At 41.3% G+C, this 144179-nt stretch overlaps 3 protein-coding genes across 4 annotated transcripts in view; 2 read left to right on the top strand and 1 right to left on the bottom strand.

The window, feature by feature from the left end:
- Positions 1-60, bottom strand: part of FGG (fibrinogen gamma chain) — an 11403-nt gene extending 11343 nt beyond the window's left edge. Inside the window, exon 1 of the mRNA XM_054990338.1 lies at positions 1-60. This exon is cut by the window's left edge and continues 153 nt beyond it. The gene's annotated coding sequence lies outside the window, so the exon portion shown is untranslated.
- A 19340-nt stretch (positions 61-19400) lies between these two features.
- Positions 19401-84151, top strand: LOC129337040 (uncharacterized). Of its 2 annotated transcripts, XM_054990498.1 has the most exons (20): positions 19401-19665; positions 21825-21925; positions 24315-24384; positions 25919-26049; positions 27709-27794; positions 30272-30371; positions 31913-31956; positions 33210-33287; positions 37040-37236; positions 40654-40718; positions 43522-43628; positions 44151-44262; positions 53322-53421; positions 62521-62560; positions 62992-63043; positions 65963-66074; positions 69835-69918; positions 71531-71654; positions 79770-79860; positions 81217-84151. In XM_054990498.1, exons 1-20 carry the CDS (start codon positions 19500-19502, stop codon positions 81289-81291), a joined length of 1935 nt encoding a protein of 644 aa, XP_054846473.1. In that variant the 5' UTR covers positions 19401-19499; the 3' UTR covers positions 81292-84151. The 2 variants fall into 2 exon arrangements, with proteins under 2 accessions (XP_054846473.1, XP_054846474.1); XM_054990499.1 differs by lacking the exon at positions 21825-21925 and having other exon boundaries at positions 19579-19665.
- Positions 84152-99816: 15665 nt separating this feature from the next.
- On the top strand, positions 99817-108082 carry LRAT (lecithin retinol acyltransferase). The gene is made up of 3 exons (XM_054990248.1): positions 99817-99856; positions 101596-102290; positions 106036-108082. Exons 2-3 carry the CDS (start codon positions 101742-101744, stop codon positions 106186-106188), a joined length of 702 nt encoding a protein of 233 aa, XP_054846223.1. The 5' UTR covers positions 99817-99856; positions 101596-101741; the 3' UTR covers positions 106189-108082.
- The last annotated feature ends 36097 nt before the right edge of the window (positions 108083-144179 follow it).

A 144179-nucleotide genomic window follows, 5' to 3' on the forward strand; every position in this document is an offset into this window, starting at 1 on the left:
ACAGCAACAGCTTAAGGTATCAGCTGGAACAAAGAGGGTGGCTACAGTGTTGTAAATAGGCAGGAGACATGGCAGAGGGAGGGTAGCCTCTTACTGGTTGAGTGTGTGGGCGTTTCCAGGGTCTTCAGGCTCCTACCCATTTTTAGCACCAATTTATGACACACAAATGAACTACCTCCCATAAGTCATGCTTTACCACAAGCTGTCCTGCAGAGCAATCACTTCCAGTAACCATTTGTAACAAAACTGGCTTAATCTCTCAGAGATCTGAGAATGAAAGAGACAGAAGAGAACTCGTATTGCATACATGCTGTCATTCACTTCCAGTGTTTTAACAGATAAAAAGTTCATGTGCTAATTTGATGCTAATTTATTTTTAAATAATTGATCAACTTTTAAATTCATTTATTAGCTTCTGAGGACAAAGGACTTGGTTCTTTTAAAGATGCGCATACACCCATAAACCTGTCAGATGTAGCACATGGAAAGTGTTTCCAAGATGGCTCTGGGCAGGCTTCCTAGAGAGGCCTGTTATTCCTGAGTGATGCTGTCATGGGCAAGATCCCATACCCAGAAACAAAGGGCCACTCTACCAATTTTGTTCAACACCGTCTTGGCAGCTCTTTGCTCTGACTGTCCCAGCAGATGGGAAAGGCATGCTTTTTACTAGTAAAACTTCTGGTTAATTCTATGACTATGTAAGCTAGTGACTCTGAGAAAAAGATAGCAGGTTCTTCAGATTCAAGGCACAATACAATACTCATCTCTGTCTCAACACAATTGTTAATATTTATTATTTTTATCAATGTGCTGTGTCTGCTATTCAGGCCAATGAAATTGGTGGTTTCTTAATCTCCTCCATCTGAAATTTTATCAAACATTACCTATAGTTTTTTTTCCCGTGAAATGTTTAGTGCATGCTTTAGGAGCCATACAAGTCATTGCTGTCACATTCTGATAACTGCGTTTTTTAATCACTTATCTGAATCTTTCTTATCACTTATCTGAGGCCAATTTGAGGCAAACTCACACAGGTTTGGGGAAATTTCCTGAAAATACATGCGTTTCCCCAACACAATATTGTCCCTAGGGCTGTTTAATGTTTGGAATAGGGTTGCCAGGTCCCTTCACTCCCCCAGCGGGAGATTGGGATGCTGGCTCTTACCTTCCCTCCTTCCCCTTGTCTTCTTTTCATACGTATGCAGACTCCGCGTATGCTCCCAGCTGGTGTGATGACGTCACTTCTGGGAAGGGGTGTCATCATGCGGGTCAAAGGGTGGCTCAGAAGCACTCCCATGCTCTCCAAATTGCTGAATCCCCCCCCCCGCCCGGCAGGGCCTGATTCGGCCTGAAACGTGATTGCTCCAGTTTGTGGGAGCACGCTGCGCTGCCAGGGGTTGCGCCGTGCCACTGGGGTTGCACCCCAGGGGGACACCCCCCCCACTGGCCTGGTAAGTGGGGGTGGGGGCGGGAGCAGGGGATCCCCCAACCCTGGGTGGGGGAATGGCAAGCCTAGTTTGGAAAATGGCTCAGGGGGAAGACCAAAGCCTCTTCTCCATGCATGTCATGATCCACATGTAAATCAGGCACCATATGCACAGGAATCCACAACTTATGTCTGACTGTGTAACACCCCACACAGGGTGGGGACCCCAGGTCCAATCCATTTATTCTGTAATGTAGGGATAAAAAGTAAAGACCATACAGAGCTAGGAATGAGAATTCCTTTTTTTGTAGCATGTTTATGTGAAAGTCAATTAAATAAACATTGTATAGAATTTTTTTATAGTGAATCTCTGTTCCATTTACTGTCTTGTGTTCCAATTACTTTCTCAAATTGCAGCATAGAGTAAAGGTTACCAGCCAGACCTATATGACACCAACTGCTTGATAATACATTTCCTTTGTTTGGGCCTTTAAATTTCCTAACATTATGGTTTAATCCTGTCCTTAATGTTTTTTCGGTTAAACCTTTATTTTAGACTGTTGAGTAGTGCTTCGGGTTTCCAGTTCGGATAAAATACCCAAATCGGACACGATCTGTAAAGATTCGGGATATCCAAATTCCAAATCAAAGGGTTGAGTTTAAAGGGGCCCGCCATTTCTTGTAAGCAGCGGCGGGGCCCTTTAAACATCAACCCACCCCTGCTTCGGAATTGCTGCTTCGGAATTATGGTATTTCTGAATTTTTTCCCCACTTCAGGTAAACCCGAAGTGGGAAACCCGAATCTTTTCGGGCTGCACACCTCTACTGTTGAGCATGTTCCTTTTACATAATTATGTATGAGGCCTTTCTCCGGGTAACCCACTTTTTGCAGTAAAATAGGTTGCATTGGAGAGAGGGTCTTCTTTTTCCTGGTTCCCATATCTATGCTAAAAATATAAAGTTTTTTGTTTTAAAACAGCTTTTTGATGCAGATACAAATGTTGAAAGACTGACAGTGCAATCATATGCAGAGTTACTCTAGTCCATTTACTCCATTCATTTCAATTGGCTTGAACTGGAGTAACTATGTATTGGGCTGCATTGCAATAGGTTGATAGGCAAGAGCAAATGGGACAAAATTAAGATGCAACAACTATGTCATTGTGGGATAACCCTCCCAAAGTGGAATGCTTGACAGTATCAGAGAATCTGCTAGATCAGTCTTTGAACAAAGGTAGCACAGAAAAGATTGATGCAGCACCCTGAAGAACTATAGGTAGCAGCCATAGTCTGAAACACAACGTTACTTTCCAGGTAGTTTATACTGAAACTTTCCTATCTGTTTCTTAAGAAAATATTGGGCCATTCACAACTATTTATTTTATGTACTACACATATACCTAGTCCCAGTCCACATGCCGTAAACTATTCTGGGCAGAATGGAGTTGCCTCAAATATACAAAATGCAGTGTGCAGTAAAATCTCTTTTGGGGGCTGGAGCATGGGGCTGGGAATATGGTGTCATGGCTTCTATGATACCCCTTTGGCCACCCAATAAGCATGTGTAGAAGGGTGATGGCAGTGAGACTACATGCCCATTTTCTTACTTGAATTATACAGATGAAAATTTTGTCTCTTCACAAAGTACTAAGAGAAATCTTTGGTAAATGCAAGAAAGCATTCCCATTTTGAGTATGCAATAGAAACCTGTGGAAAACATTAATGGCTCTGATGAATACATGAGCCATGATGACAACTTCTTAAACTTGTTAAAAATGGCTTACATCAACATCTCTCTGGGTTCTGTACATGTGAGTAGCTATACTCAGGGCCAAATTAGGTGTGACAGCATGCATGTGTCCAACATGAGGAAGCTACCACCTTATATGGGCAATTTAAAAATGCTGCAAGGGTCAGATTTGGTGCACGGCATAGTGGGATGAGGCACTCTTGTTCCCTTCTCCCTCTTTTCATGTGCATAAACAGTCTCCCAGGGGGGCATTTTGGCATTTGAAAAGGTTGGGGAAACAAGAGTGCCTCATCTCATTGTAGGCCATATCAGGATTGGGCCCTCACAGCATTTTTAAAGCCAGGTCCTTTTTCTTCCATCTCCAGCAGACCAGACAGCACACTTCCTATCTCTCGGCCAGCAACTTAACTACAGTGGTCCAGGCAGTGGTCACCTCTAGGCTAGACTACTGTAACATGCTCTACACAGGGCTTCCCTTGAACCTGATCCGGTGGTTGCAACTGGTCCAAAATGCAGTGGCACGTGTCATCACCAGAGTGCCTTCTAATGCACACATAACACCAGTACTGCACCAGATGTATTGGTTACTGGTGGACTACCGAATCAGATTCAAGGTTTTGGTATTAACCTATAAAGCCCTATATGGACTGGGACCGGTGTATCTGCGGGACCTTCTCTCCCTATATGAGCCCCAGAGGACACTTCGATCCAGTGATAAACAGCTGTTAATAATCCCTGGCCCCAGGGAGGCCTGCCTAGTGTCAACCAGAGCCAGGTCCTTTTCGGTCCTGGCTCCAACCTGGTGGAATGCTCTGTCTAAAGAGACCAGGGCCCGGCCGGATTCATTATCTTTCTTCTGGGCCTGCAAGACGGAGCTGTTCCGCCAGGCATACGGTTGATACTGGCTAAGGCCTCCTCGCTGGCCGAATAGAGGAAAATGTGCCCTCCCTACCAGATGTATCTACCACCCAGCCTTCTGTTAAACATCTGTGGAGATGACTGGGTGGTGGATTTTCTTGAGAAGTGCTGCTATACCGTTTTAAATATTTATGTGTTTTTATCTGTATTTTAAAGTATATATATTTTAATGTATTGTATTGTAAGTAATACGCCCTGAGCCTGCTGTTGCGGGGAGGGCGGAATATAAATTGAATAAATAAATAAATAAATAAAATCCCCTGTGTTAGGCTTTAAAAAGATGGTGGTGCTCCCATGTTGGACACGGGGACACTGTCACATTTATCTGAGTGAAAAAGCCCTCCTGAATAACTATTTCACAATCTTCTTAGTATTTTAAGGTCTAAAGAATCTTGAAAAATTCTTTAAATTGGTATTTCTACTTTTAGACCTTTTATCCTTTACTTTTCATTAAAACCAAAGCATTTGTTTGTCTTCTTTTTAAGTAAGGGTTTTATTATTCTGCCTCGGGGATTTGAGAGGTGTAAGAGATAAATTTGATATTTCCTTTAAATGAAGATCCCTAATTCACTCTTCTGTGCAAATTGTTTTTGGATCTGCTTATTTGTCCTTGTAGATACAATTCTTTAGAAAATTAGTGATTCTTTTAAAAAGAAAAGAATAGGCAATTCCGTTTTAGAGGCCAATATGAAGCCCTTTGTGTGTGCAATTGAGCAATTTTAACACTTATGGTTTATTTACTTATTTCTCAAGAAACTGAATGATTCATGTAAATGGAAAGAGAAGGAAGAGGACTTAAATCTAGATATTGTGTGCTTTTCCTAAGCTGATAAGAAAGGTGAAATTTGTATTTATCTTTCAAAATAATTGGTTAATTAGTTCAAAAGGTTGTAAGTCAGATCGAGCCTGTATATCTAACATGTTATGTAAATACACATTTGACTCAATCTTTTGTTAGTTGGTTCCTTCAAAATAGCATTGGATAGTTATCTCAAATGTTCCTGTTAAAATGAACATTTTTTTCAACCTTTAGCAAGACTGAGATGGGAAACGTCTCTGTTACTGAAACTTGTGTAATAAGCTAGGACAATTTAGGACATTTAAACATAGTCTATGTATAAACCTTGTTTATATTTATACATCAAAGCAGTTGTAGGATATAAAACAGTACACAATGTTAACATGAAGATGATAGTTCAGAGTTCACGCTTTGGAATCTGAGTTTGCACTAGCTTCTAGGATTTTAGCGAAGGCTGAATGCCATATGTCTCTAGAGCTACATCATACAAACACACTTTGTATAGCTCTACCATTTTGTGGGTTGTTTCTGAAGATGCAGAACATTGTGGATTATCAAAACTACAGCCTGTTCTTTGTTTCAGTTCATCCATCTCTTTATAGCTCCTGCAAAACATCTGGTTCCGTGTTGTGCTCAGTTTGGTAGATGATGGATGGGATTAAAAAAATTATCATATGCCAGTTTCATCTCTGATACTCACTCCCTCAGATTTCTAACATCTTCTCCATATTGTATTATTTAGTGAATGTCCCAGTTGATGATCTTATTGTCTTACACTGTGTAGTACACCTTGAGTCTCATTGAGAAAGGAGATCTATAAATAACATAAATAAATAAAAATAAAATAAAAAATAATGTATGTAAAGAGCTATACAAATGTTAAATATTGCTATTATTGGATACCAGGTAAAGATGTTATTTTCCCAGGCATTTGGCAATATTTAGCTTTTGTTGGCTATATTTATTCTCACTCTTACTACCATTTTTCCTTTCAACAGATGTTACATTTGTATTTTAATTGATTATTTAATGATTACTGGTTACTATTTTTTACTATTTGTGCTTGGGTTTTATTGTATTTTCAGTTTTTGTGAACTGTCTCTGGGACCCCAGATGAGGTAGTTTAAAAAGTTTTACATATATAAATAAACCATGCTTTCAAAGTGGGTGAAATTTAGATGGCAATGGAGATGGTAGGGTATTGACAGAGAGCACACTAACTTGTATCAGTTGCAAATATATCACCTATTATTCTTCATTAATTAAAAAATTACTGTTATGCATTTGGATTTCATTTTTATGAGAACTGAAAATATAGACCTATCCTAAGAACCCGCCGGCCACAGCATACCTATACTGGTGGAGTGCTGCCTCAGTATAGGCACTAGCGGTTAGTTGGCATCCTAAGGCCAATTTGTAGAGGGAAAAGAAATGAGACACTTCCTGATGTGACACGGCCATCACCCACAGGCACAGCACCAGAAGACAGGGAGAAAAGAGCTGCCAACCTCACAACTCCTAAGGAGGCCAATGGCTCAAGCAGCAGGAGCCCTAGTGTTAACTCACTGCAGGGTGCTCTGCAATAGTGAGCGTGAGCACCCACCCACAGACATGTTCCCTTATGCCAGTCAGGGGGAATGCAGACACTGGCGCAGCAACAGGGGACACACAACTGCACCATCAACAAAAGCCATCTCAAGTCTCCCTCAGATAGCTCACTGGGGAAGGGCACTCTTGTGGCGAACAGGAGGAAAAGACTCAAGTCCCAAGAAGGGGGATATTAGCCAGAAAAAAACAGAAGATAAAACCACACAGCAGCAAAACATGAAGCAAAGGCCAGGCTCAAACTCATGCCTCCCACACTCAGGAACAGCTCCCTAACCAACCAACCACCAGGCACACATATTATATAAGGCATTCTAGTAGCCCTGATGTCACCAGCAGCCATATTGAGCCAGGCAGAGAACACTACAATCACTGCCATGGTCCAGTGGAAAGGCACTGGGATAGCATAGCCAAGGCCCATGGTTCAGCTCTGAGAGACAGAGAGAGAGCTGAAGTTTTGCTCCTCAAATATTAGCATGGAGAATGGGCCAGCTATGCTGACTGATTTATTTACAAAATTTATACACCATCTTTCTGCCCTCATAAGGCCATCAAAGTAGCTAACAGATTAAAAACATACATAATAAAATACGTCTTAAAAACTGTTGAAAGTTAAAAAAAACTGTTAAAAGCAAACAAAAATGTATCATTCATACAATTAAAACCAAGTTAAAATACACATACAATAAAATACATATACATAAAAACAACAATTACAAACAGGGCAGGACTGAGGGATCATTGAGAGAACACCAGACAAAACAAAAAAGTCTTCACCTGCTGATGGCAACAGAAGGGGACAACCAAGTCTCTCTGGGCAGAGAGTTGCAGAGTTTTGGTTCCATGATCAAGAAGGCCTCCTCCTGGGTTGCTCTCAGAAAGTGGGGACACCTGAAGTAGGGCCTCATAAGATGACTGTTCCAGTCATGCAGGTTTACTGACACACGCCTTGGTTTGGCTGACAAGCCCATATGCACCATCTCTCCTTGGCAAACTGCATAGCTTATCTAATGCCAGTAGTTACGTGAAGGAGAATTAGATCTGGAAAAAAAACCCTTGCAAAAATCCCCCCTCCAACTACCTCTTGCCCACGGCCTGTGAGACTTGCACGCTACAGACTGTTGTTAGGAAAGGGCAGGGAGTGGGAATTGAGCTTAGGGCTACCAGATCCCCAAGTGGGGGTAGAGAATTCCCTGCTACCCGCCTCTGCCTCCCACTGCCACTCACCTGGCAGACAGGAGGAAAAGGCCCCCAAGTAAAGGCCAGGGAGGCAAGAAACTTCTTAAAAACTCAAAAGAGTTTATTGTCTATAGCCATAGGCCGTCACAATTCACCAAACATTGACTAATAAACAATTAAGTCCCTTATCACAGTTTATATAAGTTACTAAAATTAATTAAAACAATATAGTATGCCAAACTATCCCAGGGATCATGAAGCAGCCTCAAGAAATTTCTTGGACCTGTGTGCAGTGGGCACACTCCCCTCAAGCGCAACATCACTTCTGGAAATGATGTCATCATGCTTGCTGGGAGCACATGAGCACTTTGCGCATGTACAGGAGGATCACCAAGGTAAGTGCCAGTTGTTTCCCCTATTTGACCCTCAATCGTCAAACTGCACACAGATACAGTTGTAGGGCAATCCAGACATTTATTAACAGCACTGGGGAAATTGCGCCATATAGGACTTTAAAAGTCAACAGCAGCATCCTGAATTGGAAACAAATTGAGAGCCAGTACAAATGGGTCAAGAAAAACTGGACCGATATGGTTACACTCTACTCTAGTCACTATCTGGTCTGCAGTATTCTGCACCAACTGAAGTTCCTGAACATTTTTCAAATGCATCCCACAGAGTATATTGCAGCAATCTAATCTAGATGTAACCAGGATATGTACCACATGGCCAAATCTTCTTTTGCCCAGGAAAGGCCATAGCTAGCTAACCAGTTGAAGTTAGTAAAAAGCACTCCTGGCCACAACTGCCATTTGCTTGTCCAGCAGGAGACCTTGGGCCAAGAGTACCCTCAAGCTACAGACCTGTTCCTTAAGGGGAGTGCAATCCCATCCAGAATAGGTGACACTTTAAGACCTTGAGTCAGACCTTCTGTTCAGTAGTAGTTCTTCTGTCCTGTTAGATTAAGCTTTAGTTTATTGGCCAATATTTTCAAAATTGCCTCAAGGGCCGTTTCCAGATGGCTTACCTGCCTCCGGAACGTTGCGCCATCTTGAGGGGAAAACGCGAAATATCGCGTTTTCTCGCGCAAGTTTTGCACGACGTCGCGCAAAACTCACGCGAGAAAACGCGATATTTCGCGTTTTCCCCACAAGATGGCACAACGTTCCGGAGGCAGGTAAGCCATCTGGAAACAGCCCAGGCACAAGTTTAAGATTTTTACAGTCTCCCTAGGACAGGCTGGAGGCCAAGAATAAGATTCAAAGTCCTACAGAACTCCGAAGAGAAAGCAGGATGTGACCTACCTGACTGGGAGCTACACTACAAGGCTTGTACATTGGTATGGATGAAGGAATGGATCCTACTGCGTAACTCAAGACTTTTAAAATTAGAAGGACATGACCTTAAGTTGGGATGGCATGCCTACCTCTGGTACCAAAAAACTGATGCACATAAATATTTTAAGGTTCATATAATAAGAAAATCCCTGATGAATATTTGGGAGAAAATAAAAGCCTAAATATATAAAAAAAGCCAAGATGGATATCACCAGTGGAAGCATTTACCCAACCAAACTTACTAAAATGGGAGAATATGGACATCTATGAACAGCTGTTAGGAGAGGATGCAAAGCTAAAGTCAACAGAAGAATTAAAAGAACAGAGCATGGAGACAGGATGGTGGCTAAGAGCGCAAATAGAATCCGGATTTACTAAAGATAAAACACAGGAATTCTACATGGAACAATGCCCTTTTGATAAGCTGCTGTTAGAAACAGATGGAAAATTAATTAGAAAATTATATGCCTTCATGAAACAATTGAAGACAGAAGAGGAGGCACTAAAAGATCATATGGCAAAGTGGGAACAAAACCTGGGGCATGGCATAGATTTGGAGCAATGGCTACAGATATGGAGAACAAATATCAAAATAACAAAATCAGCCAAAGAAAACCTATATAAAATGTTTTATAGGTGGTATGTGACACCAGAAAAATTAGCAAAGATGTATCCTGAAGTACCCAATAAGTGCTGGAAGTGTAAAGAGAAATCCATCACCTTTTCCCATTTAAGGTGGCTATGTAAAAAAGCGAAAAAATATTGGAAAGGGATACATGAATTGCTGCAAGATGTGCTAGAAATGAATATACCCTTCAAACCAGAAATGCTCCTACTAAATATAATGCTGGAGGAGATAAATAGGGAAAATAGATATTTGATAATCCATATAATAACACCAGCAAAAATAGTATATGCCAGATATTGGAAAAATACAGATATACCAACAAAAGAATTGATAGAGAAAATCTTAGAGACGGCAGAACTGGACATACTGACAGAATTAATAAAAGAAAAAACCAAACATGATGGGAAACAAAAATGGACCCTGCTCAATAGATGGATTGAACGGAAGTATAACATAGGGACATATAACTGTGTTAGCAAAACACAATTAAATGAATGAGGAAAGAAAAAAGTGCTAGAATTAAAGAAAGTAGACTTACAGTGATAATAGCTTAGTGAAAAATAATATAACTATGATTGAATTTGTAGAGACTAAATGAAATGCATGGTATATATCGTGTAACCAAAAAATGCAAGATTTTTTATTAACTCTGCTATCAAAATTAGCTGGAATTAAAAACTAATTGAAAAAAATAGGACAGGCCAGAGGCATGAGATAGAGCTGACAATCATCTGCACAGTGGTGACAACTCAGCACAAATCTTTGGATGACCTCACTCAGCTTGTCTTTATTTCCCACAACCCCTCAGTAAACAAGGAGCTATCTGAGCTCTAACATCTGAAAGAGGACACCTAGGATTGTGTCAACTGCCCAGGTCATTTCCTCATTCCTAAGGTCAACCAAGGAATCAACAAGAACGCCAAGCAAATCAACAGGAAAATCACCAAGAGCCATCAGAAAGCCATTTGGATCCATATATCTCTGGAGGCAGATCATCTTCATAGTTCTCCCAACCCTGCAGAGTCTTGGTACACCTGTAGGTCTAAACCCAAGCAAATAAATTACCTGTCACTGACAAAGGAATTGTCATCAGTTCCTCAAATCACATACACGCAGTCCAGTACAAAATACCAAATCAAGGATGTGACCAGCACAATATGTAGAACCAAGTATTATTTGTTTATGTAATGCTGGGAGAGGGATGTGGCGCAGTGTTATTTGGCTTTGGCTGGCTTATCCTTATGCTGTCAGGGGTGGTCTGGGGCTGGAGAAGCTTAGGGAGCTAAGTCAGGTTCCACCACAGCATGCCCCTGATGCTTCCCACTTCTACACTGGCACAGGTGGCCATATATACCATTGTATGCGGGAGATATGTCAGTGTAAATCCTGGATACACTGCTGTAGGGTTTAGTCATCATCCTAAATGGTTCTGGTTTAGAGTTTAGATTTGTACTTATTTTTTTTTAGTAATTTTTAACATACTTAATACAGACTTAATCTCTGAAATATGAACATTCAGAGTTTCAGGTCCAGATTCCGAGAGATACTTAAATACATTAAGAACTGGATGGAAAAATTCTACCAAGAGCATTCTCTCCTGTAAATGTACTGTTATGATGGGGAAAAGCTACACTGGAAGTGCAACCCTGGGGGGGGGAGAGCCTTGGAAGCCAACTAGGAATTACAACAGTGTATCTTAGACTTACGCTGTTGTAACCCTCCCTACAATGGCGCATGGCCCAACATTGTTCCACTCTGTTCTCTGCCAGCGCCTGGCCACAGTGGCTGGGCGCAGGTGTAACTGGAGCGTAAATCCTTCACCAGTGGGCTGGAGGGCAAGATGCAAGTTAGTCTGCTCCCTAAGCTGTTCTGGGGGCAGGCAGAAAAAGTAACCATTGTAGGGGAAAAGTCACCTCCCCCTTGTACTGGTGGGCTGGTGTGTTTGTGAATGAAAGACCTCCAATGAATGAATGAATGAAAGACCTCCCAAACATCCTATCATTAACAGCCTTGCTCAGATCTTGCGAACTGGAGGATGTGATCTCCTTCACTGAGTCAAGCCATCTCATTTTGGATCTTCCTCTTTTCTTACTGCCTGCCACCTTTCCTAGCATTATTCACTTTTCCAGTGAGTCTTGTCTTCTTATGATGTGACCAAAGTACAATAGCCTCAGTTTTGATATTTTAGCTTCAAGGGAGAATACAGGCTTGATTTGATCTAGATCCCATTTATTTGTCTTTTTGGCTGTCCATGGTATCCATAAAACTTTCTTCCAGCACCAGATTTCAAATGAATTGATTTTTTTCCTGTCAATTTTCTTCATTGTCCAACTTTCACATCCATACATAGTAATAGGGAATACCATAGTTTGGATTATATTGGTGGTCCCCAGAGAGACATCCTTATTTTTAAGGATTTTTTCTAGTTCCCTCTGTTCCCTCTTAAGGATCTTTTCTAGTTCCCTCAGCCACCGGTGGAGAACATTCGATATAAATCGAATGTTGTTGTTGTGGCTGCTCTTCCAAGTCTCAATCTTCTTCTGATTTCTTGGTTGCAGTCTCTCTTTTGGTTGATGATGGTGCCAAGGAATAGAAAATATTCGACCATTTCAATTTCTTCATTGTCAACCTTAAAATAGTGTGATTCCTCAGTAGCCTTCTTGATGTTCAGCTAGCATCTTGCTTTGGCATTTTCTCCTTTAACCTTCATCAGTAGTCATTTCGAGTATTTACTATTTTTAGTTGGGGTACAAATTTGGATGATGGTTATGCTGATAGGCCTTCCATGAAGTCTGATTGATATTAATCAGTCAGACTTTGCATTATACCTCTTGATTGCTTGTGCTACATCTTACTTCACTATTAGAGCAACACCGTTTCTTCTGAGTTTGTCATTCCTGGCATAAAAAAAACACTTTATAATTTTCTAATTGAAAATTTCCTAATCCAATCCACTTTAGTTCACTCACACCCAGGATTACAATGTTTAAATGTTCCATTTCTCATTTTACAATTTAATATACTTCACTGTTTCACTGAAATACCTTTCCACCCAAACAAGGTCCCCAAGGTGGCGAACATAAAAACATCTGAACATTAAAACAGGATTTAAAATAATATATAAAACAATTAAGTAAAAACATAAACAAAACAAGGGGAAAGAGCCAGTAACAGTTATTGTGGGTATGCCAAACGAAACAAAGAAACCTTCATCCATTGATGATGGATCCATTGACAACAATAGAGGAACACATATGGGGAGAGAGTTCCAAAGTCGCAACCAGGAAGGCCCTTTCTTGGATTGCTACCCATCTAGCCTCAGACCCAATGCCAGTCCTCTAAAGATGACTGGAGTGGATGGGTACCTTCAATTTCCTGATCATAAGGTATAATAAAATGGATCTTATTAAGCCACTTGCCAAAAAGGCAACTTCAGGTGACTCAAGCAAATGATCCAAGCCACAATCGCTTGGAGAAGTTCATAATTCATGACACCCATTAGCTAATATTATCTAAGGCGAAATGTTTCCCTAGTACCATCAATCAGATGAATCTGCTGAATTTTCAGCCCACCAAACTACATGCATTCCAACAGCATGATGGGGTTGCCTGCCTGCAACTGCAAAGATCAGTGTGTTTTTGTGCATGTGTAAAGACTATATAAAGTATCCTGCAAAACACAATACATAGCTGTGCTAGGCTTGGCCAGCCACAAATTTTGCAGGCTTCAGTTAGGCGCTAAACATCCACTAGAGATTCCACAAAGAAATATTACAGGGGGTGCTTCTGCTCCACTTAACTTCTAAAGAGTAACTTAAGATTATCTCTGAAACATATTGCAATTGACTTCTGTTTTGGGCCATTTTGAGTATTAATGTCAATTTTGAGAGTTCGTTCTTTGCAGTATACATCAACTAGAAATATCAACAATGAATATTGCTCCATTGTTAAGTGTCAAACTAGAAATAATGGTGGCAAGCATCTTTTTCATGTATCTTTCTGCTCCATTCACATATAAAACAGGGATAATGGGAGTTTTATTGTAACATTCAAAGGATGATGAAGGAAAAGGTTGCTGAACCATCCTTCCTCCTGTGCTATTCTATGTTTAGCTCACTGTTCCAGTTATACTTCTATTGCCAGCCCACTGTTGAGAGTGGGGGAGAAGGTGAGCAATTAAATGCAGGGAGACTGAGCAGGGGATGGTTCAGTGCTTCACATGTGAACAGTGGATAGATGGACTATGGCTTGTCATTCATAGTTCAAGTCATGTAAAAATTCTAACTCAATTCAGAGAAATTCCCTCCTCCAAATCATAATCACATGGGTTTTATTCCAATGGGACCACAGCATATATAATTACAAGGGAGAAAAATTAACTGACTGTAGTGCTGAAGCCAATTTAAAGCCATTTTTGCTTATAACGATATATTATTACTAGTTTATCTAGCAGTAGTTTTGCTTACAATGGGTAATTTGTGTACAAGTTGGCTGCATTCCTTGTAGCTGTAGATAAAAGCAAACTAAAAACGGGAAGAAATTTCAACAGTAGATTTTATTTTTTGTGCACCAGCTTTAAAGGTAAAACTTCATGATAATGCTTTGTTGATTTACAGATATTTGGAGGACTTTGGTTTCTTTATAAAAGGTTAATTTTAAGTTCTTCATTCAAAAAGATTGCAGTGTATACTTTACCTTGAGCAGAAGAACAGTGAACTCTTTTTGGTAAACAAAGATCTGATACACTAGTGCAAGGCAAGATAAATTATCAGCTCAAATATTTGTACAATGCTTTGTAATTAGGTGAGGACAGAGTCTACAACAAACTCAATTGTTTCTAAGTAACTATTGCTGCAGCATGATCAGATAGGAAAAGACTGAAAACACAAATAAGGCAAAAATTACTGGATGTGATATAGACAGACAAGTTTAGGAAACATTGTGTTATCAGATTTATTAGCAATGTGACTTGAATTTGAAAACAATTGTTCAGAAGTATGATGTCATCCGCATGCAATAAAACAAAATCACTATTATGTACTCTTCTTGAATTCTTTAGTTAATATGTTTGAGTGAACATGGATTGATCAGAAGCATAGAGTGAGTTCTTGTTTTAACTTCTAGTTACGTATCTTGCATAAAAGAACTATTCATTATCCTATCATTTATAGCAATGCTGAATATACACTTTGGCAATTGCCTAAAATCATGTGTCTTGAAACAGTAAAGGAATTCCTGCTACAGTTCATAAAGATGCACTTCTAGATGCAAATTTGCATTTTTACCAGGATGTTCTTTTTTACAAATGTGCAGGATGTTTAGGCCACATTAGCCTCTCATAGGCTCATAAAGTTAATAGGAATCAGTGTTGACCATACAGTCCACACATCTGGGGTTACCAACATTTTTTACCAGTCTTAGTTCCTGCACTATTAACCTGCCTGATCGGCAAAGTCTATCAGATGATTATGTTCCAGTACTGCAAAAAGTTTCATTAGTTGATTTCAGAGCACACTGCTTATAGAAGTATAAGATCAAGCAAGGCTTTTCCCTATTACATATACCTTGGCAGCACCCAGGACAGATGATTGCAACATGGTGTGTATTGGATTGCCTTGAAACCTGTTTAGAACGTCTACCTGATGCAGAATGCAGCAGCCAGAATTTGGAGACTGACAACCATATTTCTACAACTTTATTTGAATTATGCTATCAATTTGTTTTGGACAGCTATTCAAAGGGCTAATTCTAACTTTTAAAGCCCTAAACAATCCTCCAAAGGATTCCTTCACCCACATGGACCTGCCCATAGCTCAATTAGTGCATGAAGTAAGGTTGGTATATATACAGAGCAGGGCCTTGTCAGTTGTGACCTTCCAGGCTCTGGAACATCTTTTCCCAGAACACCATGTTACCCTCTTAGCTGGTGAATGGTGAAGACAAGTTTTGTTCTGAAGGACTTGGACACTTATACTGCCTGACACTTCACTGCTTAATCCAATTAGCCCAAGAATGCTCACTCCGTTGCTTGCAGAGACACATTTGCAAATACCATAAACCATGACCCACATGTCTACCACATGCCGTTTCCCACCCCACTGAACACACAAAAACACATACAGTGAATATACTATTAAATATAACTATAACCTTGGCTGCATCATTATCGTTTCCTGGTCCTTTTACTTCTATTCCTAGCACAGAGCTTGCAGCTAACTTGTCCTATAGTCCTTTTGGCAATGATAGGAACCACCTGATAGCCACAAGATCCACTGGGCAATGGCTCTGCCAACTTTCTTGGAACATGGTATGGGCGCTATATTGAGGAATGGTGCTCAGAAGAGTCACATGTGCCCCGAGCTTCACTGAACTTGCCTAAGAATTTTTCTGTTGCTGTTTTACTGTTGTTTCATTTTGAATATTGTGGCTGTTGTTTAATATCTGAATTCTATTACTGCTTTTTCAGTATTATAGCTTTGAAAAAATTTTAACAGTTGTTGTGATGGACACTATTTTTTTTGTTTATAGTTATATTGCTTTTTGTTTGCCACCCAAAAGTAGAAAGTAGAAGAGCCCTTGAGGATGGGCGGTATATAAATTGAAATATATATATATTAAAAAATCTAGTAAATAAATAAAAGTATCAAGAGTCTACAACTATTTCAAAACTTGGCAGCAAGGTTGTTAACTAAAGTTAGCCACATGGATTGCATTATGTCTATTCTTTGTCAGCTTCATCAGTTGCCAGTTTTCAGGCCCAATTTAATGCAAAACCATCAGGGCTCATGATACTTAACAGCCCCCTTTCTACTGCATATTCTTACTCATATACGGAGATTGTTTTTAAAGTTCTCCATATAACTTTGGTGGGGGTTGACCATGGTAGACTGGGACTCTCTTTAATGCAACACTATGAAACTCCACAGGGAAATTTGCCTTGCCCTTTCTTAATGGCATTTTGCCACCATAGTGATTTTTTTTCAGAAGAGCTGTTGGGATCTGTGAGCCATTTTAATGATTTTTGCTTTTTTGTTCCTCTGGGTTATTTTTATTTCCGTTTTACTGAGCTGAATTCACAGTCAGTTTTCTACAAAGGAGGGAGGGCGATTTATTTTCCCCTCTCATTGCAGACCGCCAATTCACCCTTCAGGTTATCTGTCCTCCAGGAACAGCATTTTGGGTAGTTCAGTGTGCCACAGTTGGAGTGGGGAGGCAAGAAAGTTGTGCTGTCAGAACTGCCTTTTGTGCAAACTGCCTTTTGGATCTAACCCACTGATTATTTATGCTGGATTTCTGTTTGTTTGTTTTGTAATTTAATCATTGTGGATTTAACTGATTTCTCGTCTACTTTGTGAACTGCTTCAATCAAAAAGTAGGGTATAAAATAAAATAAAAACAGCTGACAAGGTGATGTATTTCCTGTCGATGGCTGGCTATTCTATCAGTTTTGCAAGTGAAATTTTTCTTAAAGAGATTTGATGATACAAGTTAAGTAACCATGCTCATAACTAAGAGCTCCCTTTATAGGTAGCTGGCACATCATATAGCCAGTTACAAAAAGCATGACAGTATCTTCAACAAGGGGAGGCCAGGATGTTATAAGTAGTGCAATAAGGCCTCCTGCTGGTCTGTTTGGTAATTTTTAACAATTCAATCAGTAAAATCTTTGCAAAGAAGAAAATACGTTAGAATTTATTTTACAAAACTAGGGCTAAACTTCTAGGTGTTCAGGTAGGCTCTTTTTCCGGCACTGGAACTACAGGAGGAACTTTCAGAGGGTCCTAAAGTGTGCTAAAACTTCCTTCACTCCATCTATATTTTGCTCTAATACGGTACCAAAAATGATATAGCTATTTAAAAATCCTTACAACAAATATGTTTCCATTCTCAGCTATATTTAAATCATATTTCTTTAAATAAACTAACCAGTGCTAAAACCAGAAACAAAAGTACATAGCTCAAAACTGAGCTAGACTTTACAGTACTCCTGTGAGAACAGAAAGGGACATGGGGGGGGGAAGCACCTTACCCTTAATGGAATGGTCAAATAAATATGTATTGTGTAGCAGTTAGTATCGGACAAGGAGTGGGAAGACCCAAGTTAAATCCCCATTCTGCCATGAAGTTCACTAGTGGGCTTCAGGTCAACCACCCTCTCTGCCTAACCTATACCTTGCCGGGTCGTCATGAGGATGAAATGGAAAATGATGTATGCTGCATTGAATTATTTGGAGGAAGACAAATTAATAACAATAAATAAATAAAAAACAGGAAACCTGCAATGGCTTACAGTGCTCACTTCACTTTCTCCTGCATCTCCACATATTCCTCTCCTCCCAGTAGCCATCACATCCTCTTCCTTTTCTGTGCTGTCTTCTTTACTTCACACCCACCAACCATCCTTTCCTCCCTATTCTTCAACTCTATCTGTTATTTCTTTAATTCATTTATACCCTGCTTTTTTCTCCAATGGGGACTCAAAGCAGTTTCTCCTCTATTTAGTCATCACACTGGGCTGCCAGGCTTCCTTACTTCCAAAGTATGGCCAGGGGGAGGCTTGAGGTGCAAGCATAGGTTGCAGCCATTCTGCAATTAACGAGTAACCTTGGCCTAGTCTCTGTCAGCATAACCTACCTCAAAGTGTTGTTGTAAGAATAGGAATGGGAACCCCCTACCCCCAGCTTCCCCCCCCCCCTGCCCTGCCTGGAGCAAAATGGTACACATATATGGTCGAGGCCCTGATAACATCACTTCCAGTTGAAAAACAGAAGCAATGGGGTTTCAGCTGGGGCAAAACTGGCACCTGCTATTGCCCCAACAGCATTTTTGCTATATTTGGGGCTAATTTGTCCCTGCTGAGGTCCTGTAGCTTCCAGAAGTACATTATCAGGATCACTGCTGCCAAATAGTGAATTACCACGTGGTTGCTGCTAGGCTTGGGTGAAGCATTCAAGTTGTGTGGTAGTACCTGGTGGTTGCTGTGTCTAACTTTGAAGAGTTGTCCCTCCAGACAGGAGGAGTATGGTACGGGTGGTGTGTGAGACCCTTGAAAGAGTGCTACCTTCTACTGCCAGGGCTTAAAGGCTAAGGATATTGTTGTAGCTGCCCAGCAACCTCCATAATGGTCACTGAATTTAAGAAAACATCAATTTCTTGAAGCTACAAGTGTTACTTCTGACATTTGGGCACCCGCCCACACACATTTTTTGATTTTTCTGCAAACTGGGGATTTTCTCAGGCTTGTAGAAATATCTATCCCGTTTATGTCTCCAATCTCTGGATTTAAGGATCTTCAGATGGAGCCCTGTTGATGAAACTATTAAAATATATGCAAACAGCAGCTACTTAAGTGAACACTGTTTGCTATTTAACACGTGAAGTTTACCCTCTCCCCACGTGTAAATTAAGATTCTCTATTTGTTTACGACACAGATTTTTAATCGCCCTAAATAGCACCATGACACACAGTAGTTCAAAAGACCCAGCAGCGTCCATCACTGTATTTTCACATTTGGAAATTTTTCACCCGCTGAGGTAGTAACGCTATGCAGCGCCATTTACAAAAAAAGCGGGATAGTCAAATCCTAGCGCGAGGAGAACGGCGGCACGGACCGACTTCACCTGTTGAACTTTTGTCCAGCAAGGCCATTGTGGCCTTCTTTTATTCTCATCGCAAACGCTGGCCCGACTCGCAGAGGAAACGTGGGGGTGGCTGGACGGGCCGCTCTCAGCGAAAGGCCGGACAATAATCTCCCCTTAGCAATGAGTGGCAGTGGCAGCTGCGGGCGGACCTCCTCCTCCTCGGCGCAACTTCCCTTCGAGGAGCCCGCCCAGGCCGGGCCTGGTGAGGAGACAACATGAACAGCCGCGCTGTACTGAGGCTCCAGGCAGCTGTCGTTGCCCCTCGGCTCTTGGGGCGGGGAAGTGGCTGCCGTCGCTGGAGTAGCGAGCCCTGCGCCCCTCAGCCGAGCCCCGTGCGGGTAGGCTGCGCCTCAGGCTTCTGGGGAGACACGGCCGCCTCAGGTACAAAGGAGGGCGCCGCGCGAGGGCCAGGCGCCGTAAGAGCCTTGCTAGCGCGTCTCGAAAGGGCCTGGCCCTGGCCCTGGCCACGGCGTAAGCGGAGGCGCCTCCCAGCGGGAAAGGGAGAGCCTCCCTCCTCGTCCTTCTACGCCGGCTTTTCTTGGAACATTCTTGGCGAATCCAGCCTTGCAATCTTTTCTCCTCTGCGGCATTCACTGTACTACCCCCTCCCCTCATCATCTCTAGCGCCATAGTCCCCAGCCCAAGTTTTCTCTGCGCTGCCCCTAACGCTGCCCCCTTCGCCCCTTTTTTGCCTCTCTCGTGATAGCACCGACTCGTTTTACGTAATTCGCCATACTCCGAAGGGTGCAATTGTAAACATAAACCTGGGGGAGTCCTATTTGAAACTTGGATGCTTCCAAAGGGTTAACCTGCAAAAGTGAGAAGTTACAGCATTCAGGGATGTAGTGAAGAACATAGCAGCGAAGGGTCTTTGGTAAGGGAAAGGGAGGGCTGCAAAACTGCTCACAAACAACCCCAACGGAGCTTTTCTTTTGTAACTAGAAGGACTCGCTTCCTCATCAGAAGTTTGCTTTGAGAAATTCGGGAAAACGGGTGAAAGAATAAGACTATAGGTGGCGCTCAGGCTGTAAAGTTGATGTTTACTCACTCCAACCAGTAATGCGGCTGAAACCCGATTTAACATAAACATTTGAACACAAGAGAAGTATAGATATAAGGGGTCCCAAATTCTAAAACTACACTACCAACACAGTCCTCTCCTTTTTGAAACAAACCCCTAAATGGTTATATAATTCATAACAGTCTGTAAATACATATTGATGGTAGCTTTTGTGAGGGGAACTCACCAAAGTCCCAATTTAGGGAGACCCCAAAAGAGGATCTAGCACCAAAATTAACCAAGGCAGAAATATTGGCAAAGTATAAAAGTTTATTGGAGTAAGAAGACCCAAATAAACTGATGCACAGAAATCTGACAATGCATGCCATTGTCCACTATCATACTTTCTTACAAACAAATCTTCAAAAAAGTTTGTTTAGAATATCAAGTTACTTCTTACAAATGAGTAAACATATACTCAGAAAATCTAAAAGATTGTCAGGTCGTATAGTCTGCTGTTGCATTTGACACTCTTATTGTGCCCCGTTATATTTTCTGCACAGCAAGAGAGGTATGTTCGTGAGACTGGGGGGAGTAGTAAAACTAAAACATCCAAACATTCTCGAGGCCACCTCCTGTTGTAAATCACAAAGCACCGAGACATCCCCTATCTACCGTAGTCAGCAGCTAAACTGCTACTTTTGCAAGGGTGTTACATGTAAGTGAAGAAGCAGACCAAAGGAGGGAGGCAGCCAAGACTCATCCCAGCATGCCCCTCTGCAGAACCATAGTTTGATTAAACTTATAATGAAGTTTGGCTAAAGGGTTATACTTAGAAGAGAATTTCCCCCTAACAGCTTACAAAGCTGCAATTCTACTATTTGCAGATGGGAATAAATCTAATACATCTCAATGAAAATTACTTCTGATTAAATATGCATAGGATCAGGGTTGCCAACTCCAGGTTAGAGAATTCCTGGGGAATTTGGGGGTGGAGCCTGGGGAGGGGTGGGGGAGATTTTATAAGTCAGCAGTGTTGTGAGCATGATAGTGTCAGTTCCAAGGAAAACCAAGATGCTAGTGGGTAACTCTAGGATGCCTGCTTTTACTTCTGAGTGTTCCCTGGACATAATGTCATCATGCTCCTAAAGCTGCCCCTCCACCATGGCCCTTCCCCCAATCCTACTGCCAGTTGCTTAGCCTAGCCTAGCAACCTTACTGGGAGATCTTCTGGCTGCACATCCAAGGACCAAGGTTTACTGGTCAGTCCAGACAGTGTTGAACTTTGCCACTTCTTACTTTAAAAATTAGTAATTGAGCATTTATAGTACATTTTCTTCTCCTTTTTCTTCCATAATCACTCCTTTAATTTCATGCCTAAATCCATGCATATAACCCAGGACTATGCCCAGTTTTCTGCGCATTATCGGTCTTTATTGGCACATAGTGTTGTTGCATATGTTTTCTGAATTATTTTGCAGTAATTTTTTTAAAAATTGCTGTTAGGAGGTTTTTTTTGCTAAGCATTTCCTTTTATTAGTTCCTCAGTTGCTGTATGGAGGGAAGCTGGATTTCCTGGTTTTTGATTACCTATCTGAAATTACAATGTCTTTGTTAACTGCTGCCAAAGCCAAATCTCCAGTAAGTAAATTTGCTCTGTTCTTTAAACAACAAGAAAACAAATATCATAAGAATGTAACCAATTGAAAAATGTATTAAGTGGTTTGGAATTCTCTGAAATGCCAGAACAGCAAAAACTGTTTGAATTTTCAGTATACTGAATTTTCAGTATTTTCAGTGCATTTTTACTGTAGCTTTATGCAGATGTTAGAGTCCAGAAAATTCACTTGACTGTATTTTTAAAAAATGGCTTGTATTTGTATGTATTTCAAGGCCAGTAATGATATATAATTTCCCCTTTTTACTGAAATACCTTTCAGTCTATACTGTGGAGCACAAAACATCTAAACTGATGTGTCAGAACGAAATTGGGAGGGTGACTGTGAGGATTCATGAGGTAGGGGGTAATTTTGAAACTCCACTCCCCAGAATTTTAACCTTTAAGATTCTTGAAAGTTCCCAGGGCTTGTGTAGTAGGGTTTCCAGCCCCTTGAAATCCCATACCTAGACATCCCCTACCCCCAGGTGGTGTTTCTCACTGCCACTCAGAGTTGGGGGGGGGAATAAAAAGTAATAGAGGTTTTGAAATTCCTAGAGATGTCACTTCTAGTTTTTCCTAGAGTTTTGGCCAGTTCCTCAAGAAGCATGACATCACTTCTGGGTTTTTGAGAGCATGCCATTGTCCCCATACCCCCACCCACCTGGTCTTCTGCAGTCAAGTAGGCTGATTTCTCCTCCCTTCTTTTCATGCCTTTAATAGTCTGTGTTCCTGAAGTCTATACTCACCACACCAGTTGTAGAATTTTTCTTCCTTTGGGTTAGTTTATTTTCTAAGAATTCCACAAGTATGCAGAGATCCCCACCCTGTCTGTGGATGTCTTAGATTGCTGCTTTTGTTATCATAACAATGGCAGCTAGACGGTTTTTATTATTAGATACAGGCTTAGGCTGACGAGAAATCATGGTGGGGGTAGGGAATAAACAATTTTGAAATCCCACCCTACTACTTAAAATGTTACTTTCTATAATAATTATAGTTTCCAGGGTTGAGCTGGTTTCTTTCCCCCTTTAACTGATGCTCAAGTGCTCCTAGCCTTTGATCTCTTCTAGAGCATATTTACAGTGTCATTCTTAGTAGGCCTACTCAGAATTCTACTCAAGCCTGTTCAATGGGATTTACTTCCAGGAAAGTGTACTTAGGAGTCACTGTTAGTCCTTGTAAGCCTGGCTTTTTAGTTTTTTCTTCTTTTGTTTGATTTTATGAAGTTACAATTTTCTCCATACATGGGGATTTCCCTCAGTAGTCCCTTTGTCTCGTGAATGGTCTGATACAACCTTGATTAACTCATGTAGAGGGTAGGTAGTTTGCAATTACATATATTGATAGACCATCTATATGGCTCTTGTGTGGCAACATAACCACAAGTATTCTGACACAACGTGGCCCATTGTATTCTTCCACTGGAGTTACTCCCAAATATTTCAGGGATAGAAAAAGTGTTACATTGGACATAGGCCTGAATTGCATGGGTTTTTATTGATCACAAGCATCAGTTAGTTAAAATGTTAGGTTTAATTATGTCTTTCTTTTAAGAAATGTCAGCAATAGAAAGTATTGACTTTGGAAATAAAATGTCACTGAGCTGAATCATGCCAGAGGTGCAGATGGGCAAAGAATAGATTACTGGAAAGCTTTGTGTAATGAATGCTCTAAAAGTAGAGCAAGTTCTTTGCTATCCTGCTGATGCACTAGAATGTGGCCTCTTGAATTAAACTTTCACAGTGCTTGTACTGTAGGATTATAATTGAAATTAATAGCAGTAGTACTACTAAAGAGTGATTTGAGGACTGGATTATTTGTCTGATGTTTTTCATCTGAGAATATTATTCTTCATATGGCTTCACTAACGCTTGATGTATGTTTCTAATTCTGAAACAATCTACCAAAAAAATTTGGTAGTCACCCAACTACACAAAGTGGTAGTCGCCGAGTACACATGTGCACTTAATCTTTTGGTGGACTGTGATCTAAAAAGCACTGTCTGTCTCTCTCTGAAGCGCACATTGGCTTGGATTCAGTGCAGCATTCCTGTGGGCAGAAGGGATTCTAGCTGTGGAGTGTGACTTTCTTGCCTCCCAATGTAATCCTGAATGCCCCCGGCCCCAAAATGCTGCTGGGGGAGAGATGATTGCAGATTTTTTGAAGGACTCTTTTCAGGGGATTCATTAGAAAAAGATTAAGGTTTGAAATGTTTTTTAAAAGTCTGTGCTTTGTGTAGATAGATTTGGAAAGGTTGGGCGATTTTTTGAGAAATTTTGTTCTGGACTCCTTAAATGGAGTTTCTGTAGCAAAATGAAAATTTGCTTGCCTTGGTAAAAATGTTTGCAATTTAATTGTTATTTGTTTCAGGATTTGGGATATACATCTGATTTTGTATTAACTGCAATGTCTCCTTATATAAAGGATATTCATAAGAAAGGTATGATGAAACACATTTATATTTCAGATTGATGCAGTATTTTTAAATTGTGTATGAATTGGCTTAAGAAATCAAAACTGATCTTGTTGTCTAGTTTAACCTTTTAAAATATTAGACCTGTGTTCTTTTTAGTCTACATGTACTTTTTATACTTATTATATTCGAGCGGTTCTTCTTTGTCAATATATCTTCTATTTTTAAAAAATATAGTAAAAAGAAACCAGTGGTATATTACACCACAGAGATTATCTGAAATTTATACATTTTCATCAAGGTTATATTAGTACTAGGGTCACCAGCTCTGGGTTGGGAAATTCTTGGAGATATTGAGAGTGGATCCCGGAGAGGGCAGTGTTTGGAGAGGGGAGGGGCCTCAGCAGCATATAATGCAATGGAGTCCACTGTCCAAAGTAGCCATTTTCTCTGGGAGAACTGAGCTCGTCGGCTGGAGATCTGTTGTAATTCCAGAAGATTTCCAGCCACCACTTGGAGGCTTTTAACACTAGTTGATACTGTAAATCTCCTAATGTAGACTTTATACAACTCTGATAGAAATGTGATTGGGCAAAACCTTTTGGAAAATAGTAGTAGATAAACTAAGACAAGGTTTAGGCTTGAAGTTCTACTCAGCCCTGAAATACAACTACTTAATTATATTCTCATGGATCCTAAAAGATACCAAATGGTAGTAAATGTGTTAATTGTGTGTGTGTATTTATAAAGTTAATATGTTTTCCTGTATTTATATTTGTATTTTAAATGTAATTCTAATGTTTTAATTATCTGTTATTCACTGCCTTGGGGACCCTATTTTGGGATGGAAAGGTAGCATTTAAATATTTTAAATACACACATAAAATGGCAGCTAGAATTGTCTTTGCTAGATTTTGGAAACAAAGTAACTTTTCTGATATATAGTTTTGGTTTTATAAAATCATGAAGTTATCTTTAATGTTAAAACTTACTGTTTTGCAGCATGGGAAACATATACAGCAGATTGATACATTATAGGAAATCTTTATTGAGAGAGAGAGAGAGACAGAGAAAGTAAGTAGAAGGGAACAGATGAGTCTTCCTAGGGCTTTGATACCACAACTGAGAAGGTCCTTTCCTGGGCTACCACCCACCTAATCTCAGAAAGTAGGTACAACCAAAACAGGGCCTTGGAAGATGCTGTAGCGGTCAAGTAGGTTCATAAGGGTTTCTAGCAAATAATTGACAAATATAATAATCTAGAAAATAATTCATAGACGCTCAAAAATGTGCTAGTTTGCCTAGTTAAACATATTAGTATCATTTGTTACATATCAACAGCCAGAAAGAAAAAAATACAGAACAAATTTTAATCTAGTTTCAGCATGAGGAAGTAGGCAAGTGGCTAAAGGCATGTTTTTGTTGTATCACACATACACTATGCAACATTGGGAGCTAAGTATGTGTCAAACAAAATGAACAACAATACTTTAAAAATGGATTTGGTATATATTAGCAACGTACACAATGCTTATGGTTTGGACCCTTGTGTCTCACTTAGGTGTCCGAATTGTCAGTAATGCTGGTGGAATTAATCCACTTGCTTGTGCGGCTGCTCTGCAACAAGTGGCGAAAAAGGCTGATGTTGACATGAAGATTGCAGTTGTTACTGGTGATGATTTGATGGGAGAGGTATTCTGTCGAGGTTCTTAAAATACTGTTTTGAAAGAGTTCGCTAATGTTTTGTACAATAGAAAAGTTAAAACATATTTGTCATAGAAGCTTAAAACATGGATAGATTCTTGGTGTTTCCCTTAGACACATTTTGTCAGCATCACATAAATGCAATAGATGAACTGTACATATTCTGCTCCTTCTGCTGGTTGAGTTTTGATTGTTGGTGCAAGCAAACAAGGATGTGGAAGCAGGGAACAGGAAGAACCTGTTCACAAAAGTAAAGTCAGTGGGCTTAGAAAGGTATAACTATTTTTCTGCTTTAGGATTGCGCTGTAAATTCATTTTATTCGCAATTAAATTTGCTGAGCTCTGGACTTGAGAAAGAATTATATTTCTCTGTGTCTTGAGTTTCTAACTGACTCTTAAGGTCTCCAAAGGCAGTTTCTAACCACACCAGACCAGGGATCTTGTCACTCTTCAGAGCTAACTCCCTGTTTACCTGGGTAGGAAAATTCTCTTCTCACTAGAGATCTATCCTCTTTCTTTGGCCCAAATGAGTGTCTTCACCTACTTCTCAAACTTCCTTGCCAACTTTCCCCCAGTTCTGTCAGTGTTAAACTGCTCTCAGTCAGGGCTGAATTCTGAAGCGTCAGTACTTGACTTCTCTCGAGACTCACCTCTTACCAGCATCCAGTTCAGAAGTCTTTTTTTTTTCAGCTGATGCTACCCAATCAGATTCCTTGGAGTTACCTGTCACTCAAGGCTCTCTGTTTCTGTGAAGCATTAACACAGTCCTTCACATCCCTTCAGAAGTTTGTACAGCACTTCTAAGCTTTTTAAAAGGGCAGTGTGTCACAGCATCATTTCAGGCTTTTTAGTGTTCTTTAAAAATGTATTTGAAAAAAATTTAATATTTTATCTGGATTTTAAATGACCTTGCATTGGTTTTATTGTTATTGATTAACTTTAAACATGTTATGGCTGTTAACTTCATTCCCTGATCTGGATAGACCAGGCAAGCCCAATTTTATCAGATCTCAGAAGCTAAGCAGGGTCAGTTAGTAATTGATGGGAGACCTCCAAAGAAGACCAAGGTTACAAGCAATGGCAAACCATACCGGTTAATCTCTTGCCTTGAAAACCCCATTGGGGTCACAGTAAGTCTGCTATGACTTTACAGCACTTTCCACCACCATTATATCCATAGTTGTAAGCTGTCATGACTCATGAGTATTTTTGAATGGAAATTTGGCCTAAAAATATGCTAAATAAAAGCAAACTGTTAGTGATATTGTTAGTCATATTCCATTAAAATAAATGGAAATTGTGAAAATACTTCAGTATAAATAAATTACACAGTAAAGCTGCAGCCTTAAATGCACCTGGTAATATGTTCCTTAGAAATCTGTGATTTATTTTCAGTTTGATGTTGTAGATTCAAGTTAAAGACGCTAATAGCATAATGTTTCAATCCTTTATAATTTCCATGTCCGGAAGATCAAGTGAAATTATGCGTGACTATCTTTTATTGGTTACGTATGGAATGGTTTTCTGAAAATTATCATATTTGTAAATTTAACATTTAATCAATTTTTGTCCAATACTATCACAGAAATATTTACTTGCAATGTAATTATGTTTATATTAAATACATACACTGGAAAATTTTAACAGGTAAACAACATAAAAGAAACTGTCCCAGAAGCAATGAATGGGAGGTTATTTCCAGAAAGCATTCACAGTATGAATGTGTATTTGGGGTAAGTTTTTAAAAATTATTTTTGAAAAAGATATTTGAGAAGGTGCTTGTTATAATCGACATTGTATGCATTTACTTGCCTGTCTTAGGTTAAATTTTGAAGCAGCCAAAATGATTTTGTACCTTGATTTGATGCATTCCTAATGTGACAGATAATTTCCCTGATGATTCACAAGTAGCTGCTGGACAACATGCAAAAGAGCTGTGATAAATTCTCAGAAATGTTTGTAGGGTCAGTAGGTAGTGCTATAGTTGTTAGAATGACAGAAAATATCACAGCTTCTGGTTGTTTCTTTGTGAAACCAACAAGTACCTATAGCTAATGGGCAAGAATACTTCATTAAAGGGCTACAAATTTTTTTGTATCGAAGATTTTATGGTATACCATCTTTAGTGGAATTAAAGGCCATCCTGAACCTTAATTCTAGAAGAGCAAGATTTGAGTCCAGTAACACCTTAAAGATGAACAAGATGTCCAGGGTATAAGCTTTCGCGAATCAAAACTTCCTTTGTCAGATACAAGTAGGAATGGAGATTCCCGAGCCCTTGCATCCCAGTGAGAAGGTGGGAGGGATGTTACAAAGAAGGAAGTCGGGATGCAAAGATACAATATAAAATGTAATCAGCTTGACTGGAGCAGAGAAGAAACGTTTAGGGTAGGAAATGGAGAAAATTATATGTAGTGAGCTAATAATCTTATGTCCCTATTCAGCCCTGCATGCTACATTGTTCTGAATTTGTGAATGAACTCAGGTTCAGCAGACTTGTGTTGTAATCTCCCTTTGAAGCTTCCCTGTTCGAGAACTGCCACTTTTAGGTCATTAAATGAATGTCCTGGAAGATTAAAGTGTTCTCCCACTGGTTTTTGAATGTTGTGATTTTTAATGCATATGTCCATTTATACTTCTATGTTTGTCCTGTGTAGAGAATGGAAGGGCATTGCTGACACTTGATGGTGCATATAATGTTGGAAGATGAACAAGTTAATGAATCTGAGATATATGGATGGTATCATTAGGTCTGGTGATTGTGAAGTTAGATTGAATATGGGGACAGAGTTGGAAACTTGGTATATTGCAGGCCCTGGTCCCAGAGAGTGAGAAGTTGTTTAAAGTTAGGGGGCTGTCTGTGAGCAATATAAGATTTGCCTCCCAATGTCTGTGAGAGGAAAGTATCATTGTCTGGTATAGTATGTGTTGAACTGGTTTGAGCTGAGAGTTGGGTGTTACCACCAGTGGTGTTCTGTTGTTGTTTCTTTTGAGCCTGTCTTGTAGCAGTTTATCCCTTGGTATTTGTCAGTCTGTTTCCTTACTACATAAGGTAGATACTGTAATTCTAAAAAGGTCTGTTGTAGATCCCATAAGTGAGAATCTCTGTCAGATGAATTAGATCAGATGCAGCTGTAGTGTAGAGCTTGGCTGTAGACAGCGGATTGTTTGGTGTGTTTAAGATGTTGACTGGAGCTGTGTAGATATGTTTGAGGATCTGTAGGTTTGCAGTGTAAGGTGTTTTTTATGCTTCCATCATGTTAACAACATGTTAACAGCAGTTCCATTTGTTAACAGCAGTCTCTAGAAAATGTGTTTGTGGATTGATTCATGGTCAGGTTGATGGTGGGGTAGAAATTGCTAAAGGCCTGATGAAATTTCTCCAGTGCTTTTCCCCCGTGAATCCAGATGATAAAAATGTCATCAATAAATCTTAAGCAGAAGAGGAGTGTTAACAGGTGGAAGCCAAAGAAGCGCAGCTCCAAGTCAGCTGTGAAAATGTTTGCATATTGTGGTGCCATATGGGTGCCCAGTCATCACCAAATCTGAAGTAGTTGCAGGGGAGAAAAATTGGTTTAGAAATCTTGTTGGTATTTTAAGTTGCTATTGGACTTGAATCTTGCTCTTCTACTGCAGACCAACATAGCTGCCCACCTGAAACTAATTAAGTTTCAGGTGGGCAGCTATGTTGGTCTGCAGAGTATTTTGAGAATTCAGCTTTGTTTGTATCGACATGCTTATTTACTAGGCAGGAATCAGTATTTTCATAGTCCAGTCAAACTCATCATAATCCTGCAACATGGTTTGCTATGGTTTTAATTTTGTAGAAAACTGAATCTGAGAGACAGTGGCTTGCCTAAGACTACCCACTTAGTCCATGACTAGAGTTTGATGTAAACTCTGGTTACTGAAGTGCCTGTTTCATCTTCCTTTCTCCTCTTTCCTCTTCCTCCTCCTCCTCCTCCTCCTTTGCATTTAATATTTTGAATATGATCATCTGTCAGAGTGAAGCCCAGCACAATCTGTTTTCTCACAAGATCCGTTTAGTGAAAACTATACTATGCAAAAATTGGTTCTGATGGATTGTATTTTGAACCTTTATGATAAAATGGAGATATAGTAAATTTGGGATAAATTTCATCTTTATGATAAACATAAATTTTGAAAAGATGAACCTAATACAATATAACTGCAAGTCCTATTTCCATAGCGCAAGACCAATAAGTAGAGCTCTTGACCTAGGAGCCGATATTGTGGTGACTGGCAGATGTGTTGACAGCAGCCTTGTATTAGGACCACTAATCCATTCTGTAAGTGTGTATTAATACTTCTTATAGCAGTAAGTTATTATCATTTGTTACGAAGTATTTCTTACATGAGTACTACTCATTATTATAATAAGGCTTTTACTATATACCCCAGGTACCTGATAAGTTAGAAGAACTAAAGATTGTTGTTAATGGTTGTTGATGTTTGGTCAACTACAGTAGAAAAAAAATTATCCCCGTTTACATGTGTGTTGCTGTTAATGCATTCAAGTACTGCTGTGTAATCCTTGATGCATGCTGAAAACATAAAATATCTCCATTTAGGAAGTTGTTTTCCATTAGCAAATTGTTCAATAGAGATTATCTAGATAATTTTACTTTGGAGTATTTTTACTTTGAAGTATTTTTACAGACTTTTGTCTTTCTAGATGGATGAATTTTTCATCTTCTTTCTAAGGACACACAAAGCTTAGATTGCAGATTCCAGCATGTGTGTTTGTTCTGTCAAACAAGCATATCCAAATTTTATGGCGTCAATTTAGTTTCTTTGAATTGTATTCTATTGACTTGCCATGAAGTGCTGCCTTTCCTTTTTCTCATATCACCTGCAAGGTGTTGATCATAGAAAGGGGCCTGTCTCGGACAACAAACCATGTTGGTTAGGTAGGACTTCATGTGGAGGGAAGTTGGGTGAGAGTGCCTCACTTTCCTCTTCTTTCCGTGGAACAAGAGTAAGATGCATGCAATCTTTTGTTCGTAACATTTGATGTTGATATTTGCAAACTTTTTATATTCTTCATTTTTATTCTTCGTTCCTTTTCTAATAATAAATCTAAGTGCAGATACTTACTCACGACCCTATTGTTTATTTTTCTAGTGTTTAATTCCATTTACAACATGTAAATAATAAAACTTGCCACAAGGTGGCACAAAAAAATCAATTAGTTTCATTATTTTTAAAATGTGATAATTTTTACTTAAATGTGAATCTTTAGGTTAAAAAAATTAATGCAAGTATTCCTTGAGAAGGAAACAACATCTTTATTTAATTTTAAATTTAATTTTAAAATGAAAGGTGCTCAGTCTTAAACATTGCTAGCTAGGAATGTTAAAAATTTGAGTCTGTACTTTACAACCTAGGTATTTAAGCTGCTAGCATACTCTGGTACTGTATTGCATTCTGTTTTAAAGATTCTCGGATACCCTTCTTTATATCTCTAAAACATTTTACTTGTTTGATCTTTGGAACATGATCAAGTCTGCCATGGGAGAAGCTCCATCTTATGGAGAGTTCCCTTTTCTGTAGTAAGACCTGGTTTTCTGCCCTGTCCCATCTGCACATGTACACAGTAATTTGCACAAAGCAGAGGGGGAGGTCTGTGTGAGTGTTGGATCTTTCCTACTAGTTTGTTTCACCTAGTTGTGTGCCCAGTGTCCAACAGGGGAGGAGAGGAAAATGGTTCTTACTAAAGTTTGGCAATCTGCACAGTACTGCACTCATGGTGATTTGGATCATATTCTCTTGATATTAAGCACATCATTTATTTGTACTGCACTTAACACTCCAAACATTTTTTTAATAGTTTGGCTGGAAGAGAGATGAGTTCAGCCTCTTAGCAGCAGGAAGGTAAATACGACAGTATCAGTATGATCTGTGCTTTCCTACTAAATCCAACAGCAGATATTTATTCACTAATGAAACTTTAGCCTAAAAGCTACAAGTTAAGTTCTTACAAATGTAATGATAAATGTATCAGGTTTAGAAGATAAACTACAGTTCCAATATAGAAGCGGTAAACTTCAGGGAGGTATATTATGTTTGTCCTGGTCATGAAGTTGGTGGGTGGGTGGAAGCAAATGAGGCTCTACTCAAACGTCTTCTGCTACTCTAGAAAAAAATGTGCAGAATTAGGGTGGTGTATGCACTGTTTCTGTTGCTATATTTTCTAGATGTTTGTCTCCTGATTCTGGCATGGGAAATCTGTGCACTTACCAGCGTCGCCAGCACTGAATTTCTTTTGGGCTATGTGCCTTTGCTAGGCTAGAATACAGTCTTTGAGCCCTTCCATGCTGGGGAGAGGGAAAGGGATAGACTTCCAGGCCCCTCCCCTCCCCACACACACATCCCAGAGAGACAGTTAACTCAGTCAACCCAATAGCTAGCCATCTCTTCTGAAATGCATGAACTCTGACCAGGATCCACTGGTGCCCCTTGGACTGTGTGAAGGCACTTTGTAACTGAGGACAGTTCCATTCTTAGCTGATGGGAAAGGTAGGCTCCAGCCCTATGTGCATGAGTGGATATTGGTGATATCAGCATTCATGCATCTCTGAAGATGGTTGGTGCTATCACGTTTGTGTTGAAGGAAGTTTCTTTGCACTGGAGGAAGGTTCCAAGCTTATCTAAGTTGAGTAGTGGGATCAAGCCCAGTGGAGTTAGAATTGTGGCCAACGTTTATAAATGGATGAGTCAGAATTTAAATTATTTGTTAATATTCCACAGTTTTTGTTTATACAGGAAGTCTGATTAGATAGAACAAATGTTATTTTCATCCATCAAATGGATGGAAGAAGCTAAGATCTAATTATATAAACAGTCAGTGAACACATTTGGTATTGGAACCCTTATGTACTAAAAACATAGACTTTCTTCTTACACAGTGATAGCATGTAAAATCAAATGGACTAATAGATGCATATGAAAAATCTTTTATGAACCAATCAGAGAAAAAGGTATAATTTTTGTTTACTTTAGTTTTTTTCCTTCTAAGAATTAAAATATAATCTGGATGAATATACATTAGGGTGTCTAGCATTAAATTAAAATGCTGATACATTTATGTTACAGCTTGATATTGAATATTGCTCTTGGTTTTTCAGTCTTGCGGGTCATCTCATTGAATGTGGAGCTCAATGTACAGGTGGAATATTCACTGACTGGCATACTATACCAGACTGGTAGGTGGATTCTGTTTTGATAGCTATTTAAAAACACATGCTAGAAGAAGAAATTGCTTCCCAGTAATTTTAAACAGTTTTACTTATGCTGCTTTTCTTGATCTTTACAAACTTCCACCTTCCAACTTTACGAACTTTTCCAGCTTCAGAATATAGATAGCCCTACTTACTTCAGTTTGCTTAGGTCTATTGGTTTAAAATTTCTGGCTTTGCAAATACATTTTGAGGAATTCCAGTCCTTTAATTTCCTCTTAAAACAGCTACTAGTGTAGTATACTTCTTTTAAGCTATTAAACTTTCTTGGCAGCTACAGTTAATGTACATGTGTGAGGTATTGGCCTGTTTGAGGAAGGTGAGTCTCAGGGTCCTATGCTCTTTGACAAGAGGAAAACATTTGAAGCAGCTGCTGCTGAGACAGCCAAAAGATTGTTTCGAGCTCTCCAAGTCTTGTGGAAACCATGGCAGCATCTAATGGATCCTTCTGTTATCTGTTCCACAGACTTAATTGATACAGTTTGGTGCTATAGCTGCTGTAATGACTGTACTCACTGAAATTTCCTGGGTCAGGAACCTTGCAGCCACAGCAGTGGTGACCACGTGGTCCTTCTGTTACCTCGCTACATGGAGCGAGGAATTATAGCTGTTACAAGGCCACTATAGTCTATGCAGTGTGGAAGCAGCTTTCAGAAATAGGCCAAGCCAGCTTGCTGAAGGACTTGCTGCTGCCATGAGCTTTCTCAGATGGGGAATCTACAGGGATGTCATGATGAAGATTAGGCTCTTCTGTCATTTGCCTTCCTGGTGCTCTCTGAGAAAGTGTTTATTGGGAATAGTAAACGGAGGGGGGTTGAATTGATGGTTTCCTTCTCCCTCTTTTCCATCCTACCTGCCCACCACATATTATTTTTGAGTCTGGGTGGATTTTAATTTCTGTGAGCTGCTGAGGGAGCCAGTTATACCTGGAAGATAAGATATAAATATAATAAATATCTTGCAAACCTGTATTGAACCAAATATTTGTGTGGGGGTGGTGATCATAAACAAACTCAAAGGAAACATAGTGGACCTCTCTCATTACTATTTTGTCATCAAAAATATCTTGTTTTTTGCTTGTTCACCAGCTGAATGTTTCTCAGTCAACCTTTATCAAGAAACTAAATGAGGTACTATAATCATAAGTACTGCATAAAATCTTTAAAATTATTTTATTAACAACATAGTTTATGTGAGCTCTATTAATTTGTTTTCAGAGTTAAAGTGCCTGATATAGCTGGTGTCCTTTTGAAGTTACATTGTGGAGTCCAAGTTAGGCATAAATCTTCAAATGTGTTTTTAGCTTGCTTTCAACTATTATAATTGTACTTTTAAGTTCTTTGTGTCTCAGTAACTTAGCAAGCTGTCTGGCTTCTCCAACATGCCCTGCATTGCCATTCTCTAGTTTCCAACCTAGAATACAGCCTCTTTGTAATGGCCAGGACTGTTTTTTGTGGTGCAAGATTTGTGCACTCTTACACTTCAGGAACCTAGAAGCATTGAATATTTTATATTTGTGTTTAAATGCAGTTGTATTGTCCAGTGAAAGCATGGCAAAAGTCATTGCGAGTTTGCTCAATTACGTCATCTCCAGGAAAACTTGTGCTACTAAGGATTTTTTTTTAAAGGAACTTTGACCAGAAATTAAAAGGTGAATGACTTTGCTAGCTCCTGGAGTAGTCAGGAATGGATGCTCACCCTATGAATCAATGTCTTCTGAGAATATTGCACTGTGTCAGTTCACACTTCTTTTCCCAAGAGAAATGGTGTGCTCTATTTCTCTTTAAGACTCCAGTAAAAGTTTTACTACAGTAAAAATTGATGTATTTAAACCTGATCATTTGTGTCAGTGTAATCTGCAGCATTTTATCTCTTCAATAGTGATGTATTTTCACTGTTTGTAAGGTACTCTCCACCAGTATATCTTAGTCTAGTGCAGTAAGGTATAGCATGCAGCCTTTATTTATCCCTGCCCTGGTTCATAGGTTAGGCACATTATGCACAAATAATCACTCCAGCAGCTGTAATGCCTGCCAGTCCTCAGAAAAAACAAATAGTTGTGCATCAAGATCCCCCCTGTCCCGGTATTAGGGGAAATAAGGAAACAGCTAACCTGGCTCAATTCCTTGTACTTTCTAACATCAAAACAGAGAATCTCCCGTGTGGTAGTAATGTCTCCGCGATTATTATTAATAAAGGATATATTAATTAAGCACTGCTTCACAGATTTATTTTCACAAAATAAGGGATGTAATGAATAATTGTATATTCTTTTGTTTCTCTTAACACAACCAAGTACTACACCATATATTGCAACCTCCCTTGACCTCAATTATACAGGCATGCTAAGCGTTCTAAAAACAATTCATTAAAGTGTCCCGTGCTCAAAGTGCTATAATTATCGTTATTAAAGTGCAATTGCTTTATGGCATCCTATGACACTATGTCTCATATAGAACTCAATACGCCTTGTATACAGGTACAATACAGGTACAGTACAATGGTGATTCCAGACACTGTGAATGTCACAGATTCCGAGAAGACCTATAATCATAGGTGCACGTAGATAGTTCTGTGACTGCGTTCTCTAACGGACGGTCCAGATCCTCATAAGGTCCGTTTCCAAGGTTCTTTTTCTTTTTCAAAGAGCACAGATGCTGGAAAATACACACAACAATATAGAGCATCCCCAATATTTAATACATACAATAATGTATTCACACTTCAATATACTCACTCACTTTTCCAGCATCTGTGCTCTTTGAAAAAGAACCTTGGAAACGGACCTTATGAGGATCTGGACCGTCCGTTAGAGAACGCAGTCACAGAACTATCTACGTGCACCTATGATTATAGGTCTTCTCGGAATCTGTGACATTCACAGTGTCTGGAATCACCATTGTACTGTACCTGTATTGTACCTGTATACAAGGCGTATTGAGTTCTATATGAGAAATAGTGTCATAGGATGCCATAAAGCAATTGCACTTTAATAACGATAATTATAGCACTTTGAGCACGGGACACTTTAATGAATTGTTTTTAGAACGCTTAGCATGCCTGTATAATTGAGGTCAAGGGAGGTTGCAATATATGGTGTAGTACTTGGTTGTGTTAAGAGAAACAAAAGAATATACAATTATTCATTACATCCCTTATTTTGTGAAAATAAATCTGTGAAGCAGTGCTTAATTAATATATCCTTTATTAATAATAATCGCGGAGACATTACTACCACACGGGAGATTCTCTGTTTTGACATTAATATTACCGTGTTGCTCTAATTTTGTTGGACATTGTACTTTCTAACAGCATCAGTGAAATGCAATGAGACTTCATTTGAGTTGACAGGTTTTAAAAAAGGAATAAAATCAATTTTCCCTCAATTTATGCTGCATCAAAAGATAGCAGTTATAAACTTTTTTTATTGGACAGTTAAGTATTAGAATGTTAATCATTCTGTCATCCCTCTTCCAGGTATTTATGTGTCCCTTTGCTATCTCTAACCGTAGGATGGTAATACTCTGTATCTCTGTCTTTTTTCTTATTTGAAGTGGTACAGTTTTTTATTAGATTTCTCTTAAGTTCATGATCTTTTACTGTAGTTTCTCCCCTTAAAACGCTCGGCATATGTATTAGTGATTCTTTAGAGTTACCCTGTAAATGTTACTGTGTCTTGGTTGTTATTATGCATATTGTATGTTTTTTCAACCTTTTAGGCATAACATCGGTTTTCCCATAGTAGAATGTTCTTCTGATGGAAGTTTCATTGTGTCGAAACCACCCAACACAGGAGGCATGTTGTCTTTTGGCACAGTGGCAGAACAGTTGGTTTATGAAATTGGTAACCCTAAGGAATATCTCTTACCAGATGTCACATGTGACTTCTCTCAAGTTTCTGTTATTGAAATCCCAGGTTAGTGTTTGCTGATAATGGATAATCTTTCCTTAACCAAACTGCAGTGCTTCTTCCTACTCAGTTTTATTGGACTTTTCAAAGTATGATTTTATTGGTACATAAAGATGTACGTAAAAACAGGACTTACCATTGTTTTGTATAATCTTTAATATTGCAAATGGAAATCTCTGTGTTTGTAATAAAAATTAGATAACAATTTGCAGTTGTTTTTTTTAAAAAAAGAAACAGAAGTCACTTTACTGTGAAAAGCATGCTCACCATATGGCTAAATGTTCAATTTTCTTTTGAACACAGAGGAACAGGTTTTGCCAATCTAAAGGATGAGGAGTTATGCAGAATGCTGATAGGGTTAGTATCAGGCTAGGTTTGTGAAGGAACTCTTAATGGAACTGTTGGAGGAGGACAGGAACATTGACATCTCACTGCTTCCCATGACTGCTGCAGGACCATACCCATTCCTTTCTGCAAGATATGGGAACTGGCCGTGGTAGATGCAAGAAGTGTTTGGACTACTTCTTCTTCTCCCCTGACCTGTTTTAGGAGTGGTAGAGCCTCGACAATCTGTAATAGGCAAGGCAGCAGACCAAGAAGCAAGAGAGATTGGTGGAACATCAACAGTACTTGGGACAACTGTGCTGATAGCAACAGGGCTGACTTGTTGAAAGATGAAGTAAGGTCCAATTAAATGAAGTAAGATCCTGTTCCCACAGATGTGATGGGTTTAGCTAGACTAAACTCCACCAGAGTTTTCATTTTCAACCTGCAGCTTCTTTGCAGGCTTGTTTTGCTTAATTTGGAGGGTCTTGCTGGTAATTCATGTAACAGTTAAGGTATTGTACCAGGGTGTCACTTCTGCACTCATTCTGGCCATCAGTCTAAGGGTGATATGCTGAAGGCAGATGTAGTTGGACTCCTAGGAATGGGTGCAGAACACACCAGAAGCTCACTCTGAAGTGAGACCCTCTGGGGACTAGATGGTCAGGCAATCAGTGCAGGCAGAATATATTCTGGATAGACATCCCTGCTGTCTCTTTAGCAAAGGGGATAACTGCATTGGAGATGAAGTTAGCTAAATGTACCACCATCAGTATAGCAGTAAAGCATTTGAAGAACATGGGGAGCTCTGTGATAAAGTTCATTTACACTCCATAGGCCTGATTGAGAGGGTAACCTGCCACATACTGAAACACGTTAGCCTAATTTAGTGCCACCAAAACTCCCAGCTTAGGAAATACAAGCTCATGAGTATCTTGCCCCCAAAGTGGATGTTATTGTCCCACAGTAACACCAAATTAGTTTACTATAATTCAAGGTAAAAATCCTCAGTGGAATAAAATTACAAAGTTTGGAATACAGGTAATATTTTATTCAATAAATAAAGCTAGACAACATCTAGCTTTATAGTTCTTAAAAAATAAAAAAGCAATGGCCTTCCAATGAACTTTTAGTTTGTAAATGGCCCAATATGACACATTTGAACTCCAAGTGAACTTTCACATGAACTTTCAGTTAAGTTATTCTACTAGAAATATAACAGATGGGAAATAGGCAGATTTCTCAAATATCTCTAGATATAACTGCCTTGACATGTACACCAGGAAAAGAACTGCAGGCCTATCTACTTTCAATTGTTTACTCTTCTGAATATTTTGTATGGCAGGATTAGATAAATTAGTTGGTTGAACTTAGCAGTGCTCTTTTTGTCATTTCAGTGGTGAAAGTTGAGCTTTTCTTATATAACTGTGCCAAAATCCTAGTAATTTTTGTAATTTTATATGACAGCTCTCTGAATGATGGTTGATAGTTCGAAGACTATTGAAAATTACGCTTATTTATATTCTCAACTTTCTCTTTCCCAAAGCAATATTGGCATTAAAATAATGATTTATTTTTATATGTTTTATACTTGCGTTAATATTACATTCAAAACCAGGCTTTAAAAAAAACTGCTTAAATTTTTTTAAAAATAATTGGAGTGATTTAATATGAGATTTCATACCTTGCTACCATGGACAGTACATGAAGTTTAATTGGTGATATATAAGTCACCAACTACAGTTTGGGTTTTAAGGTAAACTTACCTAATTCATAGAAAATGAATATTACTACTCCACCATGGAACTTGTTTAGTAATTTTTCCATTGTTTAATGATTTCTGAACCTCAAGTTTGTAGGTTAACACTACTTACTTGAACTGAGCCCAAATGCATTCTTTTGCTACTTTTAGCTAAAATGATGGCTCTAGGACCCACCCCTCTGCCAGGCTGTCAGGAGGAGAAAGAAAATAATTAATGGACATTTATTAAATTTGTAGCTGAGCAACAGGACAATAAGATCAGATCCGCTGAAGCTGATGGCCTAATAAATGGATCTTCTGTGTACCAGACAGATGCTGTGTTAATAGCCTGTTTGAACAGTGCAATTGCAATACAACTGTCATTGTTTAAAGGACCTCTATTAGTTTAGCCATCTCTGGCTTACAGGAGAATTGAAGCAAGTGAAATAGTTTATTAAATATATTAAGTAATAGTATATTAAAGCATAAATGGTGTCATATTGTATTTTTGCTCTTTGAATGTCTTAGCTATTGATTATACTGGCATTATGTAATCCACCTTGGATCTCAGTGAGAAAGGTGGACTATAAATAAACAACAACAATGTATGGTGAAATAACTATGCTTTGGTGGTGCAGAGGATTTAAATTCTCCACAACCACCACCAGAAAATTGCTAACCTGAAGAGCTGTCCGGGGTTCTGAATATCAAAATGCTTCTTAGTGCTTCTGTGTGTGGGTTGAGTAATCTTTGCTCTGCTGTGATGTATTATGCTTGACTCATACTTTGCAAGCAAAAAATGTCTATATTTTGACATACTTGGTGTGATAATTTGAATTCCAAATCAGAGGCAGATATCAACTGTTCAGTTCTTGTCTATTTCATTTTGATTAATTGGAGTTAGAAAAAAAGCTTTAAGCATATGGTGTGTTACACCTGTGCAGGCCATCTGACAAGGTAAGTTTCTAGGAGCACATTAGTAATTGCTATTCCTTATGGCTAAAGGGCAAAACAATTTGTGTCTTGCATAGCTTATTCTGTTGTATATATTGTTATAATTTGTTGCAATCAACTGGAAAATTCCTATGAATCTGTGTATTATGCCGTGTCTCCATTAGAATTTGCAGTCAGTGGTTATTCCAGTTATGCTGTGCAAAGCAGAAGAGATGCAGGGTTTTGTATTAGGAAGGACTAGTGGTACATATCGGTTTAATAAATAATCTGTAAATAAGGGGTGAGAGGAGTTAAAGGCCATGGATAACACAATATTTGCAGTTTGCAAGTATAGATAAATATTTATTAATACTTGTTACTTTTAAGTAATTCTGAACTTTAAAAAATATTTTATATTTTATTAGGTGTTGAAGGTGGTGCAGTGAAAGTTCAGGGAGCAACAGGACGACCTCCTTCATCATTTTACAAGGTTTTTAAATTGCTTTAATAATAATACAGTATATTATAAGTTTGGGAAAATACTTTGAGTAAAGAAAATATACAAATAGACTTTAGGTGAATCACCGGATTGAAGTGATAATTTTTTCAGGAAATTTTTAAGAGACTCTGTTTTGCATATACTAATTTGTTTTCATTGTAGTTATTCAAATTTAAAATTTATCACCCAGTTCCTGACATATCTAACTGCAGCAAGCACTTGGAAATGAAACCATACATTTATTGCAATACAATTTTGTATCAATTGTGATAATGCTAAAATTAAGATTAAGCAGTCATATATGTCCAAAGGATTTCCATATTAAATAATATAAATCCTGTTGTGTTCCCAGTATGCTGAGACTATACAAATAATTGTTTTTGGATTCTGCAAATGCAAAAGTGGTTAGTATTCTTCTGTATTTTAACTCACATTTTAAAATTGCATTTAAAAGGAGGTTCTGCATTATTTATGTGCCCTATGATGTCAAGATTTATTTTGATGCAAAAATATTGAATAATTATTTTTAAAATTACTTTGAAACTTATGCTTCTCAGCACAAATGAATAGGCTATTATCTACTGAGAGCAGTTACTTGGTCAAATCTTTTTACAGAGAACAAAGTAAGCCAAATTCTAATAACATACAATATTTTAGCCATATTTTTCCAACATTACTAAAGCTTAGAAACACATGAACTTTTTCTCCTGGTATAAAGAACGATATTTGCTCAACAGTATAGAACACACAGAATATGAAAGAATTTTTATTTGAGAGGGAAATGCAGCATATCTTGACTGTTTATAAAAGTGAATACATGAAAGTTAATTCTTTTTAGAATACAGCATATATGGCTATCAAAAGCCAGTGTCTTAGTGAATGGTTTAAATGGGATGGACAACAGAACATATATATTTCAACAGTTTTGTCATTTCAGCATTCCGTTCAATAGGTTTTACTTTAAATGTTTTACATTGTTTTACATTGGATGGTCTAGCTGTTTGGCTGCTACAAACTAACAGGGCAAACTCCTTTGAAGCCAACTGATACACACACTAAAAGGAGATGTTTACATATACTAGCAAAGGAATGTTTTGATTGCACCCTCCCCCTTCCTCCCCCTAATTGCCTCTACTCTCTCCTCCTCTTCTGTATTTGACCAGTCTCTGTATCAGGCATCTGACGAAGAGAACTTGATTCTCGAAAGCTTATGCTACAATAAAATTGGTTAGTCTTAAAGGTGCTACTGGACTCTTTTTGATTTTACATTGGTAACAGGCTTAACAACACAGTTAACAACAAGCATGGTTATCTTTACTACATACTCGGAGTAGAGGTGGCGGTGGCAGCCTCAGCAGCTCCTCCTGCCGCTGCTCACTGCTCGCCAGCTTCAGGAACCCTTCCCTGACTCTCTACCTCCAATGCTCTGACATGCCTTCCCACCCACCCCTGCCCCCAAGCTCCCTGGAGCGAATCCACTCTGCTCAACTTTTCTTTTGAGAACTTGGAGGCGGCAAGGAGAGCATGTCAGAGCAGCAGGAAGATGGGAGGATGGGAAGGAAAAGTCAGCAAGGAGAACCTGAAGAGAGGAAAACCCAAGCAGATCCGCTCTGCTTGACTTTTCTTCCAGCAGCAGCAGAAAGCAGGAGGCCAGGAGTATGGGAGAGAAAAGTCAGCCAAGAGAGCCTGAAGAGAGCTACTTGGAGGGTGGCTGGAGGAGAGCCTGCTGAAGTCTCCCTGTGAGTTTGGCATCTCTGGGTATGAAGGGGGCCGTTGTTGGGCCCCGGGATCTGACAAATCACGAACCTAACAAATCATTTTGCGAAAGTTCGTGGTTCATGTTTCATGGAACGCGACGAACCACGAAACTCAGGGTTCATTTTTTCCCCATCTCTACTGGAGGTGAGGGAAAGAAGAGTGAGGAGTGGACAGAGGAAGAACCACTGCCCCCTGCTGCTCAGGCGGTGCTGGAAACAGGTAGAGGAGGAGTGGGATCCACCTCCGTCCTCCCCATAGGTGCTAAGGCAGTGGTGAAGCAAGCTGACAGATGTGGGGAAGGAAGAATGCAACAAGTACCCCCTCTCCACCACTGTGAGCCTGGCAGACAGCCTGGCAGGCAAATGCCTAGCTGGTGGATGCGTGAGCAGATGTGGGAGGGGGGAGAATGGGATGTCTCCCTACAAGTCTCGTGAATTCCTGCTTGTTGAATTCTTTTTGTTGTTGTTGTTTTTAAATCTTTAATGTAAATCAAAGGTTGGGCAGATACAGGCTTTAAAAAAGTTAAATTACAAAACAGTAGTACAGTCTAAAACAGTTAAAAATACACAGTTCACCTGCTTGATGAATTCTAAAATGAAGCAGAACTGAAATTCAGCATTCTCTAAATTAAATGCTGTCTTCTCAAAATGTAATGATATTAAACTTTAGTGTCCATGGCTGATAAAACTGAAGAACAGTCAAAGAAAAATAAAGCAGAAATGGTTTACTTAAATAGTAAGCACCTTATGTGTTTCAGGGAGACCTCTTCATTTTATCACACAGTATTGATATAATCAATAGAATTCTTCAGTTTACTTGTCTGAGATGTTTCCCTTACCAGAACTTTGCATGCATTTCACTTGGTAAATCCTGTAAGAGTATCTGTGGTTCTGTTCTTTTGTTATATTCCATGAAGCCTTTCAGTTTTAAACAAAAACCAAGAGCAATAAAGCACCCTTTTTGTAAGCATAAAGGTGATCTTGGGGTTTATCTGTTATCAGTATTAGGGCACCTTGCATGTGTTCTGTTTTCCCAGGTAAATGCCACTTATCCTGATGGATTCAGAGCTATAGCTTGCTGCCCAGTGGGAGGACCAAAAGCAGTAGAAAAAGGCAAACGAACAGCTGAAAGTATTCTGGAAAGGTTGGCATCTAAAACAAAATAGCTCTGTATGTGAGAGCCAGTGTGGTATGGAGGTTAGAGTGTTGAACTAGGATCTAGAAGTCCCCATTTTGAATCTTCACTTTGCCACGGAAGCTTGCTGTGTGACCTTGGACCAATCAGATACTCTCTGCCTAACTTACCTCACAGTACTGTTGCCAGGATAAAATAGAGGAGAGGAGAATGATGACGGGCACGTTGGGACTCTACTGGAGAGAAATAAAGAAATAGGCTCCTCTGATTGTAAAATCAATTCACAGTTCTGATTCATTGATCCCCAAGGAGCGTCCTTTCCTTTTACTATTACATTCCTCTGACCAAAGGTCTTGAGCAAAACAGTACAGTAGCAAATAAATGCCAACAAACATTTGTTCAGCATCATAGAAAGGCACTATGTGAAATGAAAGGCAATATGATGAATCTGTTTTTAATTATAGATTTTTTTTCTATTTATAACAGTGTGACTGGTGTTACCTTTGCCCATCATTTTTTTTCTTATTTAAGGACTCGCATGATGTTTAGTCAACTGGGATATGAAGACTACAGTGCAGTTAACATACAAATTTTAGGTTCTGAAGAAACATATGGACCACATGCCAGAAGGAACATGGATGGTGTAAGTAGGAAACAGGTCATAGCAATGTATTGACTGGAATGTGTATGAAAGAAGAGGATTACTTCTTTCACATCTGTTTTGACTCTCTTTATTTTCATCACTTCTCCCCATAATTCTAAAAAAGAGTAGAGAAAGGAAAAGAGAACAAAGGATTGTATACATGACAACTGTGCTTTACAGTTCCATCCTAAGCATGTCTACTTAGAATCCTACTTGTCTATTCAGTGGGGTTTACTCCCAAGAAAGTGTTTTTAGGGTGCAACTTCCAGATAGGAAGATTGGTAGGAAGTAAGAACAAGATAATGTATATGGTGAAGATTATTCCTTTTATTCATGGTTACCGTTCTGTTTCTTCCTACTCACCATTCCACTTGGAAAGCAGGAAGGAACAGAGAGGTGTACACAGTCATTTTCACTTGTTGCAAAGGAGTAGTTGTGTTAATCTGTTGTAGCCAAATAAAGCAAATGTCCAGCAGCACCTTAAAAACTAATAACATTTATTTCAATATGAGCTTTTGTGAGTCAGGGTTCGCTTCTTCAGATATGTGAAGGGAAGATCATACTGGAACTCCTGCTTATGGGGAGGAGCAGTTGAGGCAGAGAGGTTTGGTGCGAATTCTGTCATATATCTTTCAAGTGTAAATTAGCTGTGTGTGGAGGGGAGGAAGGAGTAGAAAGGTAAGATGTGCTGTTTGTTAATGGTGTCTTTAATCACCTTCACCGTGGTGGTGGTGGTTCGAAGACAATTTTTATCAACACCGCTCAATTCAGCTACATTCCAAGTGATGTTTAAGATGGAAGGAAATGGGTGTTCTGTCCAGTAAATCAAGGCTCCCTAAGGGAATTCGACATTCTCCCTTGCTGCTGAGATTTCAGGGCCATTGTAAACTCCATCCTGTTCCTGTCAAACAAATTTTGTGAGTGAGGAGGCTGTAGTGCTTGTTGGCACTATTAGCTGGCTTATTCAAAGGCACATAAAGGATAGAGAAAAAGTAATTCTGGACCTCTTGTTGACTGCCTGGAAGTGTTGAGTGTGGCAGGACACACACTCCCCTCAATAATTTAGGATTTGGGGGAGAGCCCCCCCCCCCAGCCTTCTGCACAGAACCCCATGCTCTTATTGGATTTATTTCTTATTGTTTGTGGCTGCTGTTTTATGTTCGGTATGTTTTTTTGTATAATATTTTGTGGTGTTGTTTCAGAGGCTTTGTTTTTAATCTTGAGTTTGGGATGGCGGAATAGAAATATTTTTTTAATCTTGCCTGAGTGCATTAAATACTGGATTTCACACAGAAAGGAAAAGAAAATGAATGACCATACTTCACATAATTTATACCCTCACCTTTTCTTCAGGTTTCATGTAGTATATAGTGAGGTCCTTGATAAAGTCATGCATATTTTTAAAATAAGCAGGTTAGTAAAATTCTTTTTAGGTTGTATATGCCATTAGATCAGTTAAGTAAAGGAGTCTAAAATAGCTCAGTAAAGGATTGCACTGGAAAACAGGTGCTTGATTATTTTAAAATAACTATATTAAACTTGTGTACCTACCCACAACCCTTTAGAATTCTTTCGAGACACTAGATTTGGGCTAGTGCTGGTTATAGAAATGGATTGCTCATATAAACATAATTCAGAATTTTAAAATCTTACTATGTTGTCTATCAGACCATGAGTGGCATCTGAAAAGACAATTAGACATCTCTGTGTTCTTTAACCATTTTCATAAAGTTCATCAAATTGATTTCCCTCCCCTTTTATATAATTCATTATTGGAATTCATTAATTCAGATGAGGAGCTAACCACAGATTAAATTACTGTAATTTAGCACCTCATTTACACTATTTAGTATATTTATAAGTTATTGACTTCCTTGATCTACATGCTTACTTACAAGGAAGTCTGTTAATTTCAGTGGGAGTACTTATAAGAAAATATGCTTAGGATTAAGATTGTTTAGCAAAAGAGCATCAGGCAAAAGCTGTTCTCAGTGTCTAAATCTGAACATATGCATTCCTGAAATTAAAGTGATTGGATGAATATTAGTTTAAAATATTCCTATGAAAACATATTTTAAATATGTATAACACTAGGCATACAGTGAAGTATATTTCTTGATACTGTTTTTTGTCTTTCAAAATCTTAATTGGTTGAATCCAAAATACCACAAGCAGAGTGGGATTCACGGAAGGGCTTTTTTATGTCTCTTTTTTTGTAGCTCCTGCATCTCCCAACCTAAGCCATTGCCCAGAGTAAAAAGATGTGACGAAGAAGTTAAAGCATATGGGCTTCAGTGGAAGGGGGGAATAATTAGAAACACACACACCAGTTGCTCCCTTTGTGCCAAAATTCACAGAAGACCAGGAGAAGGGATTTCTGCCAATTCTTACCTCACTACAGAACCTCAGACCTCACTGGTCCTCCAACCATGGGGAGAGGCTTTTTGAGGTGTTCAGAGGGCTGCAGAAGGAAGGGGAAGGCTACAAAGATGTTTTCCATAAGTTCTACTCCTCTCACGGTTGTCTGGATCCAACTCATAGTTCTCATAATGCAAATCTCTTCTGTACAGAATGTAATTTACCAGACACTAAACTATCTCATTTGAAAGTTAACATTGTGACCCCATTACTGACAAAAGCCAGGCATTAAAAAGTTGATATTGAGGGGAAAGTTCAAAACTTTAATTGTTTTTAGAAGAAAGATAACTTGCAAGTTAAAATATGAGTGTCAGTCACAAAGCCTTAATGCTCAGCATTCTAAAGGTCACTTAGTGTTTACGATATTTGCACTGCTTACTGAAAATTAAAAATGATCTAAAGTGGTCATACTTTCAATTTAAAGAAATACAGTGTTAGATCCAGACTGAATTTTCCAGTAATTTCCCACATGCATCAGCTGAATGGAAGTTTTTTTGTTTTCCCCTTCTGGCTGCAGCTCACTGAACTTCCAACAAATATTGTTCTTCCAAGATGAGAGGCTCTCAAGAACAGTATGAGGACAAACTGGGGGTCTGTAGTGGGAGGGGGAATCAGCACCCCTTCCATTAGCTGAAAATTTAGTATACAGTGTTAGACAGTATTTCTAGAATGAGAGACTGCATATTTGAATGCTCCTCCATGTCAAGAACTCTCTAGACTGGAATACTAGGGTGAATGTGTTCCACGTGCCCACAGTGAAGAAGGGCAAAGATTCAAGTGGAGGATTCTTTGTTCTAAGATACCAGTGAGGCATCCAGGTAATTACCTGGCTTAAAGGACTAATTTATGTAAAATCTGAAGCTAAAAATACTCTGTTGTCAGACACTTGGCCCAGATTTAAGAAAACTGCATAGTGTTTGGAAATAATTGTGAATAAGCATTCAGACATATGAGTTTGCATATAAAAAAAGAAACTGTAGATGATGATATATTGCTGCTGGGTGTTTGGAATATCAATCTGAAGTCAAAGTGAATCCAAACATTTGTCTCACTGCAAAAGATGCAATAAAGTCAATACCTAAGTGGTTTCTTGCTACAGTTGGCACTCATCTCATGGAACTGCCTTCCCAAAGAGCTTTGTTTGCCCCATTCTACACTAGCATAAGACCTTTTTAAAAATTTACAGAACATTTTCAGTCATGTAATGTTATCAGTTACACTTAAAGTCTCCAACGATCAGTTTTTATGCTTGGGATTATACTGTTTTGCTGCTGCTTTTGTTTATTTTGTTTTATTATGGTTTAGAGTTATGTTATATTTTGGATGTGCTTAAATTTGTTAGTATTTATATTGTTGTTTTATGTTGCTTTGACTGTTTTTATAATATGAAAGTTTGTTTAAATGGGAAGAGAAAATGTCATGTGCAAGGAAGAGGAACTTAATCCACATACGGCTAATGTGGTCTTGTGTAGTCATTTTTAATCAGATTAAGGCTGTATTTCTGTGCAAAATTAGTGTAGAATTAAGTCCCACTGAATTTACATTGTATCCAACTGAACATCTCTGTCTGCAGAAGGACTCCTATTTGTGAGCATGACTTTCTGGCCTCTCCTAATATTGCCTCAAATAACAACAACAACAACATTCAATTTATATACCGCCCTTCAGGATGACTTAACACCCACTCAGAGCAGTTTACAAAGTATGTTATTATTATCCCCACAACAAAACACCCTGTGAGGTGGGTGGGGCTGTGAGAGGTCCAGAGAGCTGTGACTGACCCAAGGTCACCCAGCTGGCTTCAAGTGGAAAAGTGGGGAATCAAACCCAGCTCTCTACTACACCAAAATGTCCCCTGAAATTCTGCATCCAGGCCAGAGAGCCTGCATTTTGATTTTAATACATTTCAGAAAGGCAGAAAAACGATGTGAATAGTCAGTATTCAAACTTTAGAAGAGAGGCTGAGGTTTCTTTACACATCAGTTTCACTGTGTGCTTTACTGTAAAGTTTTATCAGTGAGCTGCCTTGACCAGCATTATGCTCAGAAAGGTGGCATATAAATCAATTAAATAAATAAATGAGAGAGAAAGAGAGAAAATTTAAGGGCACAGTAGCCCAGAGACAGACTCAATAGAACTTTCACCAGTGGACACAAGAATGTAAAAACTTAAAACAATAATTGCAGTGTAACCATCGTTGTTTCCAGTTGCTACAAACCAGGCCTGGAAAATAATACACATAGAAAAGCAACACAGAAAAAAAATGGAATGCAATAGACTGACAGTGGCATTATTTGGACTCTTTAAAAACTTCCTAAGGACTTCCACATAGAGATAGGTCAATGGCTGAACCCAGCTTGGCACAGGAAGCAGAGCAAGCTCTTCTGTCTCCATAGAAACTCTGGCAGCACCCACCAATCCTATGGCAGCTGCTGTTGAAAGCTCCATGAGTGGCAGCTGCAGGCAGAAACAATTTCTGGCTGCCTTCTGCAGCTGCTGCCTCTCAGGGCCACTACCCCCCCCCCCCAAGACCCAGCAGACAGGGTGGAAAGACCCCAAGAAAGCAGCACCCCAACAGAGGCACTGGGTTCGAGAGGCCCCCTTTCCCAGCCGATAGGGAACACACACTGAAGCAGCAGACAGGGTGCCCACCCCATTGCTGGTGCAGGCCAGACTGACAGGAAAAGCACCACCCACTGACAAATACCCTAGCCCTGAGCCACATATCCCCATTCCCCAGAAAGTAAAAAAAGAGAGGCAGAGGGACCAAAAAGATCTGGACTCGTCTTGAATTCACATGTCCTGACACTCAGGACTCGCCCCCCCCCCCAAGCCCCAGAGTCAGGAGAGGAAGTTCCCAAGAGATATGCCAACAAGTACAAACGCCTGCTGCAACTCACATGTCACCACCTGCGACAAGAGGCCAGGCAAAGAATATCACACAGATCAGCATGGCTCATTGGAAAGGTACTGGGATAGCATGGCTGGGGCTCCTGTTTCAAACCTAACTTGGGCAGAAGGGAGAGAAGACTAAAGTCTTGGGTCTGACTCCCCCCCCCCACACACACCGCAATTGGCAAAGGGGCCTAGCCAGTGGGGCAGAGGTTCCTCTTCTTGATTGGAATGTGGTTCCGTAATTCCCCTCTGCTGCACCCATGGCGGTAGCACCCCAGTATCCACTTTGGATTCCCTCCATGTGTTAACGATCTGCATAAGCGTATCAGATGCCAGCAGTAGTGTGGGAGAGTGTGGGACCCCCCCCCCAAAAAACACCTCCCTCTCCAGAGCAGCCATACACCATCTCAGACAGCCCTCCAGGTTGCACCCAGCCCCCTGCAGTATGTGTGAGGGGGAGGAACAGGGTAGGGACCTAGGTGTGGGCTCAGCCTGTAAGGTGCCACTGGACCACTGGTACATTCTGCAGCAGAAGAAACATGACACCTGTAAAACCTACGGGAGCCGCTTCAGCCTTACCACCCCTGAGCCAGAGCCCACCTTCTGGAATGTGTGAAAGGCAGCCTTATGGGGAAGTGACAGATGGGAGGAGGAGTTGGGGCAGGAAGAGCATGGAGCTTGTGTCATTTGTACACAAGCAAACAGACAGGAATAGAGTTGTGGAACAACAGACTTTATTGAACTGCCAAACACGGGGAGGGGGGAGGGGGGAGGTGCTGGATACAGGTTGCTAATTCCCTGTGTCTGGTATGGTAACTATGTCTGTGCGTGCTGCTCCCAGGGGCCTTTTGGAGGTATGTTGAGCCATCATTTGTGCTGCTTGCTTGCTAGCAAGGCAGACTTGCAGGTCAACCAGCTGCTTGTGGGAGAATGCTCCAGGAGCCTGGCTGGAAATGCAGTCTAAGATGATTGCTGGGGACTGTGATGGCCATGCTCCCAAGTCTCCCTGTTGGATTGCCACCTACCTGAAGGAAAGCAGACATGTAGAGCAATGGCAAGGGGTGTAACGAGCTTTTGCCCCTGTCTGAAACTAAGAGCGTGACCACAAGTGACGCCTGACACAGGTTGGACACTTGCCAGCTTCCCTCAAGTTTTGATGGGAAATGTAGGCATCTTGGCAGAATGTTGGACAAGTGACAGTTGAAAAGTCCATTGGACAGCAGTCAGAGAGTCAAGCTGCAAGACCAGGATGCCTACATTTCCCATCAAAACTTGAGGGAAGCTGACTAGTGTCCAACCTGTGTCAGGCGTCACTTGTGGTCCCGCTCTAAGCTTCTGCTAGCCAAAATAAAGATGTATCTTTCTCCTGGAAAGCTTTCAGCAATTAGTTCTCAGACCTGTCAAACAGATAAGTTCTTTGAACCACCTGTTTATCAGTACGTTTATTTATATAGGGTTCAATATTGCTTTGCAACTCTTTATCAAACACACAGACACCTATCTAGAGTTTCACTTTATTGAAAATACACCCTAGTTTTTTAATGAAGCAAGTAATCAAAATATAAATGGCTATTAATATAAATCCTATAAAAACAGAACACAGAAAGTCAGTAAGAAATAAGTTTGCTAACATTTCTTAATAAATTCCAAGTTTAACATAATCAAAGTTTCTATGAAATGGATAGGTAAAAAAAGTTTTCACCTAAATTCTCTCAAGAGATTTCTTCCATCAGAGCTCTGCCATTCTATCTGAGTTTGCAATTTTATACATCATCATATGCAAATATCTAAGGTCTATTCACATGATAGCACAAACAAACGATAATTGGTCTGATGCTTCATTGAATATTCATAGTTTCTATTGTATAACCTTCCAATTAGTAAAAAATTACGTTATACTCAAACTTGCAAAACAAAACTATAAATCTCTGAGAAGTGTCAGAAAAAGTTAAGTTGAGAGATCACCATTGGTTGAATCTCCGATAGAGGAACATTAATCTTGATAAAGTCCACTATTTTAATTAACTGTCAAAAGATTGAAGCACACCTGTTAGAATTACCTAACACATAGAAAAAAAAACAGACGATTCATGCAAAGTCTGAATGTTCATTTAGAATACTAGTGCTTGGCCTAGTATCGCTCACTATTGATTATTGTCATGTGCTTTTATCTATATTGGTGCAACAGGGGTTCAGCCTTATGCTAGCCACAGCCGGGTCTGCTGTGTCTTGAGATGGTCCATGGCCCCATGGGGTGGGTGGAAGGCAACCCCACTGAGATAGATGCTGCTGGCATTCAAATGACACTCACCGAGCGAGGAAGCATTCTATGATGGCAATGGATTGATTTGCTCCTGCTGCTGCTGCCATCGCTGCTGCTGCATGCAGCTCTGATTGTGTGAGAGGATGAGTCCAAGGGGGCTCCTTAATGGGAGACTTGTGCCCTGTCCTCTGCCCAAAGTGAGGGAGGGAGTCCAGTCAAGGGGGCCCTGTTACGGGCTGCAAAGATCTCTGTCTGCTCCCCCCCTCCTGTCTGAGACAGCTCTTCGGAGTACACTTCCCTGGGAGTCTCCACCTTCGTTACGCAAGGGCCGTGGTGCCTAGAGGACCAGGTTTGGGCCGTTCCCTTGCCCCCAACATGCCAGCATCAGTTGTGGGCTCAGTTGTGGAGGCCAGAATTTTGAGGGCAGCAGCCAGCCTTGTGTGAGGGGAACAGGGGAGGCAGATGTGGATGAGTGATCCGGGGAAGTCGGCTTCCCGGCTTCTACTTACCTGTCAGTTTGTTTTTGCCCCTTCAAGCCAAGCCTTTGACACTGGGTATCTGTTAGAGGTCTGCAATGAGGGAAGTTAACCAAACATTCTTGTATTTGCTCACCCCCAGGGATGTAACTGCTTAGTGCTCAGTCAGTTTTGCGAAGTGCCCACTCTGTGTCCTTCCCACCACCAAGGTGCCTTGCACTCTAAGTCTGCACAGCTGGAAGCTCTGAGACAGAGCCCCATGCTGTGCAACCTACTTACTAAGTTCATGGGCATCCTGGCTGAGGTTTATGTAGGGTGGGGACCATGGTTGGATGCTGTGGAGGGGGGTTGGCCGCTGATAGGATTCACGGGGATCGGTTGCAGCTGTAGTCAGCATCCTTTGTTCCTCCAGGCCATTTGGATGGGGCTGTGCAAGGAGGGGGATAGACTTTTTCCTTTGCATGGGCACCTATGGGCTATGCTGTGTCTTTCTATGATGTAACAGTTCGTCACTTTGGGGAGCCTTTACCCAGCCTGGAACAGTTTAAGAAGCTGATTAAATCCCAGCTGCATCCTGGCCGTGCCAGTGCAGGGATTTGTGCTTGAGGCCTGCTGGCAGCGTGTTGCAGTAGTCCACTGCTGGTGCTCCAGCCTAGTGGAGCACTACTAGGGAGCAGCCTTGGCGTAACTTGGGCTTACACCAACTTAAGTGTGGGATACGCTGGCATAGGGGCTAGTCAGTAGCACCCTGAGTACTTTTGCACCCCCACCCCATAGAATTGTTCTGTGAATGTATAGTGTCTGTTCCAGCTAAGTGGCTAGTCATGGGATAATGTGTACATAATGTGTGAAGTGGAGCTGAAATACAATTTTAACTTTATCTTCTCTTGAGTATCACTCAAAATGTGTCTAGGAAGATTCTGTGTCTTTCAGTTTATTAGAAGAGCTATATGTTAAATACACCTGTGTGGTAAGACTCTATAATCACTTCTAATACCTGTAAACAGGGTCCCCGGGAAGCTGTTATTTGGCTTGCTGTACTTCATAAACAGAAAAAGGCAGTTGAAATTTTCTCAAGAGAGATTGCACCAGCTGGAACAGGAATGGGTACGTCTTGAATCTTCTTCCTCTCATCTTTACATTGCGCCCTTGTTTTCAAGATCTATAAACCAGCTCTGTAATTCTACAGTGTAAAAATGAGAATCAGGGACCCTTCTATCAAAGATTCTATACTCCCATCTATTTGTAGTCATGGCATCATTTAAAATAAATTTGTGAACACAAAACATGGCTAAATTCAGCTCTACAATGGGTTTTCAAAACACAGAGCTTTTCTGTGTAAAGCCACTTCCGCTGGAGGAAGTCTCTGCGCTTCGCTGGGTGGAGTAGCTATATACGACCCACATTTGTGCCTTGAACCAAAAACCCTCTTCTTCCCATGTTGAATGTACTGTGAGTTCACTAGGAGGTCTTAGGCAACAGGGGTGTGCCTAACAGAAAAAACGAGCCAAAATTACAGACACAATTCAGTGGTTTGGCTTGTTAAAGCAACTTCTGGAATGCTGAACCCAGGGCCGGATCGAGGGGGGGTAGCCTGCCCCCGGCGACACCAAAGAGGGAGCGCTGGGCACATCTGCCAGCCGCCAGGAGCGTTCCATGGCTTGTTGCGCGGGAGGCTAAGCACAGGGCTGGGAGGCCCTCGCCAGCCCTGCCGATGGGGTGGCTGGCTTGCCGCGCGCACAGGACCTCCCAGCCCTGCGCTTAACCACCTGCGTGGCAAGCCAGCTGCCCCAGCGCATGCCCTCGCCGCCGCCAGCTCTGTGGTGCACCATGTGCTGGGGCGGCCGGTTTGCCATGCGGGCGGCACAGGGCAGGCAAACCGTGCAGAGGGCCTCCTAGCCCTGCGCTCAGCCTCCTGTGCGACAAGCCAGCCGCCCCAGTGCCCGGTGCGCCATGGAGCTGGTGGCGGTGAGGGCGTGTGCTGGAGCGGCTGGCTTGCCGTGTGGGTGGCTGAGCGCAGGGCTGGGAGGTCCTGCGCACACGGCAAGCCAGCCGCCCTAGCTCATGCCCACACCGCCACCAGCTCTGCGGCGCACCGGGCACTGGGGCGGCTGGCTTGCCGCACAGGCAGCACGCCTCCCGCCCTGCATGATGACGTCACGAAAGTGATGTCATCACACAGTGCTGGGTGCACGCATGCGTGTGCGCGCAGAGACCATGGCAAGGGTTGCACTGGATGCCCGCAACCCTAGATTTGGCCCTGGCTGAACCAAATCTGAGAAAATAAATTCAAATGAATCTCTCCTGCTAAAAAGTTTGTGTCTTTTGTTTTGGTTCGTGCCTTCCAGCGATATTCCTGAACAGTGCCAATCTGATCCCAAGGAGATAGAGAGACCTTAAGTTATTAATTAGCTCTGTTGGCTGTAAGGTAGAATGAAGCCAATGCATGCAGTATGAGTGCATCTCCTCACCTACCCTACTCTGTAGCTACCCGGGAAATGGGTTTCCCTCCCCGCCAATCCAGTCCTCGCAAGGGGAAACCCTTCCCTTCCCCTTCTATTAAATTTGGAAATGTTTGGAAGGACTAGCTGCATTGCAATTTGAAAGAGACTTATTGTCGAAGGCTTTCACGGCCGGAGAACGATGGTTGTTGTGGGTTTTCCGGGCTGTATTGCCGTGGTCTTGGCATTGTAGTTCCTGACGTTTCGCCAGCAGCTGTGGCTGGCATCTTCAGAGGTGTAGCACCAAAAGACAGAGATCTCTCAGTGTCACAGTGTGGAAAAGATGTAGGTCATTTGTATCTACTCAGGAGGGGTGGGGTTGAGCTGAGTCATCCTGTAAGAGTTTCCCAGGGTGTGGAATGCTAATGGCGGGAGGCTTCACTGTATCCTGAGGAGGTTCTTTTGCAAATGGATTGGTACTTGATGTTCTAATCTTCTCTGCAGGGCTATTGTCAAGGATAGAATGTTTTGCTAGCCTGGTGTTTTTCAGAACTGGCAACCATGCTGCAAACCGAGCATGGTTGCCAGTTCTGAAAAACACCAAGCTAACAAAACATTCTATCCTTGACAATAGCCCTGCAGAGAAGATTAGCACATCAAGTACCAATCCATTTGCAAAAGAACCTCCTCAGGATACAGTGAAGCCTCCCGCCATTAGCATTCCACACCCTGGGAAACTCTTACAGGATGACTCAGCTCAACCCCACCCCTCCTGAGTAGATACAAATGACCTACATCTTTTCCACACTGTGACACTGAGAGATCTCTGTCTTTTGGTGCTACACCTCTGAAGATGCCAGCCACAGCTGCTGGCGAAACATCAGGAACTACAATGCCAAGACCACGGCAATACAGCCCGGAAAACCCACAACAACCATTGAAAGAGACTTCCTTGGGAGTAAGCATTATTAAATAATATGGAACTTACATCTGAGTAGACCTGTTTATGATTGCTTCAGTAATCTTCCAGGGCTCTTTCTGAGTCATTTGGCAAATGTGTAACTCCTCCCTTTCAAAAACAATCCTGTCTGCCCCCACAACAAAAGGAATACTTAGAACTGTGCGAGGAGGGGAAGGAATTCAGCCAACCAGTCTGTCTGCCTGCTTGATGGGGAAGATTGGCAGCAAGAATGCCCCAGTTTGCAGCAGAATGCTGAGCATCAAAAGTAAGGATTTGGATTCACTCCTCACTGTGGGAGCAAAGCACAAGGAAATATGAAACTAGCAGGCAACAGTAGAATGCAAAAGTAATGTTATTTGCACTATAGAAAAAGAAAAAAGTGAACATAAAACAGGCTTATATTTTGCAGTTGTTGCAGAATTTTCCTTCTTGGGAATGCCCCCTTGCTCCACCAGCCAACACTTGCCTTCTACAGATCTGTTGCTGTTGTGCATGTTATTGTACTTGAGGAAAAACTCAGTGGATCAATGGTTTAGACTAGGAGGGGGTCTAACGGTTGATACTGTTTTTGGCTAAGCGAGAAAACAGAGCCTCGCTTCCCCACCCACCTCAAAAAGAACAGTGTGTGTTTGTGCATGCACCACAGACTAAAACAACCCCCCCCCCCCAAAATTGATTAGTTCTGAGCTGGAACTAGCTGAACCAAAATGAACTAGTAATGAAACGGGATGATTCTGGAATTCCCAGAGCTGAAACTAAAACTTTTTCAGTGCACACCCCTATTAGGCAAGCCTCTATCAGAGACCTACCTTGCATGTAAAGATTACGGTATTAATATATGTAAAGCTCTTTGAATGTCTTAAATAGTTGCATACATGCTAAACATTATAGTTGTATTATGCTTTCATTTACATGTGCAAAAACAAGACGGAAAGGTATTCCTAGTTCTTGAATATCAAAGACAAAAAAAATAGGTATTCTGCTAGATTTTTAAAAATGTCTTTGAACATCTTATATACTAATAGCTAACTGGCTCTGAGCTGCAGATGCTTAAATCTGGAGACTGGAGCCATGAATGGATAAACCAGATCTTCCTACAAACCTTGTTACTGCACCCCACCCCCCCAGCCAGTGTAGTTTAATGGTTAATGTTTCAGAGTAGAATATGAGAGACCCATGCAACTGGACCATAGGGGAGAGGCTGCTTGTGGGGAGAAAGGGGGAAAAGTGGAGATGGGGCAGGTGGCAGATAAAGGTGGGTGGGAAGGAGAGATTGCAGGAGGAAAAGGGGAGAGGCTATGGGGGCAAGGAAAGAAAAGAGGACCTGGTTGGGGAGGGGGAAAATCCCCTCCATAAGTCCTGCAGATCCCCCAATTGTGTTATAATAGCTCACACATTTTTGTTCAGTTTGGACAAATAAAACTTTTACAAAGGTTCCATTTTAGTTTCAATATCTATTTTCTGAATTTAATTGGCAAGTAAATGCTTACTCATTTGTGAAGAGAACAATAAGTCTTCTCCATTGCGAAATCTTCACACTCTAACAAAAATCTTTTAGATCAAAGACTAGCAAAGGCAAACATGATCTTTTGTTGGGCATATTTCTTTTCTATATAAGAGAAGTTCCCCCCCACTATGGTAGGATCCCCACAACTGCTCTGTTTGCTCAAGCTACTTTAGCTCTGGAGCTTGAGCAACTGATTTGGAGCCTTAACTATACATTTTCCCTGGGTCCTCTATTGGTCTGCATGATTAGATTCGTGTTACCAGTTCTGGAGCTGTAAAATGAAATTCCATGCGTTCAAGGCCTGATTCAGATTGGGACTGTGGCACATCAGAAGATGGGGCTCATGTCTTCCCCCCATGCCATTTTCCTTATTTGTCACTTCCCCTTCAGGTCACTGCTTGCCCTGTCAGGGGCTCCACATGTACTGATGGGATACACCTGGGGGAAAGAGCAACACTCTTGGGGTTGTTTCAGGTCAGGAAAACAGTTCAGGAAGGAAGGAAAAGCCCTGTCTCCCTGCATACCACAGTACAGCTCCAAGTTGGGCCTGTGCACGCCTAAGAATTATGTTCCCAGCATGGAACTTGCAGCACAGTTTGATCATAGTGACCTGGAGAAACATAACATATCATTATGCCATAAGAAGAGGGCAGAGGCGCTCGGAGACCTTTCGTTCCTTATAATTACTCATAGTACTGCCTGTGTACATGCTTGTCAAGCATGCTGAGGGGAGGGGGGGGGGAGAAGAGAAGCAGGGCTCTGAACCTTCTGGGGATCTCTTTTTACAGACATTGTGCCCGTGGATCATGTCCATATTCTAAGTAACCACTTCTGAAGGAAAATGCTTCCCAGTTAGTGACTATAGTAGTTACATTCAGTCCGAGAGTTGCATGTAATTTCCATGTTAACAATCTCACCGTGAAGCTCCTTAACACATCTAGTTGACCAATTCATTGGATTGCCTCAAATATGACAAAACGCCTCAGTATATTCTTAAACTTGATCTCACTATCGAGCCTTCTCAAGTCGCTGTAGTATCTGTTATTTTTCCTCCACCATCCCCATAAGGCATGAAATCCTGTTCCTGTCTCCTTCTCACATTCTCCATTTTTCTCTTTTTTTGCTTCCAGCTTCCAGATTTTTCCTGCTACTTCACCACCTCACATCTTTGCCCCTTCTTGGTCATGACTCAGACAGGATTTTATACTATCTCACTTATTAGGGGCCCATAGAATTGGACCCCAGGGTCCAATCCTCCTGAAATTTGGGGACTCTTTAGTGGACAGTCAGGAGTAGGTTCCCTACAAATTTGGTGGAGATTGCTTAAAAATTCCCCCCCCCAGTCCCCTAGACATTTCCCCCCATAGAGAATAATAGCTGATTAAGTCTTGGATTCTCTAACTCGGATCAGAGAATCTGACCTGGATGTCAAGGATCCCAGACCTTTGTTATCCCTGAAACCCAAACCAGAATTACCCAGATTTTTGTGGTACTTACCACTACCCTATTTTTATCTATTTAATTCCTGCAGTTATGCAGATTTCACTAGTCAAATATGCAAAGTGCAAGCATATTCAGAATATGTATGTGAGTTTACTTTTAAGGTCTTAAAGTGCACTGAATTTAGTTTGCAGTTAAATGATGATGTTGCTTGGGACAGCAGGGTCACATTGCCCGTATAGGCATGTGAGCACACTGTTATTTGCTTTTGCAGTGGCCCAGATACAATGTTAATGTACTTTGTTGATTTAAACCTGTGTTTACAGAAGCAGGGTCAGTGTATGGTCACAGTCTGTAATTGACAATAAATTTATCTTCTAACAAACAGAGCAAAGTAAAGGCAAACTTATCTATAGGGTTTTAAATATTGTTAACACAAGACAGAAGTAACTGTCTTGACCTTTGTTATTGATGGTATTGGCTAGCAGGATTTTTTTTACCTTAGCAATGTAATTTACTTCTGAAGCATATCTGCATAAATACAGTTAAAAACCCATTTGCTGCCTAGGGCTAAGTGCGAGGAGGGGAAGAAGCAAGGCAACAAACCCAGACACACACATGAGCTGGGGTGAAAAAATTAACCACAACTTTATTGAAACAGCATGAAGGAGAATTGGCAATGCATGTGCATTGGATCCCCAAAACATCGGCTGACCCGCCTGCCAGCCGATGACCCTCACCCACCCAGACCCCAGCTGAGGGGGGAACCAAGGAGTGGCATTAAGGGGGAGATCACACGAGTGTACACCCCTGAGTGATTCCCCTGCCACCTGGGAGTGAATATGCCCTGGCAGCCCCCGAGCTGGGCATGCACCTCCATCACTCCCAAGATTCCATATGGGAATCCCCTTACTGGGGAGCCTGGGCACACAGGCCCTGACTTCCCCAAAAGGGATCCGATCCAATGACAAACTGCCACAAAAGCCACAAATGACTCCGTGCCAATGCTCCTACAGCTGCACCTGCCTCAGCAGGTCATCCTGGAGGTCCTGCAACCAAATATCCTGCCCCTAGCTGGAAAAGTGAAGCCCGTCAGGGTGAAAGAGGAGCTCTAAAGGAAAGGAAATAGCCCAGTGCATAATATGCAATCCTTCAGCATCAGTGATGAAATGTCCCATGTAATGTCCCATGGCTTGTGCCAGTCTCTGCCTGACCCCATCAATCTTCTCAGGATGAAGAGCCCCACGCCAAATGTATCTGCAGCAAATCAGACAACAAAAAGACAGTCTGCGGAAAGAGTCCCCTTAGGTAGTCCAGGTCGGCACACATGACCTGCTTCAGGTCCAGGCCCTCCCACTTGCCCAGGTCATTCTCTCCCAGCTGGATAACAAAGGCGTCTGGAGGGCCCCACTGCCTGGCAAAGCAGTGTTGGTACCGACGCATCCCAAAGCATGCCCCCACACGCCAAGCCAGTGGATCCTGACGTGATCTTCTAGTCCCAGGTGTCTGCCCCAGCTGAATGATGCAGCATATTTCCCAGTCCAAAGAATGATGCTGTGACCACATATCCAGACCGTCCTCCTTGCACCTAAACGAAAACCTAGCCATTAGTGAGTCCCTCCCCTGGCTGGGTGAATATAAGAACGGAAAGTCCCAGACCGCCATCGGCCAATGGTCAGAATTGCTGGAGCAGGCAAACCCAGGCCAGCAGCCATGGTGGCAGCCCCAATCCGAAAGAAGTGAGTGCCGAACTGCATGGGAGGAAACCCAGCTGCGTGCAGGCAAGCCCATGAAAGGGACCAAGAACTGGTAGCAGGTGACAGGAGAGAGATCCTCATGAAGGAGAAAAGGGTCTTTGTGGTGTGGGTAAATGGCCAGGTAGGCCCTGACCGCCCGGACCGGGCAAAGGGAACGGTCGTGCGAGGGACAGAGGAGGACAGAGAGACCCTGCCCCTGCTGGGCCATCTTAGATCGCCATATGGTAATGGCCACTCTGAGGGGAGGACCAGGCCACATCCCTGCAGCATAGGGCCCGCCCAGAGGGATCTGTGCGGGAGCCAGCAACCAGCTCGCTGATGTGGAAGCCCCCCAAAAAGGCCAGCACAAAGGCTGTGTGAAAAATATTCACATGGTGGCTAGTTGCGAGCCTGTAAATGGGATACGGAACCCAACAGAGAAACCCTCACGCAAGAAATGAGCAGCTTGTCTATTGGGATACAGTGAAAGAAGGGGAAGGAGAGCCTGCAACTTGATGGGGGTGTGAGCCAGACCCAAATTCCCAGTGCAGGGGCTAGTTGCTGCCACCGGTGGCTTGGGAAGCAGTGGGGCTGGTTCCTCCGCTCTTACGGCCACTGCTACTGGAGGACCAGCCACCACGAAAAGGCTGGGAGGGCAAGGAACCACGAGGGCAAGAAAGGCAGGAATGGGGAGCCCCACAGATGTCACAATTGTGCTCAAAGTGGCATTTGGGCTGTTGGCACCTGCCCTGATTAAATTATATAATGAGATTTGAACATCCAAAGCTATAAGAAGAACAGTGTGGAATATAGTATTGTAAGTAATTTATACAAGTTAATCAGTTTTATTATTCTTTATCACCATTCAATATTCCTGTTCATGAAGGGGGGAGGGGGAGATAGTGGAATAAAAATGTTTTAATAAATATAATTTCAATTAAACTTTTTCAGTTAGAGTTCTCCCCTGAAACTCAAAAAAGAAAATCACTGGTCTTCAACCCACTTGAATTTGTCATGTTTAATTTGCTGAAGAAATATAATGCCCTCCTTCATAAATTCTTATCACAGCAACAATTGCATTTTCTCCCAGGAAGTACAAAACTGTGCTTAAACCACTGACCTGTATCCAACCAAACATTTCAAAGACTTAAGGGCACTTGAATTTTCTTCAAAGGAATGGCGAGTTCTGCAGTTTTCCTCTATCACAGATGATTCCTACTACTGATCCTCAGAAGCAAAATTTGGGGGTTTCAGTGAGCTTCCATGAGACTGGGGAATTGGGGGAAATCACAACTCCACGTCCCCACCCAGAAGAAACTTAAGTGCTTCTAAGTCTTGGTTTGATACAGGTTACCGTTTGGTACCCTAAGGTGCTTTACATGCAATATTCCTTTATTGGTTCCTGAGCATACTCTCTCTTCTCCATAACATGCATCCTAAAAGATATCCAAACATCACCATATTCAAGTGGACCAAACCGATGGTCAGATTTTGTTTTGACGATGTCTTAGTATGTGCTCAGTTCAGTAGCTGAAAAAGGTCTTCCTAGATATGCTGACCCTTATTTCACATTTCAGTGACCAGAGTTTGACACCGTAATGACAGCTGGTTAATGCAGCTTGAGATTTTAAAGTGCCTGAATATATGTAAATATTATGACTGATGACAAGTGTGTTGGAAGCTACTTTAAGAAATGTCCTAAGTTTAACAGATTAAGTAAACCAGTCCCCATTTAGTTTGACTACATTATGCTGAAAGATTTCTTCTCTCTCTGCACTGAGAGGAAATGAATAGAGCAATGATAATTGACCTCTGTTAGCCAAGTTATTTGCATGTGGTGTACCCTGTTATAATGACTACATTATAATGACTACACTTGATGTCTGCTGTTTTAGAGCCTGAAAAGTTAGTAGTAAGTGCTTGTTGCTGAAGCATCATGGATCCAGAGCAGCATAAAGACTGTTATTTCAGGACAGGTCTTCAAATTCCACTTTTGAACCTTTTGCCCCACTCTCTGGGCCTCAGCCTTAATCACAAGCTTTCTTATCTAACTGATAATATTCAGCTCTAACTTACTATGAACTGTTCTGAGAATTTTACCTGTTAAATATTTCATTTTAGCACCTGGTGTCACTGGACTTGTTGGAGGACGTCCAAAAGTGTAAGTTTTTTTAATTGGATTTGGTTTTTTTAATAAAAGAGGGGTGTAGCAATGTTTATTCTCTCTTGATCCTCAGATGATCTTGTAGATCACCTAGCCAGTATGTTGGCTTAGTTGGTCATTTAATTCTGTAGCTTCTGGGCAATGTTATGTATAAATAGATTAGATATTGTCTTAATGTAAATAAGAAACTCTCATCTCTGTATGCCAGGACTCTACCTTTTGTATTCTGGGGGGATTTGCCCATGGCGGAAAAATCTGTCATATTTCTAGGGTACTACTGCATCATTTGTTCATACCAAACTGCTCAAATGTTGCATAGTTTTCTCCAGTATTGTCAATAATAGAGTTGCTTTCCTAAGCAGTTGAGGATCAGAATATGCAATCGGTCTTAAATTAGCCTGTATCTTTCCCTCTGATATCTTTTCTAGATCTCCAGTTTTGAAACCATTTTTCTTCCTTTATCCAAAAAAGAATGTGAAGGTAGGAGCTGCTGTTTAAGCAGCAATCTATACAGTCTGATTCATTGCCATTGTACAGCTGTTGCAACAAAAGAAAAATACTGGGTCAAGTTGTAACAACAGCCTCTGCAAGTATAGCACCAAAACCTGTCTTACACGCTTAAATGTAATGAGAAATCTTGAAATACGTTGCCACCTGTGCAGACAATAGGTGCTTAACTTTATAAAAGTGTTTGATTAATATGCTCTTAACTTATTACATGTTAACTTGTTTCATTCTTTAACAACAAAGGCATCTTATATGTCTGCTTTGGTTGTCCCAATAGGCTTTACAGTGCCTATTATTTGTTATATGCTCTAATGTGAAGAGAACATATAGCACTATAATAGTTGTTCTAGATACGTTTTTCACACTTAAGAGTTTCTTCAGTCACTAGGTTGGATATATTTTGGAGTGCAGTGGTGTGTCAACATCAGTTACTACTTTGTGGTCTCTGTGCATAAATCTGATGGGGCTGCATCTGCAGGGTGATAATTTTCTGCATTTCCTTCATGCAATCAGGAAAGCAACATTTTGAATGATTTCCCTTTCCCAGAGTAAGCAAGTTAAAATGGAAAGGGTGTGGTTAAAGAAGAAAGAGCAGAGCCAAAGGGAAAGGACCAAATGGAAGAAGATATAGTTTAGAGCAGAAGGGAGCTGTACCAAAGGGAAAAGGAGGCCAATTATAATCTGTTGCTCAGGGCCCAGAAAACCCTAGAACAAGTCCTGCACGAATTGCCTCCTGATCATACTTCATTGGTTAAGGCAACCTTCGCTAGTTGAATTTGTTCTTTAGGTTTTGCACATTCATCTCTCAAGATCCATTTCAACACCCTCCCTCCCCATATAGGTCCATTTCAACACACCCCTCCCCGTATAGATGCACATTCATCTCTCAAGGTCCATTTCAACACCCCCCTTCCCCATAAGTGCTACAGAGAAGTTATCTTTCATCTTTGTGAGCCACTGCACCCTTGATGTTGGAGCCAGAACTGATGCACCCTTTGACACAGCTATGCCTATCTGTAACTGTTGTTCTTCAAGTGGCACATTGACATAGTTGACCCATCTTCCTTGCAGCAGATGTTTTTAACTTGGAAGGTACTGAGCAGGAAAAAGTTACTCCTCCCCTTTGGGCATGTGCAGTTGGGACTGTTCCTCTGAGGGGAGAGAATTTTTGTACTAAAAAGCTGGCTCTAGAGGTTCTAAATCAAAGCTCTGTGCAGGTGTAAAGTCATCAGTGTGAATGTACAGATGATCACTCAAAGAACATTTACAGGTAAGCAACCTGGTCATGCATTGAATAAAGTACAGATAGTTATGAACCAACTTCAGTTTTCTGATAAGCACATAAGAGATCACCAGTTGGAAAGCAGCCCCTCATAAAAATCTCATTGTGCGTGTAGCATGCCGGGGAGAAGGCTGAGTTAGAAGTGCCAGTCTTGTCTATATGGGGAGATTTTAACATGAAGGTACACATGAATATGAACCCACCTGAATTCTAAAACTCTACCAACTGGACATTTCTCTGGCTTAATTTGAATCAGCTTTCAGTAGCTCTGTTACATGTGCTGTTGAAGTACTATTTCAGAATCTAACCTACAGTAAACCTATTGTATAAGAAGATTTCTTCCAAAGACTTGGAATATTGATACAAAGGTTCTATTATTTGGTTTGCAGTAAATCTTTGTTCTGTTTTAATGAAGAATGAGGATCAGTGGAGGTTTCCTTCCCACTTAAGCAATGCAGTTTTATAGTCTGACAAATTAGAAATCTTTTGCTTTATAAAGGCACACAAATATTTGTTTCTTTTATCCAGAGGTGGGTTTTTTTGTCTCAAACCAAATGCTTATTAAAATCAGCAATAGTCCACATTTTCTTTGGTGTTCAATTAACATTTAAATTCTGCTGACTCAGTTATGTTGGATATTTGGGGGTGTATGAGGAGGCCTTTTTAAATTCTGTTCAGGAGAGCATTTTTATGAAAAATAATATAATGGACTTTTTTGTCTGCCTTGGTTTAAAATTATGTCATCCTAGTCCTATTGCATTGTTTATTGGCCCTTGGTATTAGCCCAGACAGATCAGATAGCACAGCCTAGATGGCACCTTGAAATCACAGAGTGTAGTTTGCCTCGTTCTGCTAATGGAAACAACAAGAAAGGAGAGTATCACGAAGCAAACTAGCAGAAATTACTCTATTGTGAAACTTAAATAAGCAGAAAAACCAATCAGAATAACAAATACACTGTTTCTCAAAATCATTTCGTGTGTTAGTTTATATAGAAATATTTGTAATTTGTGCAAAGTGCTACCAAACAATAAACTCCCTTATGCAATTAATTATCCTCTACTATTTTAGCCTATCAGGACCATACATTAAAGTGCTAAAGCACTGCAATAGATGCATATAAACCATTCCTATATGTTATACATAAAGTGCTGTTAATCAATATTGCACTAGCCCCAAACAAAAGAACATACAAGTAAAATTGATTTATAGAAGAGTATAGTCCGACTCCTGAATACAAATCACAGTATCATGTTCACAATATTCATTCATAAATTTCATTCATAAAAGTTCATAACACTTCTCAATGAAGTCAGGACAAATCCTTGTATGCTGTATGTTTCCTGAATAGAAAAGGTAATGATCTTTGGAAGAGAAGTCTAATAGGTTGTTATCATCTATGAGTTGACCTCTTCTTTTCTGCTAATGGTGCAGAAGGGGCCAGAACATGAATGCAGAGAGCCACAGTTTTAAAATCTTCTCTATGCTATATAGTAATAATTGACTGCAAATACTAGTTTTAAATCCAACAGCCTATCAACATTTCTTGTGATTTTTTGTGTGTGGAATTAGATGAGCATTTTTATAATGCAAACAAGTTTTTTTTTCAGATTAACATATTTATGAACGGGCAGCATGTTGAAACCTTTGAGGAGGATCCATCATTCACTTCAGATGCACCAGTTTCACCTGACATGCTCCAGACTCAGGATGACTTAAAAGGTATAATTGTTATTAATATCCCTGATTTTGTCCTATATCTAAAAATATTCTGCTCCAATAGGCATTTTGAAACAGTCTTTGAACTACATAAAACACATCACCATGATCTATAATCTATAATTGGAACGGATAACTGCAGCAAAACCTCACCTTTTCAGGAGTTTTTCAAAGTTAAAGACACTAAATGCCACAAATATGACCAGAATGTCTGTCTAAAAAGGTGGGTCTGTTAGTGTGACCAAGCTGCAAACCTGATTCTTCTGGAAAAGGAAAATCTCATTCAAGAGATGATTCAGTCTGCTTGCTAGCTGTCTTGTCTTGCAGCGGCACCACTGTATTAAGCTTCAATTAATGGTTCTCATCCATACCATCACTGACTCTAAACACCGAGTAACCAATTCTTCACCCTAGTTGATAAAAGCTGAAGGTAGAATGAGCTCTGACTGTCTCGGGAACAAGCTTGTGGGACCACTTCATAAGCAGAGCTTGATCATGGACATTGCCCAATGGCTGAACCATTGGGGAACACTTTTAATTCAGGTTTAGGTGCTGAGTACCATAAAAATAGGCCGAGGTATCAGAATGGAGCAGTTCTGTCTAGGCAGAAGAACAGTACTATGTTGATAGCCAAAGAAAGTAAGGCCTGTCTGCTTCCAAGGCTGGACTAGGAAAGAAAATAGGAAGGACCAGTTCTTAGATAAGATGAGGACTGTAGAACATAGGAAGGAGATGGCTGTACACAAAAGTGCCTTATTCCTGTGGATCTCGGTAAGAGTCCACATGTAGAACACATACTTCACTGGCCATCTTTGTGGATATATTGCAGTGACGAAAGCTATTTTAAAGAATAACAGGTCAGAGGAAGCCAAAATATTCAAAGAGTTTCCACTTGAGTTTGACAAAGACCAGCTGGAGGTCCTTTTGACGATAGATGGTGTCATTGGAGAATGAACCTTGGAGATACCTTTGAAGAATTGCATCATGAGAAGCTGGACAAAGAGAGAGTGTTGATTAAAAAATATGCAGTATTGATGATTCTGGAGTTCAAATTTCATGATGACTTTTCTAATGTAACAGTTAAAAATAATGAGGGAGAAGATAGGGCCCTCTGAGATCCCATAGCACAAATGCCAGATGGTCCAAGCAATAGTCCTCCATCACTCGCCTTAACAAACAACACCCATTTCAGTCATCTGGTCCAGAAGGATATACTTTCTCTCCTCCAGTCAAGGTTGTTAATCAGAGTTACCAAAGCATTTTCAGTTTTTTTAAAAAAAAAATTGGAAATCAGATGGAATGCATCTAGGTAATTTGTTTCCTCAAGGAAGTCTGAAGTTGCTTAGACACCACCTGCTCAAATCCAAAAGGGGTATGCACCTCTCACACACATGCGTACGCACAAGCGTGCACATACATAGTTCTCCTTTGCAGCTCTCTTGTCAGCTATTTGTTACAAAAGAGGAAATACAGAAACTGCATGTAAGCAACAAGCAGATCTTTTAAAAAGTGTCACTGAACCAAATTAAAACTTGATGCTTAAAATTTTATACTAAAACAAAGCCTTGAACAAAATTATCACTGTAGCCATATGCTTATGATTGGTAGAATTATCTTTTCAGTAGGTTAAAAAATTATTTATAGAGATACATATTAGGTAGCATGCCAGAATTTTTGATTTATGCAGTTTATTAATGAGCTGCAAATAATTTAATTGCTAAAACCAGATTAAGCAAGTTGTATATTCAAAGGGTTATTTTGTGACCTTTTTGTCTTTAGCAGAAATTATTGTGGCTGGAGGTTTTGGAGATTCCTAAAACCTCTTTGGTAATTTTTAACATTCACTGGTAAATGATGGAAACAAAGAGAAAACTGGTAATTTGCCAAAGGCATGTGCTTCACTAATATATTGCAGATTTTTAATTGGGTAAATATACACAATTTATTACATTAACCATAGTATTAAGAAGCGTAAAATACTGCTGTGTTGCAATTTTAACCTCATGAGTTTTTATATGCATTTCGTAAGTGGAAGAAAGACGACTTTTATCTTTGGGTTTGTGATATGTGATGTGTACTGCGCTGATAAGATTTGGGTTTTTTTAAAAAAAAAAGATTGAAAATATGAGAAACAGATTTAGCATTATGTTTGCCTCTGAAGCTAGCTGGGTATAATTTGAATTTAGAATGTTTGATGTCAAAGATAATGGAGTTGTTTAGAATGTAAAATGTGTGGCTGCTCATCCATTTGATAAAAAAGTATATGAAGACTGTATCAGTTTACTCCATTCAAAGCTTAAACCAAAAAGCTGCTTTCAGATGTGTTAAGTAATTGTATTTTATTAGGATATGACTGCACAAAATGGATTTGTATGCATTTCTCTGTTGGTACTGGGATTTGTAATGTGTTATTTTGCCTTTAAAAATTTATTCTTGGGTATGAAAACTTTGTGTTATGCTTTATTAGATAGTGTTATATTACCTGGCGTTCATTCCTGAGTATCTGGTCTATAATACAGCCTTAACTAAATCCAATTTATTGCACAGCTTAGTTGGTGTATGGCAGTATTTTAAGATTCTAGACTTTCAGCATTCAGTTCAAATGTGAATCAGGTAGATTCATACAGTATGAAGGGTCTCTAACATAGAAAAAAGGAACAGAATTGATGTATTATGTGTATATGTAGGATAAATGGAAAGTGTATTCAAGAAAAACAAAATCATAACATTACTAGATAACAACTAGATAACAACTACCAATACTTACTATTTTACCCTTTTTAAAAAAAACAGTTATTTTGGAACAGTTGGATGCAATTATTTTAACAATAGTGTAATTAAATTCTTCTATTAAATGTTTGAGCTCTTTGAGAGATGTTTCAGCACTAGGAAGCCTTGATATAAAGTTTGGTGTACATAATTTCTCACTAACTTGTCTCTCTACTATATTCTTAACTTTAAATCTAATGAAAATGTATGTGGGGAAGAGGGAGTAAGGTAATACACTACAGGTTTTTTGTTTAAAAATTACGTTCATTATACTGGAGAGCCAGTGAGGTGTCCTGGTTAGCATGCTGGATCTGGGAGACTCAGATTCAAATCCCCCTCTGCAATGTACATTTGCTGGGTTACTTTGCACCAGTCACACTCTCACTCTAACCTACCTCATAAGGTTGTTGTGATGATAAAATAGAGGAGAGGAGTACAATGTGAGCCATTGTGGGTACCGATTGGAGAGAAAGATGGGGTATAAATGAAGTAAATAAATAAATAATAGATATCCAGGAATTATTCTCTGCGCCACTTCAAATATTTCATAATATTCATTACTTATTTAATTGCTATATTTATAATCCGCCCTTCTAACTGAGTTTCAAAGCAGATTACACAGTGCAAGTTGATAGTCAACATTCAATAAGCAATGTACTAGAACTACCGAAATCTGATAAGCATAGCATATTAGACATCACACAAAACCCCCAAGTGACATGTATTTTCTCCTGATGTGGGGATGTAATGTGCATCTTCCCACTTCACTCCAGATGTGGCATAGTGAGGATCGGACGTGCAAGTCGTTTACATTTCTTCTTTCCCCACTTCTGTAGAATGTTAGAGTGGCTCTTATAGGAAAGCTTTAGTTGCTACAGGGTTAAACGTTAACATGGAGAACAAGTTAAAACTAAAAACAGAAATGTAATAGAATATAAACCAAAAAGGTGAATGTTTTTGTTATAAGTGAGAAAGCAGTGATTTGTTTCTGTAGATCTGCCAAGTGGTCCTCACACATATCGCCTAGAAGATCTGGCCTATACTAGAAGTGGAGACAAAGGCAATTCTGCAAATATAGGTATTATTTAAATCTCATTTTTTATATATCTGCATGTGCATGGTTTAAAAAAAAACTTCCTGAGACATAATTATCAGATTACACTAGAAATATGCTTATTATTTATAGCTGGCCTCAAAGTAGTATAAAATTGGGATTTTTTCTTCCTAGTTTGGGATACTTCATACCATATTATTCTCTTTCAATAGAAAAAGCTGCACCTTAAAGAGAAACACAGTTTTATTCCAGCATAAATATTGATGGAATAGAGCTCACTTCTTCAGAACAGGCTCTACTCAAAATCTTTTTCCGGAATAAAATTGTATTAGTATTTAAGGTGCCACAAGACTCCGATATATGTTTGCTCTAACAAACTAACACCATTATCAAAACAGAGAATCTCCCGTCTGGTAGTGATGTCTCCACGTTTATTTTTAATAAAGAATATATTAATTAAATACTGCTTCACAGATTTATTTATACAGAATAAGGGATGTAATGAACAATTTATATAAACTTTTGTTTTTCTTAACACAACCAAGTACTACACCATGTATTGCAGCCTCCCTTGACCTCAATTATACAGGCATCCTATGCGTTCTACAAACAATTCATTAAAGTGTCCCGTGCTCAAAGTGCTATAATTATCGTTATTAAAGTGCAATTGCTTTATGGCATCCTATGACACTATTTCTCATATAGAACTCATATAGAACTCAATTCGCCTTTCTCATATAGAACTCATATAGAACTCAATTCGCCTTGCATACGGGTACAATACAGGTACAGTTCAATGGTAATTCCAGACACTGTGTATGCCACAGATCTCGAGAAGACCTATAATCATACAGAAACTGTAGATAACACGGTTGCTAGTCAATAGGATACAAATGGAAGTAATTGACAAATCGGAGAGGGATATGGAAGGATAACTATAATGAATTTTTGACATCTGTGCTCTTTGAAAAAGAATCTTGGAAACGGACCTTATGAGGATCTGGACCGTCCGTTAGAGAACGCAGTCACAGAACCATCTACATGCACCTATGATTATAGGTCTTCTCGAGATCTGTGGCATACACAGTGTCTGGAATTACCATTGAACTGTACCTGTATTGTACCCGTATGCAAGGCGAATTGAGTTCTATATGAGAAATAGTGTCATAGGATGCCATAAAGCAATTGCACTTTAATAACGATAATTATAGCACTTTGAGCACGGGACACTTTAATGAATTGTTTGTAGAACGCATAGGATGCCTGTATAATTGAGGTCAAGGGAGGCTGCAATACATGGTGTAGTACTTGGTTGTGTTAAGAAAAACAAAAGTTTATATAAATTGTTCATTACATCCCTTATTCTGTATAAATAAATCTGTGAAGCAGTATTTAATTAATATATTCTTTATTAAAAATAAACGTGGAGACATCACTACCACATGGGAGATTCTCTGTTTTGATAATAATATTACCGTGTTGCTCTAATTTTGTCTAACAAACTAACACAGCAACTATTCTGGAATTCTTAACAATGAATGCAAGCTTTTCTGGCCCTGAACTCATGTCAGTTTAAAATAAATCTGACTGATCTTTTTCCAAATGAAATAATTAGTTTACTTGTATGTAACAACAGGTGTCATAGCCCGGCATTCCCTCTACTATCCATACTTAAAGAAAACTTTAACTGCTCAGGCTGTAGAAGGTTATTTCCAGCATCTTTTAGAAAGAGAGAAGCCTGGAGAGAACTTGGTCATAAGGTATGTGGTCATTCATGCAACAGGGTTTTAGATTTGTGGGGAGTCCAGTCCTTCATCGGCTATTGGAGCCAAATGATTTCCAAATAACCCTGTTGATGCCCTGTTTGATCTTTGGAAGTTGGGGGCTTCCCAGGCAATTGACACAATTGCATAAAAACATAAAAACTTCGTGTCACGAACAAGAGAACTTGTGTATCTGGGGAGCTGAGGGCTGTGAACAGCAGAGACAACTAGAGTGATAAAGTCTCCGTTAGGTAGAACGAATTTTACAGCCTACTTGGTGGTGGTGACGGCAGCGAAGAAAGGATACTACTCTGCTATTGTTAGATTTGCACAGAACCCTCCAATGGAACTGTTAAGCACAGTCAAAATTTCATAGGATCATGGCCCAGGAACCACTGTATAGAGCTTTCTGTAGACCATGCTGTGTTTTCAGGGCACTTTGTAGATATAGTCACTTGCCTCTGTTCCACTTGACATCACAGTTGCTTAGATCAGCTTCAGTTACTGCAACTTGAGGATGTTGACAGCATGCTAGGAGAGGTTGGCTGTATCTCAAAGCTATCACCGTTGGCCTTAATGTAGTAGTAAAAGTAGATCTAGGCATTTTTAATTTTTTCTTTGAGGCCACAGCATTAAGAAACCATCTCTGGATCCAAAATGTGCTATTTATTGACCTGTTGCTATTCTTTCTTTTTTAAAGAAGGAACAGGAGCATGTGGGACTCATCCAGCTCTAGGCAGTCTTTGATGAAATTGATTAACTGGACCCATTCCAGTTTCAGACATGGTTCTGACACAGAAATTGTTTTTGTCACCCTGGTGGATGACCTATATCAGGAGAGAGATGGGGGGGAGTGTTCCCCTGTAGTTTCTTCTAGATTTGTTGGCAGTTTTTGCTATTGCAGATCATGGAATGCCTTGCTAGGCTGGGAGTTGTTGGGGGCATTAGGTTCTAGTGGTTCTGCTCCTGTCTGGAAGTAGATTCCAGAATGTGGTACGGGGTGACTGTAGCTCTTGAAAATTGTGCATGGGGTCCTGCAGGGTTCCATTTGGTCCTCTGTGATTTTTCATATCTATATAAAAATTGTTGGCAGATATAATCCTGTGCGTTGGAATGAGGTTCCATTTCTCCATTTCACTTAAATTAGTGGATGTGTCAGGCCATTGGCTGGATCAGGGCCCCCAACATCGGCTGGATCAGGGTCCCCCTGTGGGCACCATGGCATTTGCCAGCATATTTTATGGTGCTTGACAAGCGTTTTTAGAAAATGGGTGGAGCTAGGTGGGGCTCTTGCCCAGCAGGGTCTCTTACTGGCTGTTCAGTTTAAAAGAACATTGGTTGCTCCCAGCAGCACCCTGTGTCAGTATTCCAGAAGTGCCTATAGACTCAGAAAAGATTAGGAACTCCTGCCCTGGATGCATTTGTGAGCTAATTAGGGATCGCATTCTCCCAGTGGGGGTGAGAGATCCCTCACTTCCACCCTCCGCTCCCCCCACCGCTTGCCTGGCCAGTGGAGGGGGGGAAGGTGCAGGAATGGGCACTTCCTGGGAATGATATCATCATGCCATCGTGAGAGCACCCCCTGTCTGCACCCCCTGCCTGCACAGAAGTAACGTCATCGTGCAGGCGTGGGGACACGTACATGAGAAACACACCAGGAACGACGAGAAGGGGTCCCTCCACCCTCTTACTGGGAGGATAAGGGGACCTGGCAACCCTACAGCTAGATGAGAGTATTTAATAAATGAATGATGAATCCAGACAAAATGGAGTTACTGCTGACTGAAAGTTCTTCATACATGGATGGTGGCTTGTTGCCTGTTCAAGGTGGAATACTATACTTTGAAGGGGCAGGTTCACAGCTTAAAAGTACTACTACATCCTGCTTTGACTATGGATGTTCAAGTGGCCTCTGTGGCACACAGCACCTTTTGTTAGCTTTGGCTGGATCACCAGCTGCACCGTTTTGTGCAGAGAAATGCCTGGACATCATTATTCATGCGCTGGTCACTCCAGGATGGGATTACTGTAATACATTACGTGAAGTTGCCCTTGAAAATGTATAAGAAACTTTAATTGGTCCAAAATGGTTAGGGTGCAGACAGGTACTTCCTGTTGTGCCCATTTCTGAAAGACTTTCAGTGGCTCTACATTTGTTTCTGGGTGCAATTGAAGGTGCTGCTTTTCATCTTTAAAGCCCTAATGCTTTAGAGCAAAGGTATCTGAAGGACTGCCTGCTTCCCTTATTGGCTTGCCCATTTCCTATGTTCTTCAGTGGAGGTGCTGCTGCAGGAGCCCTGGCCTGCTAAACAGAGGCTGGTGGCTACCTAGGAAAGGGCAGCACTGTGACTGTCTTCCCTAAGGTATTTTTCTGGAACAATCTGCTGATGAAAAACTATCGGTGATGAAAACTTTTTGTTGCTATCCACTAGATATGGGCGTGAATTGAAATTTGAAGCAAATTTCGTCACAAAATGGGCCGTTTCATGTATTGTAAAACAGCGTTTTGTGGGGCCGCAGTTATCACGAAATTCACAACTTTTTGGCCTGTTTTGTTAGCTTCATGAACGATTTGTAATTGCAGACAGGCTGGTGCCGATCCATTGATTTCCTAGGCAACAATGGGTCCAGACCTTTCCTTACCATTGGAAACCCCAATCATAGCTCACTTACCCTTGATTGGCAGCTCTCCTAGCCATCTGGAGAGCTTCTATTCTGCCCTATATAGCCAGAAGCTGGAGGTCAATCCCCTAGGCAACCAAAGAGGTGGGCCTTCTATAGTTACGGGCACACCTATCTCACCCCCAAACCCTGTTAGGCAGGTCTGTCAACCAACCACAGACCTCCTGTTCTGCTCTGTGTCAGCATTTTTTTATAAAAGGCACCCCTCTCTGCCTTGTGTTTCAGTCCCAGTAGACAGAGGGAGAGGGAGGAGGACCTGTTGCTGGGATTGGAGTGGGAGACTGTGTGGAAGGATTTGGGATTGTGCTTTTGGCTGCTGCTGCTTTAAAGAGACTGAAAGAAGCCTCTTATTTCCAACTCTTGGTCTTGCTGTGAGAAGGTCTTTGGGTGAGGGTGCCTCCCCCCCCCCACCCTAGTATCAGGCCTTAGCCTGGCTCTGGGGCCTAGGCCTCCCCCTTTTTATTTGCTTGTCTTTGTTTCTCCTCAATTCTTTCTCTGCTCTTTTGAGGGCTCACACTCTTGCTGTTTCCTTTAGTTTTGGTTTAGGGCCTCTCCCTGCTGCACTCTCCCTGCGAGTTTGGCATCTCCGGGTATGAAGGGGGCTGTTGAAATGCCCCAGGTTCTGACGAATCACGAAACAAATGAATCATTTCAGCAAACATGTCAATTTGATGAAGTTTCGTGATTCACGATTCATGGGTTGCAACGAAACACGAAACTCTCTGGCTTTTTCCATTTCATGACCATGTCTACTATCCACTGCTAAATATAATGGTAGGAACAGTTGTAATTTGAAGACGGCAAAAATCTGCAGTCTGCTTGTTATGGCAAGTTTGCACTTCACTGGAAATCACTGCTGCTGTTTTGCTTTATTTTTCATTGATGTTTAGCTTTATTATATAATACTGTTTGATTCTGTTGCGCTTTTGGGAATGTGGTGCTTTTATGATGATTTATCTTTTTATATATAGTTTTAGCAGGCAAGATGTTATTGTATTATATTGTACTGTATAGGTCTTTAACATATTTTCTGAAAAGGCAGGATAAAAATCTTTTAAATAAATCAACAATAATTATGACCATAAGATAATTTCTTTCATAATTTTCATTATGATGCCTCAGAGCCTGATATTTATTTGTTAAGAAACTAGATATTTCTGAGCCACAACTCCTATTTTCTACAGTAAAACAAAAAAAATGCTGTTACTGATTTATAGTTTGCCTAGCTTGCAGTTGACTCTAGCCTGTGGTTAACTGATTATAGTAAAAAACAAGGTGATTTATAGATATGGAATATACTCAGATCAAAATGTATAATGCGTTTAATTCATAAGCTTTCAAGTTTGTGTACTTGTGAAAAGCTGAGAACATTCTCAGTGTACTAATCATTGCTCTGGATTTTCCCATGATTAAGTCCTTTAGCAGTTTCCACTTTAGGTACATGGAAGCAACAATGCTCAGTGTTTCTCACCTTCAAAATGTTCTCCATTCCAAGCCTTCTGCATGTTAAAAAGAAACACAAATACTATCAATATGAGTTTTATCTGTGAAGGTAGATTTTGCCTTGAACAAGTTAACTCCATGATTGAGCAAATTTTAAAATTTATTTTACTTCATTTATATCCCACCTTTCTCCTCACTGAGGACCCAGAGGTTTACATTATTGTCTTCTCCATTTTATCCTCACAACAATTTTGTGAGGTAAGTTAGGCTGAGAGTGTATGACTGCCCTATGGTCACCCAGCAAGCTTCAACGGTAGAGTAGGGGATTCAAACCTGGGTCTCCTAGATTATCGTCCAACACTTTACCCACTACTCCACAGGGGCTTTTCATGTAATGGATGTAGCAAATGTAATTACTACAGCTAAAGCACTGAACTTGCCTTGCCTAGTTTGTGAGGTATATGCTGCTACAGTTTTTAAAATGAATTTTCAAATATTAAAGCTTTTGAATAAACCAATTTCTTTAATTAGCCATATCCTAGGAATTAGGATTGGTGTGTTTTAATGATGTATAATGGAATAATATGAACTGAGTGAAAAGCAACAAGAGAGAAGAAAGGACACTTTTGTGTTTAGCCTTTGGGAATTAGAAGGAATTATACTCACATGTTTAAGATCTGAGGGCTTCTTACTGGACTATGACAAAGTTTGTATGCCTTTTGGAACAGAAACTAGAGCAAGCAAGATTTCTGTTGAATCAGAAAATGACTGACAAGTAACTTTAATTATAATTTGAAAAGCAAATCACATTCCTTCATTTTAATATCTCAATGTCTCTACTTTTTAAAACGATACTTTTTTCTAGAGTTTCTAAAAACATAACTTTCTCATTTCTGTTTCATGATGGGTTTCAGATATTAAAAGTACCTTTTTCCCAATTAGGTATTTACGCCAGTAAATTTGGCTGGTCACAGTCTAGCCAAAACTGAGCAATTTTAACTCTTTGAAGTTCAAGGCAAAACATCAATGGGTTGAAAGGATTTAATCTTGGCCAGAGCATTCACTTCAATTAGTTATTTTGCCTTTACTGTAAGAACATTGTATATTTTATTTAGCAAAAATTATGAGCAGTGATTGAAGGATGGAGAAAAATAGTTGTCTTTTACTCCCACAATCTTTAACTGTACCTTACCGTACTCCCATGGTACTGAGAGGAGAAAAAAATGTTGGAAGTACATATGCGAACCAACAACATAATGGGTGATATCGTGTGTTTTAGACAATTGTTCATAGAGCCCTGGATGGCGGGCGGGGGCGGGGGGGATGCCCAGACACATGCACACACCTGCTGTTTCTTTAATAGCTACAAAGTAAATAGTACAGTATTTATTATGGTGGACATAAAATAGAACAAAAAAGGCTGGGACCTATTATTTGCTTTCCCGTGGCATTTTATTTCAGATGTGGTCGAAATGTCATTCAGTTTCTTCATATTCTTGAGGCTCCACAAAATATATTTTTTTGAAGACTGTTCAGATTCATGGAGGAGAGTCATTGAGACAGAGTACATTATACTAGTATTCTAGAAATGATATCCTAAATAAATGGATTTAGAAAGTTCTAAGTGACAACTAAACTCTGTTTAGATATTGCAGTATTCTTTTCTCCATCCTGAGCACAATTCATCATCATGCCAGTATTATAAACCCCACATTCCCCTCTATTTCTAAGGGCTGTTGAGAATACTTCCTTGACTAGACACCAAGATAAACAAATAAGGCACTCAGAATGGTGTTGTCAGTGGCTGCTTTCTAGTTTATAAACCTGCATCTCCTTGGAAGCATCTTTCAAAATAGTTGCAAGAGTGTCAGGTCTTAAGACACAGCTGTCACACACCAGGATCCAAGTTGGCGGAAGTGCCTTCTCTTGGACTCAGATGGAGAGGGCCAGAGATTGAGAACCACCCTATTCCACTTCCTCCACCTCCTCCTAACCCTAACTCTATTCCATCTCCATCTTTACCTTAGTTCTTCTGCCTTCTGAATTGGGAGCTAGAGCTTGTCTGTCCTTTTCGACCTCCTTCCTGATATCTTTTAAAGCTCCTACCCAGTTTGGGCATGACCAGTAGTCTCCCTCTACCAAGAAACCCTATGGGGCATGGCAAAACCCATGAGGGAACAATAGTACCTTCTGAACAATCTCTTCACTGCTGCATTTCCCCCCCCCCCCCCCACACACACACAGCAGCACAAAGCCTCCAGATAAATGATTGTCAGGATAAAAAATTCATATGTACTTATGGTAGGTACAATCTAGAAACAGTTGTTGCTCATTGTATAATTTTGCCATCTTACAGAAAACATCTGTGACATGTGCAAAGGATCACATGTGCTGAGGATTCACATCAAGTCCTTGCTGCCAGTAGTTCTCATACCGTCAGAAAATCAAGCCATTTCTTGAGGTGCTGATAATGTTATAATGAATGCCAGAAGCTGCATATTGACATTGTTTTATAGTTCTTACAGCCAATGTCTCTATATGTATTGTCGAAGGCTTTCACGGCCGGAGAGCGATGGTTGTTGTGGATTTTCCAGGCTGTATAGCTGTGGTCTTGGCATCGTAGTTCCTGACGTTTCGCCAGCAGCTGTGACTGGCATCTTCAGAGGTGTAGCACCAAGAGACAGTGATCTCTCAGTGTCACAGTGTGGAAAAGATGTTGGCAGGTCATTTATATCTAGTCAGGAAGGTGGGGTTGGGCTGAGTCATCCTGTAAGAGTTTCCCAGGGTGTGGAATGCTAATGGAGGGAGGCTTCACTGTATCCTGAGGAGGTTCTTTTGCATATGGATTGGTGCTTGATATGCTAATCTTCTCTGCAGGGCTATTGTCGGGTATAGAGTGTTTTGTTAGCCTGGTGTTTTTCAGGACTGGAAACCATGCTCTATTCATTCTTATAGTCTCTTCTTTCCTGTTGAAATTGTGCTTATGCTTATGAATTTCAATGGCTTCCCTGTGCAATCTGACGAAGTAGTTGGAAGTGTTGTCCAGTATTTTAGTGTCCTGGAATAGGATACTGTGTCCTGTTTGAGTTAGGCTATGTTCAGCCTCTGCTGATTTTTCCGGATGGCCAAGTCTGCAGTGTCTTTCATGTTCTTTTATTCTTGTCTGGATGCTACACTGTGTGGTCCTGATGTAAACTTGTCCACAGCTGCAGGGTATGCGGTATACTCCTGCAGAGGTGAGGGGGTCTCTACTGTCTTTTGCTTATCGTAGCATCTGTTGTATTTTTCTGGTGGGTCTGAATACTGCTTGAAGGTTGTGCTTTTTCATAAGCTTTCCCATCTGATCAGTGATTCCTTTGATACATGGCAAAAACACTTTTCCTGTGGGAGACTGTTTTTCCTTGGTTGTTTGATTCATCCTTGGTTTACTTGCTCTTCTGATTTTATTTCTGGAGTAGCCATTTTGCCATATATCAAAGGAATCACTGATCAGATGGGAAAGCTTATGAAAAAGCACAACCTTCAAGCAGTATTCAGACCCACCTGCCAACATCTTTTCCACACTGTGACACTGAGAGATCACTGTCTCTTGGTGCCACACCTCTGAAGATGCCAGTCACAGCTGCTGGCGAAACGTCAGGAACTACAATGCCAAGACCACGGCTATACAGCCCGGTAAATCCACAACAACCAATGTCTCTATACTCTGCTGATTTTATAGATAGGGATATGAGTACATTATTAAAGGATACAGACTTTGATTATAAAAATACACTGTTTAAAAAGTCAGCTCATTAAGGGCATCTCAATTAAATGAATTTTGTTTCCCTACTATTGATATGATTTGTCCGGGACCAAGTATAAGTATACATTAACCTATAAGGCAATGTTGAAATTGGTGGAATTTTACATAAATTTCAAAATTGCACTACAGGCAAAATGGAATTTTACATTAGCGAAAGAAACAGCAATATTTTATCTTTACAGGTATGAGTTGCCAGGAATTTATGGATTAAACTTTGTTCTGAAAAACGCGCTTGGTGGTGGGGGTACAGCATCTCTGAGAAGTGACCCACAGGTTAGTTATTAATTTTCTTTTCTACTATTGCATCATTCTTTTTAACCATCCATAGTTGATTTCACCAGCCATACCTGCTAAAATCAGATATTACACAGCACTTCCTGTGTCCAAGTAGCTCACAGAACAGAATGTTCTTTTCAGGATTCTAGTGGTAGCGACACAAACCATGCACATTACTAAGCTGGTTTACTAAGCAGAATAGTATATTAGTATAGCAGTAGCAAATAATCAAGTTATGCTCGTATGAACATGTAATATTTCTCACATACTGTGGTTCATATGGTACCTCTGACGGTCTGCGTAATGGCCAGCTGTTCAACTTCCAGTGGCAGAGATAAAAATGAGATTGGGTCTTCTGGACAGTGGTAAAAAGCAAGCAAGATTGAGGTCCAGTAGCTCCTTAGAGAGCAACTAGATTTCCAGGATATGAGCTTTCAAGAGTCAAAGCTCCCACCAACAGTAAAGTCTAGCTTTAATCCTGATGGATTAGAAAGTTTAGAAGCAAGGGATCACAGATGGTACCAGAGGATAGTTTTCTCTTGGAGTTTCTCCCACCATGGCATACTCTAAGCTTTAGTTAGCTAAGTGGTCCAGATTTAAAGGAAGATGTTTCTCTTGCTCTAAGTGAAAATGTCAAAAGGTCAGTTGCACCATTTTCTTGAAATAGGCTCTTTTGCATGTAATCTTGTCCCATTTGTTTAAAGCAAGCTAACTTTCATATAAATGTGAAGACAGAACTTAAACAAGATCTAGCAGTTCCTAACTACATCTGTACCTTCTGACATTTTTTGCATATTTCATTAAGCAAGCAAGTTTATATTATACATATTCTAAGCATTGATTTGTATGAGCTGTACTCAGCTCACTAAATAATTTATATGGAAAGAAATACTCACTGACACTTCAGTGAGTTTGACCACAATTTCAGTTTACCCTCTTGCTCCCAGATATTTTGCCAGATTTCTAGAGAGTTCATAAAGATGCAATCTCAGAATGAACTTCTGAACTCTGTCCACAAGTTAACAAACATTTCTCAGCCTGTAGGCCTCCTTTGCAACTGGAAGCTTTCCATCTCAGAATGTGGAATTAAAGTAACTAAATAAAAATGCACCATGAGAGGGAGAATTAGCTTCTGTTTCAGAAATGGCTCAGCCCAGTGTAGGAGTTAACTGTTCAAAGCAGAGAGGGGGATGAAGAGAGACAAATTTGTGCATGTGGAATATTTGTGTTCGCTTGTTTGGAATGATGCAGATTTATTTTGGGATAGATATGTGGGGAGGAAAAGAAATAGTCTGAATATGAGATAGCATTTGTTTTGTTAAGCAGTGCATATGTATTTTACTTTTTTAACAGGGCAAAGCATATGGACAGATGCTGCTGGACTTCCAAATTAAAAATGTTCCAGATTTAAAGTCTTTGATAGAATAACAACATTGGTCTTGTTCAGTTTTGAAACCATGTTAAATATTAGTTTAAAATAATGCATTGAGTCAAAAAATGAAGAAACCACTAAAATGGTGATTATCATCCAAAGGCTTAACTAGCTTGTAATGAAAAGATAAGACAATGTTCTGAGTAATACCAGATTTGTTATTTTGTATGTGACTGGTATTTCCTGTCTAGTGCATTGGATTAATAGTCTATTTATTTCCAGTGAAAAAGTAATTAAGCAATAAATAACAGATTATCACCATTCTGAAAAATAATCACTAATCCCAAATAAAAGCTGCCTTTCCTTATGTTCTGCTTTCTGGTATGGCAGTATGTGACAATTTATAATTTGACAATATAGAACTTTCCTCAATTACAGTATTTCTCTCTCTCATTTATTATTGCAGCAAAAGCCAGTAAAACAAAACAAATCTGAGATAAAAGATGAGTTATCACATCAAAGTATAGCAATAAGATCAGAGCATTAGCAAAGTATTTCTGTTTGCAGATGGATTCTACCATATGGGGTCCAAGAACTGTTATAACCTCTACCTTTTGTAGCTGTAAATGATACTAGTAACTCAAATGACAGTTTTTAATATTGAAAAAAACACCCATTCTTCTGAGAGCGTTCCACAGCAGACAAAATACTGCAATTTTTGTTCCTATAGCTTTCCAAGGTTTTGAAGCTTATCTGCTGGATCAGATCATATGAAACGGGAGATTGCCAACTATATGTATTATTTTAATTTTTTTCCTTAAATGTATATATTATTGTAGAGCTACTTCAGGTTTTTACATCTGTTGTCCCAGATAGCCAGTTGGGTCTAATGTGAGATATGTATGCATGTTTGATGGTATCTAACCAAAGAAAAACCATTCTATGGTCGCCATTTTGTACTGTTTTTGAAAGAAAATTAAAAAAATCCAAGAACCTCCAGTGTTCATTGATAGAGGGAGTTCAGGGCTTAATAAGAAGTCAAGGAAGCCACAAAGACAAGGATAGAAGATCAGACCATATGAGGTATCTGAAATTCTAGTGCTAACTCTTCCTGTTGAACAGTTAAGCCTCATTCATGTCTGTATATATGAGGCAAGGTAGAGGCCTTTTGCACAATGACTAGAGGTATTATAGGCATTCCAAGGAGTGAACTATTCACTCCTTGGATTTTTGTTTGAACAACAGATGCAATGCCTTGCTGTAAACACTTTGTGAAAATCTTTTCAGTTTCCAAAAATGGTTGGGTAGGTGGGTGGGCACTGCAGTTTGGAGGCCCACTTGAGGAACCAGTTGCGTGTTTGGGGGGAGAATGGATAAACATGAATATCGACATTGAATTAAGCTACTGCCCCTGCATTAGCACATAGGAAGACATGCCCTGACAAATTTCATATGGGAGGATGCAGGAAATGTGCAATTGGGATTGCCTCCTTCACTCATGAAAGCTTCACTGTTTATTTTCTTTAGTCTTTGTGTACTATAATGATATCCCGTGAGGCAGCAATCTGTTTGCATCATTATATAGTCATAGAAAGGAAGTTGGGTCTTGCAGGACAAGGCAATCTCTTGACAATTTTCTGTTTCGAACAAAACCATCCCTTTCTAGGAGGATTTTGTTCTATTTCCACTTACCATTATAGATGGTATGATTTGTGGACTGTTCAGTTGTCAGGGTAGCAGCATATTGAAATAGGCATGAGTCAGCTTGATCTCTGTGCCTAAATTGAGAAAGCAGATAATGGCCACTGTTCTAAAGATAATTAATGTGTGTGTTCAGGTAATTCAGATTTTAGGGAACCATCCATTTTTATCTGTGATGTGAAACAGGATTGTCTATTACCTTTGCTTCATATTCACAACACATGGAAAAAGTGACAGGGAATAAGTTTTACCTCAAGGTGGAACAACTGGGCTGAACTACACTCCCTCCCCCAGTGCATTTTTTTAAAAAAAATACAAAGTATATACTGGTTGATACAGCGGAGGAAAGGTCCACACGGAAAGATTCTCCTGTTTGGCCTTTTTTATTCTCAAGATTGCCCTTTCCCAAGCTGTTTATCCTACTGCAAAGGGAGAACATAGAAGAATTCCTGGCTCTTTCTTACGCAGCAGGAAAAACAGCTTTGGGATGGCAAGGTGTGTGTGATGTGATAGAAAAACTGCTCTCATGAAAAACATTAAGAATCTTCCTACTTGATGGCCCTCCTCCATTCTTGATTGCAGTCCCCTACAACAGCTTTCCATATTTTTTTAAATCATGAAAGTTACACTGAACTTTGAGTAATGTGTAGTTCGGCCTTAATCCCTCTGCCAAACACATTCTTTTCATTTGTGATCTACATTTCATGTGGAAAACGGGAAGTGATTTGCATGCTCATTAATGATGCATACTGTTACATGTTTTGTAATTTTTGTCAGAAATAAAAATATTCATGTTACCCAACGCTCTTTAAAATGTCTTTAGAAGAATATAATAGCAGGAATGTTATCAGGGCTTTTTTGTGGTGGTACTCACTGGTTCCGAATGCCAGCACCTGCAGGGAGTGGCTCCCCCAAGTATATTGTACTTGGGGGGGGGGCTCTCCCAATATTGTATACAAAATTGTATATTGTACATATTTAATATATATTGTCATAGGTTTTTTTAAAGATGACTAAAGACATTGGTAATGGTATAAGTATTAGTTGCATAACAAATTCTTACACCTGTACAAAACACACTGATTCAACGGACTATACTTACAAGCAAATGTACTTGGAGTCCAGGTGCCTGTTTTTTTAAATGTTTGTGTATTCAGAATTGGAACATAATAACTGTAAAAAAAAAGTAAATGCATTATTAAAAGTCAATGGATTAAAAAAGTGTCAGTGTTTTACTTTATTTTTTAAAATACCTGAACCAGAATTATATATTATGATTTACTATACCTGAGTTCCAGAATATAGCTATTTTTTTCCAAAGTCTAAACCCAACTTTAAAACAAAGCCAAACAGGTTGCAGGCGATGGTGAACAAAAATGACACCTGGGCAGTAAAATGTCAGACCAAATTAAAAGTGAAAACAGGCCTCATAAGATCATTTTCTCAAAGACACAGTGGTTTCTAAGTTAATAAAGCAGTTCAAGGAGAGTGTGTGAAAATGGGAGCTTACAGATAATTGAACTCAAACACAGGTGCAATTGGCAGAATTGACCAAGTTGGAATTAAGATACATGCACGAACTAGAAATATTGAAGAAAAAGTTGTTCTGGATCCCTTGTGACAGAGGATGTCCTCAAAAATCAAGGTCGACCTTGTTTTTTTTCACAGTAATATTTTGGAACGGGAAACTTTGAGGCTGAGGGAGTATGGCATGCTCAAGCCCACACAACTGGGTGAGATTTAAATACCCAGAACGAAAAGCAAAGATTACTAGTTTAACATGAATTAAATGTGCTGGTACACTTTTATATATGTTGCTCATTCAGAGTTACTTCAATCTAAGCTTAGTTTGGAGTAACTCTTAGGATTGTACTGTTTGTTTCGCAAAGTGTGAGGCAAAATAATTTTTGTTGTGAAATAAGTACATATATTGTTATGTACTCTGTTTAGTTAGGGTGACTGTTCACAGGTTTGTATACAGAATACTGTGATTTTAATTTCTGAATATATCTTTAAATGTATTTTGGTTGTATTTAGGAGTTGAATACTATGGTGCCAGCAGTTTGCACTTTCAAAAAACTGTTCATTGTTTTAGTGCTCTTTTCCGCTCCTGATGTTCTTGCCATCTCTGCTAAGGAGCTGCTAGGTAAGGTAAAGTTTCAGCTGTTTCTCTAGCTAGAAAAGGAACGCTAAGTCTTTCTTGTGTTCCTTTGAGACTCCCCCAAGCAATCAAGGCTTTTGGCTAGATCTCCAAATCTCTTCTCTGGTTTCATGATGCATTTCCTCTCTGGATTTATTTGTAATGAACCCAGGCTTTCAAAAGGATTAAGACTAGATGGCATTTAAAAAGAAAACAAAGGGTGCCTCTGTCTAAACAGTGAGAGAAACATTTTGGAAATATCCTTTTGCACTTAAGAATCAGCACAGGTTTCCCTTCACCTGAGCATCACTAAAGGCCCAACAAAATCTGGAGGCTGAACCAGATGATATACTGGATGGATGGATCTTCCCGTGGATCTTCTGAGCGTGTTTTATAGACAAATAACAGTTGTGTGGCTGCAGTGTAGGGGTAGAAGGATTTTAATCTCTCTGCAGTTTTGCTAATTAAAATAAAGCCCCTCTTCCCAATGGTGTATTAGCTCTGGAAGGGAAAAAGACAGGCAACCTTCTAGAGTCGCTTAATAGCAGAACTGTATAAAAGTGTTAAAGCCTCTCTTCCCCCTGCACCACATCCCTATTCAAATTGGGCCTGTGAAACTATTTCCCTTAAAAAACCTGGGAAGATCCATTAACAGATCTGCCAGCATTATATCCAAGTTGGCTAATGAGTTAACCTTGTTTAGAGAAGCACTGTAGGTTTAGCTAAAGGGCAAAAAGACACAAACTGTTTCCCTTTATATGTTTACATTTGGAAATCTGCAGTTGTGAGGAGCACCACCGTATTCCTGGACACTCTACTGAAAGAAGTGTCAAGAACCACCCTTCAGAGAGAAAGACTCATATAACGAAACTCTATTTGTTAAAGTACTGCTCATCAAGCATGTATTAGCCATCAAAAACTACCTGCAACATGCAAACATTTCATAAGGCCGTAAGCACTATCTTGCAGAATGGTTCCAGGTGTTTTGTCTCAAATGGTGCTTGCAGCTAGGCAACCCTCCGAAAATTGTGCTGGCAATAGCCTTTGGTAACAACCATTACATCTGCTTTTGGCCCCCAATACTCAGTCAAAGTTTTGCTCCAGAAATTCTCATCTGCAAATGTTGGATATTCAGACATTTGCTATCACTATTTGATTTCAGTGTTTTATATTTACATTAACTGACAGCTGGTATCTTGACAGTACTTGACTGCTGATGCAAAATAGCCATCATTATCCAACAGAAGACTGCAAAAGAGAGCCAGTTTAGTGTAGCGGTTAAGACTGGGACACCAATCTGGAGAGCTGAGTTTGATTCCCCGCTCCTCCACTTGAAGCCAGCTGGGTGACTTTGGGTCAGTCACAGCTTCTAGCTCTCTCAGCCCCACCTAGGGTTGCCAGGCCCCCTCAACCTCCGGGTGGGGGATAGGGGCCTGGAACTTACCTTAGGAGAGAGCAAGTGCACGCATGCACCCCCACAGGCGCGATGACGCCACTTCAGAAGTGATGTCATCGCGCAGCCAGGGCCAGCGCACCCATTGAGGCCAGGTAGGCAGTGGCCCCAGGCGCAGGGTGCCGGAGGGAGTGCCAGAGGAGGCACGGGAGGGGGCGGGAGCTCACGTCACAGAGCAGCCTCGTATCCCGCGCCGCCGCCGCCCCCAGCACGCGCCCTCAGCCAGGCGCAGCCGCCGGAGGCAGGCATCTGCGGCGGCGTAGGCAACTGAGCGGGAGAGCTCGGAGGCCACCCATGCACCGTCAGAGCTGTCCGCTGCAGCGATCAGGCCGGCGGCGGCGCACGTGCGCGCGCTCCCGTGATGACATCACACGTGATGTCATGTAGGCTGGAGCACGCGCGCACTTGTGCGCGTGGGGGGGCACCTAGCCGACCGGCCACAAGCACCAAAAACCCTTGCGCCACCCCTGCGCGCAGCCCCTGGGAGCACGTCTAGGCTCCACAGGGGCTCAAAACGGGCCTGATCCATGCTGAAACAGCCCCATTTTTGAGGCACTGCAGAGCGCAGGAGCACTTCTGTGCTCTGCAGCGCCTGAAAATGGGCCCATTCTGCTGCACATGAGGCCCGTTTTGAGGCACTGCGGAGTGCCTCTCCTGAGCTCCACAGCGCCTGAAAACGGGCCCATTTCAGTGTGGATCGGGCCAGTTTTTGAGGTGCTGCAGAGCGCTCCCATGCTCTGCAGCAGCCCCAATCTGGGCCAAAATGGGCCCGATCCTGGTAATTGCTGCGCACGGGAGCGTGCAGTGCTGTGGGGTAGCCTGCTGGGAAGGTGCGCCCCCCACCGGTTAGGTAAGTGGGGTGGGGGCGGGGGATTCCCCGCCCCCACCAGGGGTCTGGGATCCCTAGCCCCACCCACCTCACAGGGTGTTTCGTTGTGGGGATAATGGCCATTTCCACACACGTTGAATAATGCACTTTCAATGCACTTTCGCAATCCTTTTGAAGTGGATTTTTTGTTCCACACGTGGAAAATCAGTTTCAAATGTTCACTAAAGAGTATTGAAAGTGGATTATCCAACGTGTGTGGAAGCAGCCAATAATGGCATCGTTTGTAAACTACTCTGAGTGGGTGTTAAGTCATCCTGAAGGGTGATATATAAATCTATCATCATCATCATATGAATTCTGCAAATGCTGGCTTGTATGCTAATTTAAACTAGCACACGCTCTTGTAACTGCCTACCACTCCTCCATTGTCCATGGGCCCAGTTTCCTCCAGCTGAGGACCCTATCCCTCCTGCTTCTATTGTTCAGTTCCACTTTGTTCCCTTGTAAGTGTGTTAGGACTGCAGCCTCACTCATGGCTTCTAACACCTGAAACCCATCAGGTCTGAGACTTGGTGGCAATAAAACCTCTTCAGTCTGGACCTTTATAACAAGTGGCAGAACAGCCTGACCTTTGAGGCTGTATACAGTCATCAGAAGTCAGAAAAGATACGCACAACCACCACACATGATTCCCCCTCCCCTTTTTCCTAGCAGTCCACCATAAAAACAGTAAGATCTTAGGAACTGTATAACAGCTAATTATCCCTTGTCCTATGTCAAGCCAAAAGGCTAAGCCATAGTACAGGAATTTAGGATTAATGACATAGTGAGCCTCATCCATAAGATGGTGTGTTGAAATGGAGAGTCGTGAAGCTTGATTGGGAGGGGAAGATGTGGAAAAGAACGCAGTGGAATCTTTTCAGCTACTGCAAAAGCCCATGGCAAATTTAGTCAGGCAAATCCAAGTGAACCAAATCACAACCTGACCTCATCCACACCATTTTAGCAGCATGGGAAAAGTGGCCTGTTTTTGTTTGTGCGTTTCTATAGAAGTACCAAAGTGTCACTGACCCATCGAAACTTTAGTCTTTCCCTATCATATTCTTTCTCCTCTGCTTACCTGAGAGTGCCCCATATCTCCACTAGCACTTTCTCCCCTCAGTTTTATGTTCTTGGGATTACATATGTACACATCAGAGTAAGCTGCACTAAAAACAATGGGCTTCCTTCTGAGTAAACATGCATAGGATCAGGTTGCAATCCTATGCACATTTATTTCTAAATGTGAGCAATAAGGATGGAATCCTATAGTTACTTCTGCGTAAGCCCTGCTGAAATCAGTGAGACAGCTGAGTAAACATGCATAGGATTGGGTTGCAATTGTACACATAGTTAGAGGTGTCCCTCTGAATTCAATAGGACTTCTGTCCTTTCTTTTTCCTGAATGTATTTCCTCTCTTTACTGGGCTGTCTTTCCTTTTTTGCAGGTAGCAACATTGCAGGACAATGCAAGACTAATGGTGCAAATTTCACAAGCAAAAATTTGTGCCACCACCCATCTGGTTTCTCTAGTCCCTTCAACCTACCCCTTCATAAAGTCTTCTCAGCCACTTGTAGAGAACTACTTGCTAAGAGAGAGCACTGCAAAAGCTACTGGTTGCCGTAGGAAGAGAAGGAAATAATCAGTCATTGGCAGAGACAAAGCTCTTGGAAGCTGCAGTATAATGGCCTGTGAGGTGCACTTTATAGAGGTCCCACATGTGACTCATGAGCCAATGTTTAGCAATCCTGATTCAGTAAAAAAAGAAGTGGCTGTAGTATTTTTATGGGGCCAATCTAAAAGCCTAAATTGCACAATAACTTGTCTCTAGGGCATTAGTCAGGAAGAGACTAAAAAGGCTTAAGAGTACCATCCACCACAATCTTCTGTGCACATCCGATTGAGCAAACTGAGAAATTACATGGCTGAAGCCATCATAAACCACTAGCTGGAAAACAGAGTAAACAATCTGAGTTATAGGATCAATGTGTAATTTTTATTTTAAAACATGTTTCTGAAAACTTAGTTTGTTGCAGCATTGCATTGAAGAATTCCTCCTGTCTGGATTATTCAAAATTCAAATCTTAGTCCAGTATGTGATCTTGCATCCAGGCTAAAATGAAATGCATTAACACTGCAAAAAATACTACATGAAAACTTAAATTTGGGATGGTAAAAGGTAAAGGTGCAAGCACCTGTGCAAGCACCTGTGCAAGCACCGAGTCATTACTGACCCGTGGGAGGAATGTTGCATCACGACCTCAGAAGGATGGAAGGCTGAGTCAACCTTGAGCCGCCTACCTGAACCTGGTTTCTGCCAGGATCAAACTCGGGTCGTGAGCAGAGTTTGGGCTGCAGTACTGCAGCTCACCACTCTACGCCATGAGGCTTCTTATAAATTTGGGATGAGAATTTCTTAAAAGCGAGAGATTGATGGCACAATCACAAACTATTCCAATGAGAAAGAAAAATGGGAGGTACCTAAAGAAGTCAGGGTGGCTCATTTAATAGCTTACTAAAGATCTGAAAATTAAAAAAGGAATATTTAAGAAATAAAAGGAGGGCTGCATAACCAAGGATGAATATAAATAACTTTCCAGTGGTTGTAGGGAGAGTGTTAGGCTAAAGCTCAATATGAGCTTAAGCTTGCGAAAGATGCTAAACTCAACAAAAAGGGGTTCTTTGGTTTTGTTCAGAGCAGGAAAAAGGATAAGGAAGTGTGAGGCCCACTGTGGAGAGAGGAAAGTAAGATTTTAACAGGTGATAAAGAGGGCAGAACTGCTCAATTCCTACTTTGCCTCGCTTTTCACTTGCAAGGGGAACTGTGGTCAGTCTGGCAAAAAGGGAACACATGAGGAAGAAATGGAATTGCAGCTTAGAATTGACATCAGAGTGGTACATAAACACTTAGCTTCTTTAAATGAAACCAAGTCCTCAGGACCAGATGAACTACACCCTAGGCTACTAAAGGAACTTGCTAATGTAACTGCAAAGCCTCTTTCATCTTTGAGAATTCTTAGAGTACAGGTAAGGTTCTAGAAGATTAGAGGCGGGAAAATGTTGTCCCCATTTTCAAGAAGGGGAAAAAGAAGGAGCCCGGTAATTATTTAATGGTTGTTGTGGGTTTTCTGGGCTGTATTGCCATGGTCTTGCCAAGACCACGGCAATACAGCCCGGAAAACCCACAACAACCATCGTTCTCCGGCCGTGAAAGCCTTCGACAATACACTGGTAATTATTGATCCATTAGCTTGACATCCATACTTGTAAAGTTCCTGGAACAAATCATCAAAGAGTTGGTTCCTGAGCATTTAGAAAAGGCAGCTCTGATTGCTAAGAGCCAGCATCAAGAACGAGTCATATCAGACTAACTTTATCTTGTTTTGGGAGAGAGTTACTACTTTGGTGATTGGGAATGCTCAGAGGAATGCTGTGGACATAGTTTATCTTGATTTCAGTAAGGTTTTTGATAAAGGTTCCATTTGATATTCTGGTTGACATTGGTAACATGCAGTTTGGATCCTATTATTGTTAGATGGATTTGTAACGGGTTGATGGATCGTACCAAAAGAGTGCTTGTAAATGGTTCCCTTCATCTTCTTGGAGAGGAGTAACAAGTGGAGTGCCTCAGGGATCTGTCCTGGGCCCTGTGTTGTTCAACATCTTTATAAATGACTTGGCTGAAGGAACAGAGGAGATGCTCATTAAATTTGCAGATGGTACTAAATTGAGAGGGATTGCAAACATAGTAGAAGACAGAAGTCAAGATTCAAAGTGATCTTGACAGGCTGGAAAACTGAGCTAAAACTAACAAAATGGATTTCGACAGAGATAAATTTAAAGTTCTGCATTTAGGTAGGAAAAATCAAAGGCACACGTATAGGATGGGGGAGACTTGTCTTGGCAGTAGTGCATGTGAAAAGGATCTAGGGCTCTTAGTAGATCATACCCTGAACATGAGACAGCAAGGTAATGCTGTAGCTAAAAAGGGAAATGCAATTTTGGACTGTATCAACAGTAGTGTCCTGATCATGTGAGGTGATGGTATCACTTTACTCTTCTCTGGCTAGACCTCAATTGGAGTATGGCGTTCAGATTTCAGCACTGACATTTAAGAAGGATTTTGACAAGCTGGAACGTGTCCAAAGGAGGGCAACAAGGATGGTGAGGGGTCTGGAGACCAAGTCTTATGTGGAAAGGTTGAAGGAACTGGATATGTTTAGCCTGGAGAGGAGGTGACTGAGAGGTGATATGATAGCCCTCTTCAAGTATTTGAAGGGCTGTCACATAGAGGATGGAGCAGAGTTGTTTTCTGTTGCTCCAGTAGACTGGATCAGAAACAAAGGGTTAAAATTAAAGCAAAAGAGTTTTCAACTAAACATTAAGAAGAATTTTCTGCCAATAAAAGGGGTTCCTTAGTGAAACAGACTTCCTTGGGAGGTGGTGGGTTCTCCTTCCTTGGAAGTATTTAAGAGGCTAGACAGTCATCTGACAGCTTTGATTCACTGACTTAATATGAATGTACACAGATCGAGAGAGAAACTGCATGAAGGGATGAGCTGGTGCTTGGTTCTTGTGGCTCTTTCTTATATGCCCATAGTAACAAAGCCCATTGTGGGGGAAAATACAACAGGCTCTAGAAAGGGGAGGGCAGGCAAATGGGCATTGCCTTCTCCTCCATGACCAATCCCAGCTGGGTGAAGGTGGGGGCAGACATTGCCACCTTCTCCGTGCCTGATCCCGGCCAGGTGAAGGGGTGGCGGGCATTGCCACCTGCTCTGCTCCTAATCCTGGGTGGGTGAAGGGGGGGCTCTTGATCCTGGCCAAGTGAATGGACGCAGGCATTGCTTCCTGCTCTGTGCCTGGTTCTGGCAGGTTGAAAAGGGATTGGGCATTGCCACCTGCTCCGCTCCTGATCCCAGCTGCGTGAAGGTGGGGACGGGCATTGCCACCTGCTCCGTTCCTGATCCCAGCTGGGTGAAGGCGGGGATGGGCATTGTGACCTGCTCCGCTCCTGATCCCAGCTGGGTGAAGGTGGGGACGGGCATTGCCACCTGCTCCGCTCCTGATCCCAGCTGGGTGAAGGCGGGGATGGGCATTGTGACCTGCTCCGCTCCTGATCCCAGCTGGCTCCTGATCTCAGCTGGATGAAGGCCAGTTCTGCCTAGTTGTTGAGCAGGCATTGCCACCTTCTCTGCTCCTGATCCCCGCCTGGGCTTCTTGCCACAGTGTGCTCTCTGGAGGGACAGGCTGCCTTGTCTGGGCTTCCATCCACGGCAGCACCCTCTGGAGGCACACCAAAGTAGGAAGTGAGTTGTCAGGAACACAGTTAGCCTTTTATATAGTAGGATGGTAATGCCAGTCACTACTTTGGGATCAGGAAGGAATTTTCCTCTGGGCCAGATTGGCCAGGGATCCTGGAGGCTTTTTGCCTTCCTCTGGGCATAGAGTAGGGGTCACTGAGGGAGGTGGGTGGGGAAAGATAGCTATGAATTTCCTGACTTGTGCAGGGGGCTGGACTAGATGACCGTGGAGTCCCTCCTAGTTCTATGTTTCTATGCTCCTCGGTAAGTGCCTATTTGCAGCTGAGAAGAAACAGACATGCAAGCTCTTCCCTGTTCCTTCTAGTTGTCCCCCAACAGATCAGAAAACTCCACAGCAGCCCCAAGTTTCTGTGTGGCAATACTGCTCCCTCCCCTCATTCCCCGTGGTGTGAAAAACAAACTGTTATTCCCCAGCTGCTACCGACAACCCTGAGAGTATCTCCTACTAAACAGAGCTGTACATCTAGTAGTCTGTACCTGTATTGCTGTTAAGAGCTCTGCCTAGTTCTTGAACACCCCACTATCCTCTTACAAGCAAATGTGGGGATGTTGAACCCCAACTCTGCACATGGAAGCTAACGTGCTCTAGGGATGACAAGTTTACGTCACTTCAAATAACAAGACTGAATAGGTGGGGTGTGCTTCCATACACCAGAGTTCACAGCATCCAAAACTTAATAAATGAATAAAAGGATACAAATACAATCTTTTGGAGTAAGGGAACAAAGAAAAGGTGAAAACCTACACTAGGCCTTTAATTAGAGCAGGCTCGCTTTACTTGAAGTTGCAGCAGTTTAAAGTTCATCATTATCTCAGATCTCCTGGTTTGGACTTCACTCCATCGTCCCCAGCCCTGTGGACCATACGGAGTCCCTAATTCATATCATGGCTTATGCTCATCCCCAAGAGCTGCCCAGACGGGAACAGAGATTTCTTCCTCATATCCTGAGAATTTATCATCTGTCTGGGGGAGTCTGTCCCACATGGGGGAGTATCATTTGGATCTACCCCCGCCCCCACACACACACCCCAAAGGAAGACCAGCAGTCTCGGTCCCCTTTGGGTGAAACCCAGCAGCAGAGTGTGAATTACTAGCCATTATCTTGCTTTGACCAGTGTCATTACCATAACTAAGAGATGCTGCGCTCTATACCTTGAGCTTGATGGCTCCTTCCTTCAGTCTCTCCTTTCAGCCAGCAACCAGTCTGCAGCAGGGCTTCCTGGACATGGAAAGAGAGGAGCCACAATGACTGGAATATTGTGGTGAATTCTTGGATGAAGGTGGGCTTGACAGCTCCAGGTTGGGAAATTCCTGGATACTTGTGGGGTGGAGCCTGGAGAGGGCAGGGACTGGGGGGAGGAGAGACTTCAGCAGGATATAATACCATACAGTCTACCTTCCAAAGCATCCATTTTCTCTAGGGGAATGAGCATTCTCCTCAGCAGCTTTGATTTAACTTAGGTTGACTCCTCCCACTCCAGGCCCACTCCTCTCCCCTCCAGCTCCTGGGTTATTCAGTGGCTTCCTTGCAGCTCAGTGTGTGGCTTCTTTCAAGCCCCACCTGAGTAGCCAGTTGGTTTCTCTCCGCCCCACAAAACACTTTTTACCACTAGCAATGGTAATTTTGCTAGTGTGGCTTGAGTTCATGCCATTCACAGCAAGGATATTTCCTTTTCAATATTGCCAAGGCAATTCCAAGACTTACAGATAATCTAAAATAGAAATACGGTTGGAAGTCAGGACTATTTGGTGTGGTAAGTGACCTATGGGTCACCACTGGGGAGAAAAATGGATTCTAAATAGAAATAAATGAATACTTAAATAGTTACTGCATGTTGACAGCTCACATTGTCATCTCCACAAGGGGCATTGACTGAGACCGTCCCCCTCCCCTGCTGCTTCTCACCATCCAGAGCAGCGAATGATTCTTCCCTCCTACCCCACCCCCCATGCCTTTAAACCCAGCACAGCAAGCTGCAGTTGCCTAGACATTAAGGGACTTATTGCTTTGCACAATAGTTGTGGAAACCCTTTAACAGTCATGTTGTCCTGAAGAACATCTTAACAATAAGGAAACCTCCCCCACTCAGGGAGCCACTCATGTAGGGTTGCCAACTTTTAAGCTTGTCCCTTTAACATCAGTCTGATCTGCAGCACTTATCAGGTGAGTGTTATTTAGCTCCGTGCCAAGAAGCTTCAACTGCCCACTTCTGCATACTAATTGTCTCTTAAATAGACAGGACTGTAGGCAATCTTACACTGTTGGGTATGGTTGGGCATGAGATCTGTAGGATTTGGGGGCTAGAACACTGAAGTAGGACCAATGCCAAGCAATTGGAGGGGAACATTGCTAAGCTTCCCTCTACTTGCTCATTGTCTTTGGGATTTAGAAGGATTAAACTGCCCAATGAAGCTTTCTAGGTGTTTGAGGGGTAGATCTGTAACTTTGAGGAACGGAGACCGACTCCACTGGGCCCCATCCATGAGACTCTAGGTTCAGGCAGGTTTAGGCTTTTATTTTTACTTATTTATTGTGTGCGTGTAAAATTTTGTCAAGTCACAACTGGTTTATGGAGACCCCAGCAAGGAGCTTTCAAGGCAAATGAGAAGCGGAGGTGGTTTGCCATTGCTTTCCTTGGGGGGTCTCCTGTCCAAGTACCAACCCTGCTTAGCTTCCAAAATCTGACAAGATCGGGATATACCATGCTGCCTTCCCTCCCCATTTATTTATTTATTGAGAGTGGAAAATAACAAATCTCAAGAAGAGAGAGGGATCCATAGATCGGGGAAACAAACGGAAGTATTTTGCTTCAGGGCGATTCTTCAGATTTCCTGACTGTAAAAGCAGTTTTTTCTCATGAATCATATTCAACTTTCTGAAGAAGAAGCTGCAGCGTAAAGAAAAGGAAGCTAGGGAGAAGAATGTTGCTGCAAGATTCAAAGCAACACCCTAAAACAGAAACCAGAGAACCACCGTGGTGTAGTGGTTAGAATGACAGACTAGAATGTAAGGGACCTCGGGTATGAATCCCTGCTCTGCCATGAAAGCTCACTGGATGACCTTGGGCCAGTCATACTCTCCTAGCTGAACCTACCTCACAGGATTGTTGTGAGGATAAAATGAAGGAGAAAGATGTAAACCACACTGGGGAGAAAGACAGGATATAAATGAAGTGAAGAAAATAAAATAAACCAGGTAAAGCCTTTTATTAGGACCAATTACTATGATATAAATCAGTGTGCAGGTTTTCAAGTGCTCCAGGACACTCCAACAGGCTGGGTGTTTAAGAGGGTGGTGGTGGTAAGTTTCAGGCCATCATCTTGTCTTGCTAGCAAAAGACTTTGAAGCAGCCACCCCCACCCCCCTTTATACATCCAGGCTGAAGAAGAGTTCTGGAGAACTCATAAGCATGAACACTTTGCGGGGTGTGTGTGTGTGTCATTTTTATTGGTCTTAATAAAAAGTATCACTGGGCTTCTGTTTTAGGAAGAAGAATATGAATGTCAGTGACGAATCGATTCTAACCTAATTGGTGGTGGCTTACCAATTTATTTCTCCAGTCACCTGTTTGCCTGGTTTTATGGTTCTGGCTTCTGAAAGGACAGTTTTATATTTGGTTGCTTTTATACTGCGTTTTTTCTATTATGATATTATACTGTGGTTTTAGATTGTATTTTATTATAGGCATTATGCACCCCTACATTTAATACTATTGTTCTGCTGTTTCATGCTTCTTTATTGTTGTTGTTCTTTTAATTTTTGTAAACCATCTCTTAGCTGAGAGTACAGAATTTAAATAAACTTTAATCAGGGGTGGAAGCCTTTTTATTAAACTGGTGGTTTTTGTGGCACAAACAAGAGCCGATTAGCTGCTTAGAGCATCACAGTGATGCTTTAACACTTTCCAATGGCCTTTTGGAAAATTAATGCATTCCTAAAGTAATTTGGAAGAAACAATTACTTCCAAGGCCACCATTCAATTTATCAGTCAACCTGATACTTTTCTTTGCTTCTAGAAGCTCCATCTTCTTCTCACTTAGTTTTTCAGCTTTGTGCCTTCCTAGATGTAGAGGTGGAGGGACATGAAAAATACAGAGTTCAAGGAAAGAAAGTCTTTCTCATCATGGCACAGATATAGTATGAGCTGTTAGTCAGGGTGGCCAAGGACAGCTCAAAGGAACAACAAAGAATAACTACTGGGATGTATTTGTTCTGTGTTACAGATAGCAGAAAGAACACTAGAGGACCCAGTGCCTGGGACTTCAGCACTGGAAGAAACAAAGAAGATTGAATCTGAAAGACCAGGCCCTGGAATTGAGATGTCTAAAGAAAAATCAAGTAAGAATATACTGACCTTTTGCGGGGGGCGGGGGGGGGGCAAGAGGAAACAGTCAGCACTCATACAAATTAACCACTCGATGACAGTTCTTGTCAATTTTCCTTAAAAAAATTATTTCCCCCCTGAAGAGCGGGGTCTCAGTGGCTTTCTTTGGCTTTCAGACTGCAAGTCAAGCATTGCAGTGTTTTGCTCAGTATGTTTACCAGGCAGGAACAGGTGACAGCTGTGCTCACCTGTTCAGGTTCCACTGGAAGAGGGCTCTTTGAACTTTTAATTTAATTTATTGTATTTATATTCCACCCTCCCTGCTTTCGCAGGCTCAGGGCGGATAACAGAATACAAATATACACACATTTTAAAGATGTTCTGCAGGAAAATTGTTTAAGATTTAAATAAATACACTGGTAATGCCCCAGATGATCAGCAAATACGGAAGGAATACACTAAGGTTTAGTCAATTTTGTTTATTAGTCTAATTAAGTAAACTGAATTGGAGCAAAATAGTCATCTGTATTGCAACAATCCTGCTACTCAATGAAATCTTGTGAAGAAATGCTTCAGTCCCTACCCAGGCAAGATTTCTCTTGGGTCAGGCACCAGCATTTTACAGTTCTGTGCTCCATGGCCTGCTACGCTCCACTCTTCAATCTGGGGCCATGGTGATATTTTTTTTCTGGGCCATTTTATCTCCCCAATCTTTAAGGGTTTGGCCCATTAGGGAAACTGGACTGAGACTTCAGCATTCAGACTACAGAGAGTGCTTCACATGACACCTGTCCCACAATACTGGAGTGGAAAGGACCCGGCATCAAATCACTGTATGTGATGCTGAGCTCTGTCTCCAGGCCAAAGGCTTGGCTTGAAAGGTCATGACTGGCAGGTGTACTCAGTGAGGGCTATTTAATTTTGACATGCTGAATTTGCAGCTGTTTCTTCTTCCAGGCATACTTGTTATTGTCAGTGTAGCAGCTGCAGCCTGTGGTTGTTTGTCTGTGTTTGCATCTAGTCCTATTGGTCCAGAGAAAAATCTGGGTCAAACCACAATAACATAAAGCAATGTCATAGATCCAGAGGAGTTAGCCATGTTAGTCTGTAGTAGCAAAATAATAGAGTCCAGTAGCACCTTTAAGACTAACCAACTTTACTGTAGCATAAGCTTTCAAGAACCACAGTTCTCTTCATCAGATGCATGGAGGGCAAGAAGAAACAGGCCATATATGTGTAGGTGGTGAGGGGAGGGGGGAATAGATGTAAATCTGTTTACTTCTGGTAACGAGATCAGTTTGCTTCTCTTAATGAAATCAGTTACTTCTGATAATGAGATAACCATTCATAGTCTCTATTTAATCCAAGTCTGACTGAGTCAAATTTACATATGAATTCCAACTCAGCAGCTTCCCGTTGGATTTTGTTTTTGAAAGGTTTCTGTTGAACTGTGGTGATCTTTAAGTCCTTGGTGGAATGTCCTGGTAGATTGAAGTGTTCTCCAACTGGTTTCTGGATGTTGCCATTTTTAATGTCAGATTTGTGTCCATTTATTCTTTTGCAGAGAGGTTGTCTGGTTTGATCTCATTATCAGAAGTAAACTGATTTACATCTACTCCCCCCTTCCCACCCCACCTATATGTCTGTAGCCAGTTTCTCCTTACCCTCCATGCATCTGACGAAGAGAACCGTGGTTCTCAAAAGCTTATGCTATAGTAAAGTTGGTTAGTCTTAAAGGTGCTACTGGACTCTTTACTATAAAGCAGTGTGCAAGTTTTTCTGTTCTCTGGAACTCTTCATCTCTGGAACTTTTCCTCTCTATTTTTTAATCCAGCCCAATGAGAAGTTCTCCAAAAGGTTTTGTGTTATTTCAGTTGGCCCGAATAAAAGCTATAACTTGGCTTTTGTTGGTTTAAATGTTTATTCTAGAGAGATACACTGTGGTGCGTGCATGTACATTATTTTGAAACCTACGGTGCAATCTTTGACTTGCCTGCCTGAATGAGGGACCAGCAAATGAGTATTTGCAAAGCTGTCTGGGGTGGCTACACATCTTGAAACAGTTCTTCCTAGGCATCATTTGTAGAAATTGCTGCAAACTTGTAAGGCCTGCCTCATAATATCTCTCCTATACATGCAATTCTCATGAATCAAGAAATGGAAGGGAGGGGGCTGGTACAAATAGCTGGCATATATAGGCCACATCCAGGTAAAAGCTTGCATCAGGTTCTTCCTGAACCCCGAGGTCCTGCAAAGTCCAACCCACTTTTAGGCTTGGGTCGTGGTAGCACTTTATTCCTCCGAGAAATGGATTCCAGCAATTGCCCAGAAGGTGCCATAAGGCAATGCCGGGATCTTCTGCGTTCTGAGCTGCCAGGTGAGTTGTGATTTCGCCTCCTAGCTTGGTGCGCCCACCAATCCTGTCTCTCCAGTCCAGGCCAAGCTCTTGGGTTGCTGATCTCGGTGGGCTGCTTTGGCCTTGGCGGCAGAAGCCCCTAACACTTTGCTAAACTGATGGGCTGTGTGCGCGGCTTCTCTTCCCACTGGGTCCCAGCGAGGCAGTGCTCCTCTTGAGGAGCCCCAGTCGCTGCACGGTCCCTCGTCAATCGCTGCGGAAGCCAAGAGCGGCTCTGATCGCCGCACGATTACCGAGCGGGCGGAGTGGGGGGGAGGAGTATGAAGAAGGACCGCCCCTTTCTCCTTGGCCCCGCCCCTCCGCTTTCGAGTTCACTTTCGGACGTTGCTGCGTTTCCGTTCTTCTGCTGGAACCGAAATGCGGACTCGAGTGTGCTTGTAAATGAAACAAAAGTGAGTTGGGGGGGGGGGAGGCGGGGCCTGGGAGAAACCCTCGAGTAGACCTGCTGCTCTGGGGAGTCGCCCCCCTCCCCTGCAGCCCTGTCACTTTCCAGGTAGGGTGAATGGCCTCCCCATCCATCATCCTTTGCTAACCCCCTGGGAAGCTGCCTGACTGCCGAAGCCCATCAGCCTCCCACGGGGTTGGGTGGGGCGGGGGCTTCCCTGACCCGGCAGGGGCCCTCTTTTGTGAGGCCGCGTTGCCAGGACGGAGCCCCTGTTGCAGAACGGCTTAGTGCGAAGGCGCCCCGCCGAACAGGCTCGCCACGTTTTCTTCGCCTGCCGAGCTGGCGGATCGCGAGGCCAGTTAATTGATGTGCAAATGCGGGGCTCCTCCCCAGCCCCCGCGGCAGCAGACGCTTTGCCGGGGAAGGTAAGCGGCAATCACCGACCGATGCCCTTGGGGACAAGATGGGGCGATGCGGGGACCACCTTGCCAGTCGCCCAGAGTAGTTCTCTTCGCCCGCAAGGCTCTCCGAGCGCCGCCTCCTTTAGCGCCCGAACCAGCAGGCATCTCGGTGGTGCCCGACGGGCGGGAAGCGGCCGGCCTCCGCTTTTCTTTTCCAGGTGTGCGCGCTGCTGCTTTAAAAATGCTGGGAGGCGCTTGGGGGCACCTGAGCAACCTTTCAGCGCGCCTTCCAGACCAAACTATCTGCAAGAATTAGCCCTATACAGTGTTGTGTAGGACAATGATGCTACTTTACCTGGCAATTGTATATGCTGCACAGCATTTACCATAACACATCTGAAGGTGCAAATGCAATGGAAGGGTCCGAAACACAAGGGAACTGGTGAATTCAGAGAGTTATACGGGGATTTAGATGCATCTGACAAAGAGAACTGTGGTTCTCGAAAGCTTATGCTACAATAAAATTGGTTAGTCTTAAAGATGCTACTGGACTCTTTACTCCAGGGATTTAGTTTGGCTTTGAAAAACAATGTTCTACATTATCAAAGCCTTTAAATATATTTGGGATTAGCAATCTGTCTTTGTCTTGTAACCAGCACATTTTAAACAATTTTGAAGTTATACCTTCAAGAGAAAAATGTTACAGAAGAGACATTTATTCACACCACAAAAACAAGAGTTTTTAACTTCTAGCCATATTTCAAAAATGCCAAGCCAGGTAAAGCTGTACTTCTAGATATGTACAGCTGTGAGATAAAAGAGACGGCCTTTCGAACCAACCGTATTAGTTGAGAGCATCATTAACTTGACATATATATTAAGTTTGGCATTTAAAAATAAAATGCTTTCAGTTTACTAGGTAAACTTGTAAATTCAAATTTTGTTTCAAAGATTAAGTCCTGTTGCAGTCAAGTCCACTGGATGGCCGGGGGACTTATTGCTAAGCAAGTCTTCAAACCTAAACATGTTTATCTGGAAGCCTGCCGTGTTGAAATCGTTGGTGCTTACTTCTCAGTAAAGTGCTGTAAGTATGCTAAGGACTGCAGCCTTGCAATCCAATTCAGTACATTGCTACTCAGAAATAAATCCCATTGAAGTTGATGGTTCTTACTCCCAAGTAACTGTGTTTTCTGAAACTGTGCTGTGGGGGCTCATGATTTATGAAAATTCAGGTTTTTCCCCCCTCCTGTGTGCCCTACAAATAATTGGAATAAATAATTGGAAGCCCTGTAAAAAGTCTTCTGGGGGAGCCAGTTTCTGAGCATAGGTCTATTTCACTTCACAGTAACCACCCCCTTGCCTCTCTGCCAATCAAAAGGGATGCTGTTTTGTGAACCTTCTCCTCCTGCCATGATAAAAAGGCAGGATGCCGAAGCAGATTAAGCCCGCCACTAGCTGCAGAAGAAGTCCAAGAACAACAAAACTAGCATCATGAAGAACCCAATGTATGAAGCGGTCTCTTTGCTCCTGGGGAAGTTTTTTTTGCTTGCCAACTTCAAACTTCTTAGTGTAAGCACCAGCGCAGAAGAGGAAGAAAAGAAAAAACATGCTACTTGTTCTAACACGACTTACTTCACACCAGGTGACTTGCTGGAAGTGCCCCGCACTCTTTTTGTTCACTTTGGCATCTACCTGGGTGACAACATGGTGGCCCACCTTATGCCAGACATCCTACCAGCTTTTACCAATGACCACAGGCAGATCCAGAAGGTGGTGAACAATAAGAGACTGATTTTGGGCGTCCTCGCTAAAACGGCCAGGATTCGTGTAGACGCTGTGGAGGACTTTGCCTATGGTGGCTGCATTCTGGTGAACCGCATGGATGTGCTCTTCAAGAACAGTGTGTTGTGCAGTGAGGAGGTGGTTTGCCGAGCAAAGAAGCTGGTGGGGACGACAGAGTACAGCTTGCTTTGGAACAACTGTGAACATTTTGTAACACACTGCAGATATGGCTCTTCAGTCAGCTTCCAGACAGAAAAGGTAAGCTTCCAGAATTCAGCCAGTTAGTCCAATGAGCATTGTGTTAAGAAGGAAAGGCAGCTGTAGCCCTGTGGGACCGAAATCTACACTTACAATTTATCTCTGTAGCTCTTTTCCTCTTAAATCCACCCCCTCCCCAAAGAGAGTGTGAATTGCACGTGTGAGCTTCAGGTATTTATCTTTTGCCATTAACCATAAGTAGCCAACTGTGCTCAAGGAAGAAGGCTCCTAGTCAGCAGGAAAGGCCATAACATGTGTTAATTTTACCTGTTAGATTCACATCCAGGCTTTCCAACAAGACTGCTATCCGGGCACTTTAATGGGCATCTGTAGCCAGGATAAGCAAAAACCTGTCCAACCACAGAATTGTCTGGGAACTGCGCAAGAGATGCTGCCAAGGAAGCATAGGGATGCTGCTGTTACCCTGGCCATCTGGTTCTCCTGTCCAAGAGGCAAATCCCAACAGAATTTTTTTCTGTTCTAGATACATTTCAAGATACATTCTCTGTTGAGGACAATGGGTCTTGTTCTCTGACCCCTTAAGCTATTGGAGTAATATTCCAAATCTCCTTCTGCAGAAAGGAGATCTCTTTGTAAATCCTTCTCTGCTGAGGGCTTACTGTGACGCAGCCCCTTTAAACTTTGCACATGGTCTCTTGAGAGCCTTGGAAGTTGGCAAGGTGTTGTTTTGACACTCTGGGCCTTGCTTTGAGATCAATGGTCTGACAGTCTGCAAGGAGTCATTAATTCTGCTAATGACATATCGGAGCTAGTAAAAGTACCTTTTCAACCAGTGAGCGGGCTAATACAGGAAATGGTGTGGCATATACAACATAATGCCCCTTGTCTGTTTCCAGTGTCTCAGCAATGTCACAAAAGGCTCCTGCTAACTTCCCCCTTTTTACGGCTTGTCCATAGCTATATTGGCTGTAGGTTTCGTCTCACCTCCCCCCTTTCCTTTGCACCCTGTTTTGTATTGTGGTAAAATGTCTAATCGTTCTAAATGGTGGTATTCTAAAAGCAGGGGTGAAGTCCTAAGTCACTTGACACACTGCTTGAGTTCAGTCCACTTTTTTTAAAGTGTTGGCATGGATTTATTTAACTTATAGAGTAAGGAAATGGGCCTCTTCTCATATAGGAGGTTTGGGCAATGGAATGAATGGATGGTGGAATTTTTCCACTGTGAACTGTTCAGAAAAAGCAAGCTTTGGCCCTTGTAAAAGGGCCAGAAGGCACACCTTTCCGAACAAAAGCATAATTGTGATATATATTTCCAGGTGTTATGTAGCACTTTTCTAAACTTAAGGCTTCTTCTCCATCACTCAGTTGAAATAAAGGCACAGTTGGTACATTGTGCTGGAGTTTGGGGCAACGCTAGCAGTGCCCCCAGGTTAAGGCAGAGGCATCTTGGTGAAGACTGCAAAAGGAAAGACGTCAGGTTTATTTTGGTACCGAGCAAAGAATGTCTTGTAGTGTTTCTGGGTAGTTAATTAGAATGGAACCTTCTGTGCTGGATGCAGGCAGGGAACAGAGCAAGGGCTATTTTGCTTTAATTTCCTTCTTTAAAAATATTGAATCTGTGTGAAGTGCCAATGAGGTCATTTAAGTTTGCCAGGTCTTGGAGAGACAAAACCGATTTTAATTGCTGTTGCTGTTTAGCACCTCTCGCATAACAGAGCGTTTGTACGCTGCTTCAATAGTCTAATAAATAGCTTGGCTGGAAGTAACTTGCAACTTTGAAACATTTGAGGTCTCCCGGTCTGGTATTTAAAAAGTAGACTTCCAAGAAATAGGACGTCTAGTTCTGAAGCCTTCATTCGTTCATTTTATGTTTCTTTTTCTCTCTTTTTAAGCGACACTATTCACTTTTCTAAATCTCAGGCAGGATGTCCTTCTGGACTGGCATGCTGGCCAAAGAAAATTTTCTTCCATCATTTCTTCTATGCCAGCCCCAAACAGTATCCTAGCAAATAGGTTACAAATATTATAGGTTACAAATATAGGTTACAAATATTACAGTACTCAGAGCACTAGAATGAGATTAAGGGTAACATGACATCATGCCCAGAGTGTCTAATAATCAGATTATAAACCCAAATTCCTCCCTATCTGAATGTATCCAGAGACACAGGAATCACCAGGAGCATTAGAAATACTGGTAATTGGGGATTGATATTAACATGGGATGATGATGATATGGGGAGAGGTAACAGTAGAATCACATAGACGGGGGCTAAACTTAATGTGTAATGTTGCTTCGTAAAGAAACAGAAGTTTTATACACCTCAGACAATGGACTTGGAGTTTATGCAAGCCAAGTCCTTACTGCCTTTAAAGCTAAATACATCCATTCCACACAGCAGATTTATGGGAGATGGATTTGGGTGAAGGATACAGTCATTGCTTCATTTGACCCAACATTTCTTCAGCCATAGAACAAGATTTAAGTGCCATCAATCAGCCTGCTAAGTGTGAACTATAAACAAGAAACTTAGAGCCTCTGAACATGCACAGAGCGTGCGTTGCTTCTAGTGAGGACTTCAGTAAGGGAGTAAACTTCCAACGCAGCTAATTTCAGGACTGCACAGGCTACCTGAGTGGTTGCTTGGGCCAGCAAATATTTTAGGGGTTGAGGAGGCAATGAAACAGCCTTATGCCAAGTCAAAGCAGCCTCTTGTTCTGTCTCCCCCAGTGTAATCAATCTGTTCTGACATGCAGCAGCTCTCTGGGGTCTTGAGTAGAGGCATCTTCCCAAACCCAAACTGCAAATGACATGTAACACAGAATTGCCCCAGGAACTTGCAGCCATACTGAATATTTTCATATGGAGGCCCCAACATAGGGCAAATGATGTCCCCCGAGGGCCAGGGGGTAGGAAAATTGTGCAGGGAAGGGCTGAAGCTCCTCATCCCCCTGCGCCAAGGTCCCAATACAAATCTGGTCCCTGTAGCGCTTCACAGTTGAGTTCCCAGTGGGGAAATCACAGCTGGCATCCTGCTGCAAGTCCCCGTGGTGATCACATGTCATGTGTCACATATAGTTGGGCCTGAGAGCTGGAGATATGGAAGTAGGAACTTGGAATCTTCTGAATCAGGGCTTTTTTGCAGCTGGAACGCGGTAGAACGGAGTTTAGGCACCTCTTGAAAATGGTCCCATGGCCGGTGGCCCCGCCCCCTGATCTCCAGACAGGGGGGAGCTTGGCGTGGAGGGCAATCTAAACTCCCCTCTGTCTGGAGATCAAGGGGCAGGGCCACCGGCCATGGGACCATTTTTGTAGAGGGCAATTTAAACTTTAAAAAACTCCCTCCTTGTTCCAGCTGACCCAAAGTGATGTCATTGTGCAGTCCTGGGAGCATGCGTGCACTTTGCGCATGCACATGTGGTACCAGGGTCACCACTTCCCACCAGGAGTTGCCCTCTGTGCTGGCAACCCACTGAGTTCCACCACCTCTTTTCCCAGAAAAAAGCCCTGTTTTGCATGCAAAGGTTTACTGGTGAACGGAGGGCCCTCTGCAGTCAAAAACGTGCAACCCAGGATCCTTTGCAACGTCAGAGAGAGTGTTGGCCCACAGCTTTTGGACTGTGTGGTCTAGATGATTGGAGCTGTAGAATGTCTTTTGAGATTATCCCAACCAAACAGAAAGGGTAACCAATTGTGTATGTGCCTCCTTTTCTGTGCTTGCATGTATATTAAAGTTACTTTCATTTGAGCGCTGACCTTTTTTATTGTGATTTCTTTCCCCAGTTCTGTGAAATAGTGAAGATGATTATTCGAGACCAACGGAGTGTTCTGGCTTCAGTGCTGCTGGGACTGGCTTCTATATTTTACCTGGGTCTGGCACCTTCCACTACTCTCCCCACCATCATTATTCCATTTGCTTTGTGGATGGCTGGTTAATGACACACACACACACACTCCGATTTTGTTGGCAGCTGAATAAAGAACGAATAATGTATTTATGAAAGCTTAAATTACTGCTCAGTATTGTGTACAGAGGAAAAATGCAACTTATAATTTTGTACTGATATAAATACATCATTGTACAGAACACAGTGAACAAGGAATAGCTTACTGTGTAAGCCAAATGACTGGATTTCCTGAAAATCTTTCTGGAAGGCATCTTCAAAAGGGCTAACTCTGAAGAAAGGTACTACAGGCCGTTAGCCTAGGCTTGGACACATAAGTCTTCATTTTCACTAGAACTTATTTTCAAGTGTTAGAAGAAGCAGCTTTATGGATGTAGCAGGAAGAGGACAGACTAGGAGCAACAGTGGCTGATGCAAAATGCTACCAGAGTGCAGTGTATTCTAGTTGCACTGTTTCTGGACCCGCTCCAACCCCATGTTATTCCTGGGAGTAAAGTAAACCCAAATGTCATTTTATTGTTGCATGCTTAACAATTCCTAGCTGCCGCCCATCTGTTGCTTTCCATTTCCATAAAGCAGGAAGTTAAACTTAACAAGTGCTTATTCCTTTTAATTACTCCCCCTCTCCTCCCCCCTACCTTTCTGCCTGGGTTTAGGTGCAGAGAAAGTCTGCAGTTGCTCAGAGTTGTCCTGAGGCCTTTAGAAGTCAGACTAAGGGTCTCTCTAGACATGCAGGTTTTTAAAGATTTGGGTCTGGGGGTCTCAGACCCAACTAAGGCTCCCGCAGCCACACACTAGTTAACAAGTAAATGGCTGTTAAAAAATAAAGGCGATCCCAAACTGCCTCAGAACGCCACTGTGGGGGAGAGGAAGGGCTCCTCCCCCCCCTAATCTGTTTTCCAAAATAGTGAGCAAGCTGGGGGAGGGGCGGTGCCTGCATGTGGAGTACTCTGTGCACATGGAGCAGTAAATAAAGGGGAATTGCCTCTCCTTGCGCTATTTTGACACTGGGAAAGGGCTTGAGGAGGAGGGAGTCAGGAGCCTTTCCTCCTCCCCAAAGAAGGTATTTAAGGTTGTTTAGGCTGTCCTTTATCTTTTAACAGCCATTCCCCAAAGCTGCTGTATGGCTGCAGGAACCTGAGTTGGGTTTGGGGAACCCACACCCAGCTCTTTAAAAACCTGCACGTATGGAGAGACCCTAAAACAATATGGTTGGTACAAGTGGCTAAGAAGCCAACTCTTAACTACTCCAAGGAAGATGAAAGGATGGGACCTAGCTCTTTAATCTTTTTCTCACGGTGGGTCCAGGTGATAGAGAAAGTGTAAGGCTGACTAAAGACAGCCAACAGTGGCTGTTCACTGTAGCGGAACATACATAGGGGCTGGCCCCGCTTTCTGGCCCAGTGAAGCAACCCACTCCAAGGGACAGGGTTCTGACTAAATGGCAGAATACTTTCAATGCTTTATAGAGTTACTCACTCCAGTCTAAAGCAGTTAATTTCAATGGTCTTATTTTGGACTAGCTCTACATAGGAATTTACTGTAAATTTCTAGTATTTTGTTGGGCGGGGTAGTTGTATTTGGAATTTCTACCTGAGATGCAAAAACTGTCTTAGGCTGTCTTTGATTGTCTCTTGGGATTGGAAAAACAAACAAAATCCCAAACCTGTCTCTAAAATCCAGATGTTTTGGACTACTTAAATCTGATGAATGTCTGCAATGCCTTCTCACCAGTTCAACATACTCTATTACTGATTAATTGCATGCCACATTATTTACTTTCTTTTTGTAATGGAAAAAAAGATTAAATACGTTTGGTCTGTGATGGATTACAGAATGTTTTTCAGTTCTAGTAGATCAATGAACTTATATACATCTTTGCTTTAAAATTCTTCTGGTATGCTAAATAAATGCACTGATATGTTTTGGGTGACTTCCATCCATTCCTCTTCAGCAGGTGCTTTGTAGACATTCAGGGAAGTGCGATGGCTGGAAGTTAGGTTATAAAATATCCTTGCCCAATAATTAGGGTTGCCAGGTCCCCCGGCGGGAGGCTGGGGCCCTGGCAGTTATGTGCGTGCGGGCACTCCTGGTGTGCATGATGATGTCACTTCTGGGAAGTGACATCATCACATGGGTCAAAGGGTGGCCCGGGAGTGCTCCGGCACTCGGCAAGGAGGCTGAATGGCACGCTGAATGGCTCCCGCGCCTGTTGTAGGGCGCGGGAGTGTGCTGCGCCACCCGGGGAGCACACCGTGCCACCTGGGGGGGAGGCGCTGCACAACCAGGGGGTGCCCTGGAGGGCACGTCCCCACTGGCTACATAAGTGGGGGGGGGTGAGGAGGTGGGAGCAGGGAATCCTTTGCCCCAGGTGGGGAATTGGCAAGCCTGCCAATAATCCTTTTTTAAAAGGAGGGGAAATGTGAAAACCTTAAGACTCTGCTGTTTTTGCATCCATGTGTTAGAGCTGATTCACAAAGTCCATATGATAGAAATGTGGTTGCCAGAAGGACATTGGGTCAGGTGTCTGTCTAGAGTTCCATGCTGCGAACTCAATTACCAGGTGCATGTGGCCTAATTCAGCCTCCTCCTGCATGCCTGAGGAAGCAGCTCTTTGCTTTGTTAGAGACACTTACATGTAGCCCCCAGTAGGTATCAGTTTCTCCAATAAGCAGATAGTGGCTTAGGATAGGATAGTGGCTTAGCAGATAGGATGTTTCAGAACTGGAAGCCTCTTCTCTATGGGTGCTACGGTCCTGCTTCGAATTAAGTTCCCAGCTAGGTGCACCTAGAACGTGTCTGTACAAAGTCCGCATGAGGCAGACATGGACTACAGGATGCATGAAGTGGCCCTCGGGGCCAGATGACTCATGGCAAAGTACCCATCACCGGATCTCCAGATATGTATTTTGGCTGCAAAACACAGCTGGGGAGGAGTGGTGGCATCTAAGATGGATTGGGGCTGTGCTGCTGGGGAAAGGGATGTTAACTCTTCCTTTACCCTGTGCCGTTTCCAGTTGGACATTGGCGTAGCTGCTGTAAGCCCCAGGAGGGAGAAAAAGGAGGGAACTGCAATTCTGATAACAGAAAGGATGTATGAGGGAGAGAGTTAAATACTCCTTTCTTGGTTGCCATGGCCTGTATACAGGCCCCTCCCCCTGCAATGTTTTTAGCAGCTCAAATACACGTCCAATTTCTTTGCTTGGCTCTCAGGCCCAACCTACATATTATGCTAAAACATCATTGCTGCCATGGTCCTGGACCGCGTAGGTGCTTCTTTATGTGGATAGCTACTTATCTGAACAAGCACTTGCATAACTGGGGCTACCAGTAGTAGTTCTGTATATTTTACTATAGGCCTCTGGTGCTTTATTGGAATGCTGCTTTGAGTGCACTAAAAAGGAGCTAGACACCTTTTAAATAGAGTGATAACCACACCTGGAAAGCCCCTCAAAATGGAAATGTTTCCCACGCATAGCTGTAATTGTGCCTAATCATCTGAGTATGTGTTCATTCAAGTGGATAGCGTAAGAGAGTTTCCCAGAGATCTCGATTGTCATGGTAGTGTCAACATAATATAAAAGTTTATTTTCTTCATTTATATTCTATGCTTCTCCACAAGAGACCCAAAGTGGCTTGCATTATTCGCCTCCATTTTATCTTTACAACAACCCTGTGAGGTCGGTTAGGTTGAAGAATGTATGCATTGGATGAATGTTGCACATGGGCAAAAAGTATGTTGGGTACTAACATCCAGGTGGCCCAAAGTAACCCAGAAAGCTTTCATAGCAGAGAGGGGATTCAAACCTGGGTATACCAGGTCTTAGCTGAACACTTTAACTCTGCCACACTGGAATCTATGCTATATCCACATGGGTGCTGGTTCCTAAGGTACTCCCCCTCAACTTTTATCCAGTGAAAATTACTTCAGAGTAGCCGTGCTGTGGCTATGATCCAATAAGCTGAGAAATATCTGAACAAGCCTTGGGCAGTTTAAAAAAAACTTTGGTATTTAAATGGTGTAAGAAAGTTCATGATAGGAATGGAAATAGAACTGTGTTTATCATTCCTTTACATAAATGAATGGTGTGGCCTCATTTGGGCTACTGAGTACAGTTCTGGTTGCTCCATCTCCAAAAAGAGTTGGGAAAGTTGTAGGAAAGGGCAAAGTAATTAAAGAGTTCCTTCCTAAAGAATTTGGGGCATTTTAGTTTAGAAGAAAGATGACTAAAGACGGTTATCTTAGCAGCTTATATAATTATGCATGATATGGGAATGGTGGATAGAAATTTTTCTTCCCCTCCTATAATGCTAAAACTCAGAGACACTCTAATAAACTGGAGTAGATTTACAATACACAAAAGAAAGTATTTCTTCACAATGCACAATTAATACGGAATTTGCCACCAAAGGATGACCACCATCTCAGATGGTTTTAAAAGGAGATGACTTGTTAGCCATGGTAACTAAATGGAGTCTCCATGTACAAAGGCAATATGCTACTGAATACTAATCGTTGGGGGACAATAACAGGAGAGCTGCAGTCTTATTGTCTTGCTTATGGACTTCCCAGAGGCACCAGGTTGACTCCTGTGAGATACAGCATGCTGAAGTAGGTGGGCCTTTGGTCTGATCCAGCAAGACTCATGTTCTTAACTCATATTCTTAAAATTGTTTAAAATCTGGGAGAAGCCAAAATATGAGCACCAAACTAGATGTGTAGGTTTTAAATAGTTGGGTCTGGATTCATTTCCCTGCAGCCACATGGCAGCTGCAGGGAATGGCAGTTCAGCAATACGCTGTATGGGCTTGCGTGTTGCTGTGGGGGGAGGAAGGGCTCCTGCTTCCCCCCAAGTCATTTTCCTGCACCAAAACAGTGCTGGGGTGAGTGAGTGAGTTACTTCCTCATTTTTTCTGTTCCATGCGCACAGAATACTCTGTGGAACTGCAAAAATAGAGAAATAACTCCTCTCTGCACTATTTTGCAAAGGGAAATGGCTTGGAGGGAAGGCAGGAGACCTTCTTCCCTCCTATGGTGATATTCCAATTCATTTGGGCTCTCCTTTATTTTTTAACAGCTGTGCAGCTGTGGGGAGTGCCAGTTGGGCTTGAGGAACCTAGACCCAACTCTTTAAAAACCTGCATGTTTACTTTGGCCATGACATGCATACACTTCAAGGTTCTTTGATGTCATTAGACCTGGAGTAGGTCAGTCAGAGAGGATGTCTGTGTAACCGTGGTCACACCTTTGCAGAATGTCCACATAGGGCACTCTGCAACATACCATGGAAATGAGAAAACTATATAACAATAACAATTTATATACCACCCTTCAGGACAACTTAATGCCCACTCAGAGTGGTTTACAAAGTATGTAATTATTATCCCCACAACAACAATCACCCTCTGAGGTGAGTGGGGCTGAGAGAGCTCCTAGAAGCTGTGACTGACCCAAGGTCACCTAGCTGGCTTCAAGTGGAGGAGTGGAGAATCAAACCTGGTTCTCCAGATTAGAGTCCTGCGCTCTTAACCACTACACCAAACTAGCTATTTTCTGACAGGTTTGAATGGATGCTTGGGGTTAGGGTTGCCAACAGTTCTAAAGAAAAAGTGTCCTACCCCTTTAACAGAAGTTTGGAGAGACTTATAATGACCCCTGCTGGAGTTTTCAAGGCAAGAGATGACCAGAGATGGTTTGCCATTGACTGTCTCTACATAGTAATCGTGTTGGTCTCCCATTCAATTACTAACCAAGGCTGACTCTGCTTAGCTTCCAAGATCCGATCTGATCAGGCTTGTCCTGTCCTTTTAATAGAATGTTATTTACCAGGTGATGTTATTTACCTCCATGCTATGAAATGCTTCTATTGCCCATGTCCACATATTAAGCCACAGGGTAAAGGAAAAAGACATTTTATCCAGGCCTGTTGGCAATCCTTTGGGGTGGATGATCAAACACATTTATCCAGAATTTTTTTACCCCATCTTATCTTACATAATATATCCAGATACAAGTCTCATCATAAAACCCACATAAAACACCAATACTATACAGTGATTACCCGCAAGCCATACATGGCCGTCTGCTAGAACGGAGAGTAGAAAGATTAGAATGGTGGATGGCTCAGTATAAAACCTGTGGTGCAACACCACCAGGGCACATCTGGTGGAGGGGGGGCTCTTCCCTACTTTAGTATTCTAGTGCTAAATCAGCAGTGGGAGAAGCTGCAGTTAGGACAAGCCCGAAAGTAGCAATGGAGGTGCAGACATGGACTGAGGAAGAAACAAAACTCCTTTCCAAGTGAAACAAAACATCTGATTCAGAAGGTTGTATGAAACGGACAGAAGCTGCTGGTGGGAGAGTGGGCTAGACAAGCCCTATTAAGGACAGAGGCTGGGAGAATGGCTGCAGGCCTGAGAATAAAGGGGAGACTGCACACCCCTTTCTTTCCCATGCTCTATAGCTCTGTCATCTTCTAGATAAGATAAATGGCCTCCATCAATCACCCTTCCCCTCCTGCAGCCCCGAGAGAGGCTGGGGGCTTGCTTGGCTTCTGAAACATTATCTGCCTCCAACTGGGGGACATTGTTGACCAGACAGAGGCGCTTTTTTGTGCAATGAGTTGCTAGGATGTAGACATTTGCATAACAGCTTAGTATGTTCCACAGAACTCCGCTGTTTTGGGATAAGCAGGTACTTGCCTGCCAAAGTGAAATCAAAATAAGTTTATCAGGGAAACAAGTGCAGACCCACAGCCACTAGAATTTCCTCCTCCTTATGATAAAGCCAATGCATTCTGCTTCATATTTTGAACTTCATTTGGAATGAAATGTCTATAGGAAGCAATGCTATGAGATTTTAATTCCGGGAGCAAACTAACTCTCCTTTAGTTCCCTCAAAGCATAAATGGTAATTCTTATTTGCAAATACTTCCTGGAACATTTTTGTGATGGTAGTTCGGGCACTGGAAAATGATGTTCTTATTATGGGGGGCGGGAGGGTAAAAGTGCAACCCACAAGCCCAACTCTTTAACTCCTGTCAATTTTAACTTCTCCTACTGGTCCTCATAAGCCACAGCCTATACAAATTATTGTACAAATTATTCATGTGGTACTGGGATCATTGAGAATATGCGCAAAAATTAAGAAAACATTGGGAATCTTATGATCCCTCCAGTCTACAAATGTACCAAGATATGCTCCTGCGCTGAAACGAGAGCACCAAGTCTGTTTTCTCATGAGCAAACCATAAACTTGTAGCAATAATCTTCTTCTGTTTGCACTATCCTTTCAAGAGCTGGGTTCCAGAAACAGAGGTACTTCCCCATCAGGAGTCATTTCGTAGAAAAAGTGCTAGAGGAACTCATTAGCACAACTCATTCGCATATGCCACGTCCCTTGACATCACCAGAAATGTGTCATTAGCATAACTGATTTACATGTGTCACACCCCCTGACATCACCTATCCTGGCTGTTTTGGACCCAATCCTGGCCATTCAGTACTGAAATTGGGTCCAAAATGGCAAAAAGGGGCTGAAAATGGCCGAAAAGGGGCCCAAAATGGTCCGAACCAGGCCACTGCTGAACAGGAGAGTGATCCACTACCCATCAGAGGCCCGATCTGGGCTGTTTCGGCCCCAATCCAGGATGAACCGGGCCCTAAATGACCGAGAATCAGGTGGGCAGATCCACCTGACATGTGACCTCTTTGGGTAACTGCCAGAACTGCATTCCTGTGCATTCCCCCTCGAAATGAGCCCTGTTCCCCATGCTGGATTTATCCAACAGAGACTTTTCCAGCAAAGAGGTTTCAGTTGAAATACAGGATGGATGGCACAAGACAGCGACAGTCCATAGTGGATTATTCCTTTAATTAATCAAATTGCCCTTGGCTGGGGAAATCTCTGCACTAGTCTGTGTCTGTCTGTGAAAAATGACATTCATAGGAGTATCATATTGTTCTGGGTGGGCACTTCTCCCATCATTACATAAGGGAATTCAGGAGTTCCAGTTTTGGATATTCACAAAACAGACAGACAACTAGCTAGTCCTAAGCACTTTCGGAGGCCAGAGACAGTCCGGCCCTCTCAACCCTAACAGGACCTCAAAGATCCGTTCCTTCATTGTGTGGTTCCAGTGGTCAGTTGAATTGGACTCCCCCCAACCCTCTCCTACTCATTCCTCTGCTAGAATTCAAGACCAGGCACTGCTTCCCTTTGGGGCCAGCCAGGGTTCTTTTGGATCCTGATACTGCCTCAGTCAGCAAGGCAATTTTAAAGCAGGTAGTAAAGCACTTCTTCATCAGAATTCCATGAATCATTTGTACCAGAACTAAGGAAACAGTACCATTCTGTGCCACTGTTCTGTAGCAGCAGCAGGGCACCACTTGCCAGTTAACTAAGGGATCTATTTTCCATGTTCAAAGTACTGCTTGAACAACGCAGCTCCAGTCAGTCCACGGGTTTTCCAGGGCACGAATTCATGGGGAACGGAGGGGGGTGTCTATTCATAGGACAAAAACGGACGCCACTCGTAAACTTTTTTGTTAGTTTTTAACTGTGCTGAATTGAGGACTTTGCTTTTATGAGAAACTTTGGCCAAGAGGGTCATTAAATATGACGAAGTCCCTTTCTTATTACAAATAAATGGTAGGGAGTGATTCTAAGCAGGTCTCCTCAGATGTAAGTTCCGTGTCATTCAACGGGGCTTACTCCCAAAAAATTATCCTCAGAATAGCAACCATAAAGTTTAAGAGGAAAGTCTCTGAACGCCCGCTCTCTGAATCCTTCTGCACTCTAAATGTAGGTTGCTGGGTAGGCAAGAAAAGGAGGGGGCAGAGGCAGCTCTCTTCACTCTCTGTCTGTGACAGTGTTTTAGAACCCGCTTTCCATGAAGGAACCCCTAAATTAATTTTTCCAATCCCAAGAAACTATGAAAACATTTACAGGCCAAAAATAGTTGATGGTGGGGAGCACAATTCCATTACTGCTAAATTATTGTCAAGCATTTTTTTTTGTAAGGAGCTGCTATATCGTCCATCCAAGCTTACATAACCTTAATAACCATGATATTTCAAGGGGTATTTTGAAATTTTTGCTGTATTTCAAAAAAATATTTATTTATTCCACAAATGCTCCTGGAATCCCTGATGATGTCCTACAGAACCACAGGTTCTGTGAAACCCTGGTTGGGAAACATTGCTTGACAGGCTTTTCACAGGCATCTGTTGCCTATTGAGAGAGACAGTATGCTGGACCTTGAGTTTCAACTAGCAGTAGGGTTGCCAGCTACCCTTACCTCTAAAGCAGGGGAAGGGTGAGGGGCACTAGGCAGGCAGAGGACCCTGACCTTGCCATCTCTCTTGAGCGCTCCAGAAGCCCCAATGCTGTCTCTTCTGGTTGAAAACTGGAAGTTACAAGGTCTCAGCAGGGCCAAAATCAGGGCCTAAACATAGCATTTCACTATATAATTCACACAGAGGAAACATACTGCAAAGATGTATTGTTTTCTTGAAGTGCAATGAACTCCTATTTTAGCATGTGTAAAAGTATTTTTATTACCATCAATGCCCATAGTTCTTTACAAAATACTGTAAATAAACAGAAAGAAAACCTATGCTCTAAGGAGCTTACTGTTTGCGTTTCAATAGACTAGAGAGAGGAGGAAAATAAGTGATTAGGGATGGGTAACTAGGAAAACTGGGAACAAATGCAGTTGTGTGCTGTTAAGTTTCAAAGACTTTACTAAAAGATAGATTTTTGCAATGAGACTGAGAAAGAGGTGACATGACAGGGGTATTTATTTATGTCATTTATAGTCCGCCTTTCTCACTGAAACTCAAGGCGGATTACATAGCATGAGATTAGTACAATCAGTAGCAAGGACGTTTCCATACAGTATCAAGGATTTCTAACACAACTAATAGCTGGTTACCTTAATGATACAGATATCAGTATGTTGTATGGAGATGAAAAAGGATGATCATCAGTTTGTTACTCTGGCCATCACAAACATGCAAAATGACATAAATAAAATAATATAAATAAATATAACTATACTATACTATACTATACTATACTATACTATACTATACTATACTATACTATACTATACTATACTATACTATACATAAATAAATAAAATAAAATTGGAGGCTCACAGCCTCCATGTTGCCAGGCTAATTTCTGTAGTTATGTCCCAGACAAGTCCCTTTAGGGGGATGAACTAAAAGGAATGACAGGATTGGCCACTGAAAATAATGGGAGGGGGATGGAGGCCCATTGGAAATAATGGGAACCCATTTACTTGCCCATTTTCTTGCATGGGCTCCATTGAAACACATTACAGCAAAAAAAAAAAGTTGCAAAGAAAATGTGGAGTGTATTTTGAAGGAAGGGTCCCTGGGCCCAGATAGACTCTTCAGGGACTGGAATGACAGGCCCCTGAGTGGAATGATGGCCCCTGAGTTTGACAGAATGGCTCTGGGACTTTAATGACAGGCTCCTCAGTGGAATGACGGCCCCTAGATGTGACAGAAGGGTTCTGGGACTGGAATGACAGGCCCTTGAGTGGAATGACGGCCCCTGGGTGTGACAGAAGGCCTTTGGGACTGGAATAACAGGCCATTGAGTGGAATGACGGCCCCTGAGTGTGACAGAAGGGCTCTGGGAATGACAGGCCCCGGAGAGGAATGACAGCCCCTGGCTGTATCAGAAGCACTCTGGGACTAGAATGAAAGCCCCCTAACTGGAATGACAGCCCCTGGGTGTGACAGAAGGGCTCTGGGACGGAAATGAAAGGCCCCTCGGGGGAATAACAGCCCCTGGGTGTGACAGAAGGGCTTTGGGACTGGAATGAAAGGCCCCTGAGTGGAATGATGGCCCTTGGATGTAACTAGGGTTGCCAGGCCCCCTCGATCTCCCAGCAGGAGATTTTGGCCTGGCTGTTACCTGAGGGGGGGGGGGGTGCGCGTGCATGGCGCGCGCGCTCCTGCAAGCACGATGATGTCACTTAGTGACGTCACCACGCAGGCCGTTTGGGCATGGATCGGGCCCGTTGTGGGCCCTTGCAGAGCGCAGGAGTGTTCCTGCGCTCTGCAGGGGCCCACAATGGACCCAACCCACGCCAAAATGCTGGCCAGGTAGGTGGGGTGGGGGTGGGGGTGGGAGGGGGGATCCCCCTCCCCCACCGGGGGTCTGGCAGCCCTAGATGTGACAGAAGGGTTCTGGGACTGGAATGACAGGCCCCTTAGTAGAATGACAGCCACTGGGGGTATCAGTCCGATGGACTCTCGGAGTGGAACGACAGGCCTCTAACTGGAATGACAGCTCCTGTGTGTATCAAAAGTGCTCTGGGACTGGAATGACAGGCCCTGGAGTGGAATGACAGCCCCTGGGTGTATCAGAAGGGGAAAGGGTAAAAGCCGGAATGAGACGGAACAGCCCGGAACGGGCACTAAAGAAAGGCCAGTGCCACAAAAAAGAGGGGGATGTGTTAGAGACACTCCAGAACAATATTTTAGAAATGAAAACTCTGGACTGGCACCCTTCAATTAACCCTTTCTATGCCAATATGCTCACGGAACAGCACAAAACAGACTGCTGTTTTCTGCAGACTCGGGACTGAAAGCACACCCAGACCATGTTTTTCGCTTCCCTCCACCCCAACAATTATCTGTTGGTATTTTATATGACAGCTGCAGCAAGATTACTGTATGCGCAGAAATGGAAAGTGCAAGAAGTACCTACCGTAGAGAACTGGATTTACAAATTGCTGTACATGGCAGAGATGGATAAAATGACAAGAAAACTTAAAGACCTAGATCCGGGACAGTATTTGGCGGACTGGGCGAAACTGAAACAATTTTTGGAAAAAAAATGGGATGTGAAAGGAGAACTGTGGCAGTTTGAGAACTTTTGAAATAAGACATTTTAAATTTTAAACAGAAGAGAGAAGTGACTTTACCATTAAGAATTTATATCTATTTTAATCTAAGCTTGGATTATAATATAGCAGAAGAGGGATGAAATTTAGAACTGATTTTTTAAAGAATAAGATAGGGAGGTTACGATAAGTAATACCTTTATCAGAGTATATGAATAAGGGAATAGTTAAACAAATATACTGATGGGGCATACTATATATACTATTATGTTGGTAGATTAGATTGTATATTATATAATGAATGTGCAGTATGGTGCTGTGTGCGGTGCCACATTGGTGGCAGGGTGCACAGTAGGGGTATTAATACATATTATAATGACAATAGTATATTTGATAGAATATATGTTTAAAAGAAATAGAATATGTTTAAATTAAGACTTTTGTTATATATTATATTATATTATATTATATTATACTATACTATACTATACTATACTATACTATACTATACTATACTATACTATACTATACTATATTATACTGGTGTATATTGAGGGGTATAAGATTTATACTATAGTGATAGTATAATTGATAGAAGCATGCCATATTGATAGGATATTTGATATATATGATAGAATACCTGGAAAAAAAATTAGAATGTGCTTAGACTAAGGGAATTATCAAGTAATAAGAGGGGGTAAGGGTTGGAAAGCTGTTGGAAGTCGATAGAGAGGGGGGAGGAAAAGGGTGGGGGATAGGGTTAATTAGATATTGAGGGGATGTATGTATTGAATTTGGAAAGTATACTCAGCAATATAAATTTTCTAAAAAAAACCCCCTTTCTATGCCAATATGCTCACGGAACAGCACAAAACAGACTGCTGTTTTCTGCAGACTCGGGACTGAAAGCACACCCAGACCATGTTTTTCGCTACCCTCCACCACTACAATTATCTGTTGGTAGCCTGGGACTTAGCCTCAGGCAAAGAGGAGTTACCTGGCTGGATGCTCCAAGTAACAATCAAAAAATGTCCTATTTTGTCAGTTATTTATTTGAGGCGGGGCGGGGGGCGTCGGGGGGAGCGGCGCAGCCGCGACCCCCGGGGGCCTGGCTGTCTTTTGTCTTTTTGTCTTTGTCTTTGTCTTTGTCTTTGTCTCTTTGTCTTTGTCTTTGTCTCTTTGTCTTTGTCTCTTTGTCTTTTTGTGTCTTTGTCTCTTTGTGTCTTTTTGTGTCTTTGTCTCTTTGTCTCTTTTTGTCTTTCTCTTTGTCTCTTTGTGTCTTTGTGTCTGTGTCTGTGTCTTTGTGTCTGTGTCTTTGTGTCTGTGTCTGTGTCTTTGTGTCTGTGTCTTTGTGTCTGTGTCTGTGTGTCTGTGTGTCTGTGTCTGTGTCTGTGTCTGTGTCTTTGTGTCTGTGTCTTTGTGTCTGCGTCTGCGTCTGCGTCTGCGTCTGCGTCTGCGTCTGCGTCTGCGTCTTCGTCTTCACGGCCTGTCGGCATGGGGGTGGTTGGGTGGGGGGTGGGGGTTTTTATTTTTGGCAACCTCTTCTACATGCAAAACTTTTTTTGTACAAAGTTGTAATGTTATAAAATGGTAAAAATTTCATAAAATTGTAATTTTACTAACAATCCAACTCAAATAAGTTTATAGATAATTCAAACAGTATTGCTTCTATAATCATATTAGGCATAAATATTAAACTTAACTTTTAAACATTAAGTAAAAAGTATTAAATACTCGGTAGAGATGGGCTGAAGGTTTTATCTTAAATCCTGAGCAGCTTGAAACCTTCAAGTGAGAACTGAAAACACGTTTCTCTGTTTTAGAGAATATTTACAATGTGTACATATACAATTACATAAATACACACATATGTCCCATAATAGCTGCAAAGAGACAATGATAATTCTATAACTTCCTATACAAATTTGCTGGAGTAATGACAGTTCTTGGAATGATTCTTCCTCGTGTCCTCACACTCCAAATATGTGGTGATGCCAACAGGATGGTCAGTATAAGGTAAATGTTCAAAAACAGCAATCTCAGAAGAGCCTGATAGGATCCCTCTCGATCTCCAGGTAGATGGCAACGAGCCCGCCAGCTTAGAGTTGCTCGTTTCGGTTTCCCTTCATCCTGGCCTCCTCTATGCACATAATAGTCCTAGTCACACTCTCCAGATAGAAACTTTCCAATTCCAATCAACGCTAATTTACAGCAGGTGACATATGGGACATATGGGACATATGTGTGTATTTATGTAATTGTATGTGTACACATTGTAAATATTTGTCTAATTGTATATCTTTTATTCACATGGTGAACAAGACACAAATAATAATATTTTGAGTAAATAATTTATTGATTTACTGGGTTCCTAGGGCATCTTGCCCTTGGTGGTAAAAGAAAAGTTACATGACCGGATCATCCTTGGTCTCTGCTAACAATTACAGAACATGTATCTGATACTGTTCACTATTTTTAATTGGCTGTCAAAGATAAAGCACCAGTTATACACCATACTAGAAAAAGAACTACAGTGATGTTCATACAGCATTATTTAGAATGCATATGTTTCACGAAGTATGTGTTCTAAACCATAATCAGCAGTCTACTGGTTTGAACCCCACTACTGACATGAGCTCAGTAGGTGGCCTTGGGTCAGCCACTCCTCTCAGCCCCAGCTCCATTGTGGGGATAAGAATAACACTAACTTGTTCACTGCTCTGGGTGAGGCACTAATATGTGTAGAAGAGCGGTATGTAAGCACAGTTATTATTATTATTTATATTTCCATGACACCATCCCTTGACCTGTGAAATCAAGTATTTTGATAAATATGAAAGTGATACAAAATATAAATGCATTGCATAATGTGTGAGTGTGCATATACAAACTTTAAAAATTGTATTGGATAATACCGCAAAGCATGATTACTGAGAAAGCTACTTTCACTGCTTTCAGTGTGGAGAGCTGCTTGTAGATCACAACAACCTGACGAGCTGTCTTCATGCAGAGTACACTTGATTCTCTTGGCTTTCAATTCTGCTTTCGTTCAGCATGGGTAAATCAATGTGTCAGCAGTAAACATTTGTATCACTCCTCTCTGAATGACCTTTTAAATTTTACTGCCTATCGTGTCAAAGCAATTAAAATTAACAATACAGTTACTAAGCTGCTAAGATCAATTGATGGCTCTTAGGCTTTATCTATGGATCTAGTGACATCTTCAAAACCCACTGGTAACAGACTATACATACTTCTCTTCTATCCACAATATATACACAAGGATTGATTACATATTCTTATCTTCTAAATTGCATATTTAAATGACATATTCTTATCTCCTAAATTAATTAGTCAAACTCTTACATCAAGGATTGGTGACAAGTTGTGGACAGACTATGCTTGGACAGAATGTACACTGAGAATAAATGACATCAAACAAATTGGAAACTAAATAAATCACTTTTATCTAACAAATAAATTTCTTCTGAAGTCTCTTTAGAAATTAAACAATAGAAACAAACTATGTGGCATTCCTCAAATCCACGTGTAGGATGCTATGGAAGTGGTACTTAGAGGGAAATTAATCTCCGTTGCCTCCTGTCATGAAGAGCAAAAAGAAAACATTAGAAATGAAATGATATCTAGAATAAGAAAACTAGAAGATGAACACAAAAAAGGCCACCCAATCTATAAACTTGCTTGCATGAAAATTAGAGGAAAAAAAAACTCCTCACATTCTATACAAGCTATTAAAGGCACCCAGGAAAAACTCAAACTAATTCTGTAAAATTAGCCGATGTATTTGCTGAATACTACCAAACCATTTGTACATCAGACAATCCTGACACTAATCATATTTTAAATTATTTATCATCACAGGAAATTTGGAAAAAAACCTCACAAGAACATAAACAATATCTGGACCAACCAGTCACAACAGAAGATGTTACAGTCACTATCAAATCCTTGAAAAAAATAACAAAGCTTCAGACAGGGATGGATTCCCTGCCAAATTTTTACAAAAAAATACATTCACCTACTTTCAACTCCACTAACTGCCACATGCAACTCTGTTATGTTGGGAGGTAGCATCCCTCTATCTTGGTCAGAGGCTGAAATAGTAGTTACTCCAAAAAAGGACAACCATATTACAAATACTAAATCTTCTCAACCAATACCCTTACTGAATCAAGACCAAAAGATCTTTACAAGCATATTTGTCAAAACATTGTCTAAATCTAAATAACCAACTACATTCACCTTGACCAGACAATACACGTAACACTTTAACTATAATTAATTTCTGTGAAGCATACAAAACCCCTGCATTACTTCTGGCCTTTGATATAGAGAAGGCATTTGATTAAGTGGAAATACCATATCTAAAACTTTTACTTCAAAAAATGGGTTTTGGCGACCAATTCTAAAATGCCATTAATGCTCTTTATCTTTCTCCAAAAGCTACAGTTAGGACTAACAATGTACATTCAATAGATATCCATATAGCAAGGGGAACTAGACAAGGCTGTCCCCTTTCCCCATTTCTGTTTGCCATAACTATAGACAGGGCCAATGCTACCGTTAGACCAACTAGGCAGCCGCCTTGGGCGCAGACCTCAAGAGGGGCATAGTTTTAAACAGATTACTTTCTTGAAAAAAATGCAACTGAGAAAACCTATTGAGCACCCCCTAAATGGTCCTTTCCACAGACATCAAGCAGCTCAAAAGCTCACCCTAACTTTTTTATTTATTTATTTATTTATTTATTTATTTATTTATTTATTTATTTATTTATTTGATGTATACCCTGCCCTCCTCACAGATGCGCTAAGGGTGGCTAACAACATTAAAAAATACATTAAAATCACAGAAACATAAAATCAATCATATTTTTAAAAAAATAATTAAAATAGTCCAGGAGCAGGCTATTTAAACAAATATTGGGAGTCCGTATACAGGCATGGCAGATGGCTGAGGGCAGCTCCGGAAGAAATGGTGGTCTTAGATGGAAGAAGAAGGACACTCGCTGGCACTCAGCCAAAGGCCCAGCAGAACATCTCCGTTTTACAAGCCCTGCAAAACTGTAACAGGTCCCACAGGGCCCAGATCTCCAGCGGGAGAGCATTCCACCAGGCCAGGGCCAGGGCAGAAAAAGCCCTCGCCCTGGTTGAGGCCAGATGGATGTCCTTTGGGCCAGGGACCACCAGGAGTTGCTTGTCTGCAGAGCGCAACACCCTGCAGGGGACGTAATGGAAGAGGTGGTCCCGCAGGTATGGAGGTCCCAGTCCATGAAGGGCTTTAAATATCAAGGTTAACACCTTGAATCAGATCTGGAACTCCACTGGAAGCCAGTGCAGCTGGCACAGCACATGATGAATGTGTGCTTGGATGGGCGTTCCGGTAAGGATGCGTGCCGCTGCATTCTGGATCAGCTGTAACTTCCGGGTCAGACCCAAGGGCAGTCCAGGATAGAGTGAGTTGCAGTAGTCTAGCCTGGAGGTGACCGTTGCATGGATTACTGTGGCCAGGTCCTGTGGTGAAAGATAGGGCGCCAGTTGCCTGCCCTGTCGAAGACGAAAAAAGGCAGACCTGGCAACAGTCATGACCTGGGCCTCCATTGAAAGTGTAGCATCCAAGGTCACACCCAGACTCCTCACCATCAGGGAAGGTTTCAATTGTACCCCATCAACAGCTGGGAGCCGGTTCCCAGCTCGATTGCCCCATGATCCAGACACAGAACCTCTGTCTTCAGGGGATTCAATTTCAGGCGACTCTGATGTAACCATACCGTCACAGCCTCAAGACCCTTGACCAAGGAATCCAAAGCAAGATCGGACTGGCCATCTGTAATGATTCCAAGTAAATGTGTGCATGTATCTTTAAATGCTTGATGAGATAGGTGAAGAGTGGGGGGTGAAGGAGATGCATGAGTGAGTGATATGTGTCAGGCTATGGCATTCCAGACTTGATAGTCTGTTTCACTCCCTTCTGCAAGAAGATGAGGTCTTTTGATTTCAAAAGGTTTATTGTGAAAGACAGCATTCAAGCCCAGATGTGCATATTCCAGGATTAGAGATCCTGGCCGAGCAAAGCGTTGCTAGGAATGAATCATAGAGCAAAGGTTGTTACATTTCACACTCCCGGAGCCCAGCCTCCCCCCCGAGTTCATACAGCAAATCTTCTCAGAGGTGCGCTGAGCTGGCCAAGGTCGAAATAGCAGATAAGACAGGATCCTTTCCCATGGAATCGGCTCCTTGCAGGTGTTGCCTGGAGGGAAAGAAGTCTAAACACTACACGATTAAATATGGCGTTACTTAGGTTAAAACAGTTTCTGACAATATGATTGGTTGAGGACTGAGAGGGTGGGTGGAGTGAATGCAGTTTGAGACTGAGAGTAGAGAGAAAATTTTTAGTCAGAAGAAAGCAGGCTAGCTGTGCGCTGCCTGAATATGTTGAAGTGTTTATGAGAGAAATATAACCTGTGTGGAACCTGAACTGAGCATGTTTGTGAAAGGACACCCAGTCAGGGAAAGAGAGGCCAGCTGTGTGAATGAGAGTAAATGAAGTAACTTTAAGAACCGAGAACTACATTTATGAAACCAATACGCTTCTCGAATAAATAAAAGCTTATTTTTGTTTTGCTATATCCCAGTGCAGCTGTCATTGCTATATCCCATTCCTATCTTCAGGGCCACATAGAACCACGAAGGAGCCTGACGCTTAGGAACGTTACCAAAGGGAAAATTTAAATAAAATATCTTGGAATAAAATATTCCGGGTGGCAGCAGACTACCCAGAGGGTTAAGGGATAGAAGAAAAATCTACCCTAAAGAAAGTAAAGGTCATAACACCATCCATCAGCAGATAGAACTGAGTGTCATCCGCATAGCAGTGACAACCTAGCCCAAAGCTGCGGGCTAACAGGGCAAGGGGGCACATATAGATGTTAAATAGCATCGGGGAAAGAATCGCCCCCTGAGGGATGCCACATACCAAAGAATGGTAAGCAGACATCTGTTCCCTGAGTGCCACCCTCTGTCCTAGATTGTGAAAGAAGGAGTTCAGCCATTGCAGGGCTGTTCCACGAATCCCCACATCGGCAAGGCAATGGGGTCAGAAGATTATGATTGACCATGTCAAATGCTGCTGTAAGATCTAAAAGTATCAGCAGTGCTGACCCACTCCGGTCCAGGTGTCGCCGCAGATCATCTGTGAGGGCAACCAGAGCCGTCTCTGTACCATGGCCAGGCCTGAAGCTGGACTGGAATGGATCCAGGATAGAGGCATCACCCAGGTATACCTGCAGCTGTTCTGCTACCGCCCTCTCAATTACTCAAAGTTATCTCAGAAGTCTCAGTCAACTTGAGAGGAACAATCCTTAGCGAAACTACTCCTTTTTAGCTCTCCAGAGAGCCAGCTAAAAAGAACAAAGCAAACAAATTAAGTAACTGCAGACAAAAGTATCTCCTTTTCAAGTACAACACAATTCTCTCTCTCATTGTCTCACAGCAAACATGAGAAGGGGGTGGGAGTAGAAGACACTCTGTTGTGCCAGCCAGGAAAAAGGTGGGGAAATAGCTTCCAATGCTAGAAAAAGAAACTTTTCAGCAACTTGAGGAAGCCAAGCAAGAAGTGAGAAGGAAAACAAAAGGGGAAAGGTGGGAAACTGCCTCCAGAGCTAAGAAAAAAACCCACTTCTTAGAGCAAACTGTATCCCAGCAACACCAAGAGAAGAGGCAGAGTGGAAAACACTAAAATCTTCACAGCTATTCTGCTGTGCCTGGAAAGAAATGGGCAGAAAGTCAGCTTCATGGCTGCAATAAAAGGGAGGAAAGTAGGGAAATTCTGCTGTAGCAATGCGCATAGCATACTTGCTGCAGAGGAACAAGTGCAGGGAAAAATACCTCTGCACTAGAACCTACAACTATATAGCCAAGCTTTTAAGGTTTCCTCAAAATCTGAAAATCCTTTAAAGAGTTATGATGACCTCGTCCAATCCTTAAGGCCACTTTTGGTAGGTGCTCAAGAGGGAAAACTGGTCAAGACCAATTTGTCATCTAAACCTTGGTTTGATCAGTGACAGAACAAGAAATAAAAGAAGCTATTCAATCAACGAAATTGGGGAAGGCGCCAGGCCCGGATGGACTAACGGCAAAATTTTATAAAATAATGGGCCAAGAATTGGCACCTCTCCTGAAAGAGGTGATGAATGGTGCTATGCAGGATCAAGGGATTCCTGATTCTTGGAAGGAGGCTAACATATCATTGATTCCAAAAGAAGGACAAGATTTGACTAATGTTAAAAATTATAGACCAATTTCATTGTTGAACAATGATTATAAAATATTTGCAAAGGTGTTGGCGGAAAGAATTAAAGGATGGAAGTCGGAATTCATTGCAGATGAACAAGCGGGATTTTTACCTAATAGACAAATTAAAGACAATCTGAGAACAGTAATAAATGCTATTGAATACTATGATAAGCATTGTGATAAGGAGGTTGGTTTCTTTTTCGTAGACGCAGAAAAAGCATTTGACAATCTGAACTGGGACTTTATGTTCGCCACCATGGAAAAGCTGCAAATGGGAGAAAAGTTCATACAAGCAGTTAAAGGAATTTATAAAGACCAAAGTGCAGCGATTGTAGTGAATGACGATTTGACAAAAAAACTGAAAATAAGCAAAGGCACAAGGCAAGGCTGCCCATTGTCTCCATTGCTGTTCATATTGATTTTGGAGATATTGATGATTCAGATACGAGAGGACGACACAATCCGAGGTATAAAGATAAGAGAGTTTACCTACAAGGTCAGAGCATTTGCGGACGACATAATGTTGATTGTAGAGGATCCAATTGACAATATCCCAAAGGTAATAAAGAAGATAAAGGAATTTGGAGATCTGGCTGTTTTTTTTGTAAATAAAAAGAAGTCGAAGATACTACGCAAAAATATGACCAAACAGAAACAACAAGAACTGATGGAATTAACGGACTGCGAGGTAACAAATAAAGTAAAATATTTGGGAATTGAACTAACCGCAAAATAAGTTGTTCTTATTTAAGAACAACTATGAGAAATTGTGGATACAAATAGAGAGAGATTTGATAAAGTGGAACAAGTTGAATTTATCATGGCTGGGCAGAATCGCGACAATAAAAATGAATGTTCTACCTCGTGTGATGTTTCTGTTACAAACGATTCCGATTATTTGAGACTCTAAACAATTTGAAAAATGGCAAAGAAAAATTTCGAATTTTGTGTGGGCAGGCAAGAAACCACGTGTTAAAATGAAAGTGTTACAGGATGCGAAAGAAAGAGGTGGCTTGCAACTGCCCAACTTAAGACTGTATTATGAAGCAATTTGTTTGACATGGATAAAGGATTGGATAACGTTGAAAAATCGCAAGCTTCTGGCATTGGAAGGTTATAAGAAAATATTTGGATGGCATGCATACCTATGGTACGATAAAATAAAAGCGGACTCTCTGTTTCTGCATCACTATATTAGAAGAAGCCTCTTCACAATCTGGAAGAAATATAAGATATATCTGAAAGATCAAATCCCCTCTTGGGTGGTCCCGTATGAAGTAATAGACCCGAGAACTGTCGAGAACGAACAGCAACGTTTAACTTACAAGGAGATAACACAAATACAATATTCAACATTAAGAATAAAGTCACAAGAAGAATTGTCTCCTTGCTATAGTTGGTTTCAATACAGACAGATAAGGGATCTTTATAAATCGGACTGTTCAAGGGGAGGAATAAGAATGGAAAATACAGAATTGGAAGAAGTAATGCTACAAGAAGGCAAGAAACAAATCTCAAAGATCTATAAGATACTTCTAAAATGGTACACTGAGGATGAAACAGTGAAAGTACAGATGGTGAAGTGGGCAATAAATTTTCATAAAGAAATAGCAATGGAGGCATGGGAGCACTTGTGGAAGAATACAATTAAGATTACAACGTGTACGAATATTAAAGAAAATGTATACAAGATGATATACAGATGGCACCTAACACCGAAGAAAATTGCGCTGGGGAACGCTAAAATGTCAGATAAGTGCTGGAAATGCAAAAAGCACGAAGGATCATTATACCATATGTGGTGGCCTTGTGAAGTAGCGAAGCAGTACTGGGGAGATATAATAGAAGTAATTAATGAGGTGTTACAAACCCAAATAAATAAGAACCCAGAACTGCTGCTACTAAACTTGGGAATGGAGAATGTTCCAGTGCAAAATAGAACATTGTTATTTTATATGACAGCTGCAGCAAGATTACTGTATGCGCAGAAATGGAAAGTGCAAGAAGTACCTACTGTAGAGGACTGGATTTACAAATTGCTGAACATGGCAGAGATGGATAAAATGACAAGAAAACTTAAAGACCTAGATCCGGGACAGTATTTGGCGGACTGGGCGAAACTGAAACAATTTTTGGAAAAAAAATGGGATGTGAAAGGAGAACTGTGGCAGTTTGAGAACTTTTGAAATAAGACATTTTAAACAGAAGAGAGAAGTGACTTTACCATTAAGAATTTATATCTATTTTAATCTAAGCTTGGATTATAATATAGCAGAAGAGGGGTGAAATTTAGAACTGATTTTTTAAAGAATAAGATAGGGAGGTTACGATAAGTAATACCTTTATCAGAGTATATGAATAAGGGAATAGTTAAACAAATATACTGATGGGGCATACTATATATACTATTATGTTGGTAGATCAGATTGTATATTATATAATGAATGTGCAGTATGGTGCTGTGTGCGGTGCCACATTGGTGGCAGGGTGCACAGTAGGGGTGTTAATACATATTATAATGACAATAGTATATTTGATAGAATATACGTTTAAAAGAAATAGAATATGTTTAAACTAAGACTTTTGTTATATATTACATTATATTACATTACATTACATTACATTACATTACATTATACTGGTCTGCTATATTGAGGGGTATAAGATTTATACTATATTGATAGTATAATTGATAGATGTATATTATACTGATAGAATATTTGATAGTATAATTGATAGAAGCATGCTATATTGATAGGATATTTGATATATATGATAGAATACCTGGAAAAAAAAACTAGAATGTGCTTAGACTAAGGGAATTATCAAGTAATAAGAGGGGGTAAGGGTTGGAAAGCTGTTGGAAGTCGATAGAGAGGGGGGAGGAAAAGGGTGGGGGATAGGGTTAATTAGATATTGAGGGAATGTATGTATTGAATTTGAAAAGTATACTCACCAATAAAAATTTTCTAAAAAAAAAATAAACCTTGGTTTGATCAAAGCTGTATTTGTGCTAAAAATGCTTTAATCTATGCCTATAAGCTAGCACTGAGAGCTGATGAAAAGACCAGACAAGATGCATATCGTTCTCTTTCATTTTTAAAAAAGAAGTATAAATCACTGGTTGCCCGCTGTAAGAAAGAACATACCAGAAAACTGTGGGCCAATATAACTGAAGCAGCTACGAGCAAAAACTCAGTGGTGTTCTGGAAACTAGTGTCAAACCGCGCCTCCACAGCCGCCTCCCCCTTGGCTTTCGCTATCCCCCCAGATAAATGGACTTCTTTTTTCCAAAAAATGTATGATGATCCTATTCAACCCCCTCCTGCCCTAACAATAGAAAATCTGGCCAAATGCTCCCCAGTTCATGCCGAAGAGGTAAAAGCTTATATTAGCCAGTTAAAGAATACAAAAGCCCCTGGGCTTGATGGAATATCTCCAGAATTACTAAAAACAAATAAGGACTGGTGGGAAACTTTCCTAGCCTCCCTATTTACTTATATTGATGAAACCGGCTACATCCCCAATGATTGGGGAATGGCTATAGTAGTCCCCTTCCATAAGAAGGGAAAGAAGGAGGATCCATCCAATTATAGACCAATCGGCTTACTAAGCATTGTAAGCAAGTTGTCTACAAAACATCTGCTGAAGAAATTTTTAGACTGGCTAGAACAGGAGGATATAATTGCTGATGAGCAAGCTGGGTTTAGAGCTGGCAGGTCAACAATAGATCACTGCCTAGTAATGCAACACCTTGTAGAGAAATACGCTACAGGAGACCAAGCATCACTTTACCGGGCATTTGTTGATTTAAAAGCAGATTTTGACACAGTCTCTAGAAATAGACTTCGGAGGAAACTGCAGGCCTCCTCTATTGATAGGCGACTGCTGTCCCTTTTGGGGGCTATGCACAAGCAAACTGCCCTGAGTAAGGTGCAGCCGAATTGGGCATTTGACTGACCCCGTTCAAACTTACAGGCAGGTGTGCCTTCTAGCCCCCTTTCTGTTTATCTTCTACATCAACAATTTGGTAAACCTTTTGAATGACCCTGGATTGCACCCTCCCAAATTAGCAAATAGGCACATTCACGTACTGCTGTATGCAGATGATGCTGTATTACTTTCTAGGACCCCCATAGGGCTGAAACGAGCCCTAAAAAAATTCTCCCAATTCTGTGATACTGAACACCTTCTAACTAATTACCAAAAAACTAAGATCCTGGCTTTCGGTAAAAATCCAAAGATCAGACGATGGGAGCTTCAGGGGCATCAGTTAGAACAACTTACCAGCTTCAAATATTTGGGTGTAGTTTTGCAAGCCTCAGGTACCAAAACAACACATAGCAGCTTCATTGCTGATGTGGGAGAAAAAACAGCACACGGTATACTGAAATTCTATCGATCACAAGGGGGGCAGTATGTACCGGCTGCACTCAGATTGTTTAAAGCCAAACCATTGGCCCAATTAGTATACGGATCATTCTTGGGGCTGCCATCCTCCTCTTTCTCTCAACTTGAGAGAGTGCAGTCCAAATTCCTTAGAGCTCTATTACAAGTGCCCAAATGCATGCCTAACTCATGGGTTAGACTGGAAACAGGAATGTTAAGGGTAGAGGCCAGAATCACCATCCTTTCAATTTTCAAATGGCTGTCAGGACGTCTAAACCCGCAAGGTCTGCTCCCTCTGTTATTCCAAGACAATCTAATTGGCAAAAGGCGACTCTGAAATCCCTGGGAAAATTGGGTCTTTCCCCTCAAAGTTTGCTAGTCATGGGGTTAGACCGAGCAAAATCACTCATTAAGCAGAGAGTGACAGACATTGAAAGACAAACATTTTCTTAGAGCACCAGGTTTTATTTCTTCAGATACTACTAAATACATTGCCGCTCCTGCAGCCTATTTTTACTTTCTTGAATCCAGTAACTCCAGAAGGGCATTTGCTTTAGCTAGAAGTTCAACTCTACCCTCTGCCGTTCTGGAAGGAAAGTTTAAAGCTGTCCATTACTCTCTTAGGCTTTGCTCCTATCCCCTAAGAGAAATTGACTCAATGGAGCACATCTTCTTCAACTGCCCAAGTCATAGTAAAATTAGAGCGGAAACCATCAGTCCATTAGTAGAAAGATTCCCTGGAAGTTCAAATAAAATCAAACTTGATTATCTTTTGTCTGATCGGAATCACCAGACACCATGTCAAGTAGCAAGATTCTGTGCCCAGGTCTACAAGCAACGTAAATCACATAAGGCAGCTTAAACAACTAATTTATGATGATCTTATTTTTTTACTCTTATATTTATTCATCGTTCTTCCCCGGTATCCAGTCTCAACTGCTTTTAAACTGATTTGCAAATGGTTTTATATGTACTGGTCGCAGACTGTAATAATAAACTTGACTTGACTACCTCTGCACTAAGAACAGCAGAAATACCTGAACCTACTTCATGGGGTGAATTATCCTAGCTACCACCAGAAGAAGCTGAGAAATGGAGAAAAGCGGAGGGTGTGGTGTCGGTGTTGAAGAGAATGATAGCACTTTGAAAGAGCTCCGTCTCTCCCATGCCTGAAATTTAAAATTTATGTTGAAAAGGTAAAGTAAAAATATTTACCCTTCCAACGTAAAGATACGCTAAGAGATCCGAAAGGCAGATTCATATTTATTAAAGGTACTATAGAAAACCAAACTTACACATTTGGCTCAATTTATGCCCCAAACCAAGACAGCCTAATGAAATTCTAAAACAAAGTTCATTAGAATACACATGTATCACTTAGTATAATTGGCTCTAAACCATATTTTCATGCCAAACCCACAGAAACAGCAGCAACATAATCTAAGAGTATAATGGAAAGCAACAAATAGAAACAGAAGGATTAAAACAGGGCCAACAACAGGGCCAACAACAAAGATTCTCAGGTCAAACTCCATAGTCAAGTAACAGATTCCAAAATCAAAGACTGTGACCCACCAAGGCTCAGGCAGCCAGAACCGAAGAGCTCACCAACAGCCAGGTCCAGAATACCACAATTGTGACTAGCTAATCCCATGCTAGCGGCGGCCTTATAAAGGGAGTTTCTCCTACAGGTGAGGCTGGGTTCATTAAGCTTCTTTCTCCAATCTCTGCTACTCACGAGGAGTAGATCAGATCCTGTGATTTGGAGATCAGTTGTAATTTGTGGGGATCTCCAGGAGGGTTGACAACCACAGTGTCATCAAGCCAGGCGGCCTTAGCATGGACCTGCCTGCTGCCAGAACTGCCACTGTCTCCCAAAGAACCCCAGGAGCAGCGAAGGCTGAGGGTAAGGGCAGAGGCATTGACCAAGCACAGGAGCGCATGCCTGGCAGCCCACGGCCTTCCCCCTGCTGAGGAAATGTCAGGAGAGCCAGTACAGGATCTGATCTACTCCTCGTGAGTAGCAGAGATGAGTCAGCTTGGAGAAAGAAGCTTAATGAACCCAGCCTCACCTGTAGGAGAAACTCCCTTTATAAGGCCGCCGCTAGCATGGGATTAGCTAGTCACAATTGTGGTATTCTGGACCTGGCTGTTGGTGAGCTCTTCGGTTCTGGCTGCCTGAGCCTTGGTGGGTCACAGTCTTTGATTTTGGAATCTGTTACTTGACTATGGAGTTTGACCTGAGAATCTTTGTTGTTGGCCCTGTTGTTGGCCCTGTTTTAATCCTTCTGTTTCTATTTGTTGCTTTCCATTATACTCTTAGATTATGTTGCTGCTGTTTCTGTGGGTTTGGCATGAAAATATGGTTTAGAGCAAATTATACTAAGTGATACATGTGTATTCTAATGAACTTTGTTTTAGAATTTCATTAGGCTGTCTTGGTTTGGGGCATAAATTGAGCCAAATGTGTAAGTTTGGTTTTCTATAGTGCCTTTAATAAATATGAATCTGCCTTTCGGATCTCTTAGCGTATCTTTATGTTGGAAGGGTAAATATTTTTACTTTACCTTTTCAACATAAATTTTAAATTTCAGGCATGGGAGAGACGGAGCTCTTTCAAAGTGCTATCATTCTCTTCAACACCGACACCACACCCTCCGCTTTTCTCCATTTCTCAGCTTCTTCTGGTGGTAGCTAGGATAATTCACCCCATGAAGTAGGTTCAGGTATTTCTGCTGTTCTTAGTGCAGAGGTAGTCAAGTCAAGTTTATTATTACAGTCTGCGACCAGTACATATAAAACCATTTGCAAATCAGTTTAAAAGCAGTTGAGACTGGATACCGGGGAAGAACGATGAATAAATATAAGAGTAAAAAAATAAGATCATCATAAATTAGTTGTTTAAGCTGCCTTATGTGATTTACGTTGCTTGTAGACCTGGGCACAGAATCTTGCTACTTGACATGGTGTCTGGTGATTCCGATCAGACAAAAGATAATCAAGTTTGATTTTATTTGAACTTCCAGGGAATCTTTCTACTAATGGACTGATGGTTTCCGCTCTAATTTTACTATGACTTGGGCAGTTGAAGAAGATGTGCTCCATTGAGTCAATTTCTCTTAGGGGATAGGAGCAAAGCCTAAGAGAGTAATGGACAGCATTAAACTTTCCTTCCAGAACGGCAGAGGGTAGAGTTGAACTTCTAGCTAAAGCAAATGCCCTTCTGGAGTTACTGGATTCAAGAAAGTAAAAATAGGCTGCAGGAGCGGCAATATATTTAGTAGTATCTGAAGAAATAAAACCTGGTGCTCTAAGAAAATGTTTGTCTTTCAATGTCTGTCACTCTCTGCTTAATGAGTGATTTTGCTCGGTCTAACCCCATGACTAGCAAACTTTGAGGGGAAAGACCCAATTTTCCCAGGGATTTCAGAGTCGCCTTTTGCCAATTAGATTGTCTTGGAATAACAGAGGGAGCAGACCTTGCGGGTTTAGACGTCCTGACAGCCATTTGAAAATTGAAAGGATGGTGATTCTGGCCTCTACCCTTAACATTCCTGTTTCCAGTCTAACCCATGAGTTAGGCATGCATTTGGGCACTTGTAATAGAGCTCTAAGGAATTTGGACTGCACTCTCTCAAGTTGAGAGAAAGAGGAGGATGGCAGCCCCAAGAATGATCCGTATACTAATTGGGCCAATGGTTTGGCTTTAAACAATCTGAGTGCAGCCGGTACATACTGCCCCCCTTGTGATCGATAGAATTTCAGTATACCGTGTGCTGTTTTTTCTCCCACATCAGCAATGAAGCTGCTATGTGTTGTTTTGGTACCTGAGGCTTGCAAAACTACACCCAAATATTTGAAGCTGGTAAGTTGTTCTAACTGATGCCCCTGAAGCTCCCATCGTCTGATCTTTGGATTTTTACCGAAAGCCAGGATCTTAGTTTTTTGGTAATTAGTTAGAAGGTGTTCAGTATCACAGAATTGGGAGAATTTTTTTAGGGCTCGTTTCAGCCCTATGGGGGTCCTAGAAAGTAATACAGCATCATCTGCATACAGCAGTACGTGAATGTGCCTATTTGCTAATTTGGGAGGGTGCAATCCAGGGTCATTCAAAAGGTTTACCAAATTGTTGATGTAGAAGATAAACAGAAAGGGGGCTAGAAGGCACACCTGCCTGTAAGTTTGAACGGGGTCAGTCAAATGCCCAATTCGGCTGCACCTTACTCAGGGCAGTTTGCTTGTGCATAGCCCCCAAAAGGGACAGCAGTCGCCTATCAATAGAGGAGGCCTGCAGTTTCCTCCGAAGTCTATTTCTAGAGACTGTGTCAAAATCTGCTTTTAAATCAACAAATGCCCGGTAAAGTGATGCTTGGTCTCCTGTAGCGTATTTCTCTACAAGGTGTTGCATTACTAGGCAGTGATCTATTGTTGACCTGCCAGCTCTAAACCCAGCTTGCTCATCAGCAATTATATCCTCCTGTTCTAGCCAGTCTAAAAATTTCTTCAGCAGATGTTTTGTAGACAACTTGCTTACAATGCTTAGTAAGCCGATTGGTCTATAATTGGATGGATCCTCCTTCTTTCCCTTCTTATGGAAGGGGACTACTATAGCCATTCCCCAATCATTGGGGATGTAGCCGGTTTCATCAATATAAGTAAATAGGGAGGCTAGGAAAGTTTCCCACCAGTCCTTATTTGTTTTTAGTAATTCTGGAGATATTCCATCAAGCCCAGGGGCTTTTGTATTCTTTAACTGGCTAATATAAGCTTTTACCTCTTCGGCATGAACTGGGGAGCATTTGGCCAGATTTTCTATTGTTAGGGCAGGAGGGGGTTGAATAGGATCATCATACATTTTTTGGAAAAAAGAAGTCCATTTATCTGGGGGGATAGCGAAAGCCAAGGGGGAGGCGGCTGTGGAGGCGCGGTTTGACACTAGTTTCCAGAACACCACTGAGTTTTTGCTCGTAGCTGCTTCAGTTATATTGGCCCACAGTTTTCTGGTATGTTCTTTCTTACAGCGGGCAACCAGTGATTTATACTTCTTTTTTAAAAATGAAAGAGAACGATATGCATCTTGTCTGGTCTTTTCATCAGCTCTCAGTGCTAGCTTATAGGCATAGATTAAAGCATTTTTAGCACAAATACAGCTTTGATCAAACCAAGGTTTATTTTTTTTTTAGAAAATTTTTATTGGTGAGTATACTTTTCAAATTCAATACATACATTCCCTCAATATCTAATTAACCCTATCCCCCACCCTTTTCCTCCCCCCTCTCTATCGACTTCCAACAGCTTTCCAACCCTTACCCCCTCTTATTACTTGATAATTCCCTTAGTCTAAGCACATTCTAGTTTTTTTTTCCAGGTATTCTATCATATATATCAAATATCCTATCAATATAGCATGCTTCTATCAATTATACTATCAAATATTCTATCAGTATAATATACATCTATCAATTATACTATCAATATAGTATAAATCTTATACCCCTCAATATAGCAGACCAGTATAATGTAATGTAATGTAATGTAATGTAATGTAATATAATGTAATATATAACAAAAGTCTTAGTTTAAACATATTCTATTTCTTTTAAACGTATATTCTATCAAATATACTATTGTCATTATAATATGTATTAACACCCCTACTGTGCACCCTGCCACCAATGTGGCACCGCACACAGCACCATACTGCACATTCATTATATAATATACAATCTGATCTACCAACATAATAGTATATATAGTATGCCCCATCAGTATATTTGTTTAACTATTCCCTTATTCATATACTCTGATAAAGGTATTACTTATCGTAACCTCCCTATCTTATTCTTTAAAAAATCAGTTCTAAATTTCACCCCTCTTCTGCTATATTATAATCCAAGCTTAGATTAAAATAGATATAAATTCTTAATGGTAAAGTCACTTCTCTCTTCTGTTTAAAATGTCTTATTTCAAAAGTTCTCAAACTGCCACAGTTCTCCTTTCACATCCCATTTTTTTTCCAAAAATTGTTTCAGTTTCGCCCAGTCCGCCAAATACTGTCCCGGATCTAGGTCTTTAAGTTTTCTTGTCATTTTATCCATCTCTGCCATGTTCAGCAATTTGTAAATCCAGTCCTCTACAGTAGGTACTTCTTGCACTTTCCATTTCTGCGCATACAGTAATCTTGCTGCAGCTGTCATATAAAATAACAATGTTCTATTTTGCACTGGAACATTCTCCATTCCCAAGTTTAGTAGCAGCAGTTCTGGGTTCTTATTTATTTGGGTTTGTAACACCTCATTAATTACTTCTATTATATCTCCCCAGTACTGCTTCGCTACTTCACAAGGCCACCACATATGGTATAATGATCCTTCGTGCTTTTTGCATTTCCAGCACTTATCTGACATTTTAGCGTTCCCCAGCGCAATTTTCTTCGGTGTTAGGTGCCATCTGTATATCATCTTGTATACATTTTCTTTAATATTCGTACACGTTGTAATCTTAATTGTATTCTTCCACAAGTGCTCCCATGCCTCCATTGCTATTTCTTTATGAAAATTTATTGCCCACTTCACCATCTGTACTTTCACTGTTTCATCCTCAGTGTACCATTTTAGAAGTATCTTATAGATCTTTGAGATTTGTTTCTTGCCTTCTTGTAGCATTACTTCTTCCAATTCTGTATTTTCCATTCTTATTCCTCCCCTTGAACAGTCCGATTTATAAAGATCCCTTATCTGTCTGTATTGAAACCAACTATAGCAAGGAGACAATTCTTCTTGTGACTTTATTCTTAATGTTGAATATTGTATTTGTGTTATCTCCTTGTAAGTTAAACGTTGCTGTTCGTTCTCGACAGTTCTCGGGTCTATTACTTCATACGGGACCACCCAAGAGGGGATTTGATCTTTCAGATATATCTTATATTTCTTCCAGATTGTGAAGAGGCTTCTTCTAATATAGTGATGCAGAAACAGAGAGTCCGCTTTTATTTTATCGTACCATAGGTATGCATGCCATCCAAATATTTTCTTATAACCTTCCAATGCCAGAAGCTTGCGATTTTTCAACGTTATCCAATCCTTTATCCATGTCAAACAAATTGCTTCATAATACAGTCTTAAGTTGGGCAGTTGCAAGCCACCTCTTTCTTTCGCATCCTGTAACACTTTCATTTTAACACGTGGTTTCTTGCCTGCCCACACAAAATTCGAAATTTTTCTTTGCCATTTTTCAAATTGTTTAGAGTCTCAAATAATCGGAATCGTTTGTAACAGAAACATCACACGAGGTAGAACATTCATTTTTATTGTCGCGATTCTGCCCAGCCATGATAAATTCAACTTGTTCCACTTTATCAAATCTCTCTCTATTTGTATCCACAATTTCTCATAGTTGTTCTTAAATAAGAACAACTTATTTTGCGGTTAGTTCAATTCCCAAATATTTTACTTTATTTGTTACCTCGCAGTCCGTTAATTCCATCAGTTCTTGTTGTTTCTGTTTGGTCATATTTTTGCGTAGTATCTTCGACTTCTTTTTATTTACAAAAAAAACAGCCAGATCTCCAAATTCCTTTATCTTCTTTATTACCTTTGGGATATTGTCAATTGGATCCTCTACAATCAACATTATGTCGTCCGCAAATGCTCTGACCTTGTAGGTAAACTCTCTTATCTTTATACCTCGGATTGTGTCGTCCTCTCGTATCTGAATCATCAATATCTCCAAAATCAATATGAACAGCAATGGAGACAATGGGCAGCCTTGCCTTGTGCCTTTGCTTATTTTCAGTTTTTTTGTCAAATCGTCATTCACTACAATCGCTGCACTTTGGTCTTTATAAATTCCTTTAACTGCTTGTATGAACTTTTCTCCCATTTGCAGCTTTTCCATGGTGGCGAACATAAAGTCCCAGTTCAGATTGTCAAATGCTTTTTCTGCGTCTACGAAAAAGAAACCAACCTCCTTATCACAATGCTTATCATAGTATTCAATAGCATTTATTACTGTTCTCAGATTGTCTTTAATTTGTCTATTAGGTAAAAATCCCGCTTGTTCATCTGCAATGAATTCCGACTTCCATCCTTTAATTCTTTCCGCCAACACCTTTGCAAATATTTTATAATCATTGTTCAACAATGAAATTGGTCTATAATTTTTAACATTAGTCAAATCTTGTCCTTCTTTTGGAATCAATGATATGTTAGCCTCCTTCCAAGAATCAGGAATCCCTTGATCCTGCATAGCACCATTCATCACCTCTTTCAGGAGAGGTGCCAATTCTTGGCCCATTATTTTATAAAATTTTGCCGTTAGTCCATCCGGGCCTGGCGCCTTCCCCAATTTCGTTGATTGAATAGCTTCTTTTATTTCTTGTTCTGTCACTGATCAAACCAAGGTTTAGATGACAAATTGGTCTTGACCAGTTTTCCCTCTTGAGCACCTACCAAAAGTGGCCTTAAGGATTGGACGAGGTCATCATAACTCTTTAAAGGATTTTCAGATTTTGAGGAAACCTTAAAAGCTTGGCTATATAGTTGTAGGTTCTAGTGCAGAGGTATTTTTCCCTGCACTTGTTCCTCTGCAGCAAGTATGCTATGCGCATTGCTACAGCAGAATTTCCCTACTTTCCTCCCTTTTATTGCAGCCATGAAGCTGACTTTCTGCCCATTTCTTTCCAGGCACAGCAGAATAGCTGTGAAGATTTTAGTGTTTTCCACTCTGCCTCTTCTCTTGGTGTTGCTGGGATACAGTTTGCTCTAAGAAGTGGGTTTTTTTCTTAGCTCTGGAGGCAGTTTCCCACCTTTCCCCTTTTGTTTTCCTTCTCACTTCTTGCTTGGCTTCCTCAAGTTGCTGAAAAGTTTCTTTTTCTAGCATTGGAAGCTATTTCCCCACCTTTTTCCTGGCTGGCACAACAGAGTGTCTTCTACTCCCACCCCCTTCTCATGTTTGCTGTGAGACAATGAGAGAGAGAATTGTGTTGTACTTGAAAAGGAGATACTTTTGTCTGCAGTTACTTAATTTGTTTGCTTTGTTCTTTTTAGCTGGCTCTCTGGAGAGCTAAAAAGGAGTAGTTTCGCTAAGGATTGTTCCTCTCAAGTTGACTGAGACTTCTGAGATAACTTTGAGTAATTGAGAGGGCGGTAGCAGAACAGCTGCAGGTATACCTGGGTGATGCCTCTATCCTGGATCCATTCCAGTCCAGCTTCAGGCCTGGCCATGGTACAGAGACGGCTCTGGTTGCCCTCACAGATGATCTGCGGCGACACCTGGACCGGAGTGGGTCAGCACTGCTGATACTTTTAGATCTTACAGCAGCATTTGACATGGTCAATCATAATCTTCTGACCCCATTGCCTTGCCGATGTGGGGATTCGTGGAACAGCCCTGCAATGGCTGAACTCCTTCTTTCACAATCTAGGACAGAGGGTGGCACTCAGGGAACAGATGTCTGCTTACCATTCTTTGGTATGTGGCATCCCTCAGGGGGCGATTCTTTCCCCGATGCTATTTAACATCTATATGTGCCCCCTTGCCCTGTTAGCCCGCAGCTTTGGGCTAGGTTGTCACTGCTATGCGGATGACACTCAGTTCTATCTGCTGATGGATGGTGTTATGACCTTTACTTTCTTTAGGGTAGATTTTTCTTCTATCCCTTAACCCTCTGGGTAGTCTGCTGCCACCCGGAATATTTTATTCCAAGATATTTTATTTAAATTTTCCCTTTGGTAACGTTCCTAAGCGTCAGGCTCCTTCGTGGTTCTATGTGGCCCTGAAGATAGGAATGGGATATAGCAATGACAGCTGCACTGGGATATAGCAAAACAAAAATAAGCTTTTATTTATTCGAGAAGCGTATTGGTTTCATAAATGTAGTTCTCGGTTCTTAAAGTTACTTCATTTACTCTCATTCACACAGCTGGCCTCTCTTTCCCTGACTGGGTGTCCTTTCACAAACATGCTCAGTTCAGGTTCCACACAGGTTATATTTCTCTCATAAACACTTCAACATATTCAGGCAGCGCACAGCTAGCCTGCTTTCTTCTGACTAAAAATTTTCTCTCTACTCTCAGTCTCAAACTGCATTCACTCCACCCACCCTCTCAGTCCTCAACCAATCATATTGTCAGAAACTGTTTTAACCTAAGTAACGCCATATTTAATCGTGTAGTGTTTAGACTTCTTTCCCTCCAGGCAACACCTGCAAGGAGCCGATTCCATGGGAAAGGATCCTGTCTTATCTGCTATTTCGACCTTGGCCAGCTCAGCGCACCTCTGAGAAGATTTGCTGTATGAACTCGGGGGGGAGGCTGGGCTCCGGGAGTGTGAAATGTAACAACCTTTGCTCTATGATTCATTCCTAGCAACGCTTTGCTCGGCCAGGATCTCTAATCCTGGAATATGCACATCTGGGCTTGAATGCTGTCTTTCACAATAAACCTTTTGAAATCAAAAGACCTCATCTTCTTGCAGAAGGGAGTGAAACAGACTATCAAGTCTGGAATGCCATAGCCTGACACATATCACTCACTCATGCATCTCCTTCACCCCCCACTCTTCACCTATCTCATCAAGCATTTAAAGATACATGCACACATTTACTTGGAATCATTACAGATGGCCAGTCCGATCTTGCTTTGGATTCCTTGGTCAAGGGTCTTGAGGCTGTGACGGTATGGTTACATCAGAGTCGCCTGAAATTGAATCCCCTGAAGACAGAGGTTCTGTGTCTGGATCATGGGGCAATCGAGCTGGGAACCGGCTCCCAGCTGTTGATGGGGTACAATTGAAACCTTCCCTGATGGTGAGGAGTCTGGGTGTGACCTTGGATGCTACACTTTCAATGGAGGCCCAGGTCATGACTGTTGCCAGGTCTGCCTTTTTTCGTCTTCGACAGGGCAGGCAACTGGCGCCCTATCTTTCACCACAGGACCTGGCCACAGTAATCCATGCAACGGTCACCTCCAGGCTAGACTACTGCAACTCACTCTATCCTGGACTGCCCTTGGGTCTGACCCGGAAGTTACAGCTGATCCAGAATGCAGCGGCACGCATCCTTACCGGAACGCCCATCCAAGCACACATTCATCATGTGCTGTGCCAGCTGCACTGGCTTCCAGTGGAGTTCCAGATCTGATTCAAGGTGTTAACCTTGATATTTAAAGCCCTTCATGGACTGGGACCTCCATACCTGCGGGACCACCTCTTCCATTACGTCCCCTGCAGGGTGTTGCGCTCTGCAGACAAGCAACTCCTGGTGGTCCCTGGCCCAAAGGACATCCATCTGGCCTCAACCAGGGCGAGGGCTTTTTCTGCCCTGGCCCTGGCCTGGTGGAATGCTCTCCCGCTGGAGATCTGGGCCCTGTGGGACCTGTTACAGTTTTGCAGGGCTTGTAAAACGGAGATGTTCTGCTGGGCCTTTGGCTGAGTGCCAGCGAGTGTCCTTCTTCTTCCATCTAAGACCACCATTTCTTCCGGAGCTGCCCTCAGCCATCTGCCATGCCTGTATACGGACTCCCAATATTTGTTTAAATAGCCTGCTCCTGGACTATTTTAATTATTTTTTTAAAAATATGATTGATTTTATGTTTCTGTGATTTTAATGTATTTTTTAATGTTGTTAGCCACCCTTAGCGCATCTGTGAGGAGGGCAGGGTATACATCAAATAAATAAATAAATAAATAAATAAATAAATAAATAAATAAATAAATAAAAAAGTTAGGGTGAGCTTTTGAGCTGCTTGATGTCTGTGGAAAGGACCATTTAGGGGGTGCTCAATAGGTTTTCTCAGTTGCATTTTTTTCAAGAAAGTAATCTGTTTAAAACTATGCCCCTCTTGAGGTCTGCGCCCAAGGCGGCTGCCTAGTTGGTCTAACGGTAGCATTGGCCCTGTCTATAGTTATGGCAAACAGAAATGGGGAAAGGGGACAGCCTTGTCTAGTTCCCCTTGCTATATGGATATCTATTGAATGTACATTGTTAGTCCTAACTGTAGCTTTTGGAGAAAGATAAAGAGCATTAATGGCATTTTAGAATTGGTCGCCAAAACCCATTTTTTGAAGTAAAAGTTTTAGATATGGTATTTCCACTTAATCAAATGCCTTCTCTATATCAAAGGCCAGAAGTAATGCAGGGGTTTTGTATGCTTCACAGAAATTAATTATAGTTAAAGTGTTACGTGTATTGTCTGGTCAAGGTGAATGTAGTTGGTTATTTAGATTTAGACAATGTTTTGACAAATATGCTTGTAAAGATCTTTTGGTCTTGATTCAGTAAGGGTATTGGTTGAGAAGATTTAGTATTTGTAATATGGTTGTCCTTTTTTGGAGTAACTACTATTTCAGCCTCTGACCAAGATAGAGGGATGCTACCTCCCAACATAACAGAGTTGCATGTGGCAGTTAGTGGAGTTGAAAGTAGGTGAATGTATTTTTTTGTAAAAATTTGGCAGGGAATCCATCCCTGTCTGAAGCTTTGTTATTTTTTTCAAGGATTTGATAGTGACTGTAACATCTTCTGTTGTGACTGGTTGGTCCAGATATTGTTTATGTTCTTGTGAGGTTTTTTTCCAAATTTCCTGTGATGATAAATAATTTAAAATATGATTAGTGTCAGGATTGTCTGATGTACAAATGGTTTGGTAGTATTCAGCAAATACATCGGCTAATTTTACAGAATTAGTTTGAGTTTTTCCTGGGTGCCTTTAATAGCTTGTATAGAATGTGAGGAGTTTTTTTTCCTCTAATTTTCATGCAAGCAAGTTTATAGATTGGGTGGCCTTTTTTGTGTTCATCTTCTAGTTTTCTTATTCTAGATATCATTTCATTTCTAATGTTTTCTTTTTGCTCTTCATGACAGGAGGCAACGGAGATTAATTTCCCTCTAAGTACCACTTCCATAGCATCCTACACGTGGATTTGAGGAATGCCACATAGTTTGTTTCTATTGTTTAATTTCTAAAGAGACTTCAGAAGAAATTTATTTGTTAGATAAAAGTGATTTATTTAGTTTCCAATTTGTTTGATGTCATTTATTCTCAGTGTACATTCTGTCCAAGCATAGTCTGTCCACAACTTGTCACCAATCCTTGATGTAAGAGTTTGACTAATTAATTTAGGAGATAAGAATATGTCATTTAAATATGCAATTTAGAAGATAAGAATATGTAATCAATCCTTGTGTATATATTGTGGATAGAAGAGAAGTATGTATAGTCTGTTACCAGTGGGTTTTGAAGATGTCACTAGATCCATAGATAAAGCCTAAGAGCCATCAATTGATCTTAGCAGCTTAGTAACTGTATTGTTAATTTTAATTGCTTTGACACGATAGGCAGTAAAATTTAAAAGGTCATTCAGAGAGGAGTGATACAAATGTTTACTGCTGACACATTGATTTACCCATGCTGAACGAAAGCAGAATTGAAAGC

Source organism: Eublepharis macularius, chromosome 10 (assembly GCF_028583425.1).
Source record: "Eublepharis macularius isolate TG4126 chromosome 10, MPM_Emac_v1.0, whole genome shotgun sequence".
NCBI lineage: Eukaryota > Metazoa > Chordata > Lepidosauria > Squamata > Eublepharidae > Eublepharis > Eublepharis macularius.

Bases quoted from the DNA above. Each gene is read 5' to 3' on its own strand.
- LOC129337040 (XM_054990498.1), top strand. From the start codon at position 19,500: ATGAACAGCCGCGCTGTACTGAGGCTCCAGGCAGCTGTCGTTGCCCCT. The intron at 43,629-44,150 runs GTTGGCATCTAA...TTCTTATTTAAG, and splicing joins GCTGAAAGTATTCTGGAAAG to GACTCGCATGATGTTTAGTC. The intron at 66,075-69,834 runs GTATAATTGTTA...TTGTTTCTGTAG, and splicing joins GACTCAGGATGACTTAAAAG to ATCTGCCAAGTGGTCCTCAC.
- LRAT (XM_054990248.1), top strand. From the start codon at position 101,742: ATGAAGAACCCAATGTATGAAGCGGTCTCTTTGCTCCTGGGGAAGTTT. The intron at 102,291-106,035 runs GTAAGCTTCCAG...TTCTTTCCCCAG, and splicing joins TCAGCTTCCAGACAGAAAAG to TTCTGTGAAATAGTGAAGAT.